The sequence below is a fragment of the Strix uralensis genome, chromosome 18 (genome assembly GCF_047716275.1).
Source record: "Strix uralensis isolate ZFMK-TIS-50842 chromosome 18, bStrUra1, whole genome shotgun sequence".
NCBI classification, from domain to species: Eukaryota; Metazoa; Chordata; class Aves; order Strigiformes; family Strigidae; genus Strix; species Strix uralensis.
The window spans coordinates 17,222,096-17,362,861 of record NC_133989.1 but is presented as its reverse complement, the minus strand read 5'-3'; the positions used below and the strand labels follow the sequence as shown (position 1 = coordinate 17,362,861).

Genomic DNA, 140,766 nt, shown 5'->3' with positions numbered 1-140,766 from the left:
TTTGATAGCTGCAGATAGCCAGCTGAGTATCAGCCACACTGGCTAGCTCTTCGTTGCTCCCTAGCTACAGTAATTAGGTTTGGGACTTTTTATTAGGACTTCCAAGCACTGCTCTAAGCTGTGGTGAGAGGAGAGAAGCTCCAAGTGTTTTACAAATTCTTGGTGATGAATCAACATCAAGTGAAGCAAAGAGAGATGGCGAGAGGGCTGTGAGCTGAGGCGCAGAGCCTGGCGTGTGGCCGGCATGAGGAGGGCTTAATGTATGCCTAAGGACGAATGCTAAGCACCTTGTGATATGGAGGTACATCTTCTTAGCAATTTGTACCGTTGTAATACAATGGATAGTCTGGCTGGGGTACAGCCGAGTTGCATTTAGTCAGTCTAGTAAATGAGTGTGAAGCAAGGGGCATTGGGGCTTGGAGGGCAGCCTTGTGCTTGGGTCGATGCTGCCCTTGGCTCTCCCCTGCAGTCCTGCATTAGAGCACAAATGGCAGAAGAGTTGCAGTTTTGACTTGGAAACTCGTTAGAAAGCTTGCCCTTGAAATAAGCTGCTTCAATTTTCATGAAATTAGTTTTAAAATCACTGAAAATGAGGGTGAAAAGCAAGTGCCATGGCCCTTTCTGTACTGTGGGTTTAGAAGCTGCTAAAGAAATGCCTGGTGAGTAGGTGGCAGTCTGACAGCTCAGCCTAAATTTGCTAAAGCTGTAACTTGAAATTAGTCTAAAACACAGGTTTGAGGTTCTGGAGACTGAAGGCTTTTCCGAAGCAAAAGTCTGTTTTGGGGTGGCAATAAGCATAAAAGATAGGAAAGACAGTGATGATCTGGGGGTGAAGCTGTGCACTGCTGGGCCTGGGTCCCATCACCAGAATGGTTGAGTTCACTAAAGCAAGAGAAAACTGGCTGCTGTTTAGTTAGCAAGCTGAGTTAGCTCTGTGTGGGATTTGAGGAGCTCCAGTGTCCTTGTGTGATGAGTGCTGGGGGTGCACCACGGGGAAGGAGCGTGGGGGGGACGCAGAGGGGCCCCACTCCTTCCAGCAGGAGCAAGTCATTGGATCCGCTCAGCGTACCATGATGTTATCACCCAGCCTGTCCATGGGTCGTCAGGCCAGCTTTGGACACTGTGCTGCGGGGGTGACTTTGGGTATGTTGTTGAGACTTTGGTCTTGAATGCTGAAACCCAGCTGTGACAGAGGGAGGCTGACAGCCGCTGTGGGGAAGAGTTCCCTTTGGTAGCGTACACTTTCTCAGGTTGCTCTTGTTCTTGAAACAAGGAGGTCTGTATGAGCCTGGCAAAGGGGAAGATGTCGGTGAATTCAGCTTCTCTGGCTCCCCATAACTCTTGCTCAGCAAAGTGGCCTCTTGGGGTGCGGTGGCAGTCCCCCATCAGCCCCCCAGCACTGCCTCTAATAGCTGAGCACTTGTGTGCTTAAACTTTATTTGATTTTTGGAGGGGAAAAAATCACTTGCTTTTGTCTCTGTTTGGATAAGGAAAGCTGTTGCTGAGCTGCGAGAGCTGTATGTGCACCGGGGAGAAGTTTTTCAGTAACCCAGCATTTTTGGTGCAGGGTGTGCTTGCTGCCAGGCTAGAGGAAAACTTCATCTTGGGCTACTTGCTCTGTTGGCCCTGCTGTCTCTGGAGCATGAAGCAAAGACTGCAGGTGGAAAAGGGTGGACAGCATGGTGATCACCAAGTAGCTCAGTGAAACAGCCCGGAGTTCGGCTCAAAATGTAACAATGGGCAACTTTCAGTGGTTGATGTGCTCATTCCTGCCTGGCCTGGATGGCTCGGGCAGTGAGCTGTGCTTGGGGCGTGTTGATTTTGGGCTGCGTCCTCCACCAGAGGCTCTTTGGGGAAGAGCACAGTTTCCTATTTGAGAGTGTCTCCTGATACCACCTACATTTTGTACTCTGGGTGCTGAAATAAAATAGCCCTTGCAGCTGGCTCTGGCAGTTCTGTTACTGCAGTCCTGGCAGTAAGCGCAGCGCCTGACCGAAGTGGAGTTTGGCCCCCAGGAACGGCACGCTGTGGGCCCTTGGCATGGGCAGGGGAGGGCATGTGTTTAATTCCTCTTACCCTGCTCAAATCTCTACTATTTGCAGCAGCAGCCATATCTTCAAGTGAATGTGTGGAGATGGTCAGAGAACAGGCAAGTTTCTTGTGGGGCTGCCTGCGGTGCTGCTTGCTTGCTCTCCACATCCCAGCCAGACCTGGGTTAAACCTGGAGTCTCTGTGGACTGCAGAGAGGATTTGAGGGGTTTTACATGAATTAACAGTATTCCCCTGAAATTACCATTTTGGGCCTGTTACTTGCGGTAGGAACTTGTGCTGCTTTGCCTATAGAGCTGTAGCTGTAAACCCTCCTAATGGTGTGGCTGTTTCCCCTGGGAAAGGCAAACGACATCCATGAGCATAAACAGCTTTAATGGTGAGATGTGTCTGTACTAGAGCTTGGACTGCTCTGTTGGTCCTCAGGGAAGTGCAGCCTTTCATTAGGATAAGCAGTATGAGGGCTCATGGACAAAGAGCAATGTCAGTGTAGCTGGCTGTGAAAACTGGGTGCTGCTGGGGGGCATTCAGCCAGCCCCTTTCTGGGGTGCAGCCCTGTCGTGGCAGAGCTTTCCGTGCTGCTCAAGATGCAGAAGAGTATCAGGCTTCATCTCTTTCAACTTTGCACATAAGCTGTGACAGAAGACATCAAGAAGGGTAATCAACAACTGGGAGATGCAAACCCTCTTTTTTTCTTGTGCTTCAGGTAAAAATTGATAGGTGAATTTTAAATTTAAAAAATAAAAACCTTTTGCTGATTAAACAAACTGCAGAACAGGTTAGCAATTGGGCCCTGCCTCTTGTCTTGGCAGGAGCTGTGCAGGCCTTGACCACAGCTGTGTGCTCAGTGATGCTGAAAACAAGGGAGAAGGTCCAGGCTGTGGCTGCTCCCTAGAAGTGAGATGCTGCCACAGACTGCTGCTCTCTGGGATCTTGGCTGCCCTTTGCTGTGGTCCTGTAGTCCCCCAGGAAGGAGGAGCCTTGACCCCTCTGCCTCTCATCTGGTGGGTGCCTTAGGAGGTACTTTGGTCACATAATGTGTTTCCAGCTGGGAACACATCTCAGTTTGGGCATCTGGAAGGTGGGAATATGCAGTTACCTGTGAAAACTTAGTGCGTGTGTGCCCAGGAACAGTCACGGTAGCTACGAGCCTGTGGTTATGATGGGCTCTTTGACTGGCAGCCTTGTACGGCTCTGTCCCTTTGCTAAAGAGTGGCTGATAGGACCAGAGGTGGTATGGAAGTTATTTGGTGATGACATTGATGGCTCAGGAGGAATGGATACCTCCACCAAGAAAAGATCAAAGACTTTTTTTTTTTTTCTTTTAAAGAAATACAGAAACAAAAGGAAATGTGTAGAGGAAAGAAGGCTGGTGGAGTGAGAAGGATGTTGGTCAAAAAGGGGAAGCTGTGTCCATAAGAAGACCAAAAAAAGTATCCATTTCAGCAGATCATCTGTTAAATCAAAATAAGGCAGGCCAGAATAAGACTTTGGACGAGTAAATTTGCCAAATACGATTAATTTTAAAATGCATCAGAAACCTTTTGGAGGCAGGTAGCAGAAGAGATCAAGGTGTGAGAGGTATGGAAGATAAAGCCGTCACAGAAAAATCTAAACCATTTTTTAGCTGTCTTGACTCCCATGGAGGAGCTTTGTAGCTTTGCAAACTACAAACTCGCTACAAAAGAGCTGTCTGAGAAGTTGTCTCGCATTGCATGTCAGTAGAAATAGCTTTAGAGCAAACAGAAGAACTGATAAGAAACTGTAAGAAACAGCGTTTACTCAAGAGCAATGTAGAATCTTAAATCTGAAATTGCTGAGATACTTTTGTCTGTATCCTGTTGCTTAAGTGCTCTTGGTATTGCAGAAATTGATGGTGGCAAATGCGATGGCTTTTCTGAAGAGGGGGGATCTTGGGGAAATGAGGGAGGTAACATATCAGGTGGCTCAATATCTGTGCCAGGTGCACTGCTGGAGAGGACCCACCAGACTGGTGGGTCTCATCTCTGTGTCTGGGCCTCTGCAGTGAAGAACAAGATCACTGAAGGCATGGCCAAGCACAGCTGCTTGGAAAACAGTTAACAGGGCTAACATAAAGGCAAGCCCTGCCTCATGGACCTGCTGGAGCTTGGTGTGCACGTGGGTAGCAGGATTTCATATGTCTGGGTTTTCAAGCAGCTTTTGATAAGCTTCTCCACCAGAGGATTTTAAGAAACTGAGTCATCGGGGGCATGGAGGAAAGGGCTTGTTATGGTCTGAGAGCTGGTGAAAGTATAAGATGCAAAGGGTAGGGCTTAACAGTTGTTTTTCAGCATGGGTAAGAATCAGAATCAGCAGTGAGGTCCTAGAGACTGGTCCTGGGACTGGTTTTCATCATAGAATGGTTTGAGTTGAAAGGGACCTTAAAGATCATCTAGTTCCACCCCCCCAGCCACAGCAGGGACACCTTCCACTAAGACCAGGTTGCTCAAAGCCCCGTCCAACCTGGCCTTGAACCCTTCCAGGGAGGGGGCAGCCACAGCTTCTCTGGGAAACCTGTGCCAGTGTCTCACCACTATGAGGTCATCCTATGGGTGAGCAGAGACATGGAGGGGTGTAATGAAATCCCCAGGTTTGCAGAGGATACTCAATTCCTTCAGGTGATTGGATACCTCACTGAAGGTGAGGAAATCCAGAAGGACCTCACAGAACTGAGCAAGTGGACAAATAAGTGGCAGATGAACTTCAGTGTAGGAAAATGTGGGGTATCCATAGGGGGAAATTATCTATACCAAGCCTGCATGATGCTGAACCTGGAACTAGTGGTTACAGCACAGGAAGATGCTTGGGGTCATCATCGGCAGTTCTCTGAAATCGTCAGCTCGGTGTGCAATGTTAGCCAAAAAAGCCAATAAATTTTGGTCACCGTCAGCAAGGGAGATAATAACAAAGCAGAGGGCATAATTTTGACCCTCTATGACATCTTGGTGTATATCTTGGGGGCTGCGTGCAGTTCTGGTTTCTGCATCTTGAGGACATTGGTGTTGGAGAGGCTGTAGAGAGGACAATTAAAATGACTCAGGGACAGAGCTGAGGGCAGCTGCTTTATGAGAAGAGAGAAAAATTTGGGACTCTTTGGTTTGAAATAGAAGTCTGGTGTAGCATATGATCAAAGTATACAAAATCATAAAGGCACTGATTAAGTTGAATTTTGTCTACTAAGTCTTGTGGCACTAGAATCAGGGGCACTTGATGAAACATGTAGGAGATTGGTTTAAAGCAGGTAGAGGAAGTACTTTTACTTTATACAACATGTGATGAACTTCTGAATTCATTGTCCTGGGGGGTTGTGCTTACAAAAAGCATTTGGGTAAACTTATAGACAGGCAGTCTGAAACAGATACTAGCAAGAATAGCCAGGGATGTAGCATCTGTAATACAAGTGTGGATTCTGGGGGAGTAAGGAAGAAGATGGAGAGAGGGTGTGATCAGGCTCATGTGCTCTGCCTAACAAACCTCTCCTGTTGTCCCGGCTGTGGACAGGGTGGAGGGACAGCTGGTTTCGTGTATCTTGTATTCTTGAAAGTTTCCAGAAACTAACATTAAGTAGGAACATAGATAGATATGACATGTTGTGGAAGAGCCAGCATGGCTTTTGTAGACTGAAATTGAGCCATTGGTGACTTCATTGGTACTTGGAAGGTGTTTGCCTGTGGTCTAGTGGACCTCTCTGAAAGGTTTCAGCACAGGGTATCCAAGAAAAGTCCATCACGGGATGCATGGGTGAATAAATGGTTAAAAGATAGGCTCTGAAGATGAGGAGTAGACTGTCAGACTGCACAGTGGAGGGCAGTCCCTCAGGGAGCCAGGCTGGGATCTCTGCCACTCGCAGCATTCCTACGTGACCTAGGAAAAGGGATGAAAGCAATGGCTGGGGAAGGGCATGCTGCGGTCCATGCGCACAGTGATGGGCTCTGAGGAAACAAGGCAAAAAATCTTGAGCACTGAAATTCAGAAATGAGGTTGGAGTAAGAGGTGTTTCTGCAAAAGTATCGGCTGGTGTTCACACCACCACTGTGGTCTGCTGTCACATTGAATATTGAGTGTCAGGTCATCCCATCTCACAAAATACCTTGCTTCTAACTCGGGAAGTAGGATGAGTCCCTCTGTGGTTTTTTGCTGTTATTTTTTTTATCAGTGGCAAATACTATGTACTGGAAGCAGATGAGGACTATCTAGGTGGACATCAAATATAAGGGGAAGTTGAATGTGGTCCAGGTCTTTGCACCAATCCATCGGCAGTGCTGTAAAAGAAGGACAGAGAGCACTGCCCACTTGGACAGTTTTCTGAATTTGCCCCTTTTTGCTGCCTTCCTTGCCTCTTCTGAAAGTGAAAAGCTCAGTTTTGGGCTGAACACAAGCTAATAAATGCTTGGGTTTTTGGTGAGAGAAAGCAAAAGGAACTTGTTTTGGGCACCAAATCAAAAAGTAAATTGTTCTCACACCACTGTTCGCTGTTACCATGTATAGCAATTACTGCCATGGCAACAGATATTTTCAAGACCCAGCCAAGATCTTCCAGGGCTGCAACATAACTTCTGATACTTGCTCATTGTGGTGCTATTAATAACTGTGTTTTTCCCCCCCTCGTAGCCAGGAAGTTTCTTCTTCCTCATGTACCAAGTGCGAGGGATAAGCTCATTTTAAATCCATTGTGGGGAGAAGTGACACTGGGGATTTCCTGCATTTTTTTATTTTTTTTTTTGTTCTGGAGATCCTGTCTAGTGCTGCCAGCTCTGCAGCCACCTCCTGAGCTGAGCTGTCTCTCTCTTGTGCTACTTGTAAGAAAGCCCAGTCTGAATCTTTTTATTTCTTTTCTTTTTTTTTTTTTTCTTTTCCCCCTTAAACCAGGACAAACAGATGACACATATTTACTGTTCCAGCTATGCTTCAGTGTTTATTTCAGGCTGACTTGGTCAAGGGGAGGAGCTGCTGCCAATTAAACATGATCTGGGCCAGGCTCTGGTCTGAACAACTCCTTCACTTATCTCCCAGTCATTAAACAAGATAAATCCTGTGTATTCAAATTTGTGTTTTGACTGTTCTTGGCAGTAGTTGAATTTAGCTGTGTTTAAAACCCCCAAGTGCACATTCACCTTTTCCCAGCCACACTAGCATGCTCATATGAATCTCCTTTGAGTTGGAAGCATGTCAGAAATGCCATCGCCGGGTCTTTTGGCACCTGCTGAGGAGTTGTGGAAAAGGTGGGACTTGGGCCTTTGTTCATGCCGCAATCCTACCAACCTCTCTGGAGGAGTGGAAGAAATGAGCATGTGCCCTGCAAAAGGTTGGTCCAAGGCAGGAACTAATTCAGTCGTGTCCACAGGGAGTGACTGCGTCCGTCTTCTGTTGCTACTTTACCTGTTTCTGAGGAGGGTCCATTGTATGCAGTGTCACTGGAGGTGCTGCTAAGGGCTGTGGCTCCCTGGGGAGGCAGCGCATGTGATGCAGGAGTTGAGCAGAGTGAGCCTGGGTGGGATGGTTCCAGCTCACAGAGCCCAGCTGGTTTTTCTCCTGGACATCTCCAAGAAACAACTGAGACCCTTTTTGAGAGCTTCTGGTGACGGACACAGTTATTCTCCAGTAACTGGCTTCTTGCAAAGCCAGGCAGATTTTGGGCTTTAACTAATTGTGCTTTGTTCTGACATGTGAGATTGCAGAGATGTTCAGTTTTAAAAAGGCTGTGACTGTTTTAAGGCAAGGTTGAGCGACTGTTGTTGTTTCTCATTAAATCAAGCCGGATCTTGTTAATGACAAAGCACCAGGACTGTACATAAGTAGTATTTTTGTTTATTTCGAGTTTGAAGGTGTTACTGTAGTCACTGATATCTTACAGATGCAAGTGTGTAGGACACAAAGCAGAGGTTAAAATCCATACGGGATGTGATTCCTACCCACGCCATAACATTTTGGAGACAATCGGGAAAAGAATGTCAGTTCAGGGCAACGGTTAAACACGCCTTTCCTTTTGGAGGAAGCTTTTTTCATGGTTTATTACATCAGAATCAAAAACAATGGGAAAAAATCAAGCACAGGCTGTGTTTTTCATCTCTGACTGGTAATTCACTCATCGATATGTGAGATTTTCAGAGATAGAAGTGTGCTTGGAGCTGGGAACAGTGTGCTGCTCGGCGGGGCAAGTGTGTGGGAGGGGGAACCTGTGGGAGGGGACTGATGCTGTGAGGTCCAGTTCGTTGACTTCACAGCATCCTTACTGTCATGTGTGATGTGCTTTTTGTTCAGTGATTCCTGTAGGCAAAATAAATGTAAGAAATTAATTTCTCATGGAAAAGAGGTTTTTTTGTTTATTGTTTTATGAAGGGTTTATGGACTCTGTGGCTTAGGTTTTTGGTTATTTATTTACTGCTTCTTTTCCCTTGCTAGAGGAAATTAATGTGCTTTGGGCTGGGGAAAATGATGACTCTGAAGTAGCTCCTGTGCACAGAGTCCTGTCAGGATGAGTTTCCTGATGGCAGCACGGGGTTCAGGGGAGGGTTATTTGTTAGCTGTGTTTCCTATTGCCTTTGACTCGCTGCCAAATTCCTCTGCCACCCGGCATTGTAGCGGTTAACTTGAGTCACGCTTAACAAGCTTGGACAGCTAAGACTTTCAAGAGCTGCTGTGCATTTGTTCATGCTTAGTTTTTTCAACAGAGTCGACAGAGACAGCTGCAGCCAGAGAGCTTTGCCGAAGAATGAAATGGCCTAAAAAAGTTGTGATGAAACACTGTTATCTTTGTTTTATACTTTGAGCCACCAGTGTCTTGTGGGCTCTGCTAGCTGAGAAATAACCCGGGCCCTTGCAAACCGCGTCTGTGTTGTGCATGAGTTTTCAAGAGACTCTGTGTTTCAGCTAATAAATGACTGGCAGCCCTTTAAATGAAGAGAGACAGAGGGCCATTATTTTGCTAATGCCACGCATTTAGGAATGTCCTGCCTCAGATATGTAGCTTTGCAGATGGGTGGTTGAAAGCCTTATGCTCTGCCATCCTGCTGTTTGTAGGCTGTCAACAGCTGGCGCCCTCGGTGATGCTGGCATCTTCCGTGACACGGGGCCGTTTGTGTATGGCCTGGCCTTGCAGGTGCTCCACCCTGTAATTACAACCTTGGTCTGCTCCTGCACCTCATTTAGAAAAGCTGAAGTTGTGGTGGGTTTTTTGGGGTATGGTGGAGTTATTTTAGACTTGAGGTGAGTGTCCCAAGGGATCCTTTCAGTCCCTGCCCCTGCATGCTCTTGCTAAGGTGGCTGCTGGGTCTTGAGGCACCAGCTGATGGGTTTCCCTTTTCTGGTTTTGTAGATTTTTTTTTTTTTTTTTTCTGCTTGTCTTCCCAGTCTTCACTCAGGGACGTAATTCAGAAAACGTTTTCTCCTTGTTGCTCAGTGTTCCCTTGTGTAGTAAGCAAACATCTCTGTGTCTGGTGTAAACGAGCCTCTGGCACTTGGCTGTTTGCTTGGCTCCATCGTGGCTGCTACAGGCTCTTTCTTCTTCCTTTCAATTAAGATGGTAGAAAAATTGTTCTTCTTTTCCTCTCCTGTATGGGGAAACTATATGCCCAGTAGCACTGCAGCATGTTTGTGGCTGTGCAACACCTTGCATGGTTTCACTAACCCCAGGATGATCTGTCCGTGCACAGAAATTATGAAAATCAGTTGGGTGCAGAGTTAATGCTGCAGAATCATGTTCCTTGCAGTGTGAATGATGTGCGCTGCTGCCGGGGTGGTGAAACAGTTGCAGGGTTTATGTGGTGGGGCAGATTTTCTGGAACAGCTTCTGATTGTGGAGCCTCCTGTTCCTGGGCTGCTCTCCTTGAGATCAGCCAGCCGAGGCAGCAGCTGCAGGGTCCCCAGCTGCAAGGGCTTTGTGGCAATGCCGAAGAGGAATCCCTGAAATCGGTAGCAGTGATATAGAGGCTGTGAAGAGTGAATCTGTCCTGAGGCAGTTGGGCAGCAAGCTAGATAAATCAGGACGTTTGTCAGTAACTCCTGGAATGACAGAGGGGGCAGCGGGTGCTGCTGTGTCCTTGAAATAGCAGGGATGTCATCTGGGTGACATTACTTGCTTTGGCATAGGGAGAGCACTTGGCGTGTGCTGCTTCTCCAGGGCTCTGGGCTTTTGCCCTTCATCCTTTTGGCAGGTGCATCTTCTCCGCCTCGTTCCTGCAGCCATATCAGCATGGCATTCTTTGCCCAGGGCACAGCCTTGTCAGCGCTGGGAAATGTTGCCCTGCTTAGGTCTGATTTACTTCTGTTTGGTGCTTGCGAGAGGTGCGGGGGACTTAGAGGTTTGTGGAAACAGGAACAAGCCATGTTCAGCTTTCTGCTCTCTGACCAGGGTTTCAGTCAGCGGATAGCCCCGTGGTGCTGGGGCTCCTTGGGTCCAGGAGGCTTGTGCATGGGTTCCAGCACTGTCCCTTCCTTTTGCTGTGTGTCCATCCCCCTGATAAAAACAGAAATGGCCCAGGCCTGATTTTAGGGTTACATTCATGCTGGGAGGCTGTTAGGTGCTTTGGGTCCCATCTTGGGCAGATCTTGTATGACTCAGTGCCAGCACATGCTCCCAGAGGTGGATAAAGCCCAACTCTGCTCTGGCTGGAAGCATCTGTCTTAGCTTGGCATGTCCCAAGAAGACAGGAGGAGAAAGCCCATGTGTGACCTTGGGTACCTCACTGGAGATCTGCAGCCTGAAAGGGTCCGGCTGGTGCAGCCGGCGATGGCTTCACGTGAAGTACTGGCTGTCCGCTTTGGTGGGGCCGTGTGCAGGTGGGATGACCACAGTGACACTCACTGAGCTGTGCTTACAGCATACGTGCCTGTACAAATCCTCCTTGAAACCGGGGTCATCAACTCTGGGGGCAAGGGGAAGGCATCAGGCTGCTGCCCTGGGCCTGAGCTCGGGATGCCTCGGTGGGGCAGCACCGGGGGATGGCGGGAGGGCAGGATACGCCCCAGCTGTCATGCTCGGTTGTTGCTGAACTCTCAGGTTGTCCTGTAATGTCTTCACCTAAGCAGCTGTGAAGTATTTCTTCTCTAGGATATTGCTAAAATTGGGGTTTTTCCATGCAAATCCTGTTTGTTGGGGACACAGTCTGGTTACAGGTGTGATGAGGCGGGTTGCAGTCACAACGGACCTGACCACGTGTCCTGGGATTGATGCGGCCCCTGGCTGGGTAGGTGGGAGGACAGCACTGAGCTGTGCCAGGCCTCAGCTCCCCTCCAGGGCACCCCGTGCCCTCTGGGCAGGGACTGGTTGGCTGGCACTGAGCCTCCCCCACAGCTGCCTCCCCTCCAGCAGCTAGGATTTGGATGGGGCTATGGATCCATGCAGTACATTTTGGAAGGAGAGAGAGGGGATGAAAACTGCCAATACTTTTTTTTTTCTTCCTTCTGAAACTTGTTCTCAAATGCTCAGCCCTTAAAAGGAAAAACGACTCTGCTTTTAAGCCTTCACTGAGCTTAGGAGGTGCCGCTGCGTCTGGGGCAAAGCAGAGCTTTAGGGAGGCTGTTTAAGGATTGGGAGTTTGGGCCCGGCTCTGACATACAAAATGAAAACTCCAGCCGTGGTGGCAGGAGAGATTCAGGGGATGCCCTGGCAGCAGCTCGAGGGCTGGATGGGTTGTGTGGGCAGATCCTGTACCCCAAGGAAACTGGCTTGCTGCTCCATTGTGGCCTGGGGCTCATGCTCCACAAGAGATTTTGTTCCCCAGTCATGTAAAAAAAAAAAACAAACCCTGGGTCAGCTGGGACAGACGCCCGGGAGAGGCTGTCCAGCTGGATCTGTGTCCCTGGCCAGCTTGGGCACCCTTACAAAGAGCAGAGGGAAGCTCCTGTAACCTTTTTGATGCTTTATGCTTTTTGACATCTTATGTCTTTCACCTTCTGCCCAGGCTGCAGCGGCCACAGCTGGTCTCTAGCCATACTGCAGTCAGAGGTGCTCGCCCTCGCTGACAATTTGGGGACAGAGAAGTGAGCGAGTCCCTTGGTCTTCAAGGGAGCAGGAGGTCCTTTCCTCGGGCACAGCAGCCAGCCCCATTCTGTGCCTCTGACAGAGGAGCTGCAGCAGGAGGCTGTGCTTACCCTGGCTTTGCAGGCACAGGCAGGGCTATGCCCAGTCCCATTTTTTTAATGGGAGTGCATTTTATTTCTCCTTCTGCCCTCAGGTGCCATTTCCTTTAGCACTGGTCTGTGCAGTCCCCTGGTGACTGTGACCACACCTCTGGTACCTGAACTCCTCCTGCTCTGTTAGTGCCCATGCAGCAGGTGCTTTGTGCTCTGTCCTGAAGCCATGAAAACAGGGATGTTTCCAGCCCGTTGCTCTTCCCTCTGTCACAGAACCCCTGTCCTGTGGAGGAGGGATGGAGGATGAGTTGGAGGAGAGCAGCAGCACTTCAGGTTCCTCTGCCTTCCTCTCCCCGTGGGGTGCTCTCTACGTGACTCTGGGGCTTGCCTGGGAGTGATTTCAGGCTCCAGATCAGTACACGGCTGGTGCTGCCAGTGGGGCTGTGCAAGTCCTGGTGGGTGGTGCTCAATGCAGAGTGGATGATGGTGAGCATGAAGGTTGGTGTAGTGGAAGTTTCTGTGCTGCCCTCCCTTCTCCCTGCTGAGATACAGTGCTCCGAGGTGCCTGTGCATCCATCCCACCCAAGGTTCAGGTGCTGGTGTCAGGCGGTAGGACCTTAAGCCTTTGGGGCTGTTCTGGGCTTTATTTTGATTATCTTTTTAGGGCAACTCGGCATGTTGTCTGTCCTCCCTTGGCGAAGATTCCTCTCTACCCCCACAGGTCCATTTGTGCAGATCCCAGGAAATCTCAGCCGTGTCCTGAAAGTTCTTGTTTCTTACTTCTTTCTCTCCAAGACAGGATCTTGGAGGAATCTGCTGTTAATTTTCGTGCTGCCCTGACCCACTCCTGTGGGATGAGCAGCCCCGTTGCCATCAGTTCTGCTCTGTGAATCAGGACACTCACAGCAGCAAGACGGGAGCCACCAGTGCTGGCACGAAAGCTGGAGGAAAGTTTGGGAATGGTGGGGGGAGAAGCAAGAACTGGCAGAATCTGAGCAACCAAAAGGCCACCAAATTTCTCATGTGACGTCTGTATCTTTGAAAATACCACTTAGCAGAAGGCTTGGGGCTTTGGTTGTGTTTGTTTTAATTAAAAACACCAAAGTAATGAGATGCTTTGCATGATAGGACTTTTTTCAGGCTCTCTTCTACCTCTAACCCACCCAAGTCATGGTGCTGTGCTGCGTTCTCCTGTCTGTAAGGTGTTGCCAGGCTGGGCTCTGCATTCCGAGGGCTGCCCCCGTTCTGCTCTTGCTGGAGCTGAGCATATGTGCTCAGGCTTTGAGTAATTGCAACAATTTGTTCTATATTTTCACAGTCTGGTCTGTCTCCTGCAAAGCAGAGGTTGGTTTGTTTGCATAATGCTTATTTTTGGAAGCAGGAGAGCTTTAGGAACAGGCTGACATATTTATTTTAGTTCCTCTATAATTTTTGTTAGGAGAATTCATGTGTATTCAAAAGAAGTTCATATATATATATATATATATATATATGGGGAGGGAGGAGAGAGGGTTGTTTTGCGTACCTTATTTTTTTCCCTAAGATCTAAATTACAGCTTTTCTGGACTTGGCTGAGAGAAGGCATGAATAAAGCCTAAATTGACTGAGTCAGCTGGTGGAGCATCACTGCAAGGAGCTGGGGCTAGAGACCTTGGAGACCCTCTGCAGCTCCAGCATAAAGATGAGTTTTACAGCCTTGTCCTGGCTTTGATGTGCAAATCTGAGCGACTTGGAGCCACCTGGGGATTGCACTTCATTGCTTAGTGTGTGCACTGAGGAAACTTTTTTCTAAGGGGAATCTGTTTGGGGTGCTCTACTGGAATGGCTTTGCCCGTCGTGCAGAAGGTGAAGGGCCAAGCATGATCCTCTTAAAAAAAGCTCTTCTGATGTGTGCTTGAGCACAGTTCAGGCTGCTCTTCAGCCAGCTGGGAGCCTGGACCTGCAGAGGAACAGCGATGGCAGCAGCTTTGGTGCCTCTGGGATGGTACCTGCTCCCCATTCCTTAACTGGTTTGCCTTGGTCTGATGCTGGGGCCAGCCTTTGGAGCACTTGGGGTTGTAAACGTGGCTTCATTCTGTATAAGGCTGCTTCTGCTCCCTCATGGGCCCCTCATCGTATGCTCCATTAGCAGCAAACGAAGGAGGCGCTGAACTCCCTGTCTGTGTAAGACAGATAACTTCAGATACTGGTCCCTGTCACCCCAGCCACTTGCTGCCTCGAGGAGCCCTGGACTGCCCCCCACATGTCCATGCCTCCAGCCAGTGTCACAGCATGACTGGTCTCTGAGAGTTGTACTTCAGTCTCTGTGTGTCTGATGGCCAAACTCTTCACTCCTTGTCCTCAAGGAGGATCCTTAATAGGCACTTAGTCTTGGCATTGACAGATCCTCAGTTAGATGACCTCTGATGATGGGATCTGCATGGTCCTGAAGCCCCACTATCCCCTGGAGCTTTGCAAATGCTTCAGCAGCCCTGGCTTGGAGCCATAGGTGAAGAACTGCAGCTCTTGGTGCAAGGACACAGGAAGGTGGCTGCTCTGCACAGGGTGTAGTAGCAACACCTTGTCTATACAGGGTGTGGAGATGATGTAAAGGGAAGCATTGGCATTCATGAAAGGTCATGTCAGCCTGTGGTGCCTCAAGTTCTTCAGTCTCCTGATGTCCAGGAGTGTCCCCTGTCCTCTTGAGTGCAGCCATCCTTCTGTGATACTAAATATGAAATCATACGCTGGCTGTGTTCAGACTCCTGTTTTCCTGGAGGAAGAGCTTCATTTCCCAGTTGCTTTTCTCTGTGTTGGGGCCACCTTCGAGCACGCTGCAGGCTCCCTTTGAGGGCATTAGTCTTCAAAAATCCCACTTTGTATGGAGTCATGCTTGGCCAAGAAGGATTTGGTACTGCCCCAGCTCTCTGCAATGCTCATCCCAAAGAAGGGAGGTGGTGGAAGGAGATGGAGCACAGAAGTCAAAAAATTACACAACTTGGAAGTGAAGTGAGGGATCAAGCTGTAAGAGCTTTCCTTGTAGCCACACAGCGGGGGTTGCTCACAGCCTGGTGTGAAGCTTCCTGAGGCAGGGGTTTCCTGTGGCTTTCCTTGGGATGCTCTTGCCCTTGGCAGGTGAATGCCTCCTTGGGTTGGTGCTGAGCAGCATGCGCAGGTGATGAGTGGAGAGAAGGCTTCGTGCAGAGGGCTGGGTGGTCACATTGCCCTGGTCTCAAGCTGACAGCTCCAGCTGAGAAAACATCTCTCCACTATTCTTATCTTTGGACAGCCTTGCGAAGAACTTGTGTCCAGGGACTGTGCCTGGCTGCCTGTGCTGTGGTGTCACTTGAGTGATGGTGACAAGAAAACCAGCTCTCCTGGAGTAGTGGCTCTTTGACTACTTGGGATTTCTGCAAGTGACTCTTCCTTTCTCCTGTACTGGTCCCTTCCATTTCTAGTCCTGCTCGCTTCTCTTTAGTTAAAACAATTTTATTCTTTGCTGGATCTTGTGCTAACATTTATAGTCTTTGTGAGAAGATTAATCAGGGGATGCTAGCAGGATGCTCTTTCAGGCTGAAATACCCTTTTTATTTTTAATTCCCAGGCTTTGTTAAGCAGGAGTGGCAGCCAGGAGGGACCCAGGCTGGTTTTGAAGGAGCAAAGTTTGCGAATGTCCATCACCTCTGTCCCAGAGGCTGGCAGGACAAGAGCACAGCAGCTTGGCCTCTTACCTGCTCTGTCTATGCAACACTTCATAAAAAAGCAAGCTGCTTGCCTGTGAGGGCTGAGCCTTCAGGTGGGAACAAACCTGTCTGCCCATGTGAGATGCAGTTGTGGACAAAAAGCCCTATGCTTTCTCCTGCTTTTTGTGTGCCTGGTGCGCTGTCTGCCCACATGGCACCTCACTGCCTGGGGACGGAGCCACCCCTCAAAAAAATCAGTGTGCCCAAGGCAAGTGCCTTCACAGTCGGGTGGGGCTCAGGCTGCTCCAGGCAAGTGGTTGGAGCTGTGGCCTGTTTACAAGGTATGAGGCATGGAAGGTATTTGTGTATTTGCTCAGGATGCAGAGGAAACTCCTGAAATCTCTCTGACAATACAGGAGGACGCACACTGGGAATGTGGGTTTGTTTTTGGAAGCAAGTGTGGATTTTGTTGAAATTCCTCTGTGTTGTGGGCTCTGGTGACCGGGTTAGTTCCCCGGTGGTGCCGGTGGGCTGCATGTCCCCACACTCAGCCTGTGGTGAGGGTTCAGTCTCAATTTGCAAACTGGGCCTGCAGGGAAGCCCCGTGCCTGGGATCGCTGATCCCAAAAGATGAGGCAGACTGAAACCACTGCAGTGATTCTGCCAGTGTGACCGTGACCAGGCGCCACCATGCCGGTGGGAGCGGGCACATGTTCTGTGAGTGCTGCATCACCCAGTGCTGGGAGCTGAGAGGACGGGAAAAAGTGTTATTCAAACCATTCCCAGGAAACTTCTTCTTTAACCCCATGAAGGGGAGTTGGAATTAATTTTTTTTTATGTCCAAGTTATGGCCTTATCTCTCTGCAGTCCTGGGTTTATCACGTCTTTCCAGAGTTCCTGATGTTATGTTCAAGGCTTGTGTGGCAGCCCAGGGCTGGCCCTGTTCCAGGAATGTGCTCCTTGCTTTTCCTTTTCTTTCTTTATATATGAATGTGATTGTACCAAACTCTCTGGTATTTCAGTGTGTTCTGTGCAGATTTTTTCACTCTTTAAACTCTACCTTATCCCCTCAACCTCATCCTGGTTAAACTCATCCTCAGCCCCTCAGTTTTAAGGGGAGCAAAGAGGTCACCAACCCAAGTCATCCACTTATGTGTCTTTGCACACAAAGATAAATGTAAGCTTGTTAAAACGGAAGACTATAGTTAGCAACACATGCTTTGTCATGGCCAAGTGCCATGAGAAGAATTCGTTATTTTCAATGGCTTGCACTTAACAGAAAATAGCTGACCTCTCTCCTGAGGAGCAACAGTGCTGGTAGATTGGTTGGTGTTTCAGAGCTTTACTAATCCAGTTGCTAGTAAAACAGAGCAAAACCAGCATACTCCTGAACCTCACTCAACTGATCACTCAATGGCATCTTGATCACTCAGCTGGGTCTTGCAGGGTTTTTGTGAGTGTTTTTCTTCCTTGCCAAGTGAATACTCCATACCTACCTCCTGTTTCTCTCCCAAACTCATCCATGTGTGCATTTCTCTGTTGCTTTTTTTGTGGGGGGGGGGTGTGTCCTGCCATGCCTGCTTTCCTTTTCCAGCCCTTTCAGCGCCTGCTCTCTTTCTCCCCAGCCCTTCCTCTCCTGAGGGCAGCGTGCCATGCTTCCCACCTTTGGGTGAAGCTTCCTACGTTCCAGCACCAGTGGCAGCCTTTCCCGCACCCCTGAAGCTGCCAGTGTGCCACCTGGGTCTAAGTCCCCTTTTCAGTCCACAGTGCCCCTTTTCCTATTGCCTGCCTGTCCTCCTTGTGAAGCGTTACAGTGCTGTTGGAGTTCACTGCTGCTCTTGTGTCCCATCTGAGCTGTCCCTCTTTGTTTCCGTGTCCTACCTGCGCTTCTTTGCTGCTGTCTCTGTGGACATGCTCATCTTGCTCTCCTCCAAGCACTGCTGGGCTCTGCTGCTGCCCTTGTTTTCCCCTTTTATGCCCTGTTTATGGATGACACCTCTTTGTAGTTGACAATACCCTTGATAACGGCAGTAACTTGCTGATTTGTTCCTGTGTCTGATTCCCACCCTGGGATGCTGGTACGGCTGTTTGTGTTGCACCTTAAATCAAATAGGGAAACTGATGTAGTTTTGGCCAAAAAGTACCAATCAACAAACCAGATATTTTCTGGACACAGGGTTTTCCAAGGGGGATCCTCTTGCAAGCACACTCTTGGCAGAGCCCTGCCCTGCTTTGGCAATGGTGGGAGCCCAGCAGGAGTAGGTGCAATGGGGAAAGGTGGTGTGTTCTGCTCCCAGCTGCTTGTTGGACCAGTGTGAGCAGTCGTGGTGGTGATAGCCTGGACTGGGTGAGCTGATGTGGCTGAAAATGAATCTATGCCGCAAAAAAAGTGGCTTTCACCCGGATCAGCTTCCCAGCCAGCCTGTCTGTGGTAGCCTGAACATCAGCCCTCTGTGAGGCTGCGTGGAGGTCAGCATTGCACAGTAGATGTTGTGGTGGAGAGAATTGAACCTTTTCATAGGCAGTTCAGGCTTATTTTGTGTTGAACTGACATCGTGCCTATCAATTTTGCATCCACAAAGAGTTGAGGAGCAGCCCGCTTTTTAGCGATGCATGACAGACTGCTCACCATTAAATACACCCACAGTTTTCCTAGTGGGGAGGTGTGATGTGCAATTAAACCCCCTCCCAGACTTGCCTGGTGGGAGGGCACACACTGACCTTCCCCAGAAAGCCGGATCAGAGCCAAGGACTGCACTGCCCTGCCAGCAAACACCACCTCTCCCACAGCTGTGCCAGCAGGGCTGAGCACCAGGAGCCCAGGCTGCCATTTGGGACACTGCAGTGCTGCCACTGTCAACCCAGACCCCTCCAAGGAACCACAGGCTGGCAGTGGGGTGGGGGGGGGGAGAGAGGGATGCAATGGGATCTCCCTTCTTCTGCCACCTGTCTGGGAACGGACGGCTCTTGCTGCTTCGCCCTTGCTAGGGAGCAGCTGGAGGTTGTGCTGCAGCAAGCTCCCAAGGCACCAGGCAGGAGCAGGTTTCAAGGGTGGCCACGGACCCGTCCTCTTTATACGGCTTTTATTAATAACAAAAATAACTTGGGTTAAATAGTGGACACTGCAGGAAGGAGGCCCTGATGCAGGGTGAAGGAAGAGGGTGGAGGGCCAGGACTTGGTGAGTGCAAGGAGAAACTGGGGGGCACGTATAGGTTTTATCTCTGTTTCCAGCTGCACGCTGGAGCCTGCTGCCAGGGACAGGATCACTTTAGTGGTAGCATCTCTCCCATGTGGGAAGAGACCTTGCTGGGGTTTGCACCCCCTTCTTCTGTTTACCTGGGCTCGCCAAAATGGCTTTGGTTACTGCACTGTGGAGGTGTTGGCTTTGCTGAGCATCTCTGCTCTCATTCAGGCCAGCTTTTTGGCGTGGGTGGGTCAGTGTTAAAGGCTGCCACGTATGAGAGCTGTGTAGCCCAACACCTCTGCTGCCACAAACCCATCACTCTCATCTGCCTGAAAACCAGCCCCACAGCACTGCCTGTATTGCTGTCTCACCAAGCCCTCGGCTGGGCCAACGTGGATGCTGGTGAGGGAGCCAGGGGCTGGAGAGGCTCCTCGGGGCAGCAGAAGGGTTATGCATCAGTGGCAGGCCGAGCCTGTCCTTTGGGTCACCTCACACCCAAAGGGCTACTGAGGGCTTTGTCCCATCAGCTAAGGAAGGAGGGAAAGAACTTGCAATGGGGTTGGTCTCATCCATCAGTCACTCCCTGCATTTATCTTTCAATCAAGCAAATGTGGGCTTCAGCCAGGGCCCGGGTGACCCAGAGGTCCCCTCCAGCCCCACAGCATGTGAGCCCTGCATGGACAGGCTGCCCCCATTGTTGGGAGCCAGAGGTTTGGTCTCCCGAGGTGGCATTAACAACAGGGTGCAGCTTCCAAAAGGAGCAGATCCTGCTTTGCAGATCCTCCCCGCTCTCGAGGGCAAGTTCCGCTGCGGATCTCGCCAGGCGCCGGCGCTCCTGCAATCGCACCAGCCCTTGATCTGAGTTATCAGAGCATCAGCAGACGATGCTCGCCTGCCCCATGCTGCTTGTCCTAGGCTGGTGAGTGGTGTGAGCTGACGTCAGGGCTGGGCTGGGGGGGTGACCTCCCCTTCCCTGTGCTGGGGAGCTGCTGATTTGGCTCGACCCCATCTCAAACCCTGTCCCTCGTCTTCCCCTGAGCTCCTTAGACTGTTGAATGGCCCCAAGCAATGCTTTGATCTGCAGCGTGGCTGCCTGGCCCAGAGGCAGCAGCTCTGTAGGACTCCCAGACAACCCATTTGGCTTGAGCCTCTGGCCCAGACTGATGCAGCTCTCATGTCCCTGCAGCTCGGACTGGGTGGAGATCATCGAGCCTCGCTCCCAGGAGCGGATGTACGTCAACCTGACCACCGGTGAGTGCGGCTGGGAGCCCCCTCCCAACCTGAAGGTACGCCAGTCGGACCAGAAGCAGTGGTGGGAGCTCTTCGACCAGAACAACAACCGCTTCTATTACTACAATGCTATCACACGGCAGACGGTGTGGCACCGGCCCCAGGGCTGCGACATTGTGCCCTTGGCGCAGCTCCAGGCTATGAAGCGCAGCTCCCAGCCCGACTGCCAGGGCCGGCAGCACCGGGGCAGCGCCGGCAGCGATGGCAGAAGCACCCCCATCCAAATGACCCTTCTGCAGGAGATGAAGGGCAAGGGGGACTGCGCTGCAGAGAAGAGGAAAGACCCTGGCAGGTAGGGAGAGCTTTAGCCTTCTCTTTTTATATCTAATGGATGGCTTCAGTTGCCAGGCAGGCACTGGCTGTGTGGCTAACTGGCTGGGAAGCTGTGCTGCCCTGAGAGGGTGCAGCACTGGGGCAAGGGTGCTGCTAGGCCAGTGATCACCTCTGCGTGCCCTCCTCTTGCCCCGGTACGGCTGTCTGCCTTCACCACTGCAGCTCTGCTTGCATGTCCCTGGTCTGGGCCAGGCCTCGTTTGTGTGAGGCACTGTAAAAACACATATCAAAAGACAATCATTGCTCTAGAGCCCTCTGTGCTGAACAGAAGGAGAGGGAACGGGCAGGAGTGTCACGTAGGGACGAGAGCTCTGTCGCACTCTCATGGTGGGGTTTGCAGGGATAGCTGAGCTCCTGTGCAGGGGCTTAGGCTGCTGCAGGGTGCATGTTAGCCTGCCTGCTCTGGCTCTTTCCCTCCCCACTCGCTCGGCTGCTTGCATGTGCTTGCAGCTTCAGCCAGGGCGGGAGGTGGGGCTGCAGGGACAGAGCTCCCGGACACAGTTACTTGATCACATCAAGCCCAAAATGAAAGAACGATAACGGGATGCTATTTTGTTTGGATAAGAGACTTTCTTACACTCAAACCAGTCTGACAACAATTGGCGGGTTTTTTGTATTGAAACTTTGCCAGCTTCAGCTGCACAAAAGCATCCGCTCCCCAGTCTCTGCAGGGACAGCCCATCTGCCTGGGTCACTGCTTGGCACTGCCCTGCCTCCCTCCTGCCCTGTCTAGGCATCATCCTGCCCTGAAGAATGTGGTACCAACAGCGGGGGAGGCCGTGCAGTGAGCAGTGTTGAATCACGCTGACAAGTGACTCACCCAAGGGCTAGAGCAAAGCTCAAGTGAGCCTGGCACTCCTGCCATCCATGCCAGGGCTCCTTGTCCCCACTTCTGGGAAATGCAGCAAACCAGGATCCTTTAATAGCTTGGTTTCTGGTTTGAGGTTGCTTCTCTGTGTGCCTGGTGCTGGCAAGGAGAAAAGAAAAAAGCCAAGATAATGAAAACCGTGTATGATGGCGATTCTGGAAAATATATGTCTGAAGCACCCTAAACTGTGGTTTATCACTTGTCTGCTGCCCCCTGCGAGATGCTCCTGTATTCACTTCAGATCTGCATGACTGGGAGACACTGGTGATGCACATAAAGAGCCCAGAGCTTTACTAGTGCCTCCTGCCCCATGAGCAGCCCCTCTGAGCTTCAGACCCATCCAGAGGATGATTCTTGCCCTGCCAGGAGAAACTCAAACAGTGAGAAATGCCTTAAGCTGAACCCCAGTAGCTCCCAGTTCCCTCTGGTCCCCCCCCCGGTGACCACAGGTGTGCCACAGGCACGTGGGATTTGTCATGAGCTGACCAGCTTCCCCTCCTTGTCCCTCTGCAGCCTGGCACTGTGGGGGAGCTGGGACAGGTACTGACAAACTGTCTCCAGGGGAGCAAGTGCAAGAGCCTTGCACAGGGCATAAAATATCCTGAGCTCCATGGGACCAAAGTATTTCTGACTCGGGCTCTCAGGAGGGGAACGTGGCCTCCTCTGCCTCAGTCTGGGAAATGGCTGTGCCTCAAGGGATAAGCGACACCAGCCCTTGGCCCTCTCGACATGGGCCCCATGGAGGCCCCCTCGTATAGGAGGAAGGGGAGCGATGTGGCATGAGCAGGGGTTTGCTTTACCTTTCCTTGCCAGCCAGGCTGGTGCCAGGCAGCACCTCAGGCATCACCGCTGGTTCTCCTGCAAGGAAGGGGAGTGGGAAGGGGTCCTCCCTTGCTCCATCCCAAGCCCGTGTTTTTTGTAGCAACCCTGGGGCACTTTGAGCCTGCGACAAACTCCACTGAAGGGCAAGCACTGGGAAAGGTGTGAGTGGCAGCTTGTTTGGGAGCTAACAGGCTGCTTGGACGTGTGAGGCTCTTCCAGACCCTCACACCAGTAAGCTGACAGCATTTGCCTGTGGAAGCTGCGTTGTTGGAAGCAGGAGACTGAGCACTGTTTCCTTGCTCATCCAGTATGTGTTGTCGCTGCTATTTGTGAGTGGGGGTTGCATGTCCGGTTATGGTGTGGAGAACAATTTCCTTACGCGAATCTGACACCCAAGGAGAGATTTCTTGTCTCTTGCTAGCTCGTAAAATGTTGAGCAGAGAGCTGAGCCCAAAGCCAGTGTTCCCAGGTGGGATCTAATGCTCTTGCTGGGATGTCTGATCTAGTAACGGCAAAAGAACACAAAGCTTGTCAGCTCTGTTGTCTGTGGTGTTCTCCAAAGACAAATAGAAGTGTGTCCTCTTCCTTCCCTCGGCAGGGATACAGCTGCATAAACAAAGGGCAAATACGTTGAGTGCTGTTGGTAGCATTTGACATCTTTATAGGTACCTGCACCCAAGACGGTTTTGCCTTTCTTTCTAATGGCAGCACAAAAGATTTGTTGTTCTTACCTTCATGTTTGTCATCCCATAATAGATGAAGAGGCCAGAAGAGACATGGTCCCCAAGAGGGGCCTCCTGCAAGCACATGCCACAGAGAGCTGGGGGAAGGGATTTCATCCTTTTTTTTCAGTAATACTTTGTGGTTGAGGTTGTTTTTTTTCTTTTAGCAGACTGTTTTTTCCCACCCTTCCTCTCTTGTGCCTTCTGTCAGCACTGCTAAACCTGCTGTGCTCACTGTCCTGTCTCGGTGCTGCTGCGCCAGCCTCAAGCAGAGTGGAAACTCTCCCTGGACAGGCGGGCACTGCACCGCCACTCCTTGCTGCCTGTTCCCTCCGTCTACGTGCCAATCCCACCCTCTCCCTCCCTGCCCCACTGCTCACTGCTGCTCTTCTAGCTCTCTAAAGTGCACCAGCTTGGAGCAGCCTTCTCTAGACACTGTCCTTGGCTTCCCTGGGTGACACAGGGAGGTCAGTTCCCCTGGGGAAATGGTAGCTGTTTGTGGAGGGGGGAGATGCTGCTGTGATCCCTGGAGCCTCCTGGGGATGCTCTTCTGCCTGAGCACGTGCTTTTGCTCCCGTGTTGGTTTTTGGCTGCACTTCCTGGGGCTGCCCAGCTCAGCGCCGGCTCTGCTTCTCCTTCACCCGAGCAAGGACAGCAGGTGACTCCTGCCTTACAGCTCCAGACCCCTCCTGAGCACTTGGGATCCTGGTAGGAAGGAAGACAGACTCTCTCTGGGGAAGATGGGGACCAAATGATCCTTTCACGTGCTGGAAGGCTCTGCAAAGGATGGATGTGTTCCCTTGGGGACCGTGAGACCAGCCTAGGGCTGAAAGCAGCTGGTAGCATTTTGGAAGTGTCTTGTGAGCTGCTGCAGCTGCACTGGAGTTTGCTGGAGCTCCTTGGGCCTCGTGGGTGAGAAAGGGCTGGGCACGGCAGAGGACTGAAGAGGACAGTAGAGCTGGGAGCGGAGCTTGTGTGCTGCATTCGGACACGCCATCAGTCAGGGCCAGGAGTGGGCTCTGCCATCCCCAGCCCCACTGTCCGTGCAGACTGGCTCTTTTCCTCTTCTTCCTGTGGTTCTCCCAGCATCAGGGACTTGTTTCAGGGTGGGGTTTCCAAGGTTCCCCTTGTGATAACAACGCATCTCAAATCCTCCATGTAGAAATCCACCATCCCTGGGAACATCCCATCCTCCAGAACAGGAGAGGTGTGGGTCCCTTCTGCATGGGCAGTAGATTGTGCTGCCCGTCCCCTCCTTGCTCACCTTCCCCAGGGCTCAGCATCCTGGGCTGGGAGGGAGAAGTGGCTTGGTGTTACCATGCTGGGAAGGTGTGCTGAAAGGGGAGTTAGGGGGGACCTGTGACGTGAAGCCTGTGAGGTTGGCTATGAAGGTACCTCTGCTCTTCCCAGTCTAGCTTGCCTCATTATGGGCTTACATTTCTCAAGGCCCAGCGTAAGTGATGCCAATGTTAAGTTCTTTACAATTAGGCCAGAGACACCATAAGGATTCCTAATACAGGCTTGTTTCCTTCTTGTGCTGCTGGCCTTGGGGCTGGGCATTTAAACACCCCGTGCTTTGCACGTGTTCACAGAGCTCTCCTCGGGGCCATGTGGACCTGGGTTCGGGTGGGTCACCTCCACGGGGTCTTCATCCCTGCCTCTGGTGTGGGCACTGGAGGCAGCAGTTGCTGCTGAAATACAAACATCCCTGTTCCTTCACCTTTGTCAGAGCACCAGGAAAATGACTGCTGGAGAGGGCAGAGCTGAGGTCCAGGGCTTTTTCTCCAGGCACCGGGGAGGGAAGAGCAAACAATGGAGCTCTGGAGCCTGGGAAGAGCTGCCGGATATGCTGGGCCTGCTGGAGCTGGGTGCGGGCTGGGAAAGCCAGCGCTGGGTTGCAGTGTTTATATTGGAGCTACTTGAAAGCATTCCTCGAAGGAGCTGTCTCAGGGGACTCGGCAGGGTCTCTGCTGCTGGTGGCTGAGGAGCACGGCTGCAAGGCTCTGTTGGGATGTTTCTACACCACTGGCTTTGCTTTCTATCAGGGCTTTCACTGCTCAGAAGGACAAGGCTGAATCTTTTTCCATGCTGGGAAGTCAGGGAGACCCCATTCTCCTCTGCTTAGTCTTTTAGCAGCCTGGGGATGGGGTTGAGGGAAGCTGTATCCAGACATGGCCCCAGGAGATCATTCATGGCTCTGAAAATGGTTCTTTCAAAAAAACCTCTTTCCTCTGATCTCTGGTGGCTGTGGAGGCCAGAGGTGGCATTTTGTGTCCAACATGAGACTGACAGGCCAAGTGGGATATGGCACAGCTTTAGAGAACTTTTCCATCACATTCACTTACAAACTTCCTGGTCAGGGGGAGCATGGTGGCTGTGGTCAGGCTGGAGCTTGGCTCCCTCTGGCCTCAGTGACACCAGAGTGGCACAGCTCCCCTGTCTCCTCCAGCCCTGTGAGACCCCCTTGGATATCCTGGTGGAACCATGCAAATTCTTGGGTACCTGGACGAGTCCTTGCATCCCGAATTGCACCTGGGGAGGAGTGGTGGCACAGTGGCCTTGCTCGTCTCCTGCCTCTGCACCTTTGCAGCCCACCCTGCTTGGCCGCTCTGCGTGGCTGTCATGCCAAAGATCCCAGTGCCATCGTCCCCTGAGAGCTGCCTGAGCGCCACTGGGCTCTGCCACCCCCGGGGGTTCGCAGCACTTAGTCTGAAATGGGCTGGGCTGGATCCCAACGCCAGCTTTGCCCCTCAGCCTGAAGGAGGGAAATTGAGTCTGCAGAGGCAGCGGAGCCTGTTTCTCCAGCCGTGTTGCCTGTCGGGGCGCAGACCGCAAAGGCCAAAAACCTGCTGTGGGGAGGCTTGCTGCCTGTGGCAGAGCCCCTTGCCTCGTTGCTGTGGCTGTCTGTCTAACCTGTCCTGCTGTCCTGCCAGCTGGGCTCACGGCATCTGCGGAGCAGGCGCAGGGAGAGCCCTGCGCTGGCACGGAGCTCCTGCTGCTCCCCACCACATCCCGCCCGTGCCGAGGCCCCACCCTGTCGTCCCGTCCCAGGCAGGGGAAGGTGTGGGATGCCTTTCTCCCGCCCTGGTGAGGTGACTCGGGGCAGCAAGGAGCCGTCATGCTTCAAGGTGCCTGCTGCCCTCCATCTGGTGCTGGGTTGCAGGTAGGCAGCTTGTCTTCTGGGGGAGGCTGTGAGCACAGCACCCTCCTCCTTTTCTGTATCAAATCCCTCATTGCTCATCTGAGGGCCAAAATCTGTGCTTTGCTCTTTTTCCAGGATGCAGGGCGGAAGGTCATCACCAGCTGAGGTCCCACAGGACCCTAAAATCATAATGTCACACTGGGGCAGGAGCCTGTCTCTGGAGGCTGGGCTGGTGGTGCTGTTCAGGTGCCCAGCCCCGCACCCGAGCAGTGACAGATCTGGACGTGCCCAGTGCTGCTGTGTGGGTGCAAATCGGGACAATCACTGATATGACTGATTGGGCAGGAGGTGGTGCCACTGCCCGCTGTGCAGGCGGGGAGAGGCTCCTCACTGCAGCCTGGAGCTGATCGAGGAGGCAGCAGAGCTTTGGGCTGAGTTCCTGCCCCTCCAGACGGGTGGGGGTTTAGTGAGCACCGGGCACTAGTGGGCCTGCTGATCCTGGGCAGTACCAGCGCGCGCTGAGCCTGCACGGGGGGACGAGTCTGGTCGTGCCATGCCTGACGGAGGTGGGTCTGCCAAGCCTTCGCTGAGCGGGTGGTTCCGCTGCGTGCGGAGCTGGCTGGAGGTGCAGTGTTGTAGGTCAGGGAGAGGAATCATCTCAGGAGGTGGCTCATGGGATGTGGGGTCCAGCGCCTTCCCACAGGGTTATTTTCCAACCCCCCTACAGCTGGGGGTCTGTCAAGGGAGGGGGACACACCCACAGTTCGGGGACTGTGGTGCTGCAGGGCTGTGGCTCTTCTCCCCTGGGCCCCAACAGTTGGATAGTGCTGGGCCAGATGTGATGCTGCTCCAGCCATAGTGTTTAAAATTAAAATCACGCCCATGTGATCACTCCTGGCCTGCCTGCCGAGTCAGGAGCCTGTGAGTGGCTCAGTTCTGCTTGTCGTTGACATGGCTCTTTGCCAGTCTCACTTCCCTGCTGCGGAACGACCTGCTGGTACAACCAAAGCGGAGAGGTAGGTGGTGGGGTGTCAGAAATGCTCATTTAAAAGCCTACCAAATGTTGCTGCTCTGGTTCTTCCTGTTAGTCCAGGAGCTCTTCGAGGAATAACCCGGGTGTTCAGCAGCACCTCCGCTTGGGATCAGGGCTTGGCTGCATGCAGAAGGGACACAGTGGTGCGAGGAGCAGTCCCTGCAGCCCCCAGGGGGGGATGCCTGGTGGGTTGCAGGGCGGTGTGTCCTCACGAATGCCACCCCCATCCTGCCGTTACCACTGGCTGTTCCCTGCCCGCATCCTCGCTTGGTGCGGCTGGTGGTCACCCCTCGCTCCAAGCATTGCGCCGTCGGGAAGAGGCGTGCAGAGGACAAGCCACTGATGGCAGAACAGGAGTGGGAGAGCGGGGGCTGTGCTTGGTGGCAGCTTGGACAGGTGGAGGGAGCCCAGTCCCAAATCCCTCGGTGTTTCCTAAGCAGCTGCTCTTGGGCCGGGGCTCGGGTCAGTCCTGGGCTGCGATGCTGTGAGCGGCAGGCGGCGGCTGGGCAGGGGCCTTCCTCACAGCGGTGGCAGCTCCATCTTGAAGCAGTGTCAGGAGCCCCCTTAAAGTAAAACTCTTTGTGCTTCAGCGGGAGATGCTGGGGGAGGTCCCCAGAGCACGGGGGACCCCAGCATGGGAAGCAGAGGATGGCAGGCCTTTCTCAAACCCTCTCTGGTCACCTGGATAGTTGCACGAGGCAGAGTCGCGTGTCTGTCATGGGGAAGGAGCAGAGGCAGTGGCGCAGCACGGTGCGGCGGGGGCCTTTGGACCCTGGCTGGGAGCCAGCTGCTGCGCCCGCGGTGGGGCAGCGCCGGCCTCACCCGTGCTTCTCCTGGTGCCGCTGTGCTGAGGTGGGATTCACAGAGACGCAGTGCTGTCGGAGAGGATGTTTTGCCAAAAATATGGTAAGTGGTGGATGGGAACGGAGCACACCACCCCCTTAGGAGTGGACTGATTGGGAGCAGACATGGGATATTGGGTGTCGGGTAGGTAACTGGGGAGGGAGCAGGTGAAATAGGGCACCCACGGTGACATGGGGCTGCTGCTGTGGGCAGACGTGTGCTGTTGGCGTGGTGTGTGGGGAGAGCAGGGTGTGAGCAGATGCACCTTTGCTGCTGGGAGAGCCATGGGGGGAGGACAGCCAGAGCACCCCCACAGAACCCGTGTGAAGGACGCTGGGATCCAGAGGGTGAAGGGTCTCTGGAGAGCAGGAGCAGTGTGCAGGAGGGTTGGGGTGTCTGGATATCTTGGGGCTTGGCGGGGCAGCATCACTAAGAGGCAGCTCTGGGCATGTGGTGGAGATGAGTCCGTCTGGCAGTGCAGGGGCCGTGCAGGACGGGTCAGCAGCATGGGATGGGGAACAAGTGTAAAGGTTCAAATAGAGCAAAACAGCTGTGAAGGTGTTATGGGAACATCTCCTGTTGCAGACGGGGCACTCGCAGCGTACCCTCAGGTCTTACCCAGTGATGGCTGCTAGTGGATACGGAGAGGGAGGGTGCAAAATGGGGCCAGGTTCAAGGGGGCCTTCCTGGGCACAGTGGTGCCTTTGAAGACCTGGAAACTCGGGCTGGTTTAACAGCCTTTCCATTCTCTTTTCTTCAGAGCTTACAAATACAGACCAGCTACAGCCGCAGCCTTGACAGCAGGAGGTTATTACACTGCAGAGTACACCTTTGCACTGGGATGTTGCAGTGGGCATGTTGGGTTGTGATGGATCCTGAGTACCACCATGGGTCAGAGGCTACTCCCAGCAGAGAATTTCACAGCCTTGTAAGCTGGGCAGGGCCAGTAGGTTTGGCCAAAGGAGCCAGATCTGAGGGCCTAGACTGGGAGGATGCTCTATGCAGAGGCTTGGTGGGTTGTGTGGGAGTGTAACACGCATCCCGTGAGCCGAGGACGTCTGGCCCCGTACACCTCCCATAGACCTTATAGGTTTCCTGCAAAATAAACATGCATTTGGAAACTTAGATCAAAAAAAAAAGTCTGGAAGGACTGTCATCATAGTTTGACAATCCAAAGGCAGATGCTTGGCATTATTTTCCAACTCTCTGCTTGAGTGATCCAGTATAGCTTACTGGTCTTCAGCTGGTTGTTCTGGGTGCTGTGCTAGCTAATGAGCCTTGGGAAGCGTAGGTTGTTTCCTAACTCAGTGCTGCTGATACCAGACAGGTTATAGTATGATGAACTTGTTTCATCTCGTTGTTCTGCTGTTCATGTCTTAGAAATTTATCATGTGTGTAACAGTGATGCATTTCTGATTTGGGAAGGGTGATCTCCAAGAAAAAACAATGAGGAACTGATAAAACTGGTTGGGAAATCTCCAGGCACTTTGAGACTAACAGCCTGGTATTTGGGTAGAAATAAGAGGATACTTTAGTTAATACAGTTCTTAAATAATTCCCTGTGTTTGTATCTTTCTTCCTTCAGGGAGACTCCTACCCACTGGCAGCCTCTGCCAGGCACAAAAGCAGCCATGTTGGTCAAAGTGAACAGTCTGAGGCAGATACAGAGCTCTTCAAACAGTTCGCTTCAGCTGCAGAGTGCTCCAGAGGCCAACGGCCAGAAATCTCTTCCAAAACCAGCCATATATGCTCAGCCTCAATCCACGTCCCAGAGCCCTGGAGCAACAAAGCAAATGCCTACAGGAGAAACAAAGCAGTCTATGCAGATCAAGAAGACAGAGAATGGTGGGTTTTGCCTAGTGCTGATGAACGGTCCAACTTCTCAAACACCTCCAAGGAGCCAGACAGGAACCCCCCAGCCTGCATCTCCCAAGTATGCCTCCCCTGCACCTATATACGATGAGCCATCTTTGGAGTCTCCAATTTATGATGAGCCACCAGTAGATATGGACACTGAAAGTGTCAGTATGAGTGGGATGTCACCACCAAGGTCGCCAAGCAATAGCTTAAAAAAGCAGCTGCAGCCAACAAAATTATTACAGCATCCAGGTATGCAGCAGCAGCAAACTGGAAAGAAGCATGCAAGAAATCCCTCTTCCACTGAATACAGCCCAGCTGGCAGAGAATATATAAAACACATGGTCAATGTTGATCAGTCTTCCAAACTCTCCCACTCTTCTGCTGCAACAGCTGATGCCTCTACTAAACTGCCTGGTCAGCTTACTTCAAAAGACAGCTTCAAGCAGTCCTGGAGGATCTTGGAAGCCAACGTCCTCAAGAACATGGAAGCCCACCACAGTCGGCAGAACAGCCTGCAAACGCAAGAGTACCCAACTGGTATAAGCCATCAGGATTCTGGTTATTCAACTGGCCCTTCTCCAAGCTTGAGAAAAAGGAAAGGAAGGAGGCAAGGAACAGCTCAAGGAAGACCTGGCTCTGTGGGCAGCAGCAGCGAGCTCACGGCTTTGAATGATAAGCTGATCGCTGAGATGCGTGCTGTGGTGGGCAGGTCAGCAGCCTGCAGGGGAAGCAAAGCCAGCCTTGATGCTGAAAGTCTGGAGAGTGGCATCCCAGCAGAGAGCAGCAAAGTCAGGTTTCAGTCCGACCACTTGAAAAAATGCATCAGCCGGAGCTCAAGGGACGACGTCTCAGCTAGTAATAGGTCTCTGTATAGACAGGGCCTGGAGAGCAGGGGCAGCTTTCTCAATGATGTGGCTGCTCCACAGGACACAGTGAGGCAGAAGAGGACTTTTGAGAAAATAGATTCTCTAGAAAAGAATGTGACCAGCCAGACAAGTTTGGCTTTGTCAGATGCTGCGCGCCACTCCTCCCAGGTAACTCCCCATCTACACCAGGTTGAGTTGCACGCCTTTGCTGGACTGCTGTGGCGCAGAGCCGAGTACCTGGTCTGCTCCCGGGTGGGTTTAGTGGTTGTGCTGCAGGCGGAACACGTCTGTGCCTGCAGAACAGCAAATGGGGTCACAAAGCTTCACAACTTTGCAGCTGAAGACGCCATTTCAGGCCACTGATGTGAGGGGAGGGGGAATTGTGGAGGGGCTCGTGTCCAGCAAGGCCTCAGCACTGCTGGGAGCTCTGCTGTGTTGTTTGTGTAAATCTGCTGCCTGATCATTTTACTGGCACTCGTGTCTTCTTTGGCAGCCCTTGCCCCTCACATGTCTTTTCTGGGATAGCCAGAGTTGGTGGGGTACAGGATGCAGGTGTCAGGATTTGCATGGCCACATGGCAGTGTTTTCTCTTTCTTCCTCTCCTTTTTCTAACAGTTCCTCGTGTTCTGTTCTCTCTTCCGACTGTTCCTGAGCATTGAATGGAAATACTCAGAAAACCTGTGGCAGTGACTCTAGCATCTAACATTTGGAAATAGCTGTTTTAAAGCCTGTTAGTGTGCCTGCACAAGTGGAGTAGTTTTTCTCTATAACAGCACCTCTGCAGAAATTAGTTTGCTATCTTTTCTCCTGTTTGGATTTGAAGGAACCTCCTGCTTCATGGTTTTAGTTCAGATTTCAGTCCTACATAGGTGATTTTATATCCTGTGAAGGTTTTGTCCTTTTTCTCTTTGCTCACTCTTCCAGTTATTTCACTCCTGCTGAACAGCCTGAGTCTCTGCATCTCTTCTGTGAGGCACAGCTGATGACAATCCTCTAGCATAAAAACTGACTATTTTAACACTTAGTTCTGTCTTCTCTCCTGTTCGCTAGTCCACGACCTTTCGTGGAGAAACTTGGCAAAGCTCCTTGACCATTTCAGATTATTCTAGTAGACCTGTGACATACAACTTTTCCCTAAAAACCAGGCTGACACCTCCCCACTGTATCAAATTTATGTGTGTGTGTGTTCTCCTCTTTTTTGTAATTTCTGATCGATAGAGCCCTGCTTTCACCTGAAACCCTTTTTAAAACTGAGGTCACGTTCCGGTGTTTTTCATTTTTCAGGCACAGGGCCAGTTTGAGTTTACGTGACTTGTGTGTTACAGTTAATAGTTCAGCAGTTTCATTTCACAGCCTCTTTAGACTTGTCGGAAGGCTGCTATCCGGTCTGCAGAATGTGTTACACCTCATTGCATTGGCGGAGAGAGCTGAGACTTGATGTCTTGATTATGCACAAGAGATGGTGGATTGGCTGTGAATGGCCTTGAAAATTAAGAAAAATTCATGTAGGATGGAGAAGGAGAATACAGTAGAAGATACAAGGAGATGGATGTTGTGGTAAAGGCAATCAGTCAATAAGTAAATACTCTATTTACAGAAATACTGTGAGATGTAAGAGTCCAAGTAAGGAGGGGAGGAGGTTGCAGAGAGTACGGCAGCAAAACCGCTGCCTTGGCTGAAAATGGCACAGCTTGAGTCACCAGCAATGTCCTGTGCTGGACCTGTGCGATGGAGAGGAGAATTGGAAGACGAGGAGATTCATTATCTGAAGAGGGTGGGCAGAAGTTCTGGGACAGGCTGAGCAGAGGTGGATGTGTACTGTCAGCACAGAGATAATAGCTGGGTAGTTGTGTGAACGAGACTTGAGAGATAAACTCTAGAGAGAGAAGAGGAAAGAACCAAGAGCTTGTTGAACCTCTAGAGAGTATGAAAAGGTGGATCCTCAGAAGTAACATGCTGAAAGAGCAATTAGGGTGGTAGGAGGGAAACCAGCCCCTGGTGTGGAAGGTGGATTGAAGGAGACTGAGGATGGAGATGGCAGAGAAGATCTGCAGGCACGGATTTTAGGCAACATGTTGAGTGAATTCAGAGAGAGTGAAGAGGGATAAAACTCAAGGGATAAAAAACCAAAATGAAGTAGAAAAGCAGGAGAAATGATTGTGCCCCAGGCTGGCAATAAGAGGTGGAGTGTGATATGTGCTAATCCCATCATGCGCATGTAGGTACATGTTGGGTGTATGATAGGGAGGGGTTGGACTGCACAAGCCTCTGCCGTCAGTTCAGTAGTTCCTCCTTGCTGAGAAGAAAACACTGACTTGCTCTAAATGTTTGAGAACTAATGCGATTTTGGGTTTGACTGTAGGCCAGGACCAGAATAGTGTGGCATGCAAGTTAAAGGTGATCTGCAAAGAAGGAAAATGCATGTCTTATTTCACTTTTTCCACTTCAGAACCAAAATTTACAGGATTTCTGTTTCTTTGTCCTCCTTTAAAAACCAAGAACCTCAAGATTATCTTGTTTGGCTTTTCCCTATTTGCTGGAGATCTCCTTGGAGAATGTAGACCAAAGCATGGGCTGTTTAGCTCTTAGTTGCTATACGTGGGAATTTCAAGTCCAACAAAAAAGTCTCTTTCCTAAAACAGCTTGTTGGGTGTTGGAGTTCAGTATGAGTCCCAGGCTGACATTTCTATCCAAAACAGAGAAGTCTGGATGGGCAAAATAAGTGTCTTATTTTCACAAGCAGTTATTACACATCATTTTCTTGGGATCAGTACTACCAAAGCTCTAATTATCTAGTTGTCTGTAGCGATCACTGGGGAGGAAGGATGGACAAGGCTCCATGTAAAAACTGCATACAAAGTCTGAAAGGAGGGAAGGTCTTTGTCTCTGCTGCTTATCTCTGTGAACTTGTGATCAGTGGACTTGTCCCTGGAGCAAATGAGTTTGATCACTGCAGACTGCAGGTGGGGCGTGGCTGTCCCTAGTTCACTGAGAAGAAAAACCAACCCAGTACCTGTGAACAATTCTGATTTCATTTGGGGAAGGTTATGCCTGTCTTGGGTAGGAAAACATGGTAGGGAGCCCATTGCAGAGGTGTCCCTGAGTCTTGCGCAGTGGTGCTCACTGAGGCGCTGGGTCTGTGGCCACTGCCTGTATCTCCCCTGCGGGTGCTGAGGACCAGGCCCTGTTTGGCAGGAGGTCGTGGTGTGTGCGTAGGGTGCTGGGAGAGCTGGCTCTGCTAGTGGTGGAAGTTGACTGATGCAAATATCAGGGTCTCATTCACTTCAACTCAAACATGATTTATCCTACTTGGGTGACAGCCTTGCCTATCAAAATAGCTGTGCCTGTGCTCCACTGTGCCTCTCTTAGCTTCTCTTGTCCTGTGTGTGTGTCTGGCCAGCATTTCCATTGGGAAGGTCAGAGTGGAATTGAGATACATGTTTTCAGTGCCTCAGTGCAGAGGCTGTCCAGGCCCAGGCTGCCCAAAGCTCAGCAGCTCCTGCTAGTTGCTAGCCATGTTGATTTGATTTTGTCTTTTTTTTAATTGCTAGAACTTGGAAAAATAGTAAAGGCAGGAACCAGCTGGGATTGTAGGAGCCACAAAGGGTAAAGGTAACAAAGGGAGAAGGAAACAGTGCTATTACTGCTGCGGCTGTCTAGTTCTGCCACCTCCTCGTGTTCTCCACCCACCTGCTGGGCTCCTGTGGCTCTGCAGGAACCGAGAGGTGAACAGTGGGGAGAAACTTGGCTCCTTGGCGTGTGCTTGGTGCCACAGAGCTGTAGTGCTGCTCTGGGAGTCAGCCCAGCTCCTGCTTGGGCTGTCCCCTGGAGCTCTGGGACAACTTGGACAATCAGCCCTGGTGCTCCATGTCCCAATGCTTCCTTTGGGGACAGTATCAGTGTGCAGCTGTGCCAGCCAGGCTCTTGCAGAACTACAGATGTCAGCCACTGATTCTGCACAAAATCATGTTTTGTACAGATTCACCATTTTGCAGTTGCTGGTAGCTTCATGACTCACTGTTGATAATTTTCTTAGCAGGGTAGGGAGTCACCTAAGCTGCTCTTAACACATCTGTTCTCCTTTGCAGCCCGGGACAATAGAGCTGGACCCTAAGCAGGAGAGCAGTGGCCAGTCTGGCGGCTGTGTAGGGTATCACTTCCCTTACAATACTCTACGGAAGCCCATCTCTCAGAGCAGCATGGCAGACTGGGCTTCTAAAAACCTGAACATGCACACGCAGGGCATCTTCCGCCGAAGGATCTCCATCTCCAACATGCTGTCCTGGAATGGAGGCTCTATCAAAAAGCCAATGCTCATCACTAGCAACCGCACCATCAAAAAAGAGGCGTGTGAGATGTTCAAACTGGTGCAGAGCTACATGGGAGATCGTCAGACTCGCATGGACCAGAACCACGTGGCGCTGGTCACGGTCACCAAGTGCTGGAGCATGCAAGGTTTACGGGATGAGCTCTATATACAGCTGATTCGGCAGACCACAGATAATACATGCTACAGAAGTCTGGCATGGGGCTGGGAACTGATGGCCATCAGTCTGGCCTTTTTCTCCCCATCACCCAAATTTCAGTCTTATCTGGAAGGTTACATTTATCGCCACCTTGACAGCGATGAAAACAGTAAGTGCCTCATGCATACCCCCTCTGTCCCCAGCAGCATTCTGGTGGGTTGTGACACTTATTCAGGGTTGTCTGGTTTTCAAAACCACAGGTAGTCACCAGCCAGCGCTGTGGTTTATGTCAGTGAACCCAGCACCATGTGCTGGGCAAGTTCATCCTTCCTTGGCAGGGTGAAGTTGCCACCAGCTCATCTCCCTGCAGTTCTCACTTGTGTCTGGCAAAGAAATGCCAGCCCTAGACCGTGCTCATCTCACCGATCAGCATGGCAAGGTCAGCACTGAAAAGAGCTGATTTGGACCTGCCAAGGGCAGAATTTCTTTGGGTTCTCTGAAGACATGATTTGCTTCAAAGCTCCTTCAAGCAGGCAAAAGAAAAGATGAATGTTAATACAGAATTTTTTGAGGGAGCCATTGTAAACATTATGAACTGGCCTTAGCTTGGGAGATCGTTGGGGCTCTTGAAGGCTGCTGGCTTTTGTTGTGAAGAGATGTGATTTATCTGTCTTTCAGAAGCCTTGAGGACCATCCCAGCATATATTCAGTTATTATCCCAATTTTAAATTGCTACAGCATCCTGTGCAAAAAATAAAAAAACAAAACACCAAAAAAAACAGGTGCCAGCCTGGAGAGTATTTATTGGCTGATTTGTCACTATTTCAGCAGTGCTGCTGTGTCTTCTCCAGTCTCAGGCAAGAAACCAGAGCACCTGTTTCCACTTGGGGCTTCAAATGCAGGTTAAAGCCCCCGCAGATCTCCAGGGCAGGTGCAGAAGTTCTGCCCCTGCTAGCGAGTGCAGTGCTGGAGCTGGCTCCTAGGGGCAGCAGTGGTGCAGTGCCAACCTTTGCCTTCTGGCTTCGTGCTCGTAGCCTTAACGTGGGGTTCCTTCAGTGAACTACTGGATGTGCAGTGCTGGTTCGGGTTTTCATGAGCATCGTAAACCCTTGTCTTGTTGCTTCTCCCAAAAACCATTCCCTCCAGCTACGCTTGGCCCAGGAGTGAAAAATCACCCTGCCAGCACCGGTGTCCAGGCAGCAAGGAGGAGTAATCTGAACTATTTGAGTGGGTTGTTCCTTCTGCTGGTATTTAGACAGTAAGTTTATTTAGGTATAAACTTGCTGCCTGGAACCCTTCTCAACTATTTGGCCATTTGGAGAAGCTGAGTGATGTTCTGGGTCCCTCGTTCAGACACGTTTGTAGCTGGCTGTGGTAGAGGACCTTTCCCCAGGCAGACCTCCTCAGCTGGAGTTAGGCTGGCTACTATGTCTAAGGGCATTTCTGGGCTTTGGTGTGTATCATTCCACATTATTAATCCAGAGGCTTTTGAATTTTCAGTTGCCCAGCGCATCAAGGAGCTTGTGGATCTGAAAAACAAGAAGAACTCAAAATCCAGGAAAAAGAGGAAACAAAACACCGAGGATGAAGGTAAAGGGAGGCACAGCATGCAGGGAGCCAAGAGGGAGGACTGCACTGACCTCAGACAGGCAGGGATGCTGAGCTTTGCTGAAAATCAGACCATTTCTTTAAGTGCATCGACTGAGATTCAGGAAACTTTACTGCAGGTGGCCAGTGTGAGAGGTTTGACCAGAGCACGGTCAGCAGTGTGGGTGGCAGCTGGGCAGTATGTGGGACAGGTAGCATTGTGGCAGCAGTGGGGGACCCCTTTCACTTACAGTTGTGTGAGCAAAAATATTTCAATTTGGTTGCAGACCTGGGGCTGTAATTCAACTGGTCTGTGTATGCCACGGAGTCTCCTATAGCACATTCCAGTGCTAAAAGCCATACAAGCAAAGGAACCTGTCTCAGTTGTAGTAACGAATTTTGTAAACCACCACCCAACCTGAGGATCTTCAGGGAGGACACTGATATGTGGCAAAGAGCACTTCTCTTCAGTTTTGGCTTCCCCTTGTCCATGCTTCCTGGACTCTGCAGCCCAGGGCTTGCAGTAGCATCTGTGCGGGATGAACAAGAGCTCGTGTATTCCTCCAGCCTCAGGTTTTAACTGCTGACTGCAGGAAAATACTTCATCTGGCTGAAGTCTTGTTACACAAAGTCCATTCAATTTTTTTTTCTATTGCTTTCAGGAAACTTGAGCCAGCCCTGTGAATTCATATCAGGCAGCAGTTTATATCATGTGACCTCGGTGTTTTTAGTCCGGGAGAGCTGGAGTCCAGCTTCCTACACTGATGAGTCCTACCTGACGCCTGCAGTGTGAAACGCCAACACCGCAGCTGCACTCTCCTGCTGTGGCGTTTCTGTGTCACTGCTCCCCCAAGGCACCTGCAAGCCTGGGGAGGTCGCTGAGGAGGCCTCTTGGTCACAGCCCCTGCAGTAAGAGTGTCTATGGCTTCTCTGTCTCCGGTGGGATTCAGAGCAGAGACCTGAAATTGCACAGAGGGATTATATTTCTTGTAGGGATATATGTCTTTTTTCTTTCCTGTCCAGGCTCAGGAGAATTCAGCTCATTCTGAATCTTAGAAAAGTCATTTTGCTTGTGCTCAGAGGGACTTTGATACCTTTATGGGGCAACTCCCCGGAGATTGCTCTGCGCAGGGCGTGGTCTGTCTGTGGGCTGAGCGGGCTCTTCTGTGCAATTGCTTGTCTCTATTGCCTGTGCTGGAGTTGTGCTTAGGGAGATAGAGGTAGTTTTTACCTAAAAATTTTTGAAAATTTCAAAAATGTATATTTTTTTTATATATATATATATATAAAATGTTATGAAAAAGGCATGCCAGGATAGCTTTATAAAGTTTCCAGAATGAAGCACTTGAAAGTCAGAAGTGCCTTTGTGGCCTCAGCTGGGGCTCTGGTGACAGGTCACACGCTGTTCCCTTTGCTGGACCCTCTCTGCTTTCTGGCACACAGAAGACCTGCTCTGGCAGTGAACCGGGGCTTAAGAACAAATGAGCTGGTCTGCAGGCTCCTGGCAGCTTCTGCAAAGATGGCGAGGGGCACAGCAAAGGAGGCAGGAGGGCCAGCAGGTCACTTGAACCAGCTTTTTCACAAGTGATTGATAACACTGAGGATTTTGTCTGGGGCCTGACCTCAGAGCTGCACCTGAAGTAAAGGGAGATCCTGCAGGAACACACCAGGTTCTATCTGCTGCTGGGCTGGAAAGGTCAGGCTTTTCCTTGGAGCGCTTACATCTGCTCCACCAGCCCTGCTTGCTGGACATGGGAGGGGTGGGTAGGATGCACCTCCCTGAAGTTGCAAGACTCTTGTGAGAAGTTTGTTAGAAGCTCTGAAATACTTAGATGCTTATGGATGCTGTAGCAGCAGTTTAGCAGAGAAATCTATAAGGAAATTAAATGCACTGTCTTCAGACAGAACTGAATAGTAGATATGTAGGCAGGTATATAAATCTTTCCGTGAAAAATGGAGTTAAAGCGGTGATTTCACACACACACACACTTCCTTCAGTGCAGAGGCTTGTAAGTGAACACTAGGGTGAGTAAATGTTTATCATCTGACATGCACCCAAAGAAATTATTTTGAAGTTTCCCACGCTCACCTCTGCAATCTTCATTTTCTAGCATTATTCTCTGTGAGTAAATGAAATATAAAGGTGGTGCAAGATCTTCCCGTGTATCAATAACCCATTGAAAGGCAGAAGAATAACAGGTAGAAATAAGTGATGTGTTTTCAGAAGGAGGATTGTCTGCTGATCCTGCAGGAATGTAAGCTGGGCTTTGGGTCTATACAAGGAGGCAAATAATGAGCTGGCAGCTCAATGTTGGTACAAAATTATTCAGGACTAAAAACTAAAGGTGCAGAGGGATCTAGGAAGGGTAACTGAGTGATCAGGCAGCAGAGAAAATTGTGTCAACAAAAGCAGAGTGTATGGGAGATGTCCCTACTTGCACGTGCAGCGGTAGGCTCTTATGTAGCTGTTTCAAGGAGGGAAAGACATTTTTCAGCCTGTATCTGAATTTCCAGAAATGTATACACGGTGCTGGGAAACAGATAGAAGCCAAGCAGAGGATTGGGAGCTTGTAGAAAAGGGACAGAGCGCAAACCAGCGCTTGGCTGTAGTCATGCTGTGCCTGCTCTGCGTGTCCTGCTTGTGGTCCCTCCTGGGCTGATGAGTGTGGCAGGGGAAGCCCCACAGGAGCTGAACCTGGAGGAGAGAAGAGAGGAGGAGGTCAGTGGGCTGAAGGAAACTGCAGGTCGCCTGGGAAGAGCGAGAGGAAGAATATTTCTCATTGTAGCAGAAGAATTGGAAACCACCTGGTTTTGTCGTGGGGCAGCAGGCTGAAGAGCACGCTGTCCTGAAGCACAAAATTAAATCATTAAGAGTCGGCAAAGTAGAGTTTTGTGCAGGTTAGGAGCATAAAGGGGTTTAGTAAGAAGTGGGACAGATTCAAAGAAGGGAAGTCTGTCAGTTGATGGTTAATGATTCAGGTGCAGCACTACCTCAGGGTGTCTCCCACCTGCTGTTAGCCGGGAGATTTTTGTAGGGGAATACTAATTTTTCGGGCATCCTGTATCTGTTCCTTATCCTCCTGGTGGCAGATGCAGGTGCTGACTCATAGGGCCCTTTGGGCTGACAAAGCATGGCATTTGCCACGTAGGGAATGGTGATGGAGCAGCATTGCTGGGATACAGAGGGACACGCTGGGGCTGAAACACTGCCACAAAATGGGGTGGCCTGGGCAGTTCTAAGCTGGGAGAGTGGCACTGGTGCAAAGCCCAGGTGAGCTGTTCAGGAGGCACCTACCCCTGTGCTGAAGAGCACAGCAGGATGGGGCCCCGCTCTGAGAGCCTGCTCTGACTGTGCCAGGCTGAGGTCCCCGAGAGCCCGCGGTTGATCGGAGAAATACCCAGACAACAGCTTCTGCTAAAATACGTGTCCCGTGGCCAGGTCCTGAATCCACATTGTTTGCTGCATTTTTTTTTTAAGATGTTTTTTGGCAGGAGAGCATGCAGGTCTGTTCCAGAAGGTACGTTCCTGCATGTGCCTTGCCTGGATTCTAACTTGTTATAAAAGGATAGGTTCTTTAAGAAGCTCTTCACATGTGTTTCTAGGCCAGCACATGGAAAAATATTTTCCTTTGCAAACTATTTTTCACTGTGTGGGTTGTTAGTAGTTTTCTATTTCCGAGCTCCTGGGGCTACTGTGGTACCACAGGAAATAACAGATCAACTTGGATTTCACAGATTCGTGATGTGCTCAGAGAAGTGGAATTGCCTCCAGTATTAGCCCTTTCCAGCCCGTCCCTGCGCCGAGGGGTGTGAGCTGGGGAGCGGGGGGAGCACCAGGCTGCTTGCTAGAGCTGACCGTGCGTGGTGAGCTGCTGCCAGCAGCCTGCCTCGAAGCTGAGCATTTTAAAAGCAGCCAGATGGTCAAGTCAAGCCACTGGTTTGGAAAAGTGAAGGCTAAAGCTAAATTCTGCTCATCTCCCTCCTGTTTCCCTCTGCACTCACTGCTTGCCTCCCAGCCTCTCTGCATCTCTTTGCCGATCTGCCTCGCTCTGCACGTGCCCCGGGAGCGCTCGTGTCCGGCCGGTGGCTGCAGCTGCGTAGCAGGGAGGCTGCGCGCTGAGGGGGTGAGGCTCTGCAGAGCCGGGCGTTCTCTGCCCGCTGCAGCAGAGTGCCAGTCACCCTGTTCCTCGGGCCTCCCTCTGCTTTTTTGGCAATTCAGGTCCATGGGCAGTAACGGGTCCAGTCCCTTGTGCGTGGGGCAAGTTTAGTTTTCAGTTTATTTGCTTGAAATTTGGTCAGCTCCATGCATGACCCTGTCAGTCCCCTCTGGGTCAGAGGCTGCAGCTTGGTCTTGTTGGGAGCAGAATGTCTCACTGCAGAAAGTGCAGGATGTAGGTTTTAGGCCTTTCCCAGGATTGGGGAGCTTTCTGGGAAAGTACAAAACAGGCTTCAAGCAAATGTGTCTGGCTGCTGCCCACGCATCAGCCATGCAGGCTCTTCAAGGCAACCAGCTCCTTTGCAAACCTTGTTAAACTCTTAGGGTGATTATGGGTTTCATGGTCTAATTGCAGTGTGAAAAAACATTTCCTATTATTAGTTTTGAATATGCTGCCTCCCGCGTAATTGTTGTGATGCAGAGACACGGTCCAGTTTTTTTCCCATTCCCTCCTTCGTGAAGCAGATGACACTTTGCATCGGGGTGTGTCTGCACATTTTAACAACAGAAGCCATAACCTGGAATAGTGAAGCATCACAAAGCAGCTCATTGGTCTTGTTTTCTTTAATCTTTAGACATTTCTAGTATAAATCATGCCTGGGATTAGCAGGATTTTTGCATATGGGAAATATTTTCCTTTAGATATTCCCGAGAGAGAAATTCCTAAAACTGACTTTTCTTCCCCTTGCCTGTGGGAGAGGGGAATGCTCTTGTACCTCCTTTGGCATTGCTCCAGTGTTACAGAGAGGCTCCGCTCCAGCTGTCAAGCAGATTGATTGAGGCAGGGGGTGCTTGTTTGATTGTGAGGAGCCAAGGACTGGGGTTTGTCTGCTGGCTGGGAGGAGAATGGGGGAAAGCGCATCTCTCACCTTTGTGAATTCTTGTTCTGCTTGGGAAGAGCTTGTCCTTCCTCTGCACTGAGAGGATTTGAGGTACTCCAGGCTCTTGACCAGCTTACCTAAGCCATAGGGTGTGTGAAAGGCTGATCTGAAATACGCAGCATCTGACCAGAATGTAGATTTTTAAAGCCACAAGTATTTTGAACTCTGCTGCAAGCTTTGAGCCTGGCAGGGAATCAAATAGGGCAGATCTATTCACTGCTTTCAGCAAGCAATTTGGGTTTGACTCGAAAAAGAACAAAAGGCCAACAGTTTTGGAAAAACTCTCCCAGCAATCAGTGCTCTGTCAGTGCAAACATTTCTCTTGGTGTCACGGGGGGATTAGCTTTGTGAATCCTGGCTCCACTCGCCCTCACAGTTCGCTGAACCAAGCGCAAGCAGAGCAGCTGTTCTTGCGGAGGGCTGCACTTCCCAAGCTCTGGCATGTCCGATTTTCCTCGTATCACAGAGCACGCCCGGGCCTCATGGTACAAGGTTGGGTTGGAGGATGCTGCAGGCAGGAGAGTGAGGAACCCTTCTGCAGGGCTTTGGGAAGATGAGAGACCCTGCCACCTTCCTGCACCTCTCCTTGCATCCTGAGCTCACTCTTGGTGCTGGTGTTGCCTCTCCAGCCCCATACACCTTTCTCTGCTGCTGCCTCTCTCACTAGCCCAGGACTGCAGTTCTTGAATCGTAAACAATTTGTTTAAAACACTTTGAAGTCTTTCCTTGCAGAAGGCTGGCTCTGCCTGCTCTTTGGCTGAGCTATGCCAATACGTAAATATTCAGCTCTGTGTCTGTGAGACACATAACTCCAGCCACGCCGCCGGGAGCGAGGACTCACGCTTGCATGTGTGCCTGGGCTCTGAGTGCCAAACGGGCACCTTGTGTTGAGTCAGGACAGGGTCAGGCTGCCTGTGCAAGAGGTGGAGATCTGTAGGAGTGGGGCTGAGAGGTGCAGAGCTATGAGTCGACTCAGAAGATGAATCCTTCCAAGCCCAAGCACCGAATTGCACTGATGCTGCCTGCCACGGGGCTGCAGGGCCAGGAGGCTCTGGGGTGCTGGGTGTGAGGTTTCGGCAGCCTCTCTGCCCTGCCCGCACAACAGGCTGTGCGGAAGGAGGGCGGCTGTTTGTGCTGGTGTGAACTGCTGCACTGGTGCTCTCTGAAGGGCTCTGGTGTGGCGGGTGCACGGCGCTGTGGGCTGACAGCTTGTTTTTCCTTTCTGCCAGGTCTGCCCATCAGCACCTACGCCAAATACTGCTACCGGAAACTCCAGAAAGTAGCTGTCACCGGAGGCAAAAAGGTGAGTGGCTGCCCTGGCTCCAGGGCCTGTAGGCCTGCTTCCCAGGTCCCAGAGCAGCTGGTCCCGTGACTCTCGGAGGTCACCACTGACTCAGTGCTAGGAAATGGAGACAGAGCGAGCAGGTGAGGCTTGTGCAGGGCTTGTCTCCCCATGAACATGCAGAGGATGCTGCTGCCCAGGTCCCGCCATCCTCCTGGCAGACAGCAGTGCCTGCCGTGCTGGCAGCCGTGTGGCTGGTGCTCCCTGGCCTTAGGGGTGTGGAGGACAAACCTGATGTTTCCCTGTCTCTAGGGTAAGAGGAGCTGTGTGCAGGGGATGCCCAATATTTGGTTTCTTCAAGTGAGGGAAGAGTCTCCCTTTGCCACTGAGAGCTTGCATGGGCCAGGTCTTGCAGCTGGATTAGTGCAGGGTTGTTCATTCCCAGTTCAAAAAAATCACACAGTGGAGATGGCTGGCGCGGGGGGGGAGCCTCTGTGCTCTGTTATCTGGAAATCCTCCCTCCTCCCTTTCCTCTGCATGGTTCTGTGTGAGGCTGTGAAAGCTGGCAGGGGGCCTTAGCCTGTCTGTCCTAGGTCTCCAAGCCAGATCCGGTCGTCTTTTATTTCTGCAAATCCCTCTGGGGCCTCCCTGCCATCTGGACTCCATGTACAGCGAGCAAATAGCTGAAATACCTCGGGAGGGGTGAAGGCTCCCAGCATCCCTGCGGAGGCAGGACAGGAAACGTTCTGACGCGCATCGCACGCAGCCCTGCTGGCTGCCACCCTCCGAGGGGCTGGTGGGAGCTTCCCCTCATTGTGCCTCTCGCTTGGCCGTGGGGTTGCTGGGCAGCCTGTCACCCCTGTGACACCCCTGTGACAGCACTCTGTGTTTCTGCAAATCGCTGCCAGGGGAGATTCAAAGCCCCTTTCAAGTGTCAGTGTCTTTCAGAAGCAACAGGTCCTGGTGCTTGCTTTTCAGAGGGCTTTAGCACCTCTGAGAGCAAAGCTTTCCCTGGCGTTGGACATATCTGGAATTCCCTCTCCAGAGGGCTGTTTGTCAGCTGTCCCGTGGCCAAGCACTCGCCTGGTGCTGGGCCAGTGTACGTGTGCCCTCCGCTGACCTCACCATGGCCAGGGACAGGCTGGGCTCCATCCTTCCTCCCACCACACCAGCAGGTAGAGCTACAGCTGGAGCAGAGCCCCTGACATGCAAAACACAGCAACAGAATCCCTGCAAAACCAGCCTGAACTCTCCAAACCAGACTCCTGCCAACAGGCAGCAGCTTCTCTGCTTCTGTTTGGCCTGATGACTTGAACCCCCGCTGATTCTAGGAGGTGGAGGCTGCGGAGTGAGAGCTGTGCTGCCAGGAGGCCAGCCAGGTGTCCGTGTGTGTGGGCAGCCCTCTCCATCCTGGCTGCTCACCACGACCGTCCCCAGATCGCTGTTTCTCTGGGCTGGCTGTGCCACAGCTGCACTGAGCTCTTCTCTGTCCTCAGGGCCTCCGTAAACCAACAGTGGAAGAGATAACACATGCCAGGAATGCCATCGTGACGCCATCGCTCTTCGGCAGCTCTCTGGAAGAAATCATGCTGCGGCAGCAGGACATGTACCCAGGTAACAAGCTGCCCTGGGTGCAGACGCAGCTATCGCAGCAGGTCCTGGCTCTGGGAGGAGAACAGACCGAGGGGATTTTCAGGTGAGCTTTTGGGGTACTGTGTCACCTTTGAGCCACCCACGTGTCAGTCCTCAAAGCTGAGAAGTCAAGATTGACCTCCACGTGCTTCCCCTTCCCTGAGAATAGTATTCTGCCACATATCAGAGAAAACCCAACCTTTCCCAGGTTCAGGAATCACCTCTTAAAGTAGCATTAGTGCATTTGCATGCATTAGCACAGAGGGGACAGCATAGATGTGACTTGAACTATTTAGGACAGCACGTACCCAGGCAAGGCATTGAACTTCCATCAACAGTAGTAGCTGGCCAATGCGGGGAAGGGACAAACTCTTGGGTCCCTGTCAGAGCAGTTCATCAAATGCAGCACATCAGCACTGATGATGCACAAAACATGAGTCAAGAGAGACAAAAGAATCTGTATGGTGAACATCAGGGATTCTGGGTTGGGTTTGGGTTTTTTTGTTTTATTTAAGATTTATGCTAGTTTTTCAGTAGCTAAGCTTGATTTAAGGTACCTAGCAAAAGACTCAACTTTGCCTTGTAAAGGTTTCTAGTATCTTGGTGTATTTAGCCAGAGATGCTTCTGATCTTTGGACTGAACATGGTGCAGAGAGGCCTAGTTGATAGTTGATGTCTGAGCTGGTGGGAAGGAGACAAGTGTTTCTTCTACCCCCACTCTAAAGCTGTGTCTAAAAACAGGCAACCTGTCCTCTCTGAGGAACTGCTTCTGGTGCATGCTCCCTTCTCCCTGGGGCCCCAGAAGGAGCTTCAGAGCCGCAGTTTGCCAGCCAGCTGCCACAGCAGGCACATTGCCCTGCTCACTCTCTAAAGCAGCTTTGCTGTGTCTCTGTTTGCAGGATACCTGGTGACATTGATGAAGTCAATGCATTGAAGTTGCAGGTGGATCAGTGGAGAATCCCAAGCAGCCTCAGTGACCCCAACATCCCAGGTACGGGAACGCGGCAGACGTGTGCTGCAGCCTCAGCTGCGGTCAGTGCGGAGAGGAAGGTACAGGAGCAGCCCAGGAGATGTGCTGCTGCTTGGGGACGTGTACACAGGCTGTCTTCACCAACTGGGTTTTCATTCTGTGCCTTTCCACTGCCTTTCCAAATGCTGCACATATTAAAAGCGCTGAGGACAGTAGGGGAAGCCCTGCCTCCAGCTGGCTCCGGTGCAGTGAGGCTGTGCACGCTGGGCAGCACACGGAGTGGCTGGGAGTCATTTGGGAGCAGTACTCTAGCTCCAAGGTCTCACTGTCCTCTCATTTAGGTGGCCCCAGAGCCACTTCTGGAGGAGCAGGTAGGTAAGAGTCAGTGTTTCCCTCTAACTGGCCAGTTTGGCTACCTGAGAATTTCAGAGCCAAGACTGAAATAAGGTGAAAGAGCACAAGTGCAGAATCCCTTCTCTGCCCTCTGTTTCCTGAGGCATTGTCTCGCTGCCAAGTTTGCCTCTGAAGGTGGTGGGGAGGTAACCAGAGCTGTTCTCATGCACCCTGCTTTCTGCCCAGCCTCTCTTCTCAAGCTCTGGTATCGGGAGCTGGAGGAGCCCGTGATCCCCCAGCAGTTCTACAAGGAGTGTATCAGCAACTATGAGAACCCTGACGCTGCCGTGGCCGTGGTGCAGCTTTTGCCGGAGCTCAACAGACTGGTGCTGTGTTACCTCATACACTTCCTGCAGGTAGGCAGCCCTGCAGTCCTGCGCCCACGCTGCCAGCCAGGAGCTGGGAGCCCACGGGGCACGGAGAGTGGCACAGCAGTAGTGGCCATCGGCAGGGTTGTAGGACCTCTCACCTGTATTGAAGGTGGGATTGATGGAGCGGGGGTCGGCTGGCCTTGTCCCTTGTGGGAGCAATAAACCATGTTCCTGATCTTGTAGAGCGCAGGGCTGGTCCCAAAGGTTAAGATCTGCAAGATATTTCCTGTCTGCTGAGGCTCCCATGCTGTTAGCTGTTAGCACAGTGGTCTTCCCCCATGAATGTGTGGCTGTTGGGGCACTGTCCTTCAGGGAGGCCACAGCTCTGCTCTTCTCACACGTCTTCTTAGGCCACGTGTTTGGAGTCTCTTGCCCTTTTCCACTGCTCCAGCTGAATGTCTTTATTATCTGCAGATCTTTGCTCAGCCGTCAAATGTGGGCAGGACGAAGATGGATGTGAACAACTTGGCTATGGTGATGGCCCCCAACTGCCTGCGCTGCCAGTCTGATGACCCTCGCATTATCTTTGAGAACACGCGCAAAGAAATGTCCTTTCTTCGCATGCTGATAGTGCACTTGGACACAAGCTTCATCAAAGGGCTGGTTTGAGCCGCTGGGGTCCAAAACATTGCTCTGAGGAGTCGCTGGGTGCCTGAAGTCTTCTTCCCTCCACTTAGATTTCTTCCATTGTCCTTGCTGTTGTCACACCCTGGGTTAGCCCCGAGCATCTCCTGGCATATGACCTCGAGGACAAGAACACTTGACAAGACACTCCTGGAAGGCTCTGGCTGTTCAGCACCAGGAAGTCCTTGGACATGCCAGGCCAGATTCCAGTGTGTCTCAGAGGTGGGCAGGCCTCCTCCTTGGAGCTGCAGGACTGGTTGCTCGTTGAAAGGCCTGTGACATCTGTGAGAAATTGCTGCCTGGGGCAGTGAGACTCCGTCTCCCTTCTGGAGGCAGAGCTGGCTTCAGGTAGGATGACATCACTCCTGTGCTGTGGCACGAGCTGGTCCTGGGGGAGATGCTGCCTCATTGGGGATAATCCCACTGCTGTGGAGCCAGCCTGGTTCACCTCTGCAGGCTGTTGGCTGGGGGCGTGAGCGTTGTTCTGACACCCCACGATGCTGTTGGTAGAGGATGTAAAGGTGCAGGGGGTTCACTGAGGCAGAGCGTTCCTTGGACTGCCTTGGTCAGTGGAAGCACGTTGCAGCCCAGGGAGAGGAGGTGTTTGAGCCTCTGCTGCTGGTGGCTGGAGAGTATGACAGCCCACATCCGGGGGCCCTGGCAGGCCAGATCCACACAGCATCCATCTCACCTCCTTTAGGCAGCTGCAGAGCTGCACAGTAGCAAGTGGCCAGCATGTGGGACCAGCCCTGTGCTGAGCTAAACCAGCATCCACCCGTGGGGGCTGGGGACAGAGGAAGGCCACACACCTGACAACAAACAGATAAACAACCTCTTTGGCATCCTCCTAACGAGGGCCATATCCTCTGGAGGGGTAACCCCAGCGGCCTTGCCGCCCCTTTCTGCTACGGGCAGTGAGCCAACACCAGATTTCATGAAGAGCATCTGAGACTGTGCTGAGCAGTCTCCACGGCTCCAGCCTGGTACCACATCCTTCCTAGACCACTCTGCTAAGGACCCAGTACCTGTTTTACCCACCCTCCTAGTTCAGCCCAGGTCTAAAGAAAGCTGGGAAGGCCCCCAACAGTAAGTGCTCCTGTGCTCAGATGTGCCCTTCCAGGCAGAGCAGCAGCATTGCTTTGTACTTGTGGAATGCTGATACTGTCTGGAGTCAACAGTGGCACCTATGCTCTGCCCACCAAATTGCCATGGGAGTTGCAGAGGGGAAGGGAAGAGAAGGGAAGAGGCAGGTCTGAGCGGCTGAGGTGTGGTGGAGCCCGTGCAGGGGTGGTGTCAGGCAGGCAGCTCAGCATTCTTGCTTCTGCTATTAAACCCCTGTGGTTTTCTGTGTGCCACTAGAAGTGAGGCACAGCAAGGACAGTGTCTTTCAGAGGCAGCACATGGATTTCCGTCCCCCAGCTCCCCCGCAGCTTCCAGATGCTGTTGCATGTTCCTTAGTAAGTAGCAGTTTCTAATTCTGTGGCATCCTGGTGTTACTCTTCCCCTCCTTTGAAGTGTTTTCCCTGCTGGAGGCAGGTCTGCTGCAGAAAGCTGTGTGTTGGGATTACTCATGCAATGCTGTCTCCCGATAGCATCCAAGGTTGCATTTGCATTTCTGCATCCTCCTCCCTTTCAAGTGGGGACCTGGGATCATCCTCTCCTGATTGCAGTGGGGAGCTGAGCCCTGCCAGCAGTGAGGTTTAAAGCTGATGTCTGAATCTGTACCAAAAGTTGGGGCATAAGATGCCACATGCGGAGTGCCCCGAGCCTGCCGGCTGCTTGGATCTCTTGATGTGTGTGAATGGGGTTCCCAGGGCACTCGTCTGCTCGGATGAACTCCACAGCGGGAGTTCGGTTTGTGCCCAGCTGAACATGGGTTGTGGTTCCTCTCCTTGTACCAGATGGGCCAGTGGGCCAGGAAATCTCGCTCCCATGTCAGGATTAGCTCTGTTGAACATACCCCAAAAAATGTGCCAGGATCTGTTTCACACTCCCATCCCTGTCCCCATCCCATCCCTGTCCCCATCCCATCCCTGTCCCCATCCCATCCCTGTCCCCATCCCATCCCATCCCATCCCATCCCATCCCATCCCATCCCATCCCAGTGCTTCGAAGCCATTCAGCTCAGTTTGGCCTTCTGAAGTGCTGAACAACTTGCACTTTAGATGTGGGGCCACTTTCCCAGAAGTGTAGAGACAGGTGGGGGGTTACTGGCTCTGCCATACTGTACTGAAATTTGAATGGTTGAACAGGCTCGGGGTGCCACATCCTGCCCCTGTTGTGGGCTGGAGCAGCCGTGTGGTGCCTGCTCTTGGGGCTGCAGGTGCATGTGCCTGTGTCAGGCTTTGGCTGCAGCCGGCCACCACGTAGCTGATCCGTGTTATTCCTTGCACTTAGCTGTAGCAGTCAATCAAACCATAGGCGTCTGCTGCTATTACAGATGAATGCTTCTTGCCAGGGCTGTAAGATAGGCTAATCAATGACACTGGATATTATTTTCTTTGCCAACAAATTTGTAAATATGAATCAGTAAAGCAGCCTCTCCTCTGTTATAATAATAAATACAATCTCCATGGTTGTCTCTTGTCTTTTCTGTGAATTTCTGAAGCATGATCATGTCTGCGTGAAGCTGCAGGTTTCAGCCTTGACGTCAGTGCTCATGAATAACGTTTGGGAATCAGCATGCTGTGAGTACTTGGAAACCAAGCTGTGGGCTGGTTCTGTTGTTCTTAATTCTCAGGCAGCTACTAAGGGACACTCAGTGAAACTTGGAAGAGAATGGGTTAAACCAGATAAAGGACAATACTTTACAGAGGAGCTTCTGCAGCCTTTCAGGGTCAAAAAAGGGTTAGAGAAGTTTATGGGCAATATCTCCACAAATGGGCAGTCAGAGAATAAGAGAGGGATGTACTGCAGGAGGTGGCCACCTCTGCTTCCCCTACATGGTCTCTGCTGTTGGAGATGTGGTTAGATCGGCTGTTGGGCTGACCCACCTGCAACAGTTTTATGTTCAGGGTGGAGGATTCTCTCATTTTTCCTCTGTCCCTGCTCCAAGGAGCAGCTGGGAGCTTTCTGCATCGGTGCTCCAGACTTGGGCTTGTTGCACAGAGTGGTGGGGCTGCAGCCCCTTCAGCCACATGGTGACGAGTGACTGCCCTGTGTCTTGCCAGTGCTGCTGGTGCTCTAGGGGTGGTCACTATGCTGGCAAAGCTGGGGAAAGACGGTGCACTTCGGGCAAAGCGGGTAAGGGCTGCTTGGTTATCCAGCAGATCAACATCACCTGTGCTGGCCAAATCACTGGGGCTTCATGCCAGCCTTGCTGGCAGGAGGGTGGTGGGTGGCTTGTAGCCTTCAGGAGAGGGGCAATAACAAACGAGAGCAGAAAGAAGACCAATAACCTCCTGCAGCCCTTTCCCAGGTGGCTGGCTGCAGCCTGCTAAGTGTTCCCCAAGGCTTTGCTGTGAAATGAGCTGATTTTGGCCAAATCCAAAAAGCTCCCAAACCCCAAAGTGAGACTTGGGCTCACTACTGCAGTCACCTTGGCCTGATACCCAGATTGCTTAAAAAGTCAAGGTCATAACGAGCTTGTGGTTTGTTCTCTGCTTCACCAGCAGCGCGGTAAGACCCTGTGCCAGTGGGCTGCTTGGGACACAGCTCACTCGTCTTTGGCTTCTTGTAGAGAGGAGGCACCTGCAGCTTGTCCGAGACCTGCCACTGGTCGTGGAAGTGTAACGTGTCCCGATGGGGCCAGCGCCCTTGTGGTGCTGGGTGCTTTTGCTGGTGCTGTTGAATTTCTGGCCAGTTTAAGTCTCCTTTTCACAGAGCCTGGCGTGAGGTTTTTGCTGTCTGCAATCGTGTCCTGGGAATCTGCGAACAAAAATGGTAAAAGCAATTCTCCCAGATACAGATTGCAGCTGATAGACACCATGCCCTCAGGTCTGCTGTCCACGTTCCACCCCAGCTCCTGAAGAGGTTGGGCAGCTCTTGGGGGATCACTGGTGGGTTTTGGACTTCTCTGTTAGTTCAGCTTGAGATGGAGGAAGGTAGGGCTCAGCTTTGGCAACTGCCTGGTGTTTTATAGGATGTGGCAACCATGAGGCCACCCGTCCTGCTCATCTGCCACCCCCCGGTAGAGAAGCTTCCTGCAGTCTCCCCTCTCCTTGCAATTGTGAGGGGTCTCCCTCTTCCTGGCCCACCAGATACTCTATTCTCCTTCAAACCAGAGGTGCCCAAAGGTTGTACAACATCCCCAGAAATCCAGAGCAGTGGGAGGCCAGTTTTTAGCCTAAACCTCACGTCGAGCTTTGCACTGAATCAGCCTTGTGGAAAGAGGGAGACCAGAGGAAGAGGCGAGCCTGCGGCAGGAGGCCTGCAGCACCGGAGGGAGACAGAGGTGGGAGGGTCCCTGTCCTGATGCTGCCCAAGTGCAGGTTTGATGTGGGTGCAGCAAAGTGCTGGCAGATTTGGCAGAACTGTCTCGTGGAGATGGCACTGAGCTGGGGCTCTGCAGAGCAGGGCTCAGCCTCGGGCACACCCATAGACTGTCAGTGGTACAACCACCAGCAGTAAGATGGTGAAAGCTGATTTAGCTGCTGAGCATTGCTGGCTTTTAGAGCCCCTGTTGTCCTATAGCATTTGTCAACCACGGTTAATGGTGGAGAGAACTGGGTGTGGGTGCAGGCAGCTGGGGAACCATCTCAGGCATCAAGAGGGGACGGGGAAAAGCTGAGGCCTTCAGAGTGCGGTGGACCACATATGAACCCTGCCGGGGTTGAGTGCTTCCAGGTGGCCACACATGAAAATTTTTGGGACACACTGAGTCACTCATCAGCTGGACTTTTCCTGTTGAAGCACCAGCTGGGGGCACCAGCTGAAGACTCTGCTCAGCCTGCAAAGGTTTGAACCTGCATCTCCCAGGGGCTCCTCCTGGTCCGGCCTCCACCTGGAGCTTCCTCCATCTCACCATCAAAGCCACCCCGCTTTGTCTGAAGTGTTTAGTGTTTACTGGGACTGTAAAGGGAGCTCAGGACTGAGGACTTGATGACTGTGTGACCTCGGCTGTCAGGGATCGTCAGGGATGGCAGGGTTCAGGCCCCAAATCCGTGAAGGTATTCAGAAGCCCAAGACCAAGGCTGGTCTTAGAAGCTATTACTTCTCCCAAAGGAGAACCTAGTGGCTTATCTCAGCTTGTCTCCACTTGCAGCCCCATTTCCTCCATCCCGTCTGTGCCAGGTCTGGTGCTTCATTCAGATCACAAGCAACAGGGGACACCAGGTGGGTCATGGTGGAGGATGGAGGGGGAACAGGGCCATCTCTTTTGAGGGCAGTGAGCTATTGGATTGCTTCAGCTGTGAGGTACAGCTTCCCCTGAAGTGACCTGGCCTTGGTGCCAGCCGGGGAAGACAAAGGTGCTGCAGTTGCAAACGGTACCCAAATAGTGGGCTGGGGTGTCCCTGCGGTGTGAGCTACCTCCCCACTTGCAGGGCAGGATAACCATTCAGAAGAGCATGGGACAGCCAGGCCCTATAGCCCGAGGGCCACAGAAGGGCCTATAGAGCAGGGTCTCTATCGCCTGCAGGCAGACAGCTCTGAAGAGGATGAGAAGATGAAATGGGCTACAGCCTCCCCCATACTCCCAGTTGAATCAGTCTGGGTACCCTGATGCAGAAGTGCCCGCTTGTTTGCACATCCCTCCCACGCCACTCCACGATGGGGCTGTGCCTGCCCTGGCCAAGGGCGCAGGCTGAGGGTGGACATCCATCCCTGGAGATCTGGATGCTCCGGCCAACAAAGAAAGGGTGAGAGACTGTCCTGAGGTAGAAATTGCCCAGATGTGGACTGCTGTTGTGATGGAGGCACACTGGCTTGCTGAGTCCCTCATCTCCCATCCTTATGTGCACCTTGGGACCAGCCTGGAAGTCAGCCAGACCTGGGGGGACCTCCAGCAAAGCTCTGACAAGGTACAAGCAGGGTGAGGCATGGTGGGGAGAGCGGGACACAGAAGCTCATCCCTGGACTGCTGCACACACTTGGGTGTGGAGGGCAGGGACTATGTCCAGACGAGTCTGTAAACCCCCCTGAGCCATACTGGCCCCCACCTAATGCCCACCAGGGCCGATGACCTGCACCACACGGCATCTCCGGCAGCAGAGCCGGCAGCTGCTGCGGTGGCGCGGGCTGCAGTGACCCCGCGTGGGCTGTGCAGGGGCAGCCGGGGGCTCCTCGCCACTGGCTGGCAGAGGCCCTTGTGCAGGTGAAGAGAAACCCCCGCGGGCACAGAGCCACCCCTCGCCAACTGCCACGTCGGCCACCTGGGTGGCCGGTCAGGGAGGAGGGGAGAGTCTCCTACAGGGGATTGCTCCAGCCAAGTGCAGCGCCTGGCCTCGCAGACTGCGCGCTAGAGCTGGTTTGGCCTCCTTTTATAGTCAATGCAAGAGGCATTTTCCGAGCGCAGTTCCTCTGGTGCCAGAGTAGAGGCAGAAGGCTGGCCGGGTGCATTGCCCTTGCCACGTGCCTGATTCTCCCGTTGAGATGCGGGGAGGCCAGCCAGCAAGCTCGGCCCTCCAGCAGGCAAGGGAAGTGCCTGCAGCATGCCGGCCTGCGCTCAAGGCCAGCTCTTCGATAGCACAGCTGCAGAGCTGCCCTTGAAGGGAAAGAGCTGGGGGACGCTGCACTGGGAGCTTCCTCCCTCTTCTTCGGGATTGTCACCTAATCACAGGCTCCTGCCCCTGGGTCTCTGCCCGAGCCAGGTCAGCCATTCCTGTGCTGGTCTGGACTCTGCCCCCAACCCAAGGACTGACAACCTCAGCCCTGCCTCAGCGCTGTGGACTTGCACGCTCATCTGGTCACTCAGTCACTGGACCTGTTTTGCTCCCATTTACCGCTGGCCTGCACCATGCTGGGTAAGGCAGTGCCTGCCTGTCCCGCTGCCAGCTCAGCTCCGGCTCGTCTGTCCCAGCACAACATCCCACTCCTGCCACCCCCCAACAACGAGCCATGTGGGGTTCATGACACTGCTCATGCTTTGCAGGTGAGACCACAAACTGCTTTCCAGAGAGGGCAGACAGACCCTTCCCAGGCTGCAAAGCTTAATTTGTTCACATTTATTGGTTTCCTTGATGTGTGGGGAAACACTGGATCCCAACTGATCCAGCTGAGCCGAGCAGAAACTCTTGGAGGGGCCGGGATCTGTCTGAGCCATGGCGGAGAACAGGCAGAGGCAGCACGGGAGAGCACCGCTCCCTGCGAAGGGCTGCCTGCCGCTCCGTGCCCCGCCAAAGCAGGCAGGTGTGCAAACCTCTGCGGGGCTCCGATAACGTGAACCAGGGGTGCTGACATCGGATACCGACCCGGAGTCCTGAACGGCGCACACATCCTGAACATCACAAATTGACATGGACACATCCCCGGACTGCCAAGTGCTCTCAGTGGGAACAGCAGAAAAAAGGATTATTTCCCACATCTCAAAACCGGTGGGATCTAGAAAGACCCATTTCTGTGGAGAAGGAAGTGGTTTCTGACATGGGTCTTCTCATGGCAGATGTGCTAAGATTCTGTGGGTTTTTTTAAATGATGAAAAATCCTAAATGACATACAGTGCTCTCAAAATACACAAACACTATGCTGACATTTTGGTTCAAGAAAAAAAATCTATTTCCCTCAGAACTTTGGAGGGGTTTTTTTAGCTGCTTTCTATTTTAATTCTTTCTGCATTTTTTTCTCTTGCTTCTAGAAACCTGCAACATTAAAACCCCATGTGAGATTTCCAGGTCAAAAAATAAATCCAAACTGATAACTACATTTTCTGCCACATTTTTTTCCTGTTACGGTATTTTTAGCAAGCCACTCTGCTTCCACAAATTCCCAGCACACAGCTCACAGCCTCTGTCAGAGAAGCATTAACATGCACATTGCTGTAGAGCAACGGGGACCACTCTGCTTTAAACCATCCTTTGCGCTCTCTGGGTCCTGTGCTGCTCGTGGCACTGGGCTGAGTCTCACGTCGTGGGAGCAGCCAGATTTGTGCAGTGACAGCAGTTCCTGTGGCTGTTTGGGAGGAGGAAGACAGGAGGAGAGAAAAGCACTTGGACTCAGGGATGTGCTGTGCCCTCCTCTGGAGCCTGGCAGCACCTGCAGCCCTAGTCCTGCTTCTGCAGACACCTTGGTCACAGCAGTTACTCTTTTCATCCCAAAACCTGTCAGGCAACAACCATCCACTTGTCTGTGGCCTTTAAGCATAAAATGATGGATTATCCCAGGAAAACCATCCGAACCAGAAGTTTATTCACCCACAGTGACAAACACTGTAATATTTGACATAAGAACTTCAGCCTGCAAAGATTCTTACTCTTCTGTGTCAGTCTGGTTTTGGTTTTAACCTATAGCATAGAACTATTTTTTGTAGTAAACATTATTTCTCCCTGTCCAATTCTCAATTCCGTATTCACAGAACACCCAGTTCTCTGGCTGTACCGGGGGTGACCAGCCAGCTGAAGGATGTGAACCCCTCTCCAGTGGCACTGGTAAGGCCTCACCTGGGGTGCTGTGTCCAAGTGTGGGCTCCCCAGGAGAAGGGACATCAGAGGGGACAAAGTCCAGCAGATGGCTGCTGAGATGGTCTGAGGGCTGTGTGCGGGGGGACACCCCGGCCTGGCCACCCAGGTTCACGGAGGTCCCGAAGTGTCACCCTGCTTGGTTTTGGCCTGTACTTCCCGCTGCCGCCCTGGATCGCCTCACGCTCCTGCCCTCAGAGCGCTCCAGGCGGGTTTTTTGCAGACCTGTGGCCCAGCTCTGGGCAGCAGGACCCTTCCGGCCCCGGGGCTGCTCTCCCCGAGAGCTGCACTGCGGCACCGCGGTGCCGGTGGGGCCCGGCGGGAGAAGCTGCAGCCGCGGGAGGGGCGCGGGCCCTTCCCTGCGAGGCCGCAGGGGCCGGGCGGGCTGCGCGGGGCGCGGCGGCCGCTCCAGGGGGTGCCGGGAGCGCCCCGCCCGCCACGGTGGGCCCCGCCCCCCGCGCGCGCCCGGCAGGCAGGGGGCGGGGCTACACGGCCCCGCCCCTTCGCCGCGCCCCCGCCCCCTCCCTGGTGGCGCCGCATCGAGGCGGCCATTTTGTGTCGCTGCGCGGTCGGTGGCGCTGGGCTCGGCGCGGAGCGGGGCCCGCGGCGGTTCGGCTCCGTTCTAACCCTTTTTCCCGTACAGATCCCTCGGTAAGAGCGCGGCGGCGCCCGGGTGGGCCGGGCCGCCTGCCCTGCCCCGCGCTGCCGGCCCGAGGCGAGGCGAGGGGAGGGAGGCCGGGCGCGGCGCGGCTGGCACGCGTCCCCGCGCACAAAGGGCCGGGCCGGGCCGGGCCGGGCGGCGCCTCCTGCGCTGCGGGCCCGGGGCGCCGAGCGGGGGCCGCTCCCGCCTCGCCGCGGCCTGGCGCGCTGAGGCCGGGGGCCCCAGGCCGCGGGCCGGCGCTCGCTCGCCCGCTCTCTCCCTCCCTCCGGCCGCGCCTCCGCCCGCGCCCGGCGGCCCGCGGAGCTGCGCGGCCGGCGCGGGCAGGTGAGTATGTGCGGGCCGAGCGCAGGCGCCGAGGGCTCGGCCGGCGGGGGCGGCCGAGTGACCTTGCGGCGGCGCCGGGGCCGGAGCCTGAGGCGGGGCCGGAGCCGGAGCGCGGGGGCTCTGCCAGCGGCGGCCGGGGCTGGGCGGGCGGCCGGGAGCGGCTCCTGGCGGGCCCCGAGCTGCGGGGGAGCGGCGGGGCTGCGGGAGGTGCGGGCGCGGCGGCGCGGTGTCGCCCTGTCGGCGCGGGAGGAGGCGGCTTGGGGCCGGTGCCGGCGGGGCTCGTCCCGGGGAGGCTTGGCGGGGCCCGGCGGCTGCTCCTTGCCCGGCCCCCGGGGACGAAGCGGGGAGGAACCTCGCGTGGGGCAGGTACCTGCCCCGCACGGTGTTCCTCACGGCCGGGGTTGGTTTCCGTGGGCAGTACCGTCAGCTGGAAGCTTCTGGCCTTTTTGTGTCCCGGGCAGTCTTGACCCCATCTCCATCCTGCTGCATTTTGTCCCTTTGACGTGTCTTTATGGAACAGAAATAACGGTGGATCCTTACACCAACCTGAAAGCTGCTTTGTGTCACACCTGTTTAACGCACAGAATTAGGAGGCACCATACTCTTTTTCCTGACAGGCCTAGGTTCAAATATGGCTTATTGCCACCAAAATGGGTTACTGTACTCGTTGGCTTGGCATGGATGTGCACACTAGCCATAGCAGGGCTTGGTTAATTGGAGCAGGTTGTCAGTACAGTTTTGAGAAACAGTGAAAATCTTTGTGGTACCAGAGGTGTTTCTGTGATCCCAGACTCTTGTTTCTAGCCTAAATGCTTGAAAATAGATCAGGAGGGATATTTGAATGTTGAGTCCAAGCTGGATAAAATAACTGTCTTCTTTCTGGGTGCAGAATTTGGTGTTGTATGCAGTAAGAAAATAAAACCAAATGTTAAAAATGATACTAATGACTTCAAGTAACCTTTTGTAGGTGTCTGTATAGAAGCTTGTAACTGAGCATCTCTATAGCAAATGCTTTTGACCTGGGTTCATGTAACTTTCTACAATTTCACATGACCAGTTTCCAAAAAAAGCCAAGTCAGAAGACCTGCAATGAAGATCACTCATAGTGTAATTCTTCATTTAATTTTTGTGTGACTTTTTTAATAGTTCTGGAGTTGAAGGTGGCTTAGATGAATACTCAACTGACCGAAGTCAGTTTGTGGAAGAGTTCAGTTTGCATTCTTGCTGACAAGTTCGTTGTTGTCTCCTGAATGGAAATAAAATGTTTACTTGAGCAGTCTGAGAGTAAAATCTGCTTGCCTGTAATCCAGAGTAATTAATTAAGGTCACGTTGGGAATGAGGCTGGAATAGTAATTGCTCATAACAGTGCTGCCTTGACTGAAATGCAGGAAGCATGTAATTAATTCTTACCTTTAATTGGACAAGTTCTCTGAAGCGCTTTCTTTTGCTCTTGCTAAGGTTATCTTGCTAGGTTATCTTGCTGGATAACCTAGGCAATGATATTGACCTAAATTATCCCCTTTGGTCAGGAGAGGAAGGTGCAATTCCTAATTTAATTGTAGGGGATGACAAATTCTCCATAACTGCCTATTTTATTTTAACTGCGTCTCTAGAAGCTAGGTATTGTCTGTAGCTGTAATTTGTCAGACCTTGACAGGAGCTGACACTGCTGCTGTAGGAAAGCTGTCCTGCCACTTGTCTCCTCTTTTCTGCCCATATGGCACTGTCCTGTGCAGATGTGAGCACTTGTGCAACAGTGCTGTGAGCTGAGCTAAAGAATGTACGCGGGGGGGGGAGGATTTACTGTTCAGCCCTACAAGTGGTTGTCATCAGTATTTAAACTGCATTCTTGATGGTTGCCTAATGGCGTGGGTGCAGTGGTTTTTCTTAAAATTTAAGAAGAAAGAAAAGTTGCGTATACTTTGGATTTAATGGTGCATCATACTGAGAAGTCTTGTGAAGTGCTTGTTCATTCAACAGTTAAACAAGTTACTCATTTCTCTTTTGCTTCAATTTATTCCTTATCATTTTCATACTTCTGTTTCTTGCTTACCTACAGGTTTATTTTGACTACTTGTGCTTCCTGTAGGAAAAGACTTTTTCAGGTAAGAAATAATGACTTGGAGCTCTTGGTTTATCTTTGCTGTCAAAATGCCAGTAGCTACATGGACTATATATTTCAAAAAGCCTTTTGGAACTGGTGGCTTTTCAGTTTTTCTGTGGATAGAAGCACCAGACTTAAGTCCATGTATGTGGATGTTTAATGTGTCTGTGCTGACTGACTGCAGATGTGTGTGGCAGAAAATAATGCATGTTGGAATATAATTGCTTCTTTTTGAGGCTTGTTAGTTTGTTGACATGCTTTTGTGTGGTTTTGCTGGACTTGAGAACTTTCAGCTGGCCTTGTTTCAGTATAGCCAGCTGCAGTCTGCCTTATTTTTTGAAGAGCTCCGTTTCAGGTAGGTTCCTGAAATTGCTTAAAAATATATAACTGTCTCCATCTGTGTCTTTAGCTAGATAGCCTGTATTAAAAGAAAGAGGGGAAGCACTACTGCTTAGTGTGGGGTAGGGTATATTTTCAGTGTGAAGTTGGCACCTGATTTGTTGCTGATGTTAAAATACTAGTCTCAAAATGGGCTGCTTCTTCTGCTGCTTATACTCATCACTTTTTTCCCAAGGAAATTGAGGATATCCTCTTGTTCACAGAGTGCTTGAGTCGGGAAACTATCCTGAAGACCTCTAGTGCTCCAGATGTAGACCTGAGCATCCTTAGCCTGTGCATCAGTGACACAAAGACAGTGTCATTGATAGGGTTTGATGTTAGGGTTTTTAGTTAATCTTAAAAGTGAAGGCTTAAAGCCTAAAGGCTTCTGTTAGCTTAGCAGAGGTTGCAAGTATACCACTTACTGCTTCTTCAGTATAATGCAAGTTGCTAACTGCTTTTTTGTTGTGTGATCTCCTGTTTTTATATTAGTCCTTTGCCTAGATTGCAGCTCTGTCTTCCCAGTATTGCTGTCATCAGTCTTGCAAAAAGATGTGCTGATACTTCTTTGTCTTTGTTTTTCCTGCTCTCCTTTCATCTCTGAGCTGGAGGACAGGTCTACAAGCAGCAGTGCACCCCTTTCCTTCCTTCTTGTAATAACATGGGGGAGTCACATCTTTCTTGCAGTGTGGCACATGCACAGATGATTTGTCTGCTTAATGCCTTATCTTAAATGAAGACGTAGTTTTTCATCAAAGCTCATGGCAGTGTAACTTGCAAGATTTACCTTTATTTGACTGTAATGAAAATACTCTCCTCTTCATCAGCAAGTAGGGTAGATTTGGTCCTGTCCAGTCAGGAAGGAGTTGAATTGTGAAACTGAGAATGTGATGTCTAAGTGTCAGAACACTGCTGACTGGCTGGAAACCGTGCCCTGTGGGAAAATCCTTTTAGTGGACAATACTGCAGGTGCTATAAATTATCTGTGGAAAATGTTTCTCAATTTTTGTTTTTACAGATGTTTTTACAGGTAGACTTCTAAAAGTCAGAAGTTCAAGTCCAGTTACTGCTGCAGGTACTGTTACCAGATCATTTTTGTGTTTTCCTACTGGCTCCTTCTATTTTTGGTCATAATATTTTTCTCTGATAGCTAAAATATGTGTTGATGCTCACTGGTAAGAAAAACCTTAGGCTCAACAATCTGCTGTAAGTGTACAGTGTGCTGCTGGAACACCCAGAGCAACCTCAAAGCTGGGGGCAGGATGTATGGTCAAAACTGAGCAATTAATTGGTCAGCTTAATGACCAACACATAGCCTTAAGTATTAAATTTCTATCTCAGATGTGGTCTTCGCTAGAATACCAAGGTATTGCTTTCAGCAGGAATGTAGGTGTTAATATTTCAGATCCACTTAATACTTCAGTGTTGTACTGACTTTAAAACATTGGCGTCAAGTGCAAAATGGTGTTAGACTCTGTAATCTAGGTGATGTAGCCAAGCAGGCAATGTGTAGGCAAGTGGAAGTCATGTTCTTGGACCTTGCCCATTTCTTAACGGTATGTTGTTTTAAGAAGAAACATGTTGTCTTTGCAAAATCATGAAATTGTCATGAGTTTTTGAGCCCAAGTGTTGTCCCTTTCCTCACCTGTTGTGCGAGGCCACTCTCTGACAGTTAATACCTTGTCCAGGGTGGTTTAGTATGTTCAACCATAGGCTGCTGGAAGACCATACTAAACCAAATGTTTAAATATAGTCCCGCTGTCAGTAAGTTTGTCGAAGGAGTTCTGTGGGATTTGGGGGATTTTTGCTTCTGGGAAAGTATAGAATGGCAATGAGAATCAGTCCACTTTTTTCCTTTTCCCTGTTTTGTTTTTATTTGACAAAGGCACTGTGAACCCATAGGTACCCACTAGGCAGGTTTTTGAGGACCGTTTCACTCAGTGCATTCAGCATTGTGAAGTGGTTTCATACAGCTTCAATTCAGGTAGAAAAACAGGAGAGATTGCATTGGGGTGCCCAATCTGCGGGCTAAATTAGGCTTCTCGGAACAATTCCAATGGCTGTAGCTTGTTTCTGCTACTCCTCCTGCAGTCTGAGAAGCCTTGCATGTGTTGACATGAATTGGATTTGTGGATGAAGAAACTGTTCTCAAGAAACTCCTTTAGTTTATTTCTCGTATGACCAAAATGGATCCCTCTGTCATGTGATGAATGTTTATCCAACTGAGGATGTCTTTGTGGACAGGAGAGGACTGTGTTTGGTCATTTTGGCTCGTGTTTGTTCACATGGCTAGACATACATGGGTTGATGTGGTGAATGCTTGTGATTTGGAGACTGTGCTTTCATAAGAAACAATGCAGCTTGCTTGAGCTGTCTGCAGGTCTTTTTAGTTGTTAAACATTTGAATTCTTATTATCCTTGAAAGAATTCTTGCTGATATATTCATTTGCACCTTAAAGTATCCTTCATGCTACATTTATTATTTTTTAACTAAGAAGATCTAAAACCATAGAAATGTTTAGAGTCTTAAGTTGCTAGAAGCTTTTACAATGGAAGAAGTGTTTCTTACAAGTTCTTTCTCTGATTTGTTAGGCTGCTGCTTTTGTGGTAGTTAGAATTATTTCTAAATGCAGGAAGGGTTTTCTCTGTCTCTGGATATTTTTAAATATTCCAAAAGCACCAGTCTTAATCATGATACATCTTGAAAAGCCATGCTTGTTAAATAAGAGTATATCTGTAATTTGAGCTTGCTGAAGGCTTGTATCTGACCTAGGCTTTTGGTTGGTTTTTTAAAATAACCTGTACTGGAAGATGACTTACTAAAGTTTGTTAACCACCATGGTGTTGCAGCAGAAATCCACCAGTATGAGTAGGAATTGTATATTAGTTGCATCAGAACTGATGACTTCAGTTGTGTGAATCTCAGTCTGCTGTAATTGTTTTGCAAAAGAATTTTGATGTACTTCCAAATCTAGAACACTCAGGCATTTTGACCCTTTGACTCAGGTTTGGCAGTTTTGTTTATGGGTTGCTTTTTGTGCTTGATATTTCAGAAATGAAGCCTTCTCTTTTTTAGCTACTGTCTTCAGAGTTAAAGACTGTTTGGGTGATAGGAGTATAATTGATGCAGTGATATGTGTGGGGGTTTCTCACTAGTAGTTCTCATTAAACTCCTGGGAGGAAAGGAGGGTGTTAGATTTGGGGCAGATTGGTTGCATTTAAGTATCTTCAGATAAATTTGCTTCAGAGTCTTATCTGCCAGATAGCGGTTAGATGGAAAAGTGGGGAGAGCAGTTAAGAATTTCTGCAGCTTGGAATAACTGAGAAAGGGAAAGCAAAAAAAAAAAAAAAAGGAAAATGAGATAAAGGGGGGTGGGGACACTCAACAGTAGGAACTTTTTTCCTATTTAGCAATCCATTGGAAGAGATGGTGAACTCATGATAATCTGTGCTGGATCTTCAGCCTGTCATTTCACCTAAAATCATACATTCTTAATGTACAAGATAAAATTGACTGTAGGCTGTAATTTCCTGTAAGTGCAACTTGGTCCATATGGTGGATTTAACATGTCAGTGATACATTCTTTAAATGTCTGCAGGCAGTACCTTGAATTTGGAGTTACTTGCATATACAAGGTTTGATAGTTACGCTGTCCACTTGTCTAGTTAATGGGTTTGTTCTGAAATACCTGGTACACCAAAGTAGGAGTAATGATAAAGTTACTAGTGGCTTCTGTTTGGCAAAGGATAAATAAACTATGGAGAAATTTGATGTAGATATGCAGAGGGAGTGTCAGCGTGTCTGTCAGGATCTCTAAGTTTCTCTCTATTTAGTAGCCTGCTGACCCTCTGTATGGAAATATTCTCAGATTAAATTGATGTTCTAGAGGTGCTGTTGTATGATCTGGATATTGTTGGCTGTAGAGGAAATATGTTTTTGAACCCTAAACTACATTTAGTCTCAGAATTCACATGACTTATGTTTTTCCTTTCCTATAGTTATACAGCAGTGTTTGGAATGTTTGCAGCCATATAAGCAACGAGTTTCTTCTTGGTGAGTATAAGTACGGATCCTTGGTTTTGTTAATTGTAGCTTTTTTTAAGCTTTTGAAGTTTTGCTTTAAAACTTGGGGTTTTCTTAATTCTTACAGAAGCACTGTGTATAATATTTCTCTAAATTAAATCCTTATATTCTTAAAGACTGTACATTTTCAGTTGAAGGAAAAAATGGCAGTTTCATTGAAGTAGATTTTTTTGAATGTTATTTAGGAAAAACCTGCTTTATTTCATGTGGCTTAAATCCTTTTCCCAAATCTTTTTGCTTGTTCAGTGTCATAAGAGTGTTTGTCTTTCACCTTTAGTGTGTCTCAGGAAAAAAGAGGGGAAACCAGAACAGGTAAATGAGAGATGATCAAATGATTGTAAAGAATTCTTTTCAGTAATGAGTATTTATTTCTTTAATTGCACTTGGTAATTCAAATAGGGTTTATTATAGAAAAATTTTTTCTGTTCTGTTGAACTGCCCATGTTTATAACTACTGCTCCCATGTTGGTCTGTCCCAGTCTCTCTTGACAACACTGTTACATGGGATGAGGATGAAAATGACATTCTCTTGTGTCCTGTAATCTTAGGGAGAGTGTGAGGATCTTGATCTGGGGGGAGTAACTTATGTTTACTGACACCTTTACACTTTTGTCACCAGGTACTTTGAGTAGGTCTTGGTTTCCACCTGAAGAGGAGAGCAAATACAGATTTTTACTGGTGTCAGTTTTGTTAGTCTACTTGTATTAACTAGAGGAAAAATGCGAGTCTGAAATAAAATACTGAGTCTTATGCTTTGAGGGGATGTTTCAGTGTTGAGGAATTAGCTGTACAGTATCCTTGTGGAAATCATAAGTATCAGTTCAGGATCCAATTTCAGTGTTGTGGTGCTCAATCAGTTGGCCTGTGTAGTTGTTGATTGAATCTGGGAAACTTTTGAAGGAAGAAGTCAGTGCTGCTTAAGATCTAGTTGAGGATCCTACATGCAAATAAGAACTGCATGTAGTCCAGTGTCTTGTTTGAAATGTGTCTTTTGGCTAGCAAAAGGTATGTGATGCAGTATTCCTTGGAATTGTTGCAGTGTCTAATGGTCTTCATGTCCAGTTCAAATCTTTCCTGTTTCTACTCCTGTTGCATTAAAAAAACTAGACTGAAGATCTGAGTCATTGTGTTTTGAAATACCAGTGCTAAGGACATCTTCTGAAACTTACGGTTATGTTCTAAAACTTACTCATCTTGCTATGAAGTGGTATGTATAAACAAAACATAGGGCAGGAGTGTAGGGATCCTGAGATAAATAGCTAGTACACAACCATTTCTGGGTTAATACTTTAATAGGTGTGGGGTTTTATTTCATTTACTTTATATGTAGGGTAAAATACAGTGAGACATACTTCATGGTAGCAATGCTGCTGTAGGCAGAATTTTTTTCTGCAGGCAGTAAAAGTCTGTTGTAATCAGCTGCCCAAGTCAGCACCAAAACAATTTTTGAAAGTGGTGTTTAAATGTTTGTGATAGTTGTACTTAGTCCTCATAAGATGCCATTAGGATTGTATTAATATAAATGGTGTCTGTAAATACTGTTTTGCAGTCTGATACAGCCATTACCTTTTCTCATCTGCAGGTGTGTGGTTTCAGCACAGCATGGCTGTGGTCATCCACTTGCAAGGTCTTCTGATTGTGGTGGGGACCATGGACTTCTCTGGATTGACCATTCCTGATGGGGGCGTGCATATTGTAGGGGGTGAGCTGGGTGAGGCTTTCATTGTTTTACCACTGATGAAGGTGCAAGGCTTGGTATCATGTATGCAGATGGTATCAGTAAAAGGTCAAAGCTAACTACTGCAGAGCAGTAAAAACCTTATGTGCAAAATGTGCTTGGACTTCAAAATGGGCACATAGATACACTTAGCAGTTTTGGAACGCTGTGGTGCTGGGGTGAATGGCAGAGTGAGCTTAGGCTTTGTGGAATCAACTATAAACCTGTTTTGGCATAGAAACTGTTTATACTGCTATACACAGAGGAAACAAAACAAGCTTGTGTCTTGTTGCTTGTATAGGAACTGCAAGTCAAATCTTGGGGCTGCCTTCAGTGTCCCAGTTCAGTTACACCTGTGCTGCATGTCCACTGAACACAGGACAGTCTCTTGCTAGTTGCTTTTACTCCCTGGTTTTGCCAGTGCTTTTTATTAACTCCCCACCTGTCCCACCCTGTAGTCCTGCTGAATCACCAGTGATGTGGAATGACTCGTAGGAATCGGACGGCAAGCCTACCATCCAGAATAAAACCAGAATAAAACAGTACTTTACATTGAAAATTTGTATTTATGCAAACTGTCAGTTTGCTGTGCTCCTTTATCAAGGCAGAGATCTATGGTTTTTCATCGAGTTTCTCTTTTTTTCTCTATTGTGCTCTGATGGGGGTGGGGAATCCCTGGGTTTGTCACAGATACACTGAATGAAGGAGATAAGAGGTTGAATTGTGGGAGTGAATTGCCTTCCTTCTGAGCTGCTTACGAAGTACTGAATTGAGACAGCACTAAGTTTGGTAGTGTGACTGATTTAAAGGCAGAGGTTTTGATGTGATAGTACTTAAGGAATGGTTTAATCATACTTACTAGTGGTTTGGAAAAGTGTTTGCAAAGGTAGGTAAGGCTTTGAAAAAGGCTGCAGTGATTCTGCAGTTTCCAGAGAGAAAACAATAGAGGCTGTTATTAGTGAAAGAGAAAGTTTTCCATAACTGCTTGGTTTTGATCTGTATGGTAATATGAAAGATTTCTGCAGTTTGCAGAGGAACCTCTTCTGTTGGAACTTAGTGATGTTCCAGGTTTGGGGCTCAGAACTGACAGAGCTTAAAACTGAAGAGAATAAGAATGGCTACATGTGCGAGTATACAGGACCTGCACTGTTAGCAGAGCAGAAAAATCATGATCCCTGAAGTGATCAGTATTAATGTAAGTGTATTTTTCTCTGCATTGCCCTGATACAAAGTGCCTTCCTGACTGGTACCTGTAAGTATTTGAATAGTTGAGTAGTCTTTAAAAGCTAAGTTACTTCATGGTGACTTCTCTGGGGAAGAAAAGGTTCTCCCATTTAAACAGCAGAAATGTGTACTTTCAGTGATGTAGATTTAGAAATACTTTCTGTTGGAAGTAGTGATGTCTAAATCCTGCAGTATGTGTTCCTGAAACATGTCTAATCCTCATAGTGAAACAAGAAGTTTTGGACAAAAGCCTTACAGCTTTGGGGGTAGGCCTAGTAACTACTCCTTGTTTTAATTGTGGTCTTGTGCGCTTGAGAAAAATGGATTCTCAGAGTTACCGAAGTGAAAAGCCTGCTTGTGTCTTGGTTTAGTTACCAAGTTAGTACAAATTCATTTTCTGCTGAAGAAAATTTTAGGAGATGTGTTCTGGTGAAGTGTTCTTATTTCCAATTTGTAGCTCTGACTGTCTGGCTAGTCTGGAGTTGTTTGTTAACAGTCTTGTTTTGATGTAGTTCAAGGTTTTTAAGTAATCCTTGCAGGAGAGGACAGATGCTGAAACATAAAATCTCAAAGCAGAGGCAAGCCCCTGTGCTCAGTGTTTTCTGAGAAACTAAGTTCTCCATGTGGTCAAGGTTATGCTGGTGAAGTGTTGATGGGCTTTAGTGTTGCCTGTTGGCCTTGTTTGTGGAGTTTGTGATGGCTTCCAGTGAAGGTCGTATGGTATGGTTTCAGTCTTGCTCTAAGGCTCTGTTTCAGCTAAGATCCTCTACTGAGTAATTTATCTCATGTAACCTTCTACCAAGTATGTATCTGCTTGAGGAAGTTGATTCTGGAATTAGCTGCAAATGTAAAACACAGCCTGCTTTGTGAGGCATGCTGAGCGTAGGGACTGCTGGATCGAGTTCAATCCAGTCGCAGGGTGTAAGAGAGAACCAACTCAAAGCAGCCCAGGTTTCATAATCTGGAAGGGGAGAGGAAGGCAGGTGTTGAGGGAGGGGACAGTGGTATGAGATTTTTGCCCATACAGTTTCTCCTCTTTCAACTTTCTGAGCAGCTGCCTTCTAACAAGCTTGGCCGAGTTAATGAAGTGCAGTGCGTGTCTGCTCTGACAGATGCTGGTGTCTAGCTGACTCTGGCTGTAAAGTGGACGGAGTTCAGATTTTTCACAGAATCCACAGTCTCTGTAAACATGGTTAAATGGCTCCTGTTGTTTTTTCAGGCTTCCCTTTAGTTGTGATACTCATAGTTTGTTTTTTTTAATATTTGACTGAAACTACAGTAAGACCTTCCTCAACAAAATTTATCTTTATTTATAGAAGCCCTATTGCATGAGATACTGTTACTGAAGTCAGGAGATGTGTTGTTCCTCTTCAGCCTTGTGTAGGTGAGCCGAAATGACTCTCATTCTTCAGGATTGCAGCTGTTACTGAAGGAGACCACTGCACAGAGCTTCAGTAATGTACTTCCAGTACTTTTAGGAGTACGTTGTCTTTGCGTGTCCCTACTTAGTGAAAAGTGTCATGGTTTGAGCCCAGAGGGTAACTGAGCACCATGCAGCCGCTTGCTCACTGCTTCCTCCTCAGGAATGGGAAGGAGAAAATAAAGCAAAGGCTCTGGAATTGAGGTAAGGACAGAGAGGGATGACTCACCCGTTATGGTCATGAGCAAAAGACAGACTGCTTAGGGGAAGAAAAAGAACATCAGTTTAATTCAAACACTAACAACAACAACATTTAACAGAGTAGGACAGTGCGAAGCATTACCACATCTTAAAAAAATTTTCCCCCAACCTCTCCCTTCTTCCTGGGCTCAGCTTTGCTCCCGATTTCTCTACCTCCTCACCCAGTAGCACAGGGGACAGAGAATGCGAGGGCAGGTTCAGTCCCGGTGCTCCTCCCTCCTCAGGGGGAGTGCTTATCACACTTCCCCTCCTCCAGCGTAGTGTCCCTCTCATGGGAGACAGAACTCCATGAACTTTCTCCAACGTGAGTCCTTCCTGTGGTCTGCAAACTGTTGCTGAGTTGCTCTGGTGTGGGTCCATCCCACATGTTGCAGTCCTCCCAAACGACAGCAGCAGGTCATTTTCCCGCAGAGTCCCGGCCTTCTTTGGGCGCAGCCACCTGCTCTGGCATGGGGTCCTCCATGGGCTGCAAGTTGGCCTCTGCTCCACTGGTGACCTCCATGGGCCACAGGGGCACAGCCTGCCTCTCACCACGGGCTGCAGGGGAGTCTCTGCACTGGCAAACCTGCCCCCTTTCCTCCTCCTTTCTTCTACTGACCTTGGTGTTCGAGTAGGTGTCCTTCTCACAACTCCTCCTCCCAGGTTCCCCTTCCTAAATATGTTATCGCAGAGGTGCAGCCACCATTGATATTTGGTTTGGCCTTGGCCAGAGGCAGGTCTGACTTGGAGCTGGGGCAGGGAACCTTCAGGAAGCTTCTCACAGGGGGCCACTGCTGTTGCCCCTCCCCTGCTGCCAGAAACCCCTGCCACACACACAGACCCAACACAAAAAAGAGAAGTAAATTTACTAGGACATCTTGCAGCTGTAATTTCTCCTACAAGTGTTAGGCAAAATGTGTGTCTGTTCCATAGTTGGAGGCATGAAATTCTATTGCTAGTATGAGAAAGTAGTATTTTAATGATGTAAATCTGCAGAGAAAATAGTGGATGTTTGAGGTGTGGGTGGATAAACTGTTTAAAAAAGAAATGTAGCTTTGCACTTGCTGCTTGGATTTCCACATTATTTTTTCTTTTAATTCTTACTGTTTATTTTTAATCAGAATGTAAAACCTCAACCATCCGAACTTTTCCTTAAATTTCTTCCCCTTCTCCTTTCCCTATTAAAAGTCATGGAGGTGGTAGGTAAATCGTCCCCTGCCCCAACCTCTGGCCATATTAGAAGACATTCCTGGACCAATTAAGATCCATGCTGGGTGAACTCAGTTTGTTATCAGAAACTCTAGAAAAGGAACTTGCAATATTTCTCAGTTCCTAGGTGGCTAAAATATTTTTTCTTTTGGTGTGAACCACTGTGTTGTGAATTGAGCTTACAGACAATAGCATTTTTTTTCCTGTATCATTGCAGGCTGCTTTAACAGTAGTGAAGATGTCTAAAAGCAGTGCTTTAGAGGAAGGCAGCAGATCATCTTCTGGTAGAGAAGTTTCTTTGCAATGTGCTTATGATACTTGAGGTGGTGGGAGTGCCTCCATGGCCAGCCCTTTGCAAGTGGCCTGGTTTAAAAAGTGTGTTGATGGAGTAGCTTTTCCCTGCAGTAGAAGCTTTATGACTTCTCTAAAGATCTTTGATTTCTGAACTACACTTGAACTTAGAGTAGTTCTTCATAAAATAACATTAATACTTTGAGATGCAGCTCAGTTGATATCATTGCTGTTTATGCATTGTGTGAGCCAAAATGCTGCTGTTTATTTCTCTTGCCAGTGCATATCTCCTTATTCTTGTAGTGTAAGACTAGAAGGTTTTTTAATTTCACTTGCATCAGTTTTATAGATCTTGAATTGAATAAGATACAGGCTTACTTTAAGGAAGACAGTCTTGAATAAAAGTTACTCGTATCTTTTGATCTTGAAGCTTGAGCTTGAAGACTCACAGGAGTGAATCATAATTTGAATCTTGTGGGAAATGGCTGACAAAAATTTGGGAAAAATAGCTCCTGATCAGGCTTTCCACTAAACGTACCTTTAGAGAAACTACTTTGGCAAGATTTCTAAAACCTTTGTATTATCTGTTGGAAACATATCTTAATGAAGACTATTTTTATTTTTTGGTTAAAATGGTGAAGTGGGAACAAAGCAATGCAAATATGCAAAGCAGTATAGACAGTCTTCTAAAATTGGTTAAAGAAACGACATATTTCTAACATCTTTGAACTCTACTGCATTTGTAGTGATGAGGTGACATAGTGTTCTTGAGTGTTTCACATGGTAGCTATTGAAAGATTGTTATTGTGTTTGTTTTTGCTGACTTCCTGTTTACTGGATTCCTTGTTTCATCAAAACCGGGAGGGGGGAGAGAATATTATGAAACTTCTATCTCAGTTGTGAATAAATTGGGTTGCAGAGTTCTTAATTGACCTGGAACTTGGACCGATGGACAAAGGTTGAGCTTCAATCTTTCATGGTCCAGTAGCTACCATTTTGAACACATTTTTGGAATGATTCTGCACACTGTCACTTGAGAAGCCTTGTTTAAGAGATAATTGTCCCCATTACTTTCTGCAAACCAAAAATACAGAGGTCCCTTAACATTTAGCTTTTGGGGATTATGGTGCATAAGCTTATTTTGTGTATGTCTTGATTAGTGATTGATATTTAATTGCATTTTTCAGGGGAATAAAATCAGCAGTGTTGATATTACAAAATGACAAAACATCCTCCGAATAGAAGAGGGATCAACTTTGAGGTGGGAGCCCAGTTGGAAGCCCGTGACAGATTAAAAAACTGGTATTTTTTTAAAACCATTCATATTATCTTAACTCTAAGTCTTTAATATCTTAAACATTTTGTATTGGTACAATATTTAGTGTCCTGGTCATTGGTTTGTAGGAAAGAAGTTAATTTATAAATTTATATACCAGTGGTTGAAATGGGCGATAGATGCTGATGTGTTGTGCTGGCCCTTAAAAAGAAGTGTACTGGTGCTATCTGTGTCTGGGAAATAGGACTACTCCTAAATCTAGTGGCACTTCAGACTTTGGTACTCCTGAATTCACACTTTAAGTTCTGTGCTATACATAGATTGCAGAGCAGGAATTATGGAGGGATAAATCCTTTGCAGTACAGAATACCCAAGGTAGTTCCTCACTACTTCCTTTCTCACTGCTGTTGTGAATTCATAGGCTTTAAAGTCTGATTGAAATTGTTATGGCCTGTGCTCGTTTGAGGGTGGTCAGCTTTAGCATTAAAGAACTGGGTGGAGAAACATATTCCACACCAAGAAGTTTGCTCTGGAGCCTGGCTTGCAGACTTCAGTTGTGAGGAAGAACACTATTCTTGACTATCCACTGCAGTAGGAAGGGGAAAAAGGGGCTAAAAGTTACTTGGGTTAACTTTGAGCCTTCTAACTCTGTTCATTTTAGGAAGTCAGCTCAAAAATTAGCATTTAATAATGCTCAGTGGATGAGTCATACAACAAAAAGTCAAAGACTTCTTAAATACAGGAATTAATTTGGGTTTTTTAGCTCCTTAAGATATTTTTTTTCTCTCCTGAAATCAGCTATAGTTGACTTTTATCTAAGAGTCTATGTGGGTTAGACATGATTGTACCTTACGCTCTGAAACCTGCCAGCAGGTTAAGCGTGCGGAAGTCAGTGTGGAAAACCATCTGGACATCCCAGAAGGATGGAGCACTGCCTTAAACACAGGGGACTTGTACCAAAACATCTTGGTTGCATGCAGAGTATTTCTCTGCTTTTCAGGTACAAGGGGATTGGAATTGTGAAAATGAGTAAACATAGCTCTTTACGGAAAGAACATGAAGTACGAACGTTAAATCATACTTGCATGTTATGTTGGCTTTCCTGTGTAACCAAGAGTTGCATAGGTAGGGCTTTGATCTGCATCTGCATGCATCTTTTTTGTATTCTTGAGCTTTGTTTATACAACAAAAGTCATGCCTACATGTCTGTAATGTAGGCTTATTAAAGATGCAGTTCAGCATAGATCGAGTTTGAGCAAGGCATGACTTACCCTTCTGACACGTTTGGACAACAACAGTATCTCAAAGTATGGGTGCACATAGCTCTTACATGGGAAAACTTTGGGGGGTGGAATTCAACACCTGCTATACTTGCCACATATCTCTTGGCTTAAATTTGAATTTTGGATATGCTGCATGTCCAAATCCAAGCCATGTTGTTTGGTTTTTAAAAACACTTGTTCTTAAATGACCTGTCCTGTGCACAGTGTTTTGCAACTCTTTGATCTCACACCTTTGTTATTAACTCTCCAGTTCTGAAAGTTTTCTTTTGCTTATGAAGCTTTTGAAACCTGGTTCAGAAAGTCCATGTTACCTTGACTGGTGATCTGTGTTATTTCTGTTTTCAGCGTTTGAACCAAAATTTGTGAGAGCTGGGGGCTTATTTTCTCTTAGTAAGGCTTATACACCTCTGTGGGTGTGGATTTGTGGAGGACAGCCAACTTCTCTTTTCCCCTGCTACTTTCACCTGCTGCTGTGTGAACAGGACCACTCCATGGTGTGGTTATAGTGCAGTCCTTTTATGTGTATGTAAAACTTTCCATTTGCTGATACTTGCTTTTCCCAGTACTAGACCTTCAGAGGTCCAAGCTTTTCTTGTATGTACTTTTGTTGCTGTGTTGGCACTTAAACACAGGCAGAAGTCTCTTGTTTGATCAGAGGGCTGGCTTTGATTTCTGTGCTCAGTACAAAACACACCAGTCAATTCATGGGCCTGCATTGCTTCTCAAATGGCAGTAGTGCTTTGGAAGGTATTTAATCTCGGAGCCCCATTTACCTGCCTTTCATGGCAATGGTGTGTGCCCTGAAATGCTCCTTCAGGACTTTCAGGCTGTTGGGATGTGATGCCAATCCTATTGAAGAGGAAAAAAAAATTCTGCCAGCAGAGTAGTCAGTGCAGAGTCTGCTTCTTGCCGAAGTACAAAGTGAATTTTGCTTCTTTAGAGCTCTTACCGAAGGTTGCTTTGTTGTATCTGGACATGTATTGGAAGTGCACTTCAATTCCTGGTGCAGTTGTCTGTCACCTCCTAGACTCAAACTCCGGGGAGTACAGTGAGTACTTTTGGTGCTTGACTTAGTTCTTAGGGCTTGGTTGTGTGTCAGAGCTGTCATGAAAGGCTTGTGACAGTGTCTGTGGACCTCAGAGCAGTAAAGGGGGAGAGCTCTGGCCATCAGGCAGTGCCTCTGTGCATACTGAAAGGTCTCTTGGTACATGGTGCTAGAGTTGAGGGGATGGAGTGGGACTGCTCCAGTAGTGCAGTCCTAAATGGAGAGATCCCAGAGAGGCTAGCTGTAGTGACGTAGATGCACACACTGTCCCAGCTGAATTGAGGTCTTGAAACTTTTTGTATTGGAGCTTTTAAACTGTGCAGTGCTGGCTAGCTGCAGACATCATCTCTTACTGGGAAGAGGTCATATGACTCTGCACTGGACGCCTGCAGTGGGCAAATGATGACACCTCTTGTCTCATAATGACATCTCTTCAAGTTCTTCCGTCTGTTGTGTGAGTAAAATGGGTATGAAGAGACTTTTGATTCTGGTTGAGGCTCTTGAGTATTGAAAACAAGTATCGTTACAGTATTGTGCTACCCTGTTAAGGTTTAGATTGTCAGTTCCATGAGCTTAATTGCTCATGCTGTCAGGACTGTCTCAGTACTGAAAAGATGAAACCTCATAGCTGTTGTCCTACATAGTACTGGTTCTCCTAGATGCTTCCTTTCAGCATTGCTTTGACTGCAGTACGTTTGTCCCTTCCTATCTCCAAGAGAGAGGGGGTTTACAGCAATTCCATTTTGGTATCTAGGAAAGGAGAAGGGACACAAACTAGTCCAGGACTGAGAAATAGGAACTCCTTCAGTCAGCACTCTGATTCTGAATTTCCATATATTTACCTCTTCCCAGAAGAGGATGGTTTTACACTTGTGTCTACAAGAAACCCATTTTCATATTGTTAGCTGTGCTCTGACTGCAGTAGTCTGAAGTTGCCAGTCATTGCTAACCCCTGTCTGAGAGTTTTGCTGTTTGAGCTTTTGACTGTTACTTGGGTTCATATCAAAACTAATGCCAGCAGTCTGGGCATCCTGGAGGTTTTCCCTTACTGTTTAGACAGTGTGTTGTGGCCTTGAAAGGCACGAGGTCATTATTCCTTTTGAATTGAGCTGGAAAACTTGTTTTGGCCTCCCAAGGTATTGCAAGAAGTTGTGTCTGATTTCAGCTTGTTTTTCACAGTGTGTTAGATAAATCAGTACCAGTTGGGGATTTCTTACCCAGGATCAGTTAGCTGTCTTGAAAACTCATGGAGTTGGTTAAATGCTTCCTCTGTGGTTTGGGGGAGGATGTGTTGGATCATCCTTGAACACTGGTGTTTGTATTCTTTCTCAGGCCTTAGCCAGGCTTCAGCTGTTGGACTTTCACTTTGTATATCCTCCCATAGTATTTTTTCTTGATAATCAAGTCTGAATTTCTTTTAAGTTACCTCTACCTTTTGGCATGTTCATAGGCTTTTTGGTGCATGTGTATGGATATGCTGTATTACTCCTCTTACGTATAGATCTGTGAGGACTTGTGCCTCCTGATGTGGCATGGTTGCTCAGTGCGTTGAAGGCTAGGGTACTGTCCTGGTTTCAGCTGGGATAGAGTTAATTTGCTTCCTAGTAGCTGGTATAGTGTTGCGTTTTGAATTTAGTATGAGAATAGTCTTGATAACACACAGATGGTTTTAGTTGTTGCTAAGTAGTGTTTATACTAAGTCAAGGATTTTTCAGCTTCTCATGTCCTGCCAGCAAGGAAGGGCATGAGAAGTTGGGAGGGGACACAGCCAGGACAGCTGACCCAAACTGGCCAAAGGGATATTCCATACAATATGACGTTATGTCCAGTATATAAACTGGGGAGGGGGGGCTGGCCAGGAGGAGTGGATTGCTGCTCAGGGACTGGCTGAGCATTGGTCAGTGGGTGGTGGGCAGGTGCACTGTGTGTCATTTGTCTGTCTTGGGTTTTATTTCACTCTTTATTATTTTTCTTTTCATCATCATTATTATTTTATTTCAATTATTAAACTGTTCTTATCTCAACCCATGAGTTCTACTTTTGTTTTCCTTTTCAATTCTCCTCCCCATCCCACTGGGGGTGGGGAGAGGAGTGAGCGAGTGGCTTTGTGGCGCTTAGTTGCCAGTTGGGTTTAAACCACAACAGGTACAAATGTCGGAGGAAGGAAGCTTCCACTGTCAATGTGTGCTACTCTGAACTGTTGAGAACCTATAAACCTTTCTTCTTTGTTTTGAAATGGCCAGTGCTGTGTTTTGTATCTGAAAGGAAGGTGGTATCAGGGAGGGGGCTGTCAGAGTTTTTGGGTAGATGTAGCACAGCTTCCAGTAGGTTTATTGTTACAGTTAAGAGCGCTGAACATATATTTGCTGATGTTGGTTGCTTCAGAAAGAGAAGATTTGTTCAGATTTTGCATCATGTTATCCAGGAGCTGGCTGAGGGCTCCAGTTCACCCACACTGGCTCTCAACCAGGCAGAAATTTGGTCTCATTGTCAGGTATGTTTTTCTTGATGATAAATCAGCATCTCTCACCATCAGTGAGCCTTTAGAAGGTGAGGTGGGATAGGTGCAGATGCTACTGGTGCATGGTTCTGGGATGATGGTTCTGGTGGAGAAGGTTCCTCCTTTTACTGGGTATGAAACAGGGAACAGTCTTGCATCACTGAGTTGGCTCTTGTCCCTTGGGCTGGTCTCCCCAGTGGGAGAAAGTGGATTGAGTATGTGTACCAGAGGTGGTTATCTGCATGGACTGGATTTTTAGTTTAATGTTGAGTCAGTACTCTGTCATTCGGTCAGCTTTCTTCCTGATCAGTGAGAATCTGGACAAGCCCTAGGCCCATTGCAGTCCTGATGGCAGAAGTGTCCTTCTGGCTAGTCTCTTGTTGAGAGGACCTGGGAATTCCTACCCCTGTTTTTTCTGTGCTCTGTAGGGAACTGGATACTGATTTTTGTCATCACCTGTACTTAGGGATAGCCAGTTGCTGAGATACCAAAGAAGAAACTACGTTGAATAGAACTATGTTGTTACATGTGGAAAGGCTCTGTACCTAAACTTGAAATATGTTGACTGTCACACAAAGGAAGTTACTTCCTTCCTAGGAAGCTGGTAACCAGATGTCTCTGCCATAAGTATCTTCCGTTTGTCTTCCTCTCTTCCACAGCCTTTGCTGTGTGTGCTTTGAGAATATGTTGGGATGAACTAGCTTGAGGCGTGTGGCATTGAGTGTTAGGTAAGGCCTTAGTCTGTGGTTGCAGTGTAAGTCTCTAGCATGGCCTATTTGTAGCTCTTTTTGAACAAGTCATAACTGGTTGTGTCTCAGATCTGCTGGAGAATTTCAGTTGTAGGTAGCTTTTCTTCTTTGTAGGATTGTAGAATGATGGTGTTGCATTTAACTCTTAATTCTGACATGTCTGGTATTTATTTTCAGCATTAGGCTTGATTCTTTCGAGATACCATTTCTTTCTACCACTTTTTTTATCTTTTAAATTGTGATTTATCAGGTAAAGAATACTTGTGGATTTGGGTTTTTTCTTCAGCCCTTTGTTCAGGAATTCAGTGGGGCCTTGCCTTTCTTCCACAAATAACTGAAAACACCAACAAGTGAAGATTTTTCTCCTGGTGCTGCTATTGTGGAGAGAAAAACAATATTTGGGATAGTGAAAAATGCTGTGATTCTGAAATACTTACTGAGGTTACAGATTACCAATGCAATTAAAGAAATGCATAGTTCATATGGTCTTCCTGATTAGAAACAACTGAATTTGACTCATCTCAGATTCTTGTCCTTCTAATATACTGAGAGATTTTTATTTGAAAGTCCCAGGACTTTGCAGATGAAATTTAACTTAGAGAATCTAAAACTTAAATTAGGTTTAGTGTGCCTGCTAGGCTTTTGCTGTTACACTGGGAAGATGATTCATGATGCCTGTTGATGGATATCTCGGAGAGAAGTGAGTGTATTGACCTCCAGGTGTTACTCTTGATGAGAGAGAGCTGAAGCTATTAGTTTTGTGAATATGTAACATTTCTAGGTGTAGGGAAGGTTTCCCTGACTTCTTGATCTCTAGTTATATTTTTTCTACCCCAGACTAAGAACTCCTTAGTTGTCTCCTGTTCTGCAGCCAGTGTTTGCCTTTGCTGTTCAGTTTTGGGATTCATCCTGTGCTGAGCTCTTAGTAATTCTGTAGCATCTTTATTGCTTGTACAACTGATACATCAAATAAGATTGCAGAAACTAAAGGTTGTTAGGTGTAGTTACTTGGCTCCCCATCACACTTGATCAAGCAGATCTTCAGATATTTTGCTTTTTATCATGCAGAAGGTTCCATTTGTGTAATGTTTTGTACTGTAGTTAAGCATCTGAGACAGCTTACCTTATTCTCAATTGAAATATTTTAATCTACCTTTTGACCCCAGGTATCCAGCTCACATTGAAGAAATCGATTATGAAGAAGGAAAAGTACTTATCCATTTCAAACGCTGGAACCATAGATATGATGAATGGTTTTGTTGGGACAGTCCTTATTTGCGTCCCTTAGAGAAAATACAGTTAAGAAAAGAAGGATTACATGAGGACGAAGGTTGTGCAGTAAGTAGAAAACAGAGGACATTTGAGTGTGTCACAATTTAATGTGCAGTTGTATGAATTATGACCATTAAAATGCTTTGCTGTTGCTGTGTTGCTCGCTGTATAAGTTTTATGATTTATTTTAAATACGGGAAAACTAGTCATTTTGATGTTATAATGAAGTTTATGTTTCAGTAATTCTCAGATGAAAACACTTTTAACTACTGTCTTGTAGGGATTTCATATAAACGATCAGGTATTGGCTTGCTGGTCCGATTGTCGCTTCTATCCAGCCAAAGTTACTTCTGTTAACAAAGATGGTAAGGAGTCACTTTTGGTTTTGTCATGTTAGTAATGCATTTCTAACTGTTTTCTAACCTTTTTGCTTAGGCAGAGAGATGGTATGACAGACAGAAGACAACTGTGGAAAGTTTTATTTTCGATCATATGTTTTAGTCTGCCATCAACTTTAACCTCTTACCCTTTTCATGAGATAAAAGAACTTTCTGCAGGGATATTCAGTCAGTAATTGCTTTAAGTATATGTTTGGGAAAAGTTGTTTCTTCTTACGTTTATTGTCAAGAGATGCATGTAACCGCAATAAAACTAGTGTCAGAACTGCAAAAACCCTTTATAAATAAGAGGAGAAAAAAAAAAGCACAGCCATGCTTCTGCTTTTTGTATATTGGTAAGGAACCATGAAGGACTTATTCTTGTGCTGTGCTTTCTTTAGATGGGCTATATTGTAAGATCAATGAAAAAAAGTCTAATTATCTACTGGAGTATTCCACCAAAAATATTTTGGGGTTTTGTGACAGAAGTATATCTAAGGAGCTAAGCTTAGACATGCGCCTTTATGCTTACCATAATTAGTTACTTCACTGTTTCTCTCTTACCTGGCCTGTGATAATACCTCTGCTGTTGAAGTTTCGAACATAAGGCAGCTTTTATCCAGAGCTAAATATACAGCTAGAGTATTGGAGCTGTTAGCAAACACTCTGTTAAATAACTTCTGATCTTTAAAGTCTTACACTTTATTTTCAAATTTTAGGTACATACACTGTGAAATTTTATGATGGTGTAGTTCAGACTGTCAAAAACATTCATGTCAAAGCTTTTTCCAAAGATCACGTAAGTACTACGTTTGTGCTACTAGTGTATTCTAAAATTGACAGTTCACCTAGCTAGATTTGGTGAATTATAAAACGTGAAATGAATGAAACCTCTCTATTGCTAACATACATCTGAAATAAAATCCATTAAAATGAAGAGGTTATGCAAATCTTCATGGTATGATTTGCAAAGCTTTTGGGCTCATGTTCTCACGAATGCACCTCTTGAACTAAAGAAGGCATAGGCTTATAAATAAAACAGTTTTCTAAAAGTCATTGGAAGATTCAGAATGTACATACTAAAGCTAGTGGTAGGTTATTGAAACACACTTTGGTTGTTTCACCTGTTTGAGATTAGTTTAAATACATGCAGCTTAAAAATTAAGGGGTGCGAACTGTGGTGTGGACATAAGTTTGATTGTCTCGAGACTTTTAAGGAAGCTGTCGAGTAATCTTTCACCTCACAACTTTGAAAACGTGGTTTGGCTGTTCTGCCAACCCTTCACCTCCTCAGAGCTGTGGGTTCAACCCTGAGCTTGTGATGGAAAGTAGTAGTGAGCCATTCTGAGGAGAATTTTTGTCCTGCTCATGGTGAGGAGGAAGAAGTGCTGCTTTGTAGCAAAGGCTGACAAGTTCTAGTGTAGTAGGTACTTCTTAAGTATCTGCTTCAGAATAATTTTCATTACAGGAATGGTTTTAAGTTTGAGATCTTGCCACACATTCCTGTTCAGTAGCTCTAAGCCTGTGTTTAGTCATGCCTTCTGCTTTTAGTTTTCTGGATAAAGTTTGAGCAAAGAAATTGAATCCCTCCCCCCAACACAACTGCAGGAATGGGTACAATTTAGATCTGTCACTGTCGTGAAGAGGCATGCCATTCCTTGGGGGTCTCCAGATTTGTATATCTGCCAGGCAGGGAGGGAAAACTATTTCGGATTTGTCACAAAGTGCTCTTAATAGCTTTCAAACGGTAATAATTACGCCTGGTTGAGGGTTGACTAATACTCACAAGGGAACTACACAAAGAATCTTCATTGCCATGAGAAATATTTCTATCATATTTAACCTTAAATACATGAAGTTGAACAATCTTAAGAAATATTCTGCATAAGAAAGGTAAAATATTTTGTCACTACTCTGTCCTTTAGGGAGTTTCATGTTTCTGCATAACTTTGGGTGGGTTTTGAAAGGAGTTTAATCTTCATTTAACCACTGGCCAGGAAGATTTCTTAAGAGATAAATTACACTAGAACATTTTGTTCTGTCCTTCAGCATAAAAAAGGGTAAAGGGAGAATTTCCTAGTGAGCTCTGTTTACACAATCAGAAATAAAATTAAAAAAAAAATACTTGAGCCACTGCAAGAGATCAGGATTCAGTTGGGAATGTAAAGTGTGGATTCAGGTACAGCACTAATGTAGCAGCATGCTGGCAGATGAGGCGGTGTCTTGTTCCTGTTCATCAGTAGGAGAGGCTGTAGCCACAAGGATATCATGGCTGATATCTTAGCTGTTCTTAAAAAAAAAAAAAAAAAACCAACAAAAAAAACCAAAAAAACCCCCCAAAACCCCAAAAAAAACCCCAAGCCAAAACAACACCTGATTTCTGAAGGGAGCAATGTAAGCTGGTCAGCTTTTCTTTAATGACAGTGTTACTCTGTGGAGGGCATAACATGCTATATTGAACAGTGATGGTAAAATGCTAATGACCTGCATAGTGTGAATGTGCTTATACAGGGACATAGCTTTCAAGAGCTCAGTAACATCAAGAGGAATTCAGTTATACTGTATTTATGGTTCAGTTTCATGAGAATAATTTGATTAAGATGATTCACGTGTGTTCTAGTACCACATACTTGATTCAAATCTGATGGTTGTATGAGCAGCACAACTGATGAAACCTAATGTCTGAGGGTTGCTTTTTGAGGTTCTTTTACTAATGTTTGAGTTTCCACTGAAGCTGCTCCCATAGCTGTCGCATTTTAGTAATTGATAGAAGACAGATTTTTGTGATGCCGGGTACAAGTGGTGCTCAGACACCTAAGAAGGTGAAAGGCTTTCTTCCACTTTGCCTAGCTGTTTTCATGAAATATACAGCAATTTGATGTCACTGAAGTGATTTATTTTTTTGTCACCTCTGTGCCAAGTGTGGTTGAAATAATATCATAGAGGGTAGAGCAGACTGCATGTTCACCATTTTATTGCATCAAGATTATGTCTTAAGACTGTGGTGAAAATGGAATCTTAAAAGGTATCAGTTCATGTAAGTCACATGTAGATAGGAAGATTGGGGTGGGGAGAGGCACGAAGTAGTGTGGTACAAGGAGATAGTCTTAAGTGTATTCTCAGAATTTTGTATAACTCAAATCAGCTGTTCAGATTTCTTTCACCGAAGAGGTATCAAGAGGTATTTAGCCTTTCTTGTCCTCTGATCCTTGTTCAGAGTTTAAGCTTGTTGTGCCTTGCAGAACTATGGCTGGAAGGGAGTATGGTTGCTCTTCAGTGCTTCAAGTTATTAAGCAACAGGAAGAGGGAAGTTAGTTCAAGTAAAGGCAGTGTTGACGCATGACCAAATGTAAATTATTAATCCAGGTGCAAAGTTAGAAGGCTTCTGTTCATCAGAGCTGAGAAGTTCTGAGGCAGCCTGTAGCAGGATCGGTAGAAGGGGAAAAAAAAATCAGAATACCCCCCAGGTGGTGTTAGTACAAACCTGATCACAAAATGGAAGGGATATTGAGTAGCAGTGACCTGCTGATATAGGAGTGTTCTTTGTGGCTTGGTGTTATTATATAAGAACTGTGGGGAAATGAGGTTACAGCTGAATATTGTATCAGAAGCTTGCTGGCCAGGGACTGTTAAGGATTTTCATGTCCTCTCATGCTGAACACAGATTACAGAAAGAGTTTTAAAAGTTTTGGTTTTAAATTTAAATGTGTAAATTTTAACATCATGTGGTTCCTGATGAAGTTGGTGATTGCAGTTGCTTTAATGACTCTTTCTTTACTTAGCAAATTTCAGTAGCAGTGATAATTGCAAGCTAAATACTGGTCTATTTTGAATGAGACACTTCTGTGAAAGGGAAACAGTTTTTTGCATCCAAGTGATTGAGCTGTTTGCCCTTTTCTGTGTTCTTGACTCCCACCCTTTCTTCAGTGTCCCAAGTAGGCTTTAAGTAGTACTGCACAAGCTAGTATGGACCTAACCTGCACATGAGAATGAAGAAATAGCAAATCATAGAATGGTTTGGGATGGAAGGAACCCTAAAGACCATCTAGTTCCCACCCCCCTGCCACAGGCAGGGACACCTTCCACTAGCCCAGGTTGCCCAAAGCCCCGTCCAGCCTGGCCTTGAACCCTTCCAGGGAGGGGGCAGCCACAGCTTCTCTGGGCAACCTGTGCCAGGGCCTCACCACCCTCGCAGTAAAGAATGTCTTTCTTATGTCTAATCTAAATCTACTCTCTTTCAGTTTAAAACCCTTACCCCTCATCCTATCACTACCCTCCATGGTAGAGTCCCTCCCCATCTTTCCTGTAGTCCCCTTTAAGAACTGAAAGGCCACTATAAGGTCTCTCTGGAGCCTTCTCTTCTCCAGGCTGAACAATCCCCATCTCCTATCCCACTGAGTTGTGGAAGGAGTGAATCTGTTGCACTGTCCTGTTGAACTGTTCAAGGACCCATGCAGCAAGTGCCTCTAAGTTTTTTAATCTGTGGGTTGCCATAGAGTATATGCTTTTATCCTTTGAAAAATTGGACACGGATGCAAGTCTGCTAAATACAAAGCTGGGGGGAGGACTTTCAGATTGCAATAAATTAATTTTTTTATGTTATTCTGTTATTCTAGAATACTGTGGGTAATGCTAGTCCTAAGGAAAGAGGTAATGAAATTCCGTCATCTCCTGAAAAGCGGGAGAAATTTAAAGAACAGAGGAAAGCAACAGGTAATGCAAAGAAAGACAAGGATGAAAAGACATTAAAGACTGAAAAGAGAGTTAAGCAACCTGATAAAGAAGGAAAATTGATAGTCATCTCAGAAAAAGGCAAGGTTTCAGAAAAGAATATATCTAAGAATGGAAAAGAAGATAAAGAGAATATATCAGAGAATGATATGGAATATTCAGTAGATACACAAATTGAGAAGAAGCCTGAGAATGACAATGTAAAGAGTCCACAGGAAAACTCAAAAGAAACTAAACGAAAACGTGGAAGACCACCAATAACACCTCCAACAGGTATGTAGCTAAACTTAAATGTTTAGGCCATGTATCAGAACCCTTCTAAACTTCCCTACAGGAATTAAAAGTACCTTGTTCTTTCACAGCCTAAGTCTCTAGGAGCTTTCTTCAGGCTTGGTTAGGACAGCTGGGAGCATACTTGTTGGTCAAGTTTGGAGCTTCAGTGGTTTGATCAAAGATTAGATTTAGACAAGTAATCTTTGCATATTACAAAACATGTCTGCAGTAGGATTAAAAGCTAATATGTAGATTTTGGAAAGACAGGTAAAACTATCTATGCAAGTCCAGTATTTTAAGTTGTGAGGCTTGGGAATTTGTTTTAAATAGTTTTGCAGCTTCATATCCAGTCAATTTTTGTTCTCTATCTCAATATGTAGAGCCAGGTTCTCAGACGCTGCAGCCCATAACTTTGGAGTTAAGACGTCGGAAAATACCTAAAGGAGGTGAAATTCCATCAAAGCGTCCCAGAATTGAAAAAAACTTGTGTGAGTGTTTTTTGGTATTCAATTAACAGTGTTTGTACTTAAAAGTTCTTGAAGCTTAAGTGGAGGGGAAAACAAGTCTGTAATACTAACTTTGAACTGTGAAACATGAGATGGCTGAAATGCAGCACTTGGTGTTTTTTTTTTAAATTGGCCATTAATACATGGCATCATCATGCTGAAATTCCCTCTGAAATCTTGGGAGCTGGGTTTGGATAAAGGAGCCACAAGCTGTGAGTCTTGATGCAGAAGTTCATAGACATAGGGGAGGCAATGATTATTGCCTCCAATACACAGAAGGTTATAAAAGCCTTTTTCTAGCTATAGAAACTCTTTAGTTACTACATGGAGGATCTACCACACTGCTTAGCAAAGAAACTTTTTAATATTACATAAATATTCATGTCACTGCAGTCTAATAGCTTCTACTTTATCTCGATATACTGTGTAGCGATGTTGAACTTGAGTGTGTTGTTGGGGAAAGAAAATTCTCTTCTCTGTAGTAGTATGAACGAGGAGATGAAGACCTGAAGAAGGCTATCTTTCCCTTCCTTAGGATCACAAAGTCTTAAAACTTCAGTGCGCATGTGTTATACAGCTTAGGGTCCAAGTTGTTTGTGTTTCTGAATTGTCTCATCTAACTTCTGGTATTACTTATATCTGTGGAATGGTTGCTGATTAAAGCAATGTTTTACCAGTAAGATATTGATCTGTATTCCTAGTTCAAACCTGTTACTAAAAGAAAAAGCTGAGACATTTATAAGATATGCATTTGCTCTTTTTTTGTGCTTATTTGTAACTGTTAAGACTGTAGCTTTTACAGAGAGGTCTAACCACCAGGATTGTTTAGCTTTTGTTATTAACCTCAGTCCTTAAAAACACACTTTCAGACTGTCACTGGAGAGGGGAGATCGTTCAAGTTTGCTTGTGAGCTATTTGTTAATCCTGTAACTGCATGGTACCATTAAATTTGTCTATTCCAGCTCAGGAAAAATTGAAGAACTCTTCAGACAACCCTGAAAGAGACCAGATCAGGAGACGATCATCAAGGCTCTCATCTAGTATTAGTCATGAGATTTTAAATACAGATCATGTCACAACTTCAACGGAAATTCAGCCTTTGAAAGATGCAGTATCTAACCAAAAGGAATCTGAGAAGGGTAAGCAGCTTCCTGGTATACTCTGAATTTCTAGTGGCATGGCAGTCATCTAGTTGTTGCAAGCATTGTATTTTCACTTGCATAATGTGCAGGCTCTATATCTGCAATTAAAACCTCATTTCATCAGAAGTGCAGAGAAAACTCGGGGCAGCTGAGAAAGATAAAAACTTTCCTTGATTGCCTTTTGCTTTTGATCCCTTCTCCATCAGTAACATTGCCCTTGCATGGTGGGAGCTTTTCCAGTAGAGGGATAACTGGCTTGGGTAACTGGCCTTGCAAAAGGAGTGCTCCATAGGTTGTAAAGTAACTTAAAGAAAATGTTGTGGCTGGGTGGTTTTTGTTTTTTGGTTGTGGTGGGGGTTTTTTTAAGGAATGCAGGTTATGCTTGTGAAAATGAGTTTTAACACTTTCCAATTGAAGAAGTAACCCAAATGCTAAACTTACAGTTTAATTCTCTTGTTGAAAACTAAAAACATCAACCAGGATGCTTTTATACTTAGGCTGGGTGGAGATAATGCTCCCTTTTTCTGCCAGGTGTTTTAGTGACTTTCTCTTTCAGGGGGATCTCTGATAATGGTTTGAGGAGACCTGTCCCATTTTAGGCTTTTATAAAGAGTTATCAGCCTGTGTGTTTTCAAGCAGCTCTAGAGGGTTGCTACAGGTAGCTGTGTTTGCAAAAACTTAATTTTGTGTTAATACAACAGCAAGCAGTCTAAGCATAGATGGATATTTGTCTCCACTTTGTAACGTGATGAACACATGCTATACAAAAAAGATGTAGACAGGCCGGAGAGGGTCCAGAGAAGGGCCACAAAGATGATCAAGGGACTGGGCAGCCTGCCATGTGAGGAAAGGCTGAAAGAACTGGATTTATTCAGCCTTGAGAAGAGAAGGCTTAGGGCAGACCTGATCACCATGTTCCAGTATTTAAAGGGTGGCTATAAAGGTGATGGAGACTCCCCTTTTACAAGGAGTCACATGGAAAAGAGGAGAGGTGATGGGTACAAGTTACTCCTGGGGAGATTCTGACTGGACACAAGAAGAAAATTTTTCACTATGACAGCAGTCAGTCATTGGAATAATCTCCCAGGGAACTGGTGAATTTCCCAACATTGGACACTTTTAAGATTCAGCTGGACAGGGTGCTGGGCCATCTTGTCTAGGTTGTGCTTTTGCCAAGAAAGGTTGGACCAGATGATCCTTGAGGTCGCTTCCAACCTGGTATCCAGTGATTCTGTGATCAGTGTTCTGGAATATGCTTTTGTGTTCATCTTACTCAGTGAAAATTTTTGCCTCCATTCTAGTCCAGTTAGAAATTCCTGTTGAATCTGACCAAAGTTTCACTGAACAAGGATCTCCTGGAAACACATCACACAGCACAGCACTTAGTACGGATGCCAGTTTACAGGAAGAAAAAGTTGAAGAGACTGAGTCTTCCTCTGATACTGTCAGAACTCAAGAACCTTCTGCTGCTACAGGTTCAAATTTTGATTTCATATTTAATATTGATGCATTTCTTAAGGCAACTGATGCCAGGTGTTTTGTGCTTGTACAAGTGTCACTAGCAAAAATTGTGTGTTCTTGCATTGCTAACCACAGGGGAAAATGCATATTTTTTTATTCCTCACTGACTCAGTTTTGATCTTACGCTTTGGAGGTTGACAGCAATCTTCCAAAAAGTGGAAATCTTAATTTTTAAATGACTGGGTGTGATATCTTTAGGATGTGCATGGTGAAATTAACAAATGCTTGTTTTCAGGTTATAATTTAATGTTTGTAATTCTGGGTTAAGCAGGACTAACATCTTAAAAGATCAGGTTCTTTTGTCATTTCTGTGCTGCAGGTATGTGGTAGCATTGATGTTTGGGAATCCTGATTATGCATTTCTATATCCTTATGTTTTGGTTCCTGTTATACTTAAGGCCTAGACTATTTAGAAGTTTTAGTGTAAATCTATGAAATAGTTCAAACATTTCAGTGTCTTAATAATGCGTATGGTCTATTTTCTCTTAGCTGAGGACTGTACTTACCTTGCTTTTTCAAATTAAAATTTCCTATACAGATAGTAGACTATGCCAAAACAGTGCTGTCCTGTGATTATTTCGCATAACTTTAATAGTCATATCTGCAGCTAAATGGGGAAACTTGAATTACAAATTCCCTAGTTCATACTTTGTCAAAGAAGCTTAAAATTAAGTGGAATAGAACATTTAGAGGATTTGCAGTTGCTCGGCTTTGCTAGAGTAATATGTATGTGCTAGCTTTCATCTTGTTTGTTGGTTATTCCAAATTTGCCCTTCTGCTTGCACCCACTCCTGTGTAACTGTACAAATGTCCTCTCCCTTTTCCACTGATATGCCCCTTCAGTGCAGGAAGGCATTTACCTCTTTTCCTTTGCTCAGGTTTGATCTGTAAATGGTCTTCTACTATTTAAAACATTAGATCTTGCTCTCCTTCCTAACCAGGCTGATGATATATACCCCTGTATTCTAAGCATGGCATATCCAGAGTCCTTTCAGTTGATGTGTGTTGGGGCCATGCTTTTCCTTCCCTACATCCTGGCAGTGAGTTCAGAAGATATGGAGTGGCTACAGATTCTTTTTGCTCATCAGGCTCCTGTGTCCTTTTCAGTCTGTAAAGTACTCCTGGGGGGGGTTTTTTTGTTTGTTTGTTTTTTGTTTTTGTTTTTTTTAAACTGATGGGTTGTAGCTTGTTTTGGCTCATGAAGGCAAAACCAGTTTGGTTGTACCTCAACAGAACATTAATCTCTCCAATACCAAGGAAGTGCCATTGCTCTCTGTATTAGCTCTGTATACATGAGCTATTGACAGCCTGCCTGCAAATCTCTGAAGCAAACGAAGGATGTAAAAAGTGTTGCTCCTTCCACTGGCTATGAATTTGTTCCTCCCCCTCTTACAGCAGGTAAAACCACTTTAAAGTTTAAGTTGAATACTTCCTCTGAATAATTGCAGTGTAACATCACTAGTTGCCTTAAGTTCATGTGCTGACAACTGGTGAAGTTCCTCAAAAGCACTTGTCAGGTACAGCTGTAGTAGTCTGTTGTCTGGGTTAGCTGAACTGGTACCCTGTCTGTTACAAGTTTGTAGTGCTGGCAGTGTTAACAGCTAGTGCTGTGCTTTATAGTGCTTTCCTTTGGAATTTGAAATTCCTCTGCTCCAAGGTGTCCTTGAAACTGAACAGGTATCCTTGAATGTACTTTTGTTAACATGAACAGCCACGACCTGTTTGCAAATTTTCACCCTGGAGTAGCTTTTGTGGATGGCAGGAGGGGCTGTCTGCTGGAGCAGCAAAGAAGCCTTTATTTTTTTTTCCTCCTTCATTGGATCTCTGGAAGATGTCCCTAGAGTTCTTAACAGAAAGAGTGCAGACACTTGGGAGGAGGTGCACAGGTACACTGAACTGAATTGCTCCGAGGTGACGTGTGCAGGACTTGCACCTTAGAGACAGCTCGCTAAGAGATACAGCAGATCACAGCAGTTTTGAAAATGGAAATAATTTTGAGTATGTCTGAAAATACTTCTCAGCCTTTGGAAAACTATTCAATAGAAGAGAATGTATGGCAAATCTTTCCACTACAGTGGTCACAGTCACCTTTTGGACATGCTTTATGTAGGAAAACAGTATGTTAAAATGGTTCTTGACTTTAGTGATCTTGTTTTTCTCAAAGTCTGTATTCTAGCTGACAACTGTTTAGCCTTTTATTTTGTAAATTCCTGCAAATTTTCGGTTTGAAGGAAGGCTAGCATTTTTAAGATGACACTTATCTTTTGTATAATATTTTGGAGGTACTCAATTGAACTACAGATTGACAAAACTACAACTTTGTTTTATAAGGTCTGAGAATTTGGGGAATGGTTAATCTTAGCTTTTTGAAAGAACACACTGTATTAACAGAATGGAAAAGCTGTGTTAATGGTTACATATGTTCTTCCAAACAGTTAATGCAGTATTAAGAAGACATCTGCTGCCATTGCCTTTGTAAAATAATCCAGAAGCAGTCACAGAATATTCTCAAAAATAAAGAATATTTTACTTGATACCGTGACGTGTAATCACAACACTTTGGGGGTTAGTGGCCAAATACTAATAAAAAAATGCCTCCCACAAGGGCATCTCTTTTCTTACTTAAGTACTCATTTAGGATGCAAAGTATTTCTGGGTGTTTCACAATGTCTTTGTTTCAAGTAACTGTGAAATCAAAGGTGTGTTAAAAATTCTTACTGATGTGTGTGAACGGGAGTGTTGTAGCTGTATTGTCTTCTTCAGAGAAGGCTTCTTTTAAAAAAAAAAGTTTGGGGGTTTGAGTTCAGGGCTATAATGTAATCAGAGCTAGTAGGTACTCGGCAGTATGTGTAGGTGTTACAGCAAACAAATCATTTCTGCTGACTATGAAAGAACAAATGGGCAAAACAGCCTTGGTTGTGTAAAAACATTACTTCTCTGTGTATTTGTTGCTGATGGGGAAATCTTTTCTTCCATGAAAAAACTGTAGAGAAATGATTGACAGATTTAAGGATTTAAGTTAAAACTAAAATACCAGCAGATTTTTTTTTCTCTACTTGCATATTTACATTCTGCTCGAGAATGCAGATGCAGTTTACAATTGCCTTGTTTTAACCCCTTGAACTTGTGTAATACCTGTTGGGGTGAGATGCTGTGTTTTGTAAGGGAGGAAGTAGGGAGAGGAATGCACTTGTACATTTGAAATTTATAAGGTAGTATTTCTCAGTTCTGTTTTTTTGGCATTTGGGGAGCATAACGTTGGTGGCAGGTAGATGGGGCAGGACACCAGTATAACGCTGGTGTGTGACTGAACCATCAGGAGTTCAAAAAAGCTGTGATCCCTTTGGATACCTTTTGCCGTTGTTACTGCTTTCCTCTGACTTCCTAATGTATTTATTGCTGAGCGCTTGCAAATTGGGTTTAAACTGGGGAGAACTCCAGCTGAATGTGTAATACCTGCGTGTGTGGTGTCAGTCACGCTGATGGGATGTGCGGGATGTGGCCTTCTCCTGAGTTTCCTTAATTGGATACAAGCAGTAAAGCTGTGGGAATGTGGCTTGGTCACTTGCCTACCCAGAGCCTCTGGTGTAGCTTGTGCACTCCTGACACTGGCACTTCTGTCAGTACTCGAGTGAGCTGGATTAAAGTGAATTCAGGAATACACTTGGATTGAATTCTGACCTGAAGTTCAGCGCTGTGGTGGTTTCTGAAAATCCACATCTCGTTTAACGTTAGAAGTGCACTTAACCAACATTAAAAATTCTATTAACGAGTGGTTTGTTGATACAAGAGTTTTAAAATCCATAGATCCTATCATGGATAAATCTTCTGTAGTTAAAGTTGGATCTGTGTTTTCCTGTATGTGCTTCTGTCTTGCTTGTGGGATTGTGCCTGTACACTGCGGAGCTGATGAGCCGCCTGATGGGGCAACAGTAGGGCTTGGGCTTTCACCTGGGAGCAGCATGTGTGTGGCAGGCCCTGCATTGTGGCATCTGAAAACATCTCAGAAAGCCACCAGTGGCTTCTTGCTCTTGGGGGGCTGTTGAAGAGTCTGAGCATGCTGTTCTAAAAATAACTGGTGTTGGAGGCTCAAAGGTGGCTTAACTTATTTTGTGGTTAATTATCAAGCGAACTGATAGACATCTCTCCAAATACTAATAACTGTATGTTGAGCAGTAAAGTTGTCAGACTGCCATGTGTATTAAGGCATCTGGGGTTTGGAAAGGGCAGAGGTATATTGTCAGAGTAGGTGGTGTGTGTGGAAAAAAGGGGTATTTCTTCTGTATGAGATTCCCACAAAATAAATCATGGAAGCTAAGGTCAAAGTTAACTTCTCATACTTGGAATAAGTGCAACGTTGTAACCCAGTACTAACTTTTTTATTTGTCTGTAGGCTTTAATTCTGGTCACTTGATGCAGATTAATTACCTTCCTGTAGGAAAACACTACAAAACATAATAAAACTAATAACCTTCACTTTTTTCAGTGTGTGTTGTGTTAGTGTTGTTTTGGCATGGGTGAGTTTTAACTTGCATGGTGTATAGGAAGAATATGTTTTTTATAGCATTTGAACATCAGGAATTTTTAAGGACAAAACGGCTCTTTTTAAAGAGTGTTTTTCCAGTCACTGGTGGGTAGATGATTCAAGATTTATAGTAGTTGCAGACGTTTGTAACAGCAAATACCATTTGGAGTGTTTATATGCTTGTTATGTTTTAAAATGTGTATGTCTGTAATGTGTTCTTAAAGGGCAATATGGCATTGTCCACACTTAAGTTCCTTTTTTAAAATTTTCAACAAAATTCTGATTAATTACATGTACTAGAGGGTAAAAGTCCTATTCTGCTGGTTTCTGGCTCCTCTAAGGTTTAGGGATCAGAATTGGTGATTAAGATTTATCTGAATCAAGTTGTCTTTCAAAAAAGCAGGTGACAGTCTGGCACATTTTTGTAGCCAGTTAAAGCTCTGTTTCATATATCTGAAAACAGACTTAGAAGCACTCTACAGCTGTTCATGTGGCTTTACTCTTACAAACTGATTTGCCTTTAAAGGTGAGGTGCCTTTGCACAGATCTGCTGTTGTGTTTGTAGTTTTAATTCCCAGAACTCTTAATACTACTCTTTTTATTTGCATAGACATGCATCAGGGATTCCATTTGCCTTATACTTGCCATGTGTTTTTCTAATTTTGTCACTTAGCTTTGGGTTTCAGTTAAGGAGAAGTATAGTATCTTTGCATCCAGTTTGAGAGAACAGCTGTTCATGCTGCAACTTAGGTAGGCTTTGATTCCTTCAAGGTAGCGTAAAAGTTGTCATTTTAAGCCTAACAATACAGTTTGTTTAAAAAAAAAAAAAAAATCCATCCTGCCATGCTCACTTAGTTCTCCTTTACATCCACCCAGCTGCTAACCCCCTCTAAAGGTGTGTTGAGGCTTGCACAGAAATGCACTGCATGCTTACAAGCTTTTTGTGTAGTACAGACTTCCCTGTTTTTATTGTTACAACTTTAGTTTCAGCACACGGAGAAAATGGTGAGTGGAGGATCATATGAAATACTGTCTTGAGTAGTTCTTGCAATGTCAAGTAATGTTTCAGGCTCAAAAATCACAACTTTGTAAACATGTAATGATCTGTGATTATTGATGCCGTATGTATTTATTACAGCAGGCATCTACTGGAGTGAATTCTGGATGCACTGGAAATGCTTGGATGCTGTCCTTACCTAAAGTAGTTTGAGAAGAGCAATTAGGCAAAATATTCTTTGTTTCACAACTGAGATCTTGGAAGACATAGGTTTTTGAAAATAAAAGAAGAAACATAGTTTGAATGCTAAAATGATGAACAGGAACACTTTTGGTGAGCTCAAGAAAAACACCACAAGATCAGAAGAAGTAAGACCAAAGAAATAGGTAATTAATGAGGAAGCTAGCCCAACGGTGTGATCTAAAGCACAGTATAAAAAGCATCAGCTCAAGAAAGGTGATGGTAACAAACAAATAATCTTGAAAATAATACACACGTGGAAGCACCAGAGAACATAGGTTTTAGAGAGACTGTATTGAGTTTAACAGCAGGTGAAGGAATAATTTGATCTTCACTTAGTGTTTCTGTGGAGACCCGGAAATAGAGACTAGAAGTCTCATCAGTTTAACAGGCAATGGTGTGTGAAGATCTAATGGCTAGAAACTGCAGCAAGGCCAACTTTAATTGGGGGAAAATGCCAAGGGTTATGTGCACTGCTGGGTTTCTGGGATAGCTTACCACTGCGTTGCAGAAGATGCCTCAGGATGACAGACCTTCAGTCAAGATACTGTGCTGCTGCCAAGCATTCCTGTCCAAGCAGGAGTCAGTTCAAACACAGAATTGGTGGGGGGGGAAGAAATCTCTTGTGGATCCAAGCTTCACACGGTGACATTTTACTGTAAACTTACTGATGAATGTGGCCATAGCTTGAACCTTGGATAATGCAGCACAAGGAGAAGTGAGAGAGGTTGCTGACTTGAATGCTGAAGGTTATTTTTTTTTCTCTGTAGTGAAAGGTAAAGGAGACACTGTTGTTTGCCCTTGAGTCCCTGTGCTTAATACTGTAATAGCTAATTGAATGTGGGGTGAGGAGTTTTAATTTTGTTTATAAACATGGAAGAAATGACAAGTAGTAGGTCTATCATTAACTTTCCTCTCTACTCAGAGAAAAGACCCACCAAGCTCCTCTGAAAAGGCAAGTGTCTGAAAATCTGAAGCTAATACAACAAAACTTGCTTTCCAGAGAAACCAGTTTTAGTACCATGCATTGTGGGTAAAAATTGTGTATATGTGTAAGGATTGAAGTTTTCCCTTTAGATGTTGTTATAATGAGTTGGCTTGGGAGCATTTGGCTGGGAGCACAGGCTCTTCAGAGGCTCTCCTGGGTGGTGGAACTGGGCATCAGCTTCCTACTGTGCCCTGGCAGCAGGGTGTTCTATTGTGTTATTTGTAAAGAAAGAAAATGACCCCAATTTGGTGGTGGTGGTGATGGTAGTAATTTAAGCTTTGTTTCAAACTGTGGGATTGTCTGTGTGTTTATTGCTCTGAATAGATTTTTTTTTTCTGCATGTTGCAGTAAGTTTTTGTCTGCTTCCCTTCCCCTTCCGCTGTCTTTGTTACCTCTGTTTCTAAACTTCAGCTCACGTGATCTAATTTGCAGCTGATCAGTTAGAAGCCGTTCCCTGTATCTTTTCCAGAATTTGTCCATCTCAGTGGAGGGAAATTGCTCTGAGCTTGGATACAGGGCCTCATCATGACAGTTTTGTCATGGTATAATAGTTTCACTTGTCTCTGGACCCCATTACCCTCTTCTGCTGCAGTTAAGTTTTCCCATCTTCATGTTAATTATTAAATAGAAACAAGTTCTCTTTCATTCTCCTGAATGCCCATTTTTAGCTTTACAGTCGAGAGAACCTTTCTGCACTTGCTTTCACTAAACCCCCAGGCCATTGCACTGATGGTTCCTGAAATAATTTTTCGTTCTTTATGAATGCAACTTTTGATGGTGTACAGTCTATTTTGATTTTGGGATTGGCAAACTATCATTCTGCAAGTGTGATCCAATTGTCTGGCTGTTGCAGTTTTATTACCATAATTGTTTGAAGCAGCATCCCCGTCGACATGTTCTTAGTATGGCTATGCCAAAATGTCTTTCACCTTGTTATCTTTTTGAAACACCCAAAAGCAGTCTTTGTTTTTACTATTTTCTTCTCAAAATTAACTGAATATTTTTTAACCAGTCTGTGCGTATGACTTCTTAAATCCTTCCCCGTACTGCAGCCTCCATAGTACCGTTACTTTTTTCCCCCCTCTATGAATTGACCTCAAATTTTGTTTTTGTCATAACATGATACTTAAAAACTGAGTGTGCTTCAGATACAGCTATCTAGGATGCTTGTCTTCACTATGACATAACCTTTAAGCGTGCAGCTCAGTAACACCACTTTTGTTGCCACGTGCTAAAATTTTCTGAACAAATTGTCCTGCATTCTTACACCAAGATCACATTGACGCTACCTCTAACGCTCCCATTCAGTGTGTTCCTGCATATGTGCACTTGTGGAAAGTCTTATTCTTTCTGTGCTTACTCTTGTTTGTGATGTTTCTGGGCCCTTTTGTGTTCCTTGTTTTCAACTACTTCTAATATAATGTCCTAATGTTCATTCATGTGCTGCATACCTTCAGTTTTGCATCACTGTTGCTAGGTCTGGGTCTTAGCTTTAAACACTTCTTTCTTAATCCTCCAAGTTTGAAAATACTTGTAAATATGGAAATAATATCTTAGTACTGGCAAAACAAATGGAAAAAATGTATTTGGAAGCTGTTTTGTAAAAATGACACCTCCTCTCCCTTGTCCTCTAGTTGGTGAGGGATTTTTTTGATGCTGTGTGCTGTGGTGGATAATTGCCTGGATCTCTTTATATCTGTGTGTTTCCAAATTTCTTTCTCTCCTTTGTTGTATTGGGTGCAGATACTGGTGACAGTAATCTGATTTACTCTTAGTTCCGAATGTTTCTTTTGTGTATATTTTAGCAAAAAACATGAACTAAAAGTCTCTGAAATGCTGGAAGAACTGGTAATTTACCAGGTTAAGTTAAGGTATAGCCCTAGGTTGCACAGCAGTGCTCTAAAACAGACGCCTTAAAACATTCTTCCATATGAGTCTGAAGACTTTCCTTGCTTTTTTTGAGAAACTAACTATAGCTCATACGGGACATTTTTTAACAGATGTAAGCAATTTTCCTTTTGCTTAGTTTCATTCTTTCGTTGCTGCTTGAAAATTGAAATAAAATTCAATTTTACTTGAAAAAGGTAGCTCGAAGGTACTGCTTCCATTGTTCTTGGAAATAACCAGTGTCTGGTGGTAAGACAAGGCATCAGAAAGCAGGTAGCAAAATAGTAGCTATAAGCAGAGTAGCAGAACTCTTTTCCTTGGAAGTGCCTTCACTGTGGACAGTTGTAAAAAAATTAAATAAAATGAAATAAATACTTGATAGGACATAATTTTCAGTGTTCTGACTAAAATACACAATCTCTGTAATTCAGTCTCATCTCTATGGTAGCACTATATACAGTGATATTAGCTGTTGGGCAAAGGGACTCATGGAAGCAAAATGTTGTTTTCTGACAATAATTCATTCATAAAAACACTGTTGTCATGACAACCAATTTTTAAGAGCTCAGTAGAGCAGAGTATTCCCTTAAAAGCTATTGATCTTAAAGGCAGATAACAGCATTAAAATTAATATATTTTTCTTTTTAGCATTTCATAGCTATTGTTTGCATGCATGCCCATTTCTTAACTTTTTTGTTTTAAGTTTAGGAAACCTTTTGATAAATATAGCAAATGCATGGGGGAATTTATCTGTTTTGTTCTTACAGTAACAAAACCTTGTAGGAGAGCAGATTTTCTTACATCAAAAAAAGCTGCAACTGTTGATCAAGATCACAAGTTTAGATGCAAGTTCTTGGACTGTTCAAAATCCTTCCGCAAAGCCAAGTTATTGCATTATCACATGAAATACTTTCATGGAGTGGAGAAGGCTGCAGAATCACAGCAAAACCCTGTAAAAAGAAATATTCAAACCAGAGCTTCTTTGGCTTCTGAAAAAGCTAATCAAGAAAGGTCAAAAAGAGGACGGACCACAGCTGGTTCATTGTGTAAGTATGTTGCTGATCTCTTCCTTTTTTTTTTTTAAACAGCAGCAAGCAGGACAAGCAGGAAAGAGCAGAAATAGATGTTCTGGGCTGAAAGAGTCTCTTTAGGACTCCATCTTAGCATATTTCTTTTTGGAGAAGAGGCATAATATGTGTGAACGTTATGTTTTAGTGAAGATAAAACTGAAGAAATTTCCTCATCTAGAAATACATATCATATTCTGTAATGAACAGACTATGCAGCTTCTCTGAATTCTTTGTAACAACTCAGTTGAGTATTAAACCTCTGTGCTTTTTTCAAAACTACCATTCCCTAAGTTTCTGACTTTATTTTTCCTCTGGCTTGACAAATATCTAAACAGTATTATTCAAAGACTTTTGTCCTTTTCTGTATTAAGGAAACAGTCTGGGTAATTCCAGTTCTCTCCTGTTTCTTGCTTAGTCTTTGCATTTCATGATCTGACTTCAAGACTACTTGGCTAGAAGTCCAGTACCCGTTTCTGCAGTATTTACTGTTCTCATTGCTGGACCTGTGGGGAAGAAAAGTCTTAGCAATTGCATTTGTTAAATACTACAGCTGTATGTGAAAAAGATCCTCACACAACTCATGGGTAGTGGAAAGGGATAAAAACTTAATGGTTAGGAAAAATCAGTGCTTAATTATAACTGCGTTGCAGTCTTCAGAATCACATTAACTTCTGCTTCACTGTCTCATTTTCTGAAGCACTTTCTTCCTAGTGTCTTGCATAATATCAGAGTGGCAGTCTAGGTGTAGTTGTGAACTGCAGTGTTGTTAGTAACCTATCCAGACTTCATTCTTGTGGACTGACTTCTCTTTGTACTGCAGGTCCATAAAAATTGTCATCTCTCTTGTCTTCTGATGGAGCCTGTGTTTTAAAATCCAGTCTTCTCTTTGCTGAATTCCCTGGTGTTTGCCTTTGCATTTGATCTTTCATTAATATTCTGTTTAGGAATTTCAAAGTCTTGCAAGTTGTTCACTGACCAACAGCAGAATATATCTAGCCTCACTTTGCTTTGTGTCTGCTTTTCCTCATGTGCCCAGCAAACTTTTTTTTTCATTTGATGTGCTACTGCCTGTTCCTAACAAGATAAGTGTAACTTAACATACTGCTACTGCATGTAACCTTCTGTACCCCAAACACTTCTGTAACTTTATGCAAAGGCATAGAATTTGGTTAGGTAGAGGAAGATTTTTTTTTTCCTTAGATGCATTAGGAAGTGCCAGTTTGTGTGTATTATACGTTGCATGCAGCTTAAATGAAACTGCAGTATTGCCTTGACCTGCACAACTGAGACAAGTGCTTTATGAAGAGTGGCTGCCAACAACTGCACAGTGATCAGAATAGGCTTCTGGCATGTCATGTGCTTTTCCATAAACTGACTTTTGTTCTGCTTTTTGTAACTGGATAATTATTTCAGTTTGAAAAGTTGTTTTCCTGTAATTGCCTTGAATGAACTGACTACTGACTCAAGATCTTGATCCTTTCATTTATCCTTTCCCCCAAGTGCACACTGTTGGTTTGATGTCATCATCTTGGCTGCAGCGGCAGGTAATTCATTATGGTGTTGAGTTGTAACCCTATTTGCTTATTTTAAGCCCGCCCCCCATTTCATTCCCCAGTTGTGGATGGATTGTATCAAAGATGTGCTTCATAGCATATCCCTGCACGTAGCCCCAGGTTGTGCTGAAAGCTGTTGAGCAGTGCATCAAGGTGGAAGGCAGACAGTCAAGTGTTTGGGTTTTTTTTGGTCAAAGTCTGCTATTGTGGAGCTACAGTAAGGTTTTTATTGATGAGGAAAAGTAATATCATTATATATCAGTTACATCATGTGCCTGATATTTAGTGCCATTTGGTTTTTAACTCAATGTGTTCTTAATTCTTCTCATTTTTGTTGTGAGTGTACCACACATTCTGAAGTAGAGTTAGTGGGGTTTATGAGCTCATACTGTTGCATTTTGTGTTCTGTTCTTTTTGCAAGCATCTCTTCTGTTCTTAATGATGTATATGTAGGAAGACAGCCTGCTAAGCAAGACTTTCTCCATGTCTACTGAACACTTTTATGCCAACTTTTAAAAAGGCTTTTCAGGATGTGCTGCTTAGTGAGAACGAAGGCTTTTGAATATATAATGAAGTATGGTACATGGTGGATTTGTTTCACATCTTTACAATCCTTTTGTGAGCAAAAATTCTCCTGTTCAGAGTGAATGTATTTAAATCATTTTACCTTTTGGTACAAATGTCATTTTCTTCATTATATCAGATAGGTTTTAGTGCTTAAGAAGAGGTGACAATTTCTAAGAGGTAAGACTTTAGAAATCATGAGTCCTGTTATTCCATAAGCTTGGAGATACTTTTGCTTCAGAAGCTTTATCACACCTAAGTCCTTATCTCACAAGTTTGATTCTGGGGTTCTGGGACTCCTTACTGTTTCTGCTACGCATTAAATGAAAATAAATAAATAAATGCTGGGGGTGGACTGCTGGCTAGATTTAAAGTGAAAATACTTTTTGTTCCTGAAGTTCTAGGAAACTATACAGTATTCAGAACAGTTACAAAACCTTGTCCTTGTAGTACTCAAAATTAGAATTTTGACACATAGGAAAGATGGACGTAAGTAGTTTTCAATGACCATGTTGTGGGATGCAGGAAGGAACAGTTTAAGTAGAATTCCTTTGCACTGCAGTGGAGACTGAAATTTCAACATCTAAAATGTAAATTGTGGCGCTTGGCGTTGACTTCAAAACGTGAGTGAGCTGGAAAGGTTAATGTGGAACTGATTTGTCCTGTTGCTCCCTTTTCCCTAGCATTGCAGTGGCAAATTTGGCAGACATCTCTAAATTCTGTAGTGGCCCCTCACTGAACAGAGGGGAAGGAGTTACCATTGCCTACCTTGTATTTCAGCTATGCCTCACTAGTCTGAACGGAATGACAGACTTAAATAGCTACTGGATGCATTCAGGCAATACCCCTTTAATTTATTAGGAAATACTACAAGATCATTATGATGAAACAGCTCTTTCCCCAGTCCCATGTTATAATACTTATCTCCATGCTGCTAGTTGGCCTTTACTGAAAGGACTGTCCTTACAGAGAACAAAGCAGTTGATTTTCTGTCCCCTGGGATATAGGAGGTGCAGGCATTTCTGCCCTCAGCTCTTAGATTGTACTGCACCTCTGCAGGTGCGTTATAGAGCCACGTGCAGTTCTTCTGTTAAAGAGGAGAATCAAGACCTGCAGAAGTCTATGTGGATGCATAATCTTAAAACAAGCTTTTTGAGCATAGGTTGCAGATGGCTTCTCAAAGTCTGTCTTGCAGAAAAGCGTTGCTTAAGTTTTTGACAGTTCAAATCAAGATGTTCTATCAAATTTATCACTTGGAAATTGAATGTGGTGTAATAGCTGTTAAAATTTTTGGCAGTTAGTTACTTGCTGATTGCTGTAATAAAAAAGGAGTAGAACCACATGCCATGTTCATATGCATTAACCTTAAGATAGGCTTTTTTGTGGCCCCTTCTCTTTCTCTGCACAAGCACTTAGTTTACTGTTGAAGTATGTCATCCCATACTGTGACTTGTGCCCTACAAACACTGTAAACAACTTCCTCTGAAGGTGCCAGCAAAAGCTTGTTGTTTTCTGATGTAGACCACTCCAAGGCCGTGAGGCATGGAATAGCTTCATTTAATTCTTTATACCTGCAGCTCATAATTTCAGTATCTGATCATCTTGACTTTGAGTCTTTGTGAATTGCTGGCTTTCACTTTTTAGCAAAATCTTTTCATTTGGAGGTTCAACAAAATTTAGTTTATGCCCTTGTGTTGAACAGTTTTCCTGAAATCTGAAATTCAACTTGTGCCCGACTTCAGAGCTTGCACAGCTGATGCACCTCACATCAGACCTTGGGGAGGCTGTATAATTGATAGGTACTGAAGATTTGTCAGGAAATTCTAATGTTGGTAGATATGAACATGTAGGAGAGTTGATGGCATTTCCATGTGGCACACACATATCAAAACATTTACGAAGGTGGTTGGTGTACTCTTAATGCTATTAATAACCACTTAGTAGTGCTGACAGACTTGATACTGCCCTCAGCACAACTGTTGTACAGGCAGGGACTTCATCAGTTGATACCCTTACACTCCTAGGACATACTTCAGTTCCCCTGAGGAGTTTTGCTCTAATGGAAGTTAAACCTGGTTTTGAGACTAAAAATTCTGTGCAGTGTTAGGCTGCAGTTTTGGTATGTGGGTATATAATGGCAGCCTCAGTCTGACAAGTTGCTGCCAGTCTTGGCTCTGCTGTTCTCCCTGCCATGAGGAAAAAAAAGCAACAGACCTGCAATCTGTACTTCAGAGACTGTAGAAAATCTGTCCCTACTGAGGAGTCCATACTTAAAAGTCATTATTCAAAGAAAAAACGTGCATTTTGTCAGTATGTTTAAATTTTTCTACATGACCTTGCTGTTAGAAAATTCTGCCTACTTATAGTACGTCATGTTAATGCATAAGTGTCTTAATGCCAGGAGTACATGTAAAGAAAAAAGGGGTCTTGTCTTTACTCACGTTACTGATGTGATCCTAGCTGTGCATGTGTAGGAGACAGATTGGCAGACTTGCTTGGACATCGAAGGCATCCAGTTGTCAAGTGATAGCTGCTAACACGTGAACCTTTGGCATGTGGCTTAGTGGTTTTCAGGGTGATCCTTTGTGGGGTTTCCTGTTTCCTCTGAGTATTGGCTGATGGATGCCTCTTTGCTAGGCAGTAGGTGACCTACAAACACAGGGTTTCTCATTGGAGTAGGTGAAGATTGCATTGACACCCTCCGTGTTTTGCAGAATTGCTGATCGTCTTTGTGGCTTATCTTGAGAATACTGCAGTTAGTTTGTGGAGGATGGCTGTGTGAAATACTTCAGCTGTAAGTCAAGATGATACGTGGTCTTTCAGTTCTTGAAAATAGCAGTGGATATTCTCAGCAAATGATCTCACAGCTGTGGATGGTGAATATTGTCTAATTCACAACACTTGGGAAATCAGTCTCTTTGCTTCCCCTGAGGGCTGAATTATCTTAACTGGGGTCTGACATCTTTTGTGTTCCACTGGACAGAAAACTGTCGCCTTGTCTGTCACTGAGTCTTGCCATGCTTAGGTATAAATTCTCTTAAGGCTCTGTCCTTGTGGTTTCTGCATAGTTGAGGTGGTTTTGTATCTCAGGTTTGTATCTGTTAGTTTCTAAGATCCGTCACTGCTTCTGGATCAGCTCTTTATGTGGCAGAGGATACTTCTCCCAGGTTTAGAGGAGAGGCCTGAAAGAACTCTATGGAAGAAGGCTGGGGACAGTTAATCAGCAAGCTTCTTTAAGTTTTTTATGAACATATCTCCTGCTTCTATTAGTGCTATTTAGCGTCATCTGACCTAGAAATTAATCTATTGTTGTTTAATTACATCATCACTGTTCAAGAACAGTGAAACTGTTCACTGCTCTGGATGTCAGGAGGGCTTTTGTGGTCAAGAATTTATCAAGAATCATGTAATTCTAATGATGACTAATAATACTCTGGATCATAGAGGTATTAAAGGGTACTAATATCTGTTTTGATTTTTGAGTTGGTCACCATCAGGAATGTGTGGAAGTTGTAGCTGAGATGCCACCTCAGGATATCTCTTAAGTCAAGTGCAGGTGTCTTCATGGGACCTGCATAGCCAGATTAAGGAACTGCACAGTGGTCTCCTGTGCACTTCCTAATAGGAGTCTCCATCAGCATAGTCCTGCTGTTCGCTACAGGCTCATGGCACAGTCATCCTGTTGTCTGGTAGCCTCAGTAGAGTGCTTATACGGACAAGTGACTTGCAGGAAAAGTTAGTTATAGCACTAACAACAGTTGAAGGTGTAGTCCATGTAAATATGGTGTATTGTGCGCTCTGGGTTGGCCTTTCTTGAAACTGCAAGTCAGGAGTTCCTGTGATTGGGAGGAGGCAGAGGAGTAGGAAGCCTTCTGGAGAGTGAATGTTGGCTCAGGGAGTCGTGAGGATGAAAGCACATGGCACACTCTGCAGCTGGTGCTAAGTCTGAACCTGGGAAACATGCAAGTTTTAAAAGTATATACCAAAATACAGGTTCTTGGTTGTGGTTGTTATGGTAAGTAATTGCTCTTTGTTCTTTTGGGGGAATTTTATAAATTGGCTTGTCTGAATTATACTTGAAAATGTATTGAGAGGAAACAGGACACTAAATATGGAAGGCTTACAAGTTTGGGTCTTCATGAAACAAGTTTTAACATTTACTTTCCCCCAAATTTAGGATAACTTTCCAGCTTTTTTAATCTCATCGTCTTCTCAAATTTAGTCTCGACTCCTAAAACATATTTCTGAGTGCTCAAAGATCTTACAGACCCTCTAAACATTTAGACTGCAACAGGGGAGGTTCAGACTGGACATGAGGAAAAAATGTTTCCCAGCAAGAGTGGTCAGAGAGTGGAACAGGCTGCCCAGGGAGGGGGTGGAGTCCCCATCCCTGGGTGTGTTTAAGGGTCGTTTGGATGAGCTGTGGGGGGATGTGGTGTAGGGGAGAACTTTGTAGAGTCGGGCTGATGGTTGGACTCGATCCCGAGGGTCTTTTCCAATCTGAGTGATTCTGTGATTTCTATCAGTTGAACAAAAGGTGCTTCAAAACTTAACATATTTGTTGACAACTATTTTTTTTGTCAGTTACTGAAGAAAAATACATCTGATGAGCTCCCCCAGGATAGTGTTTACTGGTGGCTAAAAAGTCTTACAGAAATATATTAACGTTTATGTGTCTTCAAGCAAAACTCCTTAAACTTAAGTCTTGCAAAGCTAAAAACACCAACAGACACAAAATACGGTTTTCTTCCCCCGAGAGTCTGTGTGAGCACATCTCATTCCACATGAAGCTCAGATGCCCTGTGCTCTCTGAAAGACTGGTGGGATTAAAGTGACCATGGGGTTCTTCAAATGTTAATTCATGAAATTGAATTTAGAATGTTGTGAGAGGGGAAAGTTAGGAGGCCTAAATGAAGGTTGTCTGGTTTGTATAGATTTTTATATTGTGATTTTGGGGTTCCCTGAGGTGGTGTTCTGTAAAGGTTTTTGAAACTTAATGCAGATAGGTAGAGAATCAGGAAAGCTCAAGAAAGGCTTGTTGACATGATTTCTCACCCTGTACTGCTACAAACAGTTTGCATTTCAGAAAGTTTGTTAGGACACTGGTGTTCCCAGACAGGCTATGAAGTACCTTAATCTTATTTTTCAGCTACCATGGGCCATGGGAGAAAGTTTGTGTCTCTGAACTGATGAGGTCTTGTTCAACCCAGTAATCATGGAAGTCCATATGAGCAAATTCTGTTAGCAGTAAGTCCTACAAAAATAGATCTGTATTCAAAAAACAAAACCAAAACACCCCCTCTGTGTACTTCTTCCTGCAAGAGAAGTTAGTCCTGTTGAAAATGATAGGCCATACACATACTGCAGTATCCTGTCAAGGAATATCTTCTGGTTTTGTTAATTCTCCATGGACAAAACTTGCTCCTTTCTAGTGTTTTGCAGCTCTTGAGGTAAATAAGCACCCAGGGAAGGGCAACAGTGAGTTGCCTGACTGGGCAAAAGGTACCTTTATGAGACAGTCTTGTGTGGAAATTTGGGGTTGGGTCTAATTCTGTCTTCTGTTGTGGCTGCTGTAAAGCACTATGGCAGGTGACTAGAAGATAACAATTTGGTTACACAAATCATTATGCACTAATTCTTGTTTTTCTTTAAGTTCTAATGCAACTTCAGAGTGAGAGGACCAGGGGAAAAGTCATCTGATGGCCTTCAGATTTCTGGATCTTGGAGTTTCTTTTACGTGAAGAGATCCACTTGGTTCTGAAGCTCCGTAATGACATGGCTTAATGTGCCTTGTTATAGCTTCAACTTGAAATGTTGGTCAGAGCAGAGTATTTGATACCATTTTTTCTCCTAAGTATGCGCTCTTGGACTCTTCTTTCTGTTTTCAGTCATTTTCAGGTACTGCTCACAATTACTTACTTAGAGGTGTCCAAGTGAAAATATGGCTGGTATGTAAGTCTTGAGACAAGAAGGAAGTTGCCTTTTATATCCACTGAACTTTTGAGATGCTTATGATGATAGAATTGGACGGTCCTGATGGAAGTCAGCAAGGTGTCACATACTGGGTCTCATTAACCAAGTTACTTGATGTTGTACTCCAAAATGGCAATGTACTTGTCTCGTTTAGTTACATGTCATGCAGTCGTAGCTTTTATCAACTTCACTTCCTTGTTCCATGTCCAGGAGTCTTCCAGTAGGATTTGCTAGCAGTAGTTAGGAAGATGGGAACTGTTTGTCTTGACCTAATTAGTAAATAGAATCTCAGATGAAGCTGTGTCTGTATCTCATGATTTTCATGAGTTTTAGGTAGTGATCTTGAATTCTTGCATCTCACTCAAAACACTGTGGTATGTATTCAAAAACTGCCCTTCCTTAGATGTGCAGAGCTTCTCTATGCCACTTCTGTTTGCCTCATTACAAAGCACGCTTTTGAGAACAGGCTGTGGTTTCTCTAAATCAACAGGGCTTCTTTTCTTTTAAACAAATAATAAAAATTACCTGACCCATATCTCTGCCAAACTGAACTGTTTCTCTTTCCATCTCTCTTCAAAGCCCCAGTGTTTCTGGAAGTGTAGAGCTTTGGGCAATGCATTTGCATCCACTGTTCTTTTTGAAGAAAAAAAAATCCAAATCAACCAACAAAAGCATTACAGGTTTTATCCTTTAATTCAGCTTCTGTTCAAAAGCTTTTCTGTGGTCAGGTTGCTAGGACTGAGTTGAGCAGTGTGTCTGACCAGAAACGTGGACTACCAGAACTGCTGCTAGTGAAGTAGACTTACATTTTGAAAGTATTTAAAGCTTGGACTTCATCTTTATTCTCTTTGTAGATGCTCCTCTACACATAGCCCTAAGGAGTACCCCATATAGAGATGAAAAAATAGAAAAGAGAAGAACTTCATCTCCTGTAAGTGCATTAAATAGTCACCGACATTCTGTTAGAGCACAAACCAAGAACCACATAGCGAGATCACTGCGGAAACCTCAAGAAAAAGAAAGAGTTGAAAATGGTACGCCTTTTTAGTTTGACATGAAAAAGTTAAGCTTGGAAAACTTGGAAATGTTTTAAGCATTGTAAGGAACTGATAATATTGATAGAAAGTATTCTGTATACCTTTTAGAGAGTTTAATTTTTCATGAATGCACAGTGTAAAATGTAAGTGGTGTTTTTTCACTTGTTCTTTGTGATAGTTTCAAATGAAGAATCAATATAGGGTATTTTGTAAGTTTTCTTGCTATATGCATTGGGGTTTATTCTTCCCAGTCAGTGTGTAATATTTTTAAGACGTAGAAAGTAGTGAAGTATTTAAGGGCATTAAAAGATTCTTGCTTATTTTTGCTTGTTTGACACATGTGTCTTAATTCTGTTAAACTCTTGGTTGTCCAAAGCATTAAGTATTTTAAGTAACCCAGAACTTGTTGAGATACCTAAACTTAATAAAGCAAAAAAAAAAAGGGGGGGGGGGGGGGAGGGGAAGGGCAACCTAGTGTTTTCTTTTGTTGTTTTTTTAATAGCCTTTCACTACTTCTGGTAGTCAACACTTCTTGCTACTAAACATCTCTGAGCAACTTTACTTCATGACTTTGTTCAGTGGTATAGTGTAAACCCTGTTTTTTCTGGAATCTACTATAGTATGGGTGGGTAGCAGCCATACAGGGGGCGGGGTGTCTGTATCTATACATACACATATATATATAAAAATAATACATATATTTAAATATTTTAATATACGTATAAAAATATATATAAATAATTCCCAGCATACTTCCATATTTACTACATCACCACTTTCCTTCAGATAATGTGGTGAGAATTTTGAGTCATGGTGATGAGGAAACCAACAAAATCTGTGCTTAGACTATTCTACTTGCAACAGGTGATCTTTGTTCTGGAGATAGCCTTGAGAAGATCACCTTACTTGCTTGTCACTGTATTGTTCTGTAGGTCATATTACTTACCACCTCTGTTTATTCTTGGGTATCCTTTGCTGCCTTCCCTTGCAGGAAGATCTGAATGAGATCTCTTCATTGGGCTGACTCAGTGGGACGTTTCGTATTTGAGAGTATGGCATATGGAGATTAGATGAATTTTCAGTGGTGGTGGAAGATGTGACTGGGTACTCATCCTGGTCCTCACTAGTGTCTCTGCCATTCAGGGAAATTGAGAGGGCTTAGGTCATTTTATGTTTTGCCAGAAAACCCTTTTTAAGTATGCAGTTGTGTTGTAATGAATTTTTAGGATTATATAAGGCAGTTTACCTTTCTTTTTGATCATGTGAATCTGAGGATGCTCCTAATCTAGGTAACCTCGTGTCTGGTCTATTTTCAGTGAGAATTCATTAGACTTCAGAGTGCTTACAAGGAACAACTTGAGACAAAAGGATTCTTCAGTACAGTATTTTTGGAAGGTTCCTTTTATAATACTCATTCTTTGCAGATTTTTTCTTAGGAAAACTTGCGTTAACTGTGTTGTGCAGTTAAGATAGCTATACACAGAAATTTGCAAATACTTGGATTTTTTAAAGATTTTTAAAGGACATACAGGCAAACTCAAGGGGAAAAAGTGTAGAACAAAGTGACAATTTTTGTCATATTTATCACAGTTGACAGTGACTGAAGTAGCATACTCTGTGCTCTCAGAGATCTTACAACAAATTGGATGATCTGACCATGCAAATTTCAATTCTCAAATGAAAAGATGTGAAATTTTCTTACCTATGTTGACCTCAGTTATTCTCTTTGCTCTTCTGGAAGAATAAAATGGTAGAACTTACTTGCATCCTTGTGAGCAGGAGAAGGAAATGATACCTAGAGGATCCTGACCACTGGATGAGGCCAAAGGAAAGTAAGAAGGAAGCTGGAAGCTCTGTGCTGAGACTTCAATATCAACCTCCTTTTCCTTTCTGTTTTTTTTGTTGAGGGGGATTAAAAAAAAAATGGTAACGGAGGGGGGATGTGCTGCCAGTCATGCTGCCTTTGAAGAGGACATGTAATTGGTATGGCAGGCTGCCATTAGTGTCAGCAGTTAATGTGGCTGCTGGCAATGCACAACTTTAGCAGCCATCACTAATGGCATGCGAGAGAGGAACGTAAGCGGCAAAGTAGCAGGAAATGCTCAAGGACTAAGAGGATGTGGAGATACAGTGCTGAAGACTCATGAGGAGGAGCCAATAAGCATGTCTCATGCGTGCTCATCACAGCTGGTAAAATGTGACTGAGATTTCCAGTTTCTCAGTGAGCTGTGTACTGTAAATATGTAGCCTTAGCTTGTGAATTGGGGAGTTTACTATTAGCATGTACGAAAGAGGTTAACATAATGCACTGGTATTGCTGGTTTGCTTCATGAGTGATTACAGACCAGCTAGGGTTCTTAAATGTTTTGTGCAGGAGAAGATTTCTTATGGTAGAGAGTGTCTTTAGGTGCTTATTCTGATACCGATAATCAGAAATTGAAAGAGGTTTCTAAATGGGATGGTGAGTGGCTCAGTCAGCTAAGGACTCTGAGAGCAGAGTCCTTTTCAGCTGCAAGGCATCCTTCCATAACAGATTTTATGATTGTACCTGTAGTCTCGGCTGAGTCAGAATAATTTATTTAAGGAGCTGTATAAGTATCTAGAAATTCTGCTGCGGGGACCTAAATCTGGAAGACAGGCGATGTAAACAAACACTAGGATATGGAAGGCAAGGGTTTGTGCACATTACCTTGCAGTGGGACTATACTTCATGGCAAGTGCTGTGGAAACATGCTTTGTGGTGGACTTGATTGAAGGATATCACCCAATCATTCAAAAATTACGGTGTTTTTTATTTCCCATGAAAATACGATGGAGAACAGATGGTGAGACAATAGCAGTTAAAGCCAACTGAACCAGTTGTTACTCCAGTTTCAATAAAAACAAAATATTTGACTGAGGAACTGTACTAGAGTTTGGGGGGGCTGCAGTTTTGTTCCTGTCAGGCTTCTGTCGCAATGCTACTGAAATGTTCAGCTACGGTAATTCAGAAAATGGATATAACAAATCCCCCAGTATTTTCTTTTTTAGTAATCTCTGAAACATGTAAGTAGTAAATGGGCATTGGTGTACAGTTGATTTCTCCCACATGCTATTGTAATTTTTTTGTGGGACAATCAAATTAGGACTTAAAACAGACCATTCCAATTATGAGAGCTGGGAATTCTTACAAGTAATTTTTCTTGTTTTTTTGCAGTGAGCTTGCCCTGATTAACCAAAGAAACGGTGGAGGTCCTTAAGAAAATTAATAAGTAGGATAAGTGTGTATATATCTTAAAAATTAAGTTGGAATGTTGTCTAATTTCAGCTGTTAAAGAACATGAGAAGAACAAAGAAAGAAAATCCAAAGACTATGGAAGGTCCAAGTCAAAGAAAAAGAAAAAAAAGAAAAAGAGAACTAAGCCTGGTAAAACTCTTTTTTCTTCTGTAGAGGAAAACAACTTCATTATTTTGTTTTGCCTGTTACCCAGTTCCATGCTCTTAAAAACAGACAGTGCAGATAAGACTGCTTTCTTCATTAATCTGTTAGTTCTTATTTTGAGCAGTTAAAATTATCTTGCCAATCACAATTTAATATATTTTCTGGTTGAGGTGCATCATTAATGCTAGAAGGTGGCTTATAGAGGTGCTTGTAAGGGCAGAGAATAAATCTAACTCCAAAAAGGGTATGTCACTCTTTTAAGGCTGGCTTTTCATTAGCAAGTGTACTTGTATGCAAGTTTTACCCAGTTCAAGAGGGTGCAGATCCCCTTGATTTGTTACCAAGTACCCCACATACCAGATGTTCTCAGTTATATGAGTTAGTTTTGGGGCTTCTGTAGGAATGATGGTGTTCGGAAATGCTGATGAGTCCTCTTTTTCTGCTGTTAATCTTGTTGCTTCTTACATCTTCATTTAGTATGAGGTTTCAGAGGCTGTGACAGTGAGCTCTATTAAACCTATCACATCCTAAATGTTTTTCCTAAAGGATAAATGTCTCTTTTTCCTGGAGAGATGAAGTAAAAGCTGATTTAAAGTCTGTACTCATGCTGTGCCCCTCTGTTGTGTGTCGTAATATGCTGTTCCACCTACATTAATAGGGTTGTAAATAGGAACATGTCTTCTCTGTTGATTTCATCTACAGAGGCTTGGGAATGCTTTCCTTGGGCCATTTTACACTTTCAACTTCATATGTAGGCCCAGGTGTTATTGGTGATTGGATTTGTTCCCTTCTGAAAATCGCAATTCATTCTGAAAGATTTTTCTAGTGAAATGTTTACAGATCAGGCATGACAACTTTCTCTGCCATTGATGGATGTCTAGGATCATTAGTGCAGCGTATTTCAATCTGGCATGCATAATTTGTTAAATCAGAGCTCCTTATGCAGGAGTTTCTGAGATGGGAAAGAAAATATCTTACCTTTTTGATTACTGCCATGAAGAAATAGGGCAAGCTGTCATGAGAGAGTAGAGGAGAAGAAAGAACACAGGCAGACTGACTCAGAATTGTACTGAAACATTTTAGGGAGTTTCTGATTATATGGTGCCCTCCAATATGCAAAGTATAATTTGTAAATTTATGTAATAGTTGCATGAATATTACCCACAAACTACTTGTCCATCTACCCTTGAGTTTTAAAATGTTGCTTGCCTTTTATTGATGTTGCCCTTGTGGTTCTTCAGTCTGGGAACTTTGGAGGTTTTCTCCAGCTAACTGATTGGAGGGTACTGCTTATAACTGTGGACAGCCTCAGTACAGTCCAGGAACTGTTCTAGGTGTTTTCTCCACATGTTCCTAGTTGGGGCTTTTCATTTCCACCCAAGTATCCTGTTCCATACATATCCTAGGAAAATAAGAGAAGAGATGCTTTCTGTCCACTTCGTAGTCTGTGAGATTAGGGGATGTGTGTAGCCCATGTGAAGAATAGTGGGACGTGAGGGAGAGGTGTTCAGCTAACAGTGCTTGTGTAGAAGTGCCTGTAATGCAAAAGCATTTGTAGATGTATTCGCCCTGAAGAATAGTTAGGTTTAAGTAACCAGTCTTTTCAGCCTTTCTCACATCAGCAGTGAAGGATGACTGAGCTGCATATGATTTTTCTGGTTCAGATAATAACTTTCTTGCCTCTAGAAAGCTTGCAAATCTTTCAGCAGCAGAGTGAAGTCCTAGAGTCCTAGCATATGGAAGTGAAAATGGTCTCCGTGAATTAATTACATATGCCTGCTATGGGCCTGCACAGTGCTGGTTTTTTCTCTGTCAACTTTCTTGACCACAGATTTCTAATAATAACACTCCTTACAATTTTTCAGAATACTCTGGCAGTGAAGAAAACACAGATATTTCGCAGGAGCTTTCTCCTGAAAAATCAATTGTCACAAAATGTATTTCTTCAAATAAATCATGTGCCCACGCAAGCACACTGCTGCACTGCTCTGATTCTGGACAGCACAGAGGAAAAACAAAAACAAATGGTAAGATGACTCTACTCTGGTTTGCTGCTTCTGTCTTTCATTACCTGTAAATGTGTGAGCTGCACTAATATACACAAAAGCTGCTACTCGTGATGTAAATCTCATAGTAAATTCATAGGCAGGACTCTGTGTTTCCTTTTCCCTGCCTGAAGAAGTTGAACTCGGTTCATTTTCCAGAGCTTAATGTTGCTGCTTTTTGCTTTGACTTTACCTTCACAGAGGCTTTAAAACTGTTGCCCTTATTTCCCAACTTAAACTCATTTTGCACCTTTTTGCAGCACCTTATTAACTCTATAATAACAATGTTCAGACTTCAGTAGTTAAATTTTTTTGTATTTCCAAAGGTTTCTAAAAAGTAATAACTCATCCAGAGTTAAAGATAGAGGTAATGCAACTGTAATACAGTATGTGTGCTGTGTTTGAGACACCACTGGATGTGGTTATGTGTAGTTGTATAGGTACAGTAAGATACATGGTTATAATGACCTTCTGAGCTTCATAATGATGAGAAACTCTTGAGTAGCTATTTTTTTAGTGTTTTCATAGTACTTCATAAGAGCTCATAAAAATGTGGCTGCTATGTTCCAGCTTTCATGATTTTTCATATCTTGGTCCATCTTGCTGTTTACTGTCATAAGTCTACAATAAAAAGGAGATAAACATTTTGTTCTTTCTGTTATTCTTAAAGCTCACAGATTTGAAGGGAGTGAGAGCTGTATGACAGCTTGATTATGTACAGGAACCTTAAATTCCTTATTGTACAGATACACTGTTGGTGACTATTTGATTTAGGTTTTTTGACACAACAGTTTTATTGTTTGGGTTAGGCAAAATACAAAATTAACATAATTCCATTATATAGGGGAAGGAAGAAACATTAAAGATGCACTGAAGTGCAGATGGTGATAATGTCTTAAAACATGTTATGTAAGTGATGAGTCGATGAAGCTTATCGGCCATAGAACTTCCTTGCAGTTTAGTTTAGTAACTTGGCCATCAGTTGCTCAGAATTCTTTTGATCAGTTCATAGACATTGAAGGAGGTGAGAAGTACTGGAAATTCTTTTATCCTTTTCATAATTGCTTTGCTGCTTTATGCAACTTCAGAACTTGCACTAACAAAAAAAGCAGTGCCTAGATAAACTAGATCTGTTGTAAGGAATAGGATAGCTCTTGTGTATAATGAAAGTGCAGTGTGCTTAGTACTTCAGGAAAGAGTGTCCCATCTCAGAGGTGGAATAAAACTTTTAAACATGAAACTTAACTAATGCATTGGGTTCTCAGCCCCTTAAATTTGAGAACAGATGTTTCTCCAAAAGATCTAGTTTATACCAGATTGGTGGGTTGTATTTCCACAGTTTTGTTTCAGGGTCTAAGTGATCAAAATAGTTCTACCCAATAGAGGTGAGAGACCACAGTCTGCATAGGAGTGACTAAGATTTTTGCTTTCCACTCTCTTCCACCTCATTAGAGTATTTTCCAAATAATTAAAATCCTTGTCTTCTCCCTCTGACCCTCCCGTTCTGTCCCCAAGGAAGGTGTAGACATTGCATTAATATTATCAAGGTAAGCATCTCAATTTAGCATGTTGTTCAATAAAGATTTTCTTTTATTCAGTCCACATAGATGCATTTATGCTTTAAGGAGTGTGGGAGCATTATTAAAGAACACCTTGTGCAGTGCACTACCCCTGAATTGATAAATGTGTCCTCAACAGAACACGAAATGAAAATTATCATTGCTGAAGCAGGAATAAATTCTGTGTTGGACTCCAAATGTTTCTGTAATAGAGACATTACTTTGTGAGATCAAATGGTTTGTAAGACAGAACCCTCTTACCTCTGCACTTAAAGTACCAAGTCTAAATTTCAGAAACTAGTGTGAATCCTATTTGCATTTATAAATCTGGTTTTGTTTATTATACTTGTCTAAAGAGACTTTGTGCCTTTGGTTTGAGGCACTGTATGCTGAGAGTACAATTCTAATGACAGAAGCTGTTAAGTTGGAATATTTTCAAGGAGCTATTAATGAGAATATAAAACTTCATTATGTAGTAACCTTCAATGAACAGTGTAGTAACATTGTGATGTTCCTTAAATTACACAGTACACTCATGCTTTTAGAAATGTATGTCAGCATACTGGGGATGAAATCTTGAGTTATTTGACCTTTTTGTAATTACTCAGGATATTGTCTAACTACTTCTTGTGCAGAGGATGACAGCCTGAGTGAGTCATCTATGGATAGCTTGCTTTGGAGTGATGATGACTGCAGTCAGGATGTTGATGTAACCACGAACCCTGACGAAGAAGCTGAAGAAAGTGATTCTGAAATTGTTCGGTGTGTTTGTGAAGTAAAAGAAGAAAATGACTTCATGATTCAGGTATGAAGTGGAGGGTGAATGCACATTTCAGTGAATACGGTGGAAGGTGTCAGTGGAAAAGCTGTTGTAGAAATATGCACAGGTATGTTCTGTATGTGAAAAACTATTGTTGTTCTCTGAAATCAAAGTGTTTTAAGGTAAACTGACAGGGTGAGCAGCTGCTGTGATAGAAAACTGCTTTTTGATACAGTTTGGTTTTGTTAATCAAAGGAAAGTGGGGGAAGAGGGGCAGTTCTAGGCAAGCCATTAACGACTGGTTTGCCACTTGTAGATTTGCATTTTCGTAGAAATTAGAACACTTCCTAGGTTTAGAGAATCATATTTAAAAACAGTGGCTTTTTAGCTGTTTTTTTTGATTCCCTTTAGTTCTGAGCATGTTCAGAACATGGCCATGAGATGGTGGTACCTTTCCACTTCTTTGCCCTGGCAAGAAGCTTGACTTAAACATACAATCCTCTAGATAGGATGGAAAAAAAAAAAAAATCATGACTTAAGTCTTTTGTTTTGAAGCAGAGCTGCATTCGTCCATTCTGCAGTTTCTTCTGTAGTTTGTAAATTCTAAGTTCCTAATCCATGTAAGGCCATCTGGCTGTTCTCCATATATGTACTCTTTTTAAACCAACTTTACAGAAAACTATTTCCAGCCAGAGCAGTGTCTATTTTCTCTCCTGCTTAAAACTGTTGATAAAAGCCTCTGTGGAACTGCCCTGGCTGTTTACTTTTTAAGATGATTGTAAATTATCAGGAAACCATTCCCCACATAGCTGCTCTGAGCCATTCCACCCGGTTCCTATTCATTTCAAATAGTGAAGTCAAATGTATCAAATAAAAAACTTCTTCAGCGTTCTTTTGCTCTAGTTCATTCTGCCACTGCTGCTTACATGAGCTGCCTGGTCCCTTTTGGTAGTTGCCCCTAAATCTTAGAAGAAGCATATGCAGGGGCTGAAGTGTGTGGTGCTCGTGAACCAAGATCATGAGCTTTTCGAGTTTCCCTTCTGAATAAATGAGGGGGGTGTTTTCTTTATTTTTTAGGAGGCTCCCACCCTTTCTGTCTAGATAACTTTTTGCTTGTTGTGGAACCTCAGTTCAAAGTGACAGTAGTATAGCTTGGCAGCTTCGCTCCTTGCAAATTTTAAGGTAATTAGTCCATTCTTCTGAGGAGGTTGTTTTGTTTGTGAGAGGATATGGCATGACACTGACTTCAGAAACATTTTCCTGGCACATGAAGTTCACCCCCATCTGCAGCTTTTGAATTCACTTTCCCAGGCATTCTGTTGCTAATTTTTGTGTGGTTTGAATCCCACTTAATGGGACCTCTTACTGGGATAGTTCCTGACATGTTACTGTGAACTGCATTTCTCTTTTGCTGTTTGGAACTAGGAGGAAAGACAGAGGCTGATTTATACCTACCTCAGTTGCTGCTGATTTTTTGGTGGACTTTATTGCTTGAATGGAGGCAGAAACCTGTTAAGGAGAAGAGGGGGTGCACAGTTTAAGTTGCAGTGTGAAGAATTCTTGGCTTCTGCAGCAGAACAGTAGAAACACCTTTTTTGCTCTGAACATCAGCAACCTAACTTGAAAATTTTTTAATAGGGCTAGCTAACACAGCTAAGTTTGATTTTTTCTTGTCCTCAATGGTCAAGTCTAACACCTAACTTGACTGGGTAGTTTTCTGTGGCCTTCCATACTATTTTAATGGAGATTTGCCCTGGAAAGTATGACACTTTTTCTCTTAGTACTGATTCATTTTGATGCAAACCTTTGGATTAGTATTGGATCCTGACACTGCAGGGCAAAAGATCCCTTGTTCATTCGTAGGAAACGGTGCAGTGATGGGCAGTGGTCAAAATTAGATAAATAGGGCTGTCTACCCTCTGAAGAGATGGCTCAATGAAAAACACTAAGATACAGTCAGGAGTATAATTTCCTGGGAAAAGTAGGCTCAACACTAGTCTGTGATTGCAGAACGCAGAGAACAGTCAGCTAGCTCAGGACATAGTCTATGGATAGCTTTCATGTAAGGTTTTGTGGGCTGCTTCTGAGATTGGTTTTCTAGGTTGAACTGGTTTGGGGTTTTTTTGAGCGTATTGCAAAGTTTTAAACACTAGCTGTGTTTTAAAAGAATTGTCTAGGAGAGCAGATTATTCTCTCTGCAAAAGAGATGCAGATCAACAGTGTGGTGAGCACCTGCATTCATTGTGGGGATTGAAGCAATAGGAATTGGGGAGCAAGGAACTGGTAACAAGATTTTGGGGGGGTTGGTTAGGCAGATGGTTTGCTTAAGGTACCAGATGCTGTGCTCCCCACCCCTTTCTGTCTGTAAGTTTTGTGGAAATGTTTTAAACAGTCTGGTCTTGTTGATGTAGAAATGTCTGAGTTAGCTCTTCACAGAGCATTAATACAAAGCAAAGATGCTGCGTTATACAGCTGTGGAATTACGACAAGGGGAACCTTTCCAGAGGTGTAGTCCTGAGATTGATGCTTCCCTTTGACTTTATAGGGTGAGAATCCTGTGTAGTTCTTATAACTTTATAAGAAGGAATTATTTCTTCTCTGTTTCCTACTCAGGCTTGAGTTTGGAAGCGTCTACCCTAAAGAACTTGCATTCTAGACTTGTCCTCTCTTCCTGAAGAGATGTAATTTTGCTCAGTGTATGGGGTTTTTAGTATACTGTCATTCTTTGCCCTTGTCTCCATTGGGGTGTTTATTCTGCCCCTGCTTATTACTCTGATGAGATATGACTGAAATATGCTGACAGTTGGAGTACTTGCTTGAGCATGTACCTGTGTGCCAATCTGCCTTGACTTGGTATCAAAATTAGGAGCCAGGGCAGTTTCTCCAGGCGCGTGACTGGAGGTTCATTCCTCCCAGAATACATGTATGGTGCCCTCTTACAGGATGGAGAATGGTAGGTCATTTTCTCTTTGAACCGTGCTCATTTCAGTGAATGTGACAAATTTAGAAATAATGAGGAAAAAATGTTAATTTTAAACACAAGCAGCACCTTTCTTTTCCCTGAAAGATTGGGAACTGTTAACATTTAATGAAACTTAGTTAAACTGAGAGTTTGTTCCATTTAGGTCTTCAATAATAAAACTGCAAAAAGATTCAGCTTAGAGATTTTGCAAAAAACTCTCCCTCTATCTTGAACTTGCCTTAAATTGTCTCAAGCAATTTGTGCATAAAGAATACCATTACACTGGGATACAGAGATACGGTTTTGTGTTTAATGTAAGTACCTGCCTCAGTAGAAGTTAGAACTGGAAAAAAGTATAAAAAATAATGTATCATTGGTATCAGTGCTGTTTCATTTCAGTCTCTGTAACTTTGCAGGGGGGTTACTAGGTTCCACTTACGGAGCCTGCATAAAGTAGTAGGTTAGCACAAGGCAAATGTGTTACTTCTGAGGGCACAGCACTCCCTTTTTAGGCTAAGGCTTGGGCCCTGAAAAGTCCAGACAAAATGTCCTTCCTTTTGGTTTTTATGCCTAAAAGTTGGTGAATTGTAAAATTGTAGAAGTGTGTGATGTAAAGAATTCTGGATCTGGATTTGGTGGCCTTGGAGGTGATGGATGTAAATGGACTTGGGATATTTTTGTTCTGGTAGATGAAAAGCTGCCTTAAATACATGTCCAATGGGTTCACTTATTTTTTTGCACTTGAACTTTGATTTAAATAGTAATGCATAACTCTGCATGTTTTTCCTCTTCTATTTGGCTTGCTTTGAATCTCCCTACGACTGCCTGGACAGGGAGTAGCTCCTGTGTAGCATGGGTCAGAGCAGTAGCCTGGTAGCCAAGCTGTGAGCTAGAACATGCAGGTAAAAGGAAGGACCTGTGCCCTGATGGGATGGATACTTAAATATCAGTTGAGTAAAATAAAAAACGTTGGGACGCTTCATTAGAGTTCTAGGCAAGTTTGCCTGGAAAATCACTGAGTGTAGCTCTGTGCCATATGGCATGATTTATAGGATGCAAGTGTAACTAGGTCCAGGAGCTCCCTTCTTATTTTTAGCACATAGTCTATTTTTATTAATCAGTTTTCTTCATTTTAGGACACCTTTTTCTGGCTCCTACTAATCAGCTTTGTGAAGGGGGAGTGGTGTCTCAGCCTTTTTTGAAAACATCTCCTTATTGATTTAGGACCCATTTTGTAAGGCGAAACATTGTTAGTCCCATCTTTCAGAAACCTGTTTCTAACCTTTTTACGTTCTCCATTCCCAGTGTTTCTATTTGCTACACACCTAGACCACTTCAATACAATGATGTATTCAAAAACTGGTGGTCCCTTTCTGTCTCTCCTAGGTTGAGGAAAGGCAGCAGATAAGAGCATTAATAAAAGAGGTATAAGTGGTGTTCAACACAGATGAGATGTTTATCAAGCTGGCATCTTTGTAGGTCAGTGAAGAGCAGCGTCTAAGATTGCTTGCAGTTACTGTTTGTGTTTGGTTTCACTCATTTTGAAAACCTTTGCCGATATTGATGAAATGTCTGTATTAAGCTTTTGGCTTGTGCTCTGAGAAATGGAAGGTTGTGATCTATTGTATCAATGCTTGTGAAAATAGTAATTCTGAAGTGAGCCACAGTTTCAATTTGTCAATCAATTTGTCCCATGTTTCAGTGGTCTTTAGGCTACAGTTGAAGTTGTCTGCTTGTTGGAGGGTGGGGGGGAGTGACTGAAACAGAACATGTGAATATAGTTTTTTACTGTTATAAAACTGTATGGCTTCAAGTACAGTGCTTTTTAAATAGCATAACTGCGCTAAAAAAGTAGGGCCAGATTATATTCTGTCTTTGCCAATGTGATTGCTCACACTGTGTGAAGGATGTCAGAATCTTTTAAAGCTAGTACAGATGCATCTGCACTTTAGTTTTATATTAGTAGAGCTACCTTTGAAATAGATAAAATGGTTGAGATACAAGTATCAGTAAAGCATAATAGGACTACTATGTGACATAAATATCCCTTGGATTTTATAATTGAATGTGATGTACTGAGAGGGAAACCTTTTAATTTAGAAAACTTGATATATTTTGCTAAAGAAAGCTTGATTGCCTGCTGTTTACTGTTCTGATGATGTGTGCATGTATCTTGCGAAAGATTTCCATCTCCAAAGGCAATGTTTTTGCACCTTTCAGGATCTCTGCTTCTACTTTGTAATTGTTTGTCATTCTCCAGAAATCCATGTGAAAAATGTGTGGGAAGGGTTCAGATTTTATTGCAGTGTGATTCTTTAATGTATTTGCTTGTAGCTGGAAGAGGGGGATGGCTATTAACACACCTTTTTGTCTTAAAATATGTAGCTGATGTGTCTCTTAATTGAGGTAATCTTATTGAGATCCTTTAGGTTTCGTTTCTGTTGATGTGCACTTCTTGACTTTAAACAGTGTGAAGAGTGTCTGTGCTGGCAGCATGGCGTCTGTATGGGTTTACTGGAAGATAATGTACCTGAGAAATATACCTGCTATATTTGCCAAGATCCTCCAGGTACAGAAATTTAAGGTTACAGAACCTTCTTATATATGTAGTAACTTTATTAGTTTATATATATATTGCAAAGATTAAACTTTTTTTTTCTTCGCTGGCTATGTCTGTCATAAATAATTGAGTTCAGTTATAGATACAGAAAATTTAATTTGTGTGAAAGTATATGAGTCAATATTGTGGAATTACAACTGGACAGAAATGGAAATGAATGTTTTAACTGTGGTGACCATCTGTCACACACATTTTGCCAGTAATAAGGATTGTACTGTCTGGCTATGGAAAACAAATTTAGAAGCACTCAGGAAACTTAAGCAAAGACTCCCCATGGGCACATCTTATGGATGTGACTGCAGCTTTCCCCCAACAAGACCAGGCTTACACATTCTTTAAAATAAGTCAGCAAGAGGCTTACTGGTTCTCAACAGCCGTGGATCTTACCCATCTGACTGCATTACCGAAGATAACTTCTATTTGTTTTTATCTTGGGTAATGCATTCAGAGTTGATTAAGCAATGTGTTCTCTACTCCTAACTATATATTTTAAAATGTCTTAGTCCATCTTATGCAGCGGGTAAAATTACTTACGTGGATCTTTTTTGACTTCCTAGTCTATGAACTGTAAAGCCTTGCTGAGTGGGGAAACCGACAAGGTTGGGGCTTAAGTCCGTGTTCATAAATTATGAGAAAATGGGATCTGTTTGCCTAATCATGAGACTTTTTTTGGTTTATAGACATATTTGGATTGTTATCTCTGGGGTTTTTTTGGCTGTTTATAACTACCAACTTTTTTGTAGCTTAACTCATTGATTTGTGTAGTTCATATACTAATGTTGGTTGTACTCATAGCAAGGAGACATGCTATGCTTACATTTGGCTATGTAAGTAGTAAAATAGTTTAATTTTTTGTAGTAAAATAGTTCAACTTTTTTACAGTATCTTGCTTCCAGGATTTTAACCCTTTATTTTCAAGCTATTTTGCTTTGATTTGTGTTAATTTGAGTTAGTTGAGCTCTTGTAAGTTTAAATGCAAACTGAAGTTGTGTCATCACACTTGAACTATTTGTATTTGGTAAGAAACTTCATCAGAATACTTCTAGGTAAAAACTTATTACAACTAACTCTTTGCTTAATTAGTTTAATTGCTTCTTAACCATTGCTTTGAAGATCCTGAAACTTACATTTTATTTTTTTTTAACTTGGGCTTAATTTTTGCCTCTGTCTTTGAAAGGGAAAAATGTCTAATTTTTTGATGGCAAAAGTGACTTCTCAATTTCAGTGAATCTGCTGTTGGCTTGAAAGGAGCTAAATAGGTTTTCTGAATCTGCAAAGAAGTTGCTTTTAAAACCAGGCATAGCCGTTCAGCAAATTCTTATCTAGGAGCTTTCCACAGTTCAGTGTGGGGACTTGTAACAGCATGAAACATATTATTGGAAATAAAAGCAAGTTTAGTTTAATTATGCCTAAAAAAGTGTACCAACTGTCATTTTAGACAGTTTTTTGGGTCAAGTGGGATTTCTGAGAGATTTAACATTTACCCTTGCTTAAACATTATCAGGATGCTTAGGATGTGACAGATTCATTCAAGCCACAGAAAGTGTACATTGTTGGATATTTTCTTGTGTCTTCTCCTAAGCTTACACACCTAGAAAGGGAGCACCTTTTGTCTCCGAGTACACAGCTAAGTAGACAATGCCATGGAGGGGCTGCAGTTGGATAATCTCAGTGTTGTTCAGATGACCATAGAATTCTAAAATTCATGATTTTATTCTTGGGGACTGAACTTCATTTTCTGTCACAGATGGTAGCTTCCCTAACACAAAAATAAATGCAGGTATGTCAGGCATGTCTCCAAAGTGGTTCTGGCCATACCTAGAAGATCTCTTGCTTGATACAGCATATCCGCCCGAAAAGCTCAGCTGTTACAGCCTTGAAAATGCATTCTTCCTTGTGTTGGTTTTTGTTTGAGAGTTTTTGGAGGTTTTACCTCAAAACACGGATTATTGTCCTATATAGCCTGGTAGCTGTGGGTGCTTACAGGCACACTCATTTGCTTTTACTCTTTTACCCAGACAGAGCATTAGTATTGAATTTAAGTTTGAAAGTGCCCTTTATATCCATGGATATTCTTGTAGGGCATGATATAGAAACCATTTTGCTGCCATTCTATAACTACCATCCAAAAGCATAGAAATGAACAATCTGTTCTGCTCATTTCTCTCTATGGCTTCCAAAGAGTTGCTTTGTTTCATTGTGCCAAAGCCAGTAGCATGGGCAGCGATGCTACCTAATGTGTGTGTAGTCAAATCCCTTGTTCTTGGCTGCCTAGGAACTTTTTTCTTTAACTGCTTCTGAACTGCTGAAACTTCTAGTCAGTATTAACCTGCTTATATTGGAGACTTCTCTGTAAATGTTCTGTGTTCCAATATTATCTCTGATTTTGTAGGTTCACTGGCTGGACTGTATATAGGCCAGTGAATCATGCGGTGTTTCTCAGGGTGCTGAGCTGTCTTCTGAGAACATCTGTTGTAACAACACGTTTTGCAGGATGTGTGTGGGCTTTTGTTGGGTTTTTGGCTTGGATTTTTTTTGTTGTATTTTTGTTATTTAACAAGCATCTCGAGTTCCACTCTTTCCTGCTAATACCGTATTGTTTGGCTGCTTAAGTTACTTTTACTGATGTATTTATCACATTTAACGTAATTTCATTTCAGCTGTTCTGTCCTCTTAAGCTAGAATTAGCATTATTAATAGCCTGACTTAGGCAAGTTCTCCATCAGAACCTTATAATTGATTCTTTAAAATTTACTTTTCACTGACTGTGCTAATACATGTATAATGCTTAAAAATGAGACCTCTGGAGAAGGGAAGTTCACAGCCTTTTGCTGCATTTTTCTGTCTGCAGAGAGCTATATTCAAACTACAGCTTTAGTTATAACCATGGTTACTAGACAGTGTGATACCCTGCTAAAAATACACCTTGCTCTGTGCCTCAGCTGCAGTTACTTTTTGTGGATGTCCTTTGGTGGAATTTGGGGTCTGAATGCTTTTACAGTGGGGCAGAGGTTTTTGACTGAGGTTATCAACGTGCTTCCCACTTTACAGGTTCTTCATGTCTTCAGGGTTTTGTCTGCTGTTATAGAATCTTTATTGTTACTATTGATAAGAACAAATAAGCTGTTGCAAGACTTTGAGATAATCAGAATTACTACCAGTAATGTTGACATACCATAGTTAATGCTTCATTTTAACATACTCATTACTGTTGCTTTAGGTCAGAGGTCCAGCTTAAAGTACTGGTATGAGAAGGAGTGGTTAAGTAATGGTCACATGCATGGCTTAGCATTTTTGGAAGAAAATTATTCCCACCAGAATGCCAAGAAGATAGTAGCCACTCACCAACTTCTTGGCGATGTACAGAGAGTGATAGAAGTACTGCATGGACTGCAGCTGAAGATGAGCATATTACAGTAAGCAGTATTTAAGTATCAGTTGGCGTGTTCTCCATGTGAATTAGATTTCAAATAGTAGAAAAATAACCAGAATTTCAGACTTATTTTTTGCTGCTTTGTGGATATATAACAACATAGCTTGAATTGCTAATGTGATCTTGGGAAAGGACTTGGCTGCTTAAAAACTATTTAATTGTGTTGAGGAGTGTAAATTGACTATGTGTCTAGAAGGGTTGGGAAAGTGTGGAGGAAACAGGGAGAAAACGAGTAACAATAGCTTCTCCTAAAGCACCTAAATAGATTTAAGCAACAAGAGGAGGACAGGCAATATAACCTATGGCAGCATTCTTTTAACACTTGCTTTCTCCATTCCAGTAATTCTAAATCATTGCTTTTCCAGCAGAAAGCAAATCTTTGTTCAGCATAGTGTGTTGCTCTGTTGTACTGGGACCAGTTGCACCTTCAGCAACCTGTAGCAATTAATTTCTATGCAAAAATTATTATAGATATATGTGGAAAAAAATAACATATTCTGTAATCACTGTACAATTTTTTTTGCATCTTTTCCTGTTTAAAGTCATCCTTGGGTTCTTGATGATTGAAAAAAATCTTTCTAACGCAAATCCAGCAGTTCTAAATTGATTGAATTCCATGTTTATATTTTATTAGTTAATAAATATCACAGCAGCAGCTATTTGGAAAGCAAAGCTTTTAGTGTTTCTGGTGTTCTTTAGAACTTTTTCCCTAAATTTAATCAGTGGTGATGCAGTAGGGCCACTGGCAGCACTTGAAATGCTTTGACAGGGGAATAATGCTTAAAGCAAAAGAGTAGCAATTTTAACATAAGGTTTTACTTCTCCATTATTGTATCCTTTAGTCAGATCTGTAAGTAATCTCTCTCCTCTTTGGAGAGGGTAGAACATAAATATTGTGAGACCACTCCTTAGGCCTTTTCTTAAATAGCAAGACTCTAGATTGTAACTTTCCAATTATAAATTGAGACTTGCATAGTACTAAGGTGTGGAGCAGTGGGCAAGTATGTGATGCTTGTTACAGACTTTGTTCCTTTTCTCTCCCGTCTTGAAGTTGGTGTGATGACCTGCTTTAATTAAAGATGAGGTGTGGTCCTGTTAGGACCATCTTGTTAAAAGCTATAGCCCCTGTTTTCTTTATCACTACATAAATCAGAAAGTATTTTTTAAAATGCTGAATTAAAAGAATTATTATATTGTTGATGCAGATCTACCACCTAGGGGAGAGGAGATGATTTCACAGCTGCCTGAAATTATTAGAAGAGGGTTGCTGAGTATTTCAAGGAGGTAGCAAAGGATCAGAGGTGACATTGACAGCTTCGGTGCAATGGCAGGGAGAGCCAGCCTTCAGAAGGCAATAGGTAAAAGGTTGCTCAGGTATTAAGCGTTCAATCTTTCATCCTTATGTAGCTGGTGCATCATCTCTCAATTTACTGTCTCCTGTAAAGTTATCCCTTGCTTTTTGCTGAGCAAAATAGTGCCTTTAGGTGTAGCGTTATCAGTGGAGCTGGAGTAGAAAGCTTTGGTAAATGAACACTTGGCTTTCAATTTCTAGGCATGCCTTCGGGATGGCTCACCAAGGGTATCCTAGGCGTGTAGGCAGTGGAGGTAGAGGCGCTTGTATAAAGCGGTCTGAGCAAGTCCTTGGCCGTTGTACTAACTGTAGTTTTCTCACTGAAGAAACCTTAGCTACTGTAGAATGGATTAGAAAGCAGTTACTCTAGAAATAAAATGGTCATGTTTTGTTGAGTGGTTTGGTTAACAGCTGGAAAAGCTGGATCACCTTAATGGAGTAAGTCCATCTGCCTTTGTTTGCAAGGAAGCACAGAGTGGGGTTTTGGGGCAGACACCCTCCTTTCTGTGCAGCTGAATACAGGTGCTTTAGGGTCAGGATTTGTTCTGGCTGAATTGTTGCAGCCTGTAGCACATAAGCTGCCTACTCTTGAAAATAAGCAGAGTGATTCTGCTTTGCTCTCCTTTTTACTGCTGTTGTAATGTCTGACAGACTTGTGGAAGAACAGTATCAGTAACAATGCTCACTATAAATTTTTTGTTTGTTTGTTATATCCATGTAAGAATCTGATACCTATAGTTGTCCCTGCTGCTGGAATAAATAATGTATTAGTCAATTTGAAAACAGTTAAAACGATCATTTTTATAAGAATCAGGTGAGGGACTACAGCGTGTTGGTGTACCAGGCAGTAGAGTTTGCCCAGCATCTTGGGATTTAAAGGAAAGTTAGTTTTAAAGGCAATAATAAGTTCTACATCGCCACCCCCCCAAGTCCCTGATTGTTGTTGTTATAAAAGGGTTATAAAAGATCAATGGATTTTTTGAAGGTTTTTTTGGGAACTACAGGCTAAAGTTTGACACTGAGTGGTTTGAGGGGGTCTCTTTGTTTTACGGGTGTTTAAAATTGTTAAAATCTTAGTTTAGCTTCAGTGTACTTGACTTACCTTACTAAAAATATCCCAGTGAAAATGAGTTTATGCTGTTAATAAATTGAAAATATTGAAGCAAAATGCTTGATCCTTCAAGGGCAACATTGGCGAAAGGTTGTATTTACCTATTTGAAACTTACTCTTCAATTTTTTTCTTAATGCCAACACGTGGCTTATAGACCGTGTTATAGAAATGAAAATAGTGAACCTAACAGAACATTGTAGGAAGATACACAACTGAGGTCAGTGAAATGATATTATTTCAGAATATTTGGGTATTTTTTTACTGGTTATGATGACTAAAGCATGTAGTAGTTCAAATATTCTTACTTAATTTCTTTATGTAATAGGATAGTTTGCTCAGTCACTTTGACATTTAAATTCGGGTGTTTTACTTTTTTTATGTTTGAACAGAAATAAAGAACATCCTGACCTAAAGCTTTGGTGCCATCCATGGAAGCACATTACGGTTGATGAAAAAATTCATACAAAACACATCATTCACATTGAGGAAAACTGTTGCAAAGGGGAGACAACAAGTTATAGAACTTGGAATGGGACAGTTGAGAAACCCTCAGCCATTCCTTCTGTGGAGGAATCTTACATTACGAGTGAACACTGTTACCAGAAGCCTCGGGCCTACTACCCTGCAATAGAGCAGAGACTGGTTGTGGAAACAAGAGGTTCAGCCATGGATGATGGAGTGAATAGAATAAGGGAAAATGGGGACGATGCTCTGTCAGAGAGATTTGGCTGGAATCTGGACCGAGAAATATGCAAGATGGAAAATGAATCCAAACACAATTACTCTAAGGTATTTGTGTTAAATAATACTCTAAGGTATTTGTATTAAAATAACTTTCTCTGCATAAAGGTTTTGCCTGACAAAGTGCAAAACTTAACTCTTTTTTTAATAGTATTTAGTTTATTTGTGTTTAGTTTTTTCCTATACTGTTAAATTTAATTTGCCCATATGTATTAAAATGATAGGCATGATCAACTCCTGCATTTCAAATAATAATTTTAAAGTTTGAAGAGGGCTTTGGGACTTCAAATCATCTGCACAGTCTGGAACATGCATTATGGTCTACTGGCAGTTCATTGCTGCTTACCTTTGTGTGTTAAATGTAAAAATAAACACCAGCAATGGGATAGAGAGAGACCAGGGCAAGCATGTCTGACACTACCAAATACACTGGTACTCCAGCTTTTAGCTATTTCCATCTTGTTCCCATGTTTCTTTTTAATAGTTACACTAGCTAAATTAATTCCAGGTTCTTCAGGAGCATTTCACGGTGGGAAAAAGAAGTATCAGCTTGAACTGATGTTTAAGAATGATCACTGACTAGTCCTGTATCTTCTTTCTACTGGAGCACTCTAGTTTTATCTTTTCAACTCTTGGTTCTCATTTTCAGGTCTATGAGGCCTGCCTTTCTACATCCCAGTGCAAAAATTTTGCTTCAGTTAGTTCCAAGTCATATGAAATAAGGTCTGACAGATGTTAGAAAGCCTCTGGGAAATACTGACCTCCCTTTTTTACATTAAAAGGTTGTTTAGCTTTTATTTCATGCATATGTAAGCTGTAACTTATGTTTTTTAACTTCTCTAACAAATTGATTGAGATTGCTTTATGTTCCCAGAAATGCGTATATTTCAGTTCTCTGATCTTTTAGGAGCCTTTTTCTGAATCCTGTCATATTTCAGCAAAATGATGAAAAAAGTAGGGGAGTAGAACCAACACTGCTGACAGTGAAGTCAAGTTTTATAAGTGGTGGTGATGTGTTTTTCTAGATGCTTTGATGAAAGTTTTAGTAGAATTGAAATCAGATTCCTTCAGGAAAAAATCCCTTCTCACTGCAAAATCATTTGCTCTGTAGTTGATTACTGTCATGTTAAAAATAGCTTTAGTGTTCCCTAGGATGTACAGATTAAGTGCAGTATATTCCCCCCAGAATGTGTATATATGTTATCTTTCCATAACCAGAGGCTTGTGAAGTGCAAAGAATAGGTTTTAGCAAATCACCAACAAAAGTATGTCTATATTTAGATTGTCTTGCTGAAACTGCCTTAATATCTGTGTATGGTCCCTTCTCTGTGGGTCTCTATCCTCCACTAGTGTAAGAGTCGTTGAGCATTTCGCTTGGGTAACTGTAAGGACCCAGGCAGTCTGGCTCACCAGTTCTGTTTCACTGTAACAAATACTGATGTGTGTGTTTCTGCTAGGTAAGAGAGTCTGTCTCCAAGAAAGTCTCTCCAGAGGAAGCTATTGAAATGAAATTGCTGGAAAAAGACAAAGAAGGAGTTGTGAACTCACAGCTGCAGTGGCAGCTTAATCTTTTAGCTCACGTGGAATCTCTGCAAGATGAAGTCATACATAGAATGGATTTCATTGAGAAGGAGCTAGATGGTAGGTAATATTTTTCCATTTCAAAAAACTGTATTTAACTGAACTACCGGTTCAAAACATGTTAACTTGGATTTCACTTCTGCAGACCTACAAAGAGATCAGTATTGCTTTGTCAGATACACTGCATTTACTAATAGAAAATAGACATGCTGCTGATGTGGGGGGCAGATACTAAAACAGAGATCAAATGAAAACTGAGCAGACTTTTATAGAAAAAGTTCGTTAGATCACCTCTCAATACTTGCATCAGATGATGTAGTGGAATATCTTCCATGTCTTTTGCTTTCAGGTTTTTGTCGTTTTCCATACCTCTGTGTATTTGAACTTCCCAGTTCCTCAGGGCCTTGTGGGCTGTTTTAACCTGTTCTAGGTGGCCTCTTTGCACAAGACTCTCATCTTTTCCTGTCTCTTCCAAATTCTTTACTTAAATGTCTCTTGAAATTTGTTTTCCTAGTAATGGAAAACTTCTAAACCCTTCATGTGTTGCATTAAACAATCCAGGATAGTTCGTTTTCTTAACATCTTTAAGTCTGACCATTGGCTGTACAGTGGTTACAACAGAAGCTTTTCTTGCAAGGGTGTTGGGAATCTTAACCTTTGCCAAAGTAAGATCCTCTCTTTATCGTGCAGTAAGGTACTGAAAAGTTGAAGAACTTCAGGTAATGAAGATCAATCAGGTCTGTAATCATAATGCCTGTTTCATAAACGAAGAAACTCTGGTTCATTAAAGTCAGGCTTTTTGTATCTGCTGCTGAGCTGGAGGCTGCTCAGAGCATTGCTACTCTGATCAGGACTTCTCTTATTTCCAGTCTGGATGTGTCAGTGGTTGGGTGATGCCCACAAGTTGTCCAGCACATACTGCCCTTAGGTTAAACTGGCCTATTGATCAGTCAGTGGCAGTGGCTCTGCTGCTTCTCTTGGCAGGTGTAGTGTATCTGCAAGGCTTCAGTCTCCTTCTGTGATACTGTCCTGACCCGGAACTCATTGTAGTTCAATCTGACACCTTTCTTGTGGTCGTATTGCATTGTCACCCCAGTTGTTGTCTTTTGGTCAATAGTACTTCTGGTTCTTGTTTCCTGCTGAGAAGTTTAGAGCAGGAGTTCATTTTCGTTGTGCAGTGGTCTGCTGGTGGTGCTGTTAGACTTCATCCCTGTTTTCTGTTACCCAGTTCTTTGTCTTGGCCAGTTGTATTCTGTATTGACAACAAACTTCTTTCGTTAGCATAGTCCCATCCTTTTAGGATTTTCAACTGCATCTAGTGCTGATCTTAAAGATATTCTGACAGTATAAACTTCCTGTACTGCAGTGTCCTTGCTCTGGAATTGATACAGATAGAGGAAGCTTAGCACCAGGTTTCACAATATCTAGTCCTGAGTTTTCCTTCCCTGCTTTCTCTTAGGAACATTTGCTTTTCTTCTCTCCTTCCCCCTGCCAATTATTTTGTCGTGTTTCAAAAGCTATCTGCAAAGATTGGTGTGAGGAGCCTGGTTTTCTGATTTCTCAAATACCATGTGTTAAAAATACTGCCCACCGTGCTCTCAAGATTCACAAAAGACTTAAAGATTTCCTGTTTTGAAACTTAGGTGATCTGTTTGCTCAGAACTGGATGGTGACAGCTTTGTTTTTCTTCACAGTTTTGGAGAGTTGGCTGGATTATACAGGAGAGCTGGAACCACCAGAACCCCTAGCTCGACTCCCACAACTCAAACATTGTATAAAGCAGCTTATAACGGACCTAGGCAAAGTGCAACAGATTGCACTGTGCTGCTCAACGTGAGACTAGAAGATGTTGGAGACTGTTATTGAGTGCAAAGTTGGAGCATCTGATGTGAACAGCTCTGTATATTTAAATGAAATTAGCATGCTGGTTGCATGTGATGCAGATTGACTTCAGGGATTTGTGAAGAAGCACTGTTCAAAGAACAGCAAAAAGGTTATTTTATCATCATAATTTCGGGTTTATTAGACAATTATAACAATATGGAAGGGGTCATACTGTTGTCTTCAGAGGTTGGGTGTTGATTGATAAATTACACTTAAATTTTCACTCCATACAAGTTGCTCATTGAAATGGTAGACTTTTTCATAATTAAATTGACTAAAAATTGTGCCACTGAAGAACAGAGTTCTAAGAGCCAAAAATGTTTAGTTGACAGAGGTTGTAAATAAGTTTGTATAGTTTAAGTGACTTGTGTCATGTTTTATTCCTTCTGGTTTATGCATAATAGCACACAGTATTTAATCATTAGGAAATGTTATAACAGTTTTCAGAATTAGTAAGTATGAATGTCCAGCTCTTAACTATAAAGTGTTATGTGGAGGTTTGCAAGTAACAGTGGCCTAAACCCCACTTCTATTATGTTAAATAATGTAGCAGAAGGTCACAGGTGGATTGCACTTATTTTCAGAATAAATGATTGTTTTCCATATTTATCCTGTCACTATCACATGACTTGGTACTGGGGAAACCCATTAACGTTGTGTTTATGTGCATTCTTGAGCTCTTAAAAATGGCCATAGTGTGCCTCCTGAAGCAGTGCTAGTGGGACACCCTTGTTGTGGCAGTAGGAGATACCGCCATGAGCAGACGGGGGATGCGCTCGGAGTTCCAGACTTCAGCAAGGTCTGTAACGGACGTTACGTAGTTTTCTACCCATTTGTTAATAATTGTCATTCCGGTTATATTTTGAAATGCAGACTTTTTTCAGTACTATGAACATGTTCATTGTAAAGACTTACTCTATGAATGTGTGGTTTTGGGAATCAGTTTATTTTATATTTGTGTAAATAAAGCCTCAAGATCTATGCATGAGGTGCTGTCCTTGCGGACGGTGAGTGGGTTATTATCTTAAATGGTGTATGTTCACAGAGTCCCTTTTTATACCTTAAGTTTTAATTTTCCGGTTTGTATTACTTCGTGAGGGAGAGGTGAAAATGCTGCTTGTGTTCAAGTCACATTATACAGTACCTTTTGAAACATTGGTGTATTGTAAGCATTTGAGACATTAAAAGTCTTTCAGCTGCAGATCATAACTCCATAAATAACGGTTGTGACTTTAGTTTTCCTTCCCAAATGTTGCTGAGTTCACTGTGGAAAATGGTGTTTTTGCAGTGAGAGGGTGTCCTTGAAAAGCGAGATTGGTTACCTTGATTTTATTGGGGGTGATGGTGCCACCAAAGGGTAAAATTCAAGCACAGTTGTAATTGAAAGGCCCATAGCTGTACAAATTATTAATTTTGGATATGAATCTGTAATGTTTGTATACTGCAAAGAATAATGTAAGCTTGAAATATCCAATATTATTGCAGGAGTTAACGGTATCTACACAGTGAATGTTCTGTTTCCTTCAGAAAACAAACTAATTAGGCTACTCTAGGTAGTAACTAAGGCTTTTGTGCCAAGACTCATTTCAGGGAATGATTCGTCTCACAGTTTTGTAGTACAAGTTGGTGAATGCAACATATGTACAGCAGAAAAATAAACTTATTTTTCTGTAACACACTTGGAATAAAGCTTACGTGATATTTAAGAATCACTTTGCTCTCTGAAGATGAGGGCAGTGCTTACACCTTGTCTCATCCTGTTAATGACAGCTGAATTCAGGTGTAGCTCCAGGACAGGGCGCAGTAACCAGACAACCAGAACAGCATCAGAAGGAGTGTGCCAGACAACTGTGAAGGTTTTGGGGTTTTTTCAGGTGAGATGGACCAGAAAGGTGTTCCCTGGTTGAAATCTGTACAGCAAGCACTCTGACCAGGCGTCTTGAGAAGAACATAGCTGCGTGTTAACAAGTCAGCTGCGCTTACTGTTTGAAAGCAGTTCAATCCCTGAGCAGACTTTTCACTCCAGAGTTCAAATTCTCCTTCCCAAGCAATTGCTTTTTGTGTGTTCGTTGTACGTTTTTACTTTGCCAGTTTATTTTTGCTCAGGACAGTACTTAAGAATTGGAAGAAAAGGTGATTCTGATGGGTAAATCAAATGGCAAATACATGTTTTCCTTTAGTAAAGCTAGAGAAGCCCTTGCAGATAAAGACTGAAAATATTTATTTGAAATAGAGTAGCATTTCTCATGTTCATGAAAGATTCTTTATTGTGCTCTGCCTGGATTCATTTTTGTCCCTGTTTTTGCAAGTTTCCACATTGTTATTTCGTAGTCTGGACCAACTGTTCAGTCTGGAAGGTCACTTTTTTATTTCTTTAAATCACTGGTAAGTGAATGCAACATGGAGCCTTGATGAAATGAGCAAACATTGCACTGTGGATACATAAGTATATTTGTCTTTGTTTATGCACTATTAGATCCGAGGGCGCTGTATATAGAGTTTTGCTTTGGAGCAATATTTGCAAAACTTGAAAACTTCTGTATCTTGGTGTTTGGAATAAATAAATAAATAAATAGGTTTTTGTTGGTTAAGTCTTAGTAAAGTCTTTGTTTCAATTGATCATTATTCAATAAAATAATTTTGGACTTTTTTTTCAGATAGCATTAAAATGCAGGTACCATAGTTTGACAGGAATATGGATCTTAACTGTTCCTAAAGTATGGAAACTATTGTTTTCCAGATCTGTCTCATATAAATATTTTTAATAGATAAACTGTTATGTGTTGGTTTATGTTGGATATTGTTTTAGTGAGGAGCTTGTACGCTTTATTCCCAAATCCTAATATATTAGGACCTGGTATATGTAATCTGACCCTTATTTTTGTTCCTGTTTTGATGAACAGCCTACCAGGGCAGCTGCTGCTGAGCACGGGGCAGTGTTGATGAGAGAGGGGCAGCTGGCTCATCCCTCTGATGATTCATTTCACAAAAGATGAGCATTGTGAGTAGGAAGCTGCTCTAACCAGAAGAGCTGGGAAACCAGTGTGAAGCCAGGGTGCTCGTTCCAGGAGTGCTGAGACCTGAAGGTGTAGCTTCCCTGAACGGTTCCTAAGACCAGGTGAATTAGGACAAGTGCTGTCAGCTGTACAGTGCAAACCATGTGGAGAAAATACCTAACTTCTGTACAGTTATCAGGTGGAAATGTGTTTTGTCTGTGTAGCAGTGGGCTAGAGGATGAGTTTCAGGCAGGTTGGGGAGGGTTGTGCTGGAAGGGAACACCAGCATGGGTGCTGCGCCTGTGACATTCTCCTGGAAGCTGTTGTCATGCTTCTGGGCAGCAGCAGCAAGCTTGGTGTAGAAGCTGCATGTTTATTGTGTGAAGGGAGTACTGCTTTAGCCTTCATGCAAAGGAGGGAGCTTTTAATGTATTTGAACAATCCTTAAAGAGAAAACGCATAGGCATGGGAAGCGGAGAAGCTGGGAAGTGCTGGAGGGGAAAGTACCTGGCACAGGGTGTGCCTGAAGGCAGGGGCAGGCATCAGTGTGCCTTCACATGCATTTCTGGTTCCATCTCTTCTTCTCACAATTGCCCCAGTAGGAGGAAAACCAGTTTATTCCTTTTTCCTAACAAATTTGCCTTCCTGATTTCATCCTCAAAACAAGATTCCTGTAAAACTCTGGATTTTAAGGCCAGATGGTGCATCACTCTGCTAGAGCCTGGCTTGTGAGGCCTGGAGAAAATTCTGCCACTGATGGCAGATCCAGGCACGTGTTTCATGGTTCAGTCAAATCATGTAGGCTTTGCTGATCGCTTAAATGGCAAAATCAGGTTTTGAAGATGTGGTCTGAATTTGAAATAACTTACTGAAATGCGTGCTGTGACTAACCATGTCTCTGGAAATGTGTGCCCTCTGATCTGAGCTTGTCCAAGTTCCTGTTTTGCTTGCTTGATCTTAAGATTTTTGTAGAGGCAGACTCTCACATCAGGTGGCAGTTGCGAAGTCATCTGTCAGCCTTCATCGGGGTACATTCACCTTGAAGTTCCTCAGCCTAAGGAATCTGACACAACTGTTTTAATGTTCTTACTGTTATTTGACCAAAATACCATCTCTAATTACACGATCTACTGTTGATCATTGTCCAGGCCGTGGATCTCGGTCGTGCTCTGTTTGATGCTAGAGCAGCATCCGTGCTGCTGCAGCATCAGATTGCGAAAGCGTTCGTGACTGGTACTCGGTCTGGTTTTTCCAATGGCTTTGAGCACATCAAGCTATTACAGTTGTTTTAGAAGAGTATTTCATATCCTCATACTAATCCTTCAGTATTTGCATAGCAACTCTCTTGTGAAGGGGAAAACCTGCATACAGCTCTTGTCTGGTTAATACCTGCCAGAGCTAACCAAAAAAAACCAAAAATGTTCAAATAGGTACATAGTTAAAAACAGAAAATACCACACTTTTTTCCTATTGGAACATACATGCAGACAGCAAAACTGAGAACAACACAACAGAAAAGCTGGAATTCCTCATGTTCTGCCTGCAGGGTGTTTGTTACTGCTGGTGGTGCTCATGGGCCATCAGGGTGTTTTGTCAGTAAAGGCTGAATGATGCCACAGAGTCGAGTTGGTTAACACTCCACACCAAGTTTTTAAGGACAGTGTGCCCTGTTTCCCATTGTTTAGGGATGTTGGGGTGCATTGGGCTCAGGAGGAGTTGTGTGTACCTCCTGAGCTCTCAGGCTGGTGGTTTTAAGTTATGCAGATTGAGTACATACACTGTTGCAAGGGACGCAGAGGGAGGGACCTACTGGTGAAGTGGTGGGTTCCGTACCCTGCTGTGTCAGTTGGAGTGTGGTTTGCTGAACACCACACTGGATCTAGACTCCCAAAATGGCGGTGTGCTCCAAATCGAGGTCCAAAGCTACTGGAGATACTTGGGCTATTTCAAATACTTTCAGAAGTGCCTTTGATCCTGGCACATGCTTGGTAGCTGCTCTTGTGAAGGAGATGCTCAAACAGTTTGGTTTCAGGTGGGTGAGGGGGCAGAGCTTGTAGGGCAAGGTTGCACATCTGGAAGTCACCAAGTACTTGCCACTTCCTCTGCAGTCGGTGACAGAGCTCTCAGAGGATGTCAGTGCTGGCTGCAGTGTGGCTGACCTGGCCCGGGTAGCCACAGCTCCGCAAGCTCAGTGTGCCCTCAGCCCCCAGCCAAGAAGCTCCTCTTCTCGTGAGTGTCCTGGGCACTTGGAGCACCCCTGGTGAGGACAGGCAGCAGCTCCTGTCCCTGCCGGCTCTCCATGGCTGCCCACCCCTGGCTGGCAGAGGCAGCAGGCAGGTCCCGTTCTGCTCTGGCAGCCGTGGGCCTCCTCAGGGCTTGTTCTGTCCCTTCACAGGCCTGCGCTGCCTGGGGCAGCAGCTCTGCAGCCCCTGCCTCTCCCCTCTGCCCTCCCCTCTCTGGGGTGAGAGCCGCTGCTGGGAGGAGGTGGCAGGACCTGCTCTCTGCTTCTGCCAGCTGTTAAAATCCTGGTTTGGCATCTGGCTTTGTGCCTGTGACGTTAACTGGGGCTGCAGTGTTTGTAACAGTGGGAGGCAGGCAGTGGGGGTGACAGCACCCCAGGCCCCTGGGCTCCCCCTGCAGCAGCCTCTCCTCTGGGGAAGATGTTTCCCAGCATCAGTGAAGTGTGCCCAGAAAAAAGGAGCTGTTGGGGCTGGGAAGGAGAAGGGCTCGGAGGCTGCTGGCCTCTGGGAAGGATTGAAATAGGCTTTCCAACCAGGCATTTTCCATCTTGCCAGTCACTAGGAGGAGCAGTTTCTTGACTGTGACTGCCCTCCAGTCTGAGGTAGAACCATCACTGGTGTGAAAGCATTGAACACCCCGCATCCAGGTTGGAGGTGGAGGAAGGAGGCCCAAGAGCTGGCTTTTGTTCACATAGTGTGGGTTAATGGCAAAAATAAAGCAAGCAAAACCGTCTGAGCTGTCTTGGTGGCCCCAGGGGTGACAGCAGTGGTGTAAGCTGACTGCAGGGCAAGGTCAAGGCTGAGGGATAAACCCAGACCTGTGTCTTGTGCTGAAAGGACACCTGGGCTCGATGCTGATGGCTGAGCAAGTGTGTAAAGCTCTGGGCTGCTGTGTGAAAGGAAATGAGAAAGTGACGGTGGGTTTGCAAGAGCAAGCTTGTCAGACATGAAAATGAAGAGATCTGAGCTTATCAGAGGCAGGAAACCTGCAGATAAGGGGGGTCCTGCTGCACCAGCCTCTGGGCCCAGAGGGAAGGAAGGAAGCGATGTCACCATGCAGCAAAATTGCTTCTGCACCAGTCCTCACTGCAGAGAAGAGCTTCGGGTGCTTTCCCTAGGCCCTGCTTTGCTGAGGGAGGGCTGTTGACAGCAAAGGCTCAGTCGTGTTGCTGCTCTGAGGCATTTCTGCTGCCTTTAAGGCCCCCTTTAGCCCAGAGATGTGGCTTAGATCAGGTTGGACAGGAATATTGCTGTTCTGCATTTTTAGATCATCTTGTCCTGGCAGGGACCAATTTCTTTCCTTGTTGCTCCTAGAATTGCAGTTGTGATGTTAAACATGTTTGAACCTCCAAGGCTCATTAATTTGCCCCAAGTGAGTTGGCTGAGGACCAGAACTGATCTGTTGGCTCATCCCAGGTTGGGGAAAGCTAGTGGCAGGGCTGGGGGTGCTGGAGGAGGAGCAAAACCCCCCAGGCTGTGGTGAGTGGAATCCTGCCCCGCGGTTGCAGCTGGCAGTTCATGATTCATTCACAAACCCTCGGCGGTGAACAAGATGCCCTTTAATTAATATATTGTACATGGTTATTCTGCGTGTCCAGTAGGATCCTGGTTTATGGACCTTAAACTCAGTACGTATGTTAAAAGGCTTAAAAATCAGCTACTGTGGCTGTGGGCTGTGGCTGCTGCTCACAGGCACTGTCCTGCACCGACACCCCACTGCAAAAAAGTTTTCGAATGAACTTGCTGGGTCTGAGGGGGTTGGGCTGTTCCCCCACCCGGGCCAGGCTCGTTGGGTGTTTGCATCCCTTTCCGTGCTGCCGTGGGAGCGCAGATGGGGCAGGGCCCTGCTGCAGCCTCGGAGGCAGAGGGGGCTGCTCTGCCCAGCCTCTGCTTCTCCTCCCACGGGTGTTGGGTGATGCTCGGGGTGCTCCAACATCCCCTCCCCACGCGCTGGGCTTTGGGCAGCCTCTTCCTCGGGCGTTGGCGCCAGCCCCTCCCTCTCAGCTGTCCCGTGTCCAGGCCAACAGCCCCAAGGCACCCACCTCCCCCAGCACCAACAATCGGAGCTGAAACCAGGCGAACGCTGTCCCGAGGGCCGGGTCTCTGCCCCGGGGCTGTGGCCAAGGGGGGGCCCTGCGCTCAGCTGCTCTTTGCCCCCTTCCTCGTGGGGCGCTGCTCGGGGGTGGCTGCCTCTGTCAGCAGGAGGTAGGAGCTGACGGCTTCCCGCAGGCCCGGGCTGATGGGAGAGTCTTCTGCTGCGGATGCGGCCTCCGAGAGCAGGAGGGAGCTGTGCGAGGGTGGGCGGAGCAGTCAGGGGGCAGCCCCCAACCCCCCCCAGTGTCTGGTGGGGGCAGCCCTCCCCTTCCCCGCTGTCACTACCTGTCAATCTTGTCCCAGTTGAGTGATGGCTTATTCATGGCAACGGGCAGGGCAGGGACCGGGGTCCCCCTTCCCCCTTGTGTGGAGCAGGGCTCCCTGAGGAGGCAGCACAGCCCCTCTCCGAACTCTGGGCAGGGAGGAGGCAGCGTTGGCAGGGTCCCCCCCACCTGCACCCCAGCCCTGGGGGCACCTGGGCAGGTGGGGGACTGGCTGCCACCTTCCCCCCTCCCTCCCTGCAGGGTGCAGGGCCTCCCCCACAGAGCTTGGGGGGCTGGCGTGGCATTACCAGAGTAGTGGTCCACCAGGTCGTGCAGGCTGGGGAAGGTGAGGCGGGGGGAGATGTAGAGCCAGCCGTTCTCCAGGCGGTGGATGCGGTAGTGTGTCACCGAGTCCCAGGAGCCGCGCTCACTGCGCCGCACCGACAGCGAGTAGCAGCCTGCCGGGGCGAGGGGCACGCGGCGAGGCTGCCGTGGGCACCCAGCCCCCTGCCCTGCCTTCTCCCGCACTGGGGTGGGCAGCAGCACCCTCCCCCGCCATGGGGCATCCTTGTGCCAGCCCCAGGCCCTGAGCCCTTTCAAGGGGGGAGGGCTGGGACAGGGGCCAACCTGGGGTAGCTGCCTGCCGTGTCCCTCAGCAGCAGCTGCTGCACCTCATTCCCACATCTGCCCTTGCAGGGGTTGTGCAGGGACGGGCCCCCCACAGCCCCCTCCGTGCCCTGGCAGCTGTGGGACAGTGATGGGCTGTGCCAGTGCATCAGCTGCGTGCGCTGGGGCACCCAGCAGGGTCCCCGGGTACCTCGTGAGGGGCCCCATTTCACTTCTGAGCCTTTTCACTTCTCTGCTTAACCAAAAGCTGCAGGAAGCCTGCTTGTGGTTTTTTGAGGCCCCATGGCAGAGGCAGAGGCTCAGCACGAAGCGGGGAGCAGCAGCACCAGGTAACTGCTCCGCGGGGCAGGTAGTTGCCACCAGGTGAGAGCGATGGAGCATCAGCCCCGCTGGGACCCCACTTGGGCCCTCACCACCCCTGTGGGAAGAGCTGGGAGGGAGTACAGGAGGGCTCTCACCTCGCCTGGTCTGGCTCTCCCGTATCAGGAAGGACCCGCTGTGGTTGCCCGGCCGGAGCAGCAGCTCCTCTGCCTTCTGCCTGCTGACGCCCTCGTAGAGCCACCTGCGCAGGCAGCAGCAGAGCCTTACGCCGCTGCGCCCGGACACCCACCACCCCAGGGCCCGTCCTGCCCCAGCAGTGCTGGTCCTGGGGCTGCCCTGGCACGCCATGGCGCCTCCCTGAGCCCGGGGAGAGAAACGGGGCACGGTGTCCCAGCATGGGGGCACGGTTGGGCCGTGTGCCCCGGGGCCCGCTCTGGGACAGACCCTTCCTGGCATTTACCTGTGCCTGACTTTGGCCACGCAGCTGCTGGGGACGTGGCACTCCTTGCCAGACACCTCGGACGCCACCAGCCACCACTCCCCGTCCCTGCGGGGAATGGGGACGAGCCACCCTGAGGGGCTGAGGCTGCTGGGCACAGGGAGGGGACCCCCGGATGGGACCCCCAGGATGGGTGCCACCACCACCCAACCCTGCGGGCTGCACCCTGGTTGGGAGCCCCTGCTCGGTGCAGGGACTTACTCAGAGAGGATGCGGAGCTGCTCCCCCATCGTCAGGACAGTGGCTGCCCCTGTGCCAGAGGGGAAGTCGCAGAGGGCCAGGAAGCCGCTGGGGGCTGCGGGGAAGGTGAGGGGCCTCAGAACTGGCCTGGCACCACCCAGCCCCAGCTGGGGTGGGAGGACGGTGCACACTAGGGGCGCTGACCAGGCTGGCAGCTGCCAGGTGCTTACCTGCCTGCGGGGGCTGCGGGGTGCCAGCAACCCCTGGCGGGACGCGAAGCGGCTTCTGGCGGCTGGGCAGGCTCCCCATCGCTCGGGGTCAGCGCACGCCCTGGCCCTTGGCTGCTGCCGCTGGGAAGGGAGGAGAGGGGTCGGCGCCCTGCGGAGCCACGAGCCCCGCGGCACGGCTGCGTGGGGATGGGATGCCAGCACGGCGGCTCCCCAGAGGGAGCTAGGCTGGGGCTGAGCCTGACGGGCAGCTCCCCTGGGAGCCCTTCAAGGAAACCACCTCTCCTGCCCTGGAGGGTGTCCGGGGACCCGTGGGCACAGCTGGGGTGAGCTGGGGGCCCTCCCAGGACAGGGCAGCCACAGCCCCAGGGTGGGCAGCACCCTCTGAGTGCTGCTGTCCTGCCCCAGCCCAGTGTCCCCTGGTGTGGGGGGCTCCCTGTGCCAACCCGCCAGTCCCCGTGGGGAGCGCAGGGGCTGTGGGGACACCCCTCCACGTGTTTTGGTTCCTCAGCCATGGAGAGGCGAAGCCAAAGCTGTGTGTCACCCAGCCTCCCCCCCCCACCCCTGCCCTGCTGCTGCCCTCAGCAGGGAGCACCCCCCCCCGCCCCTTACCTGCCTCTCGCTGCTCTCTTCATCACGCCGGAGCCATCGGGGCTGGACTCTGCCCCGTGGGGGAGACGGTGGGTCCTCAGGGCACCCAGGTTGCAGAGGGGCTCCGTGGCACAGTGCTGGGCAACCCACGCCCTTGCAAGACCCCTTTAGTTTGGCCTTGTCCCGCTGCTCTAGGGTGGGTATTTTCGGGTGCTGGAGCCAGGGCTGCTCCTGGCAGTGCTGCCGGCGAGGGCTGTGAGGCACCAGGGCTGCTGCTGCTGTTTCCTGTGACGTGCGCCTGTACCCGAGCGGGGTTTCTCGTTGTCACTCAGCCAACAGGTCGCTCAGCTGTGCCCTGCAGGGGCTCTCGGAATGGGGCACAAGGGCTAAGAAAAAAATCCCTGAGGTCACTCTGGGCACCGCAGGGGACCTGGGTGTGTGTGTGAGAGGGAGGGATGGGCACACGGGAGTGGGAGCAGCACTGACGCCAGGCCTTGGGGTTGAGGCTGGCCCCAGCCATGCTGCCCTACGCTGGGGCTCCCAGGGCGCCTCCTCGGCTCCACAGCTCCTGCTGCCCAGAGCTGCTCACACCAGGGCCACGTGCTGCCCTTGGGTGCGCTGGGTGGGATCTCCACGGCCCCGGCGCCGGGACTTGCCCCGCAGCAGCACCGCCAACCCCCGCAGTGTGTGAGCGCAGCCCCAGCTCCAGCTTCATCTATGTGCCATTCTCAGTCCCAGCCCCATCCAGCAGCAGCCACCAGCACCCCCCACCCTTCGCGGGGGTCAGGACACGGATGTGCTGCGCCCCCGCCCCCCGCGGGGCAGGTCCTTGGGCTTTGCTGTTGGCATCTCCGGTGCTGCCACCCCGGGCCGGCCCTGCCCTGTGGGTGCTGCTCCGGCCACGCAGCCCCGTCCCCCCCGCGCTTCCTGCTGTGACCCTGCCGCAGGGCTCCGGCTCAACATCCTGCTGCTATTTATGCGCTGCCCTTTAACGGTTCTGGTCAGTCACAAACCACCGCGACGGTGTGAAATGCACACGGAAAAGAGCTTGTACATAAGCAGCCGGCCTCTGGGGCCTTGCTTGCCACCCCTCCTCCCCCGCCCCCCAGGCCTGCACTGAGCTCGGACACTGCTGGCTTCAAGGGGTTGATGGTGTTTTGGGAAAAGATTCATTCGCTCCTGGAACTGGTGGTGAAGCCCCGCTGGGTCCCCGGGGATGTGGTGGACAACCTTGGGGTGCCACGACCTGTCCCAGATGCAGCTCAGCTCCCCCGAGCCCAGCTCTGGGCTGCCCAGCACCTTCTTGGTTTAGTGCTGGTGAAAAAAAATGCGTCCCTCTGCCAAGCTGGGCAGTGGGGTGGAGCAAAGGGGCTTTATCTTACCCCAGGGGTGGGAACGCGGGCACCCGAGGCTGCCAAACATGTACCCATGGGTTTCTCTGGCCACAGACTGCACCCAGGAGCCTTCAGCAGAGCTGAGCTTAGTGAGACTCACCCCCTGCTGCTGAGGAAAAGGGTGCACACGTTTACTAGTACAAAGACTGGGGATCTTGGGCTGGGGATGCTGCTGAATGAGCTCGTTCCAAGATTTTGAGCAATTGGGAATTCAGTCCTAAGGGTGTGGGAGCGCTGGAAAGCACCAGCTCCATCTGCCTGCCCACCCCTGGCTGAGCCAGAAGAACGAGGTCCAGGATGGTATTTTACAGGGACCGGCTCTAAGCACAGTGCTGCCCCTCCAGGGGTGGACACACACAACCGTGTACCCCCCCCAGCCCCCCCGGGCAGCCAGCGGGACCAGTGTGGTGCAGGATCCCAGGCCAGGGAAGCCCAGCCCAAGCTCAAGCTCTACTCCTGGATGTGGTTGGCATTGCTCAAGCCACCCAAAGAAACATTTTGTCCTTTATGAAACTCATTTCTCAACTTGTATTTAGTTTTGATTTTTGGATTTTTACAGGGAAAAGCACTTGCTTATGTGAAAACAAGTTTACATTTTCCAGTTATCCATGGGGTAATAAAATACCTGACAACCCTCACTACAAATCTCGCCTTGCCTATGCCCATGAACCACCATGGCAACAAATCTCTTAACCACCCCCCTTCCAAATTGCGAAAATTTCATCTATTCACTCTCCTGGGTTCCTTGTCCACAGGCAGCCTGTAGCTCTGAGCTCTCTTGCTCTACATCATCATAAACAGTACTCGGCGAGCTCGCACCAACCCCTGCTGTGGTATTATTTCCTCTAACTCATTTCACTGTCATTTTAATATTGTGTTTGCCTTTCCTTTGGTCTGTTGCTGTATTTTCATAAGGGAACTCAAGGAAGAATAATTTCTCAGTGTCATTAGCTGGAATT

The 140,766-nt window shown here is 45.9% G+C and overlaps 3 protein-coding genes across 16 annotated transcripts in view; 2 read left to right on the top strand and 1 right to left on the bottom strand.

Moving 5' to 3' along the window:
- Positions 1-49,770, top strand: part of LOC141951587 (rho GTPase-activating protein 39-like) — a 56,560-nt gene extending 6,790 nt beyond the window's left edge. Inside the window, exons 1-10 of one of the 2 annotated variants that reach the window (XM_074888046.1) lie at positions 7,179-7,375; positions 20,178-20,573; positions 29,630-30,938; positions 34,859-35,405; positions 36,737-36,826; positions 43,150-43,223; positions 44,699-44,898; positions 45,734-45,825; positions 46,384-46,553; positions 46,983-49,770. In XM_074888046.1, coding sequence (XP_074744147.1) covers positions 7,314-7,375; positions 20,178-20,573; positions 29,630-30,938; positions 34,859-35,405; positions 36,737-36,826; positions 43,150-43,223; positions 44,699-44,898; positions 45,734-45,825; positions 46,384-46,553; positions 46,983-47,177 — 3,135 coding nt within the window. In that variant the 5' untranslated portion in view covers positions 7,179-7,313 and the 3' untranslated portion in view covers positions 47,178-49,770. Of the gene's footprint in view, positions 1-7,178; positions 7,376-20,177; positions 20,574-29,629; positions 30,939-34,858; positions 35,406-36,736; positions 36,827-43,149; positions 43,224-44,698; positions 44,899-45,733; positions 45,826-46,383; positions 46,554-46,982 lie in introns of those variants that run through there. The other variant, XM_074888047.1, reaches the window with a different exon arrangement.
- A 6,506-nt stretch (positions 49,771-56,276) lies between these two features.
- On the top strand, positions 56,277-130,966 carry PHF20 (PHD finger protein 20). 11 transcript variants are annotated; one of them, XM_074888363.1, is made up of 24 exons: positions 56,277-56,395; positions 58,790-58,835; positions 60,231-60,287; positions 63,212-63,266; positions 64,879-65,007; positions 69,324-69,390; positions 70,585-70,699; positions 77,417-77,588; positions 77,803-77,887; positions 78,619-78,698; positions 82,516-82,903; positions 83,284-83,391; positions 84,372-84,548; positions 85,853-86,026; positions 95,477-95,755; positions 104,724-104,903; positions 108,214-108,312; positions 110,193-110,354; positions 112,540-112,736; positions 118,123-118,222; positions 121,494-121,689; positions 124,559-124,958; positions 126,368-126,551; positions 128,186-130,966. In XM_074888363.1, the coding sequence occupies exons 7-24, from the start codon at positions 70,617-70,619 to the stop codon at positions 128,326-128,328; spliced, it is 3,207 nt and encodes a 1,068-aa protein (XP_074744464.1). In that variant the 5' UTR covers positions 56,277-56,395; positions 58,790-58,835; positions 60,231-60,287; positions 63,212-63,266; positions 64,879-65,007; positions 69,324-69,390; positions 70,585-70,616; the 3' UTR covers positions 128,329-130,966. The 11 variants fall into 11 exon arrangements, with proteins under 11 accessions (XP_074744464.1, XP_074744466.1, XP_074744470.1 ...); XM_074888365.1 differs by lacking the exon at positions 69,324-69,390 and having other exon boundaries at positions 64,879-64,998; XM_074888369.1 differs by lacking the exon at positions 69,324-69,390 and having other exon boundaries at positions 112,567-112,736.
- Positions 130,967-135,150: 4,184 nt separating this feature from the next.
- On the bottom strand, positions 135,151-138,986 carry SLA2 (Src like adaptor 2). Of its 3 annotated transcripts, XM_074888377.1 has the most exons (8): positions 138,435-138,981; positions 137,826-137,945; positions 137,617-137,710; positions 137,377-137,463; positions 137,054-137,157; positions 136,277-136,426; positions 135,991-136,117; positions 135,151-135,898 (listed from the first exon to the last, which is right to left on the bottom strand). In XM_074888377.1, exons 2-8 carry the CDS (start codon positions 137,902-137,904, stop codon positions 135,751-135,753), a joined length of 789 nt encoding a protein of 262 aa, XP_074744478.1. In that variant the 5' UTR covers positions 137,905-137,945; positions 138,435-138,981; the 3' UTR covers positions 135,151-135,750. The 3 variants fall into 3 exon arrangements, with proteins under 3 accessions (XP_074744478.1, XP_074744476.1, XP_074744477.1); XM_074888375.1 differs by having other exon boundaries at positions 135,991-136,426; positions 138,435-138,986; XM_074888376.1 differs by lacking the exon at positions 138,435-138,981 and having other exon boundaries at positions 135,991-136,426; positions 137,826-138,395.
- Between the last annotated feature and the right edge of the window lie 1,780 nt (positions 138,987-140,766).

What these genes read in the sequence shown, in the direction of transcription:
- PHF20 (XM_074888366.1), top strand. Translation starts at nt 70,617, where the DNA reads ATGACAAAACATCCTCCGAATAGAAGAGGGATCAACTTTGAGGTGGGA. An exon ending in CCAAAAGGAATCTGAGAAGG is followed by an intron (nt 84,549 to 85,852) that starts GTAAGCAGCTTC and finishes CCTCCATTCTAG; the next exon opens with TCCAGTTAGAAATTCCTGTT. An exon ending in CTGAAGATGAGCATATTACA is followed by an intron (nt 121,690 to 124,558) that starts GTAAGCAGTATT and finishes ATGTTTGAACAG; the next exon opens with AAATAAAGAACATCCTGACC.
- SLA2 (XM_074888375.1), bottom strand. Translation starts at nt 137,904, where the DNA reads ATGGGGAGCCTGCCCAGCCGCCAGAAGCCGCTTCGCGTCCCGCCAGGG. An exon ending in CAGCTCCGCATCCTCTCTGA is followed by an intron (nt 137,464 to 137,616) that starts GTAAGTCCCTGC and finishes CATTCCCCGCAG; the next exon opens with GGACGGGGAGTGGTGGCTGG. An exon ending in GGAGAGCCAGACCAGGCGAG is followed by an intron (nt 136,427 to 137,053) that starts GTGAGAGCCCTC and finishes TCGCCCCGGCAG; the next exon opens with GCTGCTACTCGCTGTCGGTG.